Here is a 104,520-nt window from a genome sequence, read left to right as displayed (position 1 = left end):
TGTAGATGTTTTTTAAATGCTTTTTTGTATACTGTACCACAAAGTAGAACTGTATTGTAATAAAAAAAAATGGAAGAAAAATGAAGTGTGATATTCATTACACATTAGGAAGGTGATCTAAGAGAGTTAGATGGTAGAGGTTAATCAGACTGAATATACATGACCAGTTACTGACAGCCTTGAGCTAATTTTATACTGCAAGTCAATTCAGTTGGAGTATGTAGATTCAAAGCTCTGAACCTTGATAAGGAAATAAAAAAACTAAACAAGAAAATTAAATAACAAGAAAAAAAATCAATTATTTACATGAGTTCATTTGCAAAAACAGTTAACTCACTTTTGAAAAATTACTAGCTTTTGGCAAGATCAATCAACTGAGGTTGGGTGGCTTTGACTAAGTCAAAATGACTACTAATCACAGATATCTTGAAAATGTTACTTTATTAGGAATCTATATAAAAAAGAAATGTGTTTTTTTTGAAAATGTATAAAAACAGAGTTATCTGCTTTTGCAAATGAACTCTCAGCAGCTCTAAAGAAGAGTGAGAAAGTCAGCTGCTGTTAATCATCCATACTGGACTACATCTTCAACTCCTAATAGAGCTGTGATGTAGGCCAGGTGGAAAACCAAGGTGAACCACATGTAGGATATCCATATGAACACAGCAACCCTTCATTTTCCAGAACTCCTGACTATATGCCTGAAAACACCACGGTCTGACCTTTAGTGTGCTTGTTTGTTATTTTCTTTTCTTTTTATATTTTCAGTGGATTGGGAAATAATCCAGAATGTCCTTCTGTTTCTTTGAGTTGTTATTTAATATCAGAGACAACACTGAAACATTTGCACTTAAAAGCAGGTTATTTCTCCACATTCGTCTGGTAAAAATGTTTATTTTTCAAAATCAGTACATGTAAAAATGCATAAACAAGTCATACAAACTACCCCAGATAATGATCACACAATGATGAGGATGTTAGATTTACAGTGTTCCCCGCAGTCTATCCCTTTTCACCAGTAACAATTCACTTCTACATCTGCTTTGCACCACAGTAGACAGATACTCATACCTTGTAATGTACAGCTGGTGAAAAACTTTGTCACACAACACAGCTTACTAAACCTCAGCAGAATCTGCTCTCTGATGTTAACTCTCGATGCCCCAGATTAAAGGTCTGGACAAAAAGACATTGTAGCCTGAACAGAGAAAACTAATTGAGTTTTAACTTGGTATGTCTTTTCACCGGGTTGTCTAAGAATACTCTCAGCCACAGGGTGGCAATGTTACCTCATCACTTCCATCCTGTGGCCCTGAGTTTCACTGCTCTGACTAGATTTACCTACATCTATCTTACTTCCTGGAGATTTCTTTAAATTAAAGTTTTGTAAATATTGCAACATGTGCATAGAAGCAAATGACTATTTTTTCATGCTTTATCAACATAGCCAAAGAGAGAGTATTTCTAGGTAAACTTACAATACAATACTCTGTGGGAGGGTGTTTTAAAACCATTGAAAAGTAGACTATTGACAGAACCAGTCTGAGTGACAGGTGGTCTCTGCCCCCTGATATTCAGGTTATGGACATGTTATGTTTAGTTATTCTCCTCAAGGGCCCAGGAGGCTTCTCCATTGGCTGAACCCCTCAGGTCATGTGCAGTTATTACAATAATCTACTTTGGTTTGAACTTTAATCAAGCATCAAACACTACTGCTAGTATGGTTTTGACAAAGTTTGATAAACAGCAACCTCTTCTACAATGTCATGATTTAAACTTAAGGTATATGTTGTAAGCTAATGTTAATCACAAAACATTTACTGGTTCCTCTCATTATCTCACTCAACAGTTCAATTTGTCATCCATATATGTTCTATTTCTCGTCTCATCCTGGTCACTTGGATGTCTATAAAGCCGATTACTTTCCAATTTCAACCTTTTTTCTATTATTATAAAAAATAACTCGTTTGAATGTCAAACTTTTTAAAACAGTTCTTCGTTAAATTAAATTAAACATTTGTAAATTTACAAATTTTGTTCCTACCCAACCAGATCATGCAGATCAAACCTTCTGCATGAAGCATGAAGCTCACACTCTAGTAAGATTAGATACATGGTCAATTAAAAACTGAGTAGTAAAATGTAAATCAAATGATAGAATTAAATGATTTAACTCTTAAATGAATAAATAAATAAATAAATAGATAAATAGATAAATAAATAAATGAATAAATAAATAAATCACAGACCTTGCATTAAATCAAACATAACTATAGAATAATGTTAACATACCAATAGGGCACTTCATCATATTCTACCCATTGGAAAGGCACCTGAGAGGGCACTCTGAGGAGTATTTTACAATGTTTTATCTGCTATAAGGGCATCCAAGAGGAACTTCTGACACATTATTTTCGGACATGAGGGGGTCAGGGGGGCTATTACATCCACCTCCAGAGTATACTAATACTTATGGATTCTTTAGCTAGGTAAATAAGCTTCTACAGTCATTTTTGGAGTTACTGATAGGATAATATAAATATGTAAAATTACATTATATAGGCTAATGATGTGGCAGACCTCTAATTATCAATTGTGTCGTTTTCGAAACCATTGTAAATTAGAACGTTACCTAGCAACCAAGTTGTCAGGCTGAGGTAGCCTACTCATCCGGGGCTTTCCAGTTAACCAGTGGATGGTTAAGTTATCCAACATTTCCACTGTTTGAAAATAACATGTATCGTTCAGTTGTTATATATGAGTATATGTATTTGTTACAATAAAAGTGTGACATTTCCAGCTTGAAAACAGACTCAAAGGGTTGATAACAAAGTTGAACAGTTTTTCTTATCAATTTCCGGTTTGGTTATTTCAAAATAAAAGTATCCCCCCCCCAACATAAGCGGTATTGTTGTTTTTTTTAACTTTATTTTAGATGTACATAACAAACAATGGGTACATTCAGAGGGAGCATCATACATAAACAGTCATTAATGACACAGACAGAATACAGCTTGAGTTGTTGATTTAAGGCAAATGATACATAGAAAATAAACAATAAATAAGTTGAGTTTTACAGTTCAGTGGGGAATTCTTTTAGGGAATCGTACATTTTAAGTACTTTTGGTCCTTTCATTATTTTCAATGATTTTAGGCATATTTGGAATTCATTTAGAAAAACAACAGATCTGGGGGAGATTTCATAGTCCCGTTTTTTAATAATAAAGACTTTTGAAAGGCACGGGATTATGTTACAGCAGATTTCATCACTTTTGTTTTTTAATATCAAACCGAAAGTTATGTCATTTATTGAACTCAACTTCATTTTCACAAAGGGGGAAAAAATTGTCTTCAAATTTAAAGCGTGTAATTATTCAGAAGGATACATATTGTTCACACTTTTGAAGTGAGTATCTTTTGCATTGGGTGGTATGGAGAATGCGAGATACATCGCTCTTAATTTTTCCCTTGATTTTTTTGTCAAATTTGTGTAAAATATTATTCCTGTTCTGTCTACCTGGGAATAGTATTTCTAAGTCGCCTACTTCCGGTCGCTGATTAGTTTGACTGACTTGATGCAGCCCTGCTTCAAAAGGTTTTTCCCACTCTCACGTGTACGCGCGCGCACATTCATTCTCACTCTCAAACACACACACACATACACTCACACACATTCACTCACTTACTCCTTTCTCTTTTCAAAAGGCCCTTGTGAAACAGATTGACAGGCTAGGATGAAAATGAGGCGGACGCTCGGTCACGACTTCAGTGCGTACGCGTCCTTTTGAGAAGACCTCTAAACTTGGATCATATCACCATGGGAGCTATTTGGGCTGCAAGGGACTTTTGTTTGTTTTTGCTCTTGTTAAATAGTCGCCAAAGCGCAGGTCTTCCAGAGATTCGAGGTGGGACTGTAGTAAGTGTGTGTGTTCATGTGTGTCTGTGTGTTGTGTTTTCCAGAGAGGGCGATTTTACGCACGCTTTCAGGCGCTCATGTTGTTTCTCCACTTGTGACTTTTTGAAGTTTTGCAGTTTGTTAATTTACGGCTGTATTGAGTGTCGCTGTGTATATAAATTGCCTCTCTCCAACATATGTTTTTAAAACAAGTTTTTTTGTTTAAATCGCATCAACACGCAAGTTTCAGGTGAATTTAAATGCACTGACTTTTTGAAATAACAGGTTGCAGGCTATTTTCATTAGTGGATACATTTCTTTTTTAGTGTAAGTCTGTTTAAAAGGGTTTGTGTTCACCCTCTGGAGTGTTTTCTCACAAACTAAAACAAAATTATAAGTGCATCAACTGTTAATATAGGCCCAATAGTATGTCTTGTATAAGACTGTTCGAATAGGTTTTCATAAATATGACTTAAAAGGGTCCTGTGGATTTCAGCAGATCCATGTGCAGAGGGAAGTGATGGCTGTCACATTGATGCTATTTGTCAGACTACTCCAGGCTCTTACAAGTGCACGTGTAAAGCAGGCTTTAAAGGAGATGGAAAACACTGTGAAGGTAAGTGTCTCTTTTGTATTGTCCTGTTTAATGCGCATTCAAAGGTGGTTACATAAGCCTAACATTATTAAATCTGTTCCTCCCTAATCTCTGAATGATACTATTTGATCTTCCTGTGTAATGTAGGATTTACACCATAAATCTAGGCCCTCAAGTTGTTCTATGCTGAAATGTTTTGAATTATAAGTTCCCTCATCAGTAGTTGAATGTGTACTCATGTGATTTTCACTTCTCAGACACTGATGAATGTGACCTGGAATACAATGGTGGCTGCGTACATGAGTGCAACAATATCCCAGGCAATTATCGCTGCACTTGTTATGATGGATTCAACTTGGCGCATGATGGACATAACTGTCTCGGTAAGATCAGCTTTAAAGCATGAGTAAATAACCTTTGGTGAGTAATCATTTGTAAACTCAGTGTGTGTGCTGTATGTGAAGTTTCCCACACTCACTTACGCTTCTCTTCTTGAGGTACATTTGGTAAACAAAAGATTTAGTCGAACACAAACAGTTTTGATTTGGTTCACACAGTGGTTTAAGCTTTTTTTTTTTAAATGTTAATGTTTGAATTTTGTATTTGAAAAAGCTTTATTATTATCTGAAATGTTGGAAAAACGTCCCTGTTTGATTTCCATGAAGTTAAAGGTCAATGGAGAACATAACCCATATTTTTACACAGATTTGTAGACACATTTAATCATTAAATTAAACCCTCTGTACTGTAGATGTGGATGAATGCAAGTTCAACAATGGAGGGTGCCAACACACTTGTGTCAACACCATGGGCAGCTATGAATGCCGCTGCAAAGAGGGTTTCTTCCTCAGTGACAACCAGCACACATGCATCCATCGCTCTGTTGGTGAGTATCCACCATGCACACTTGTTGTTGCCATAAATGCAGCTTTAGCTTGAAGACACAGATTTACTACACCTGAACTCAACTTGATTTTTTTTGTACTCCTATTGTCTTTAGTTTCTAGTTTCTCAGTTTCTGGGTCATTCATAATGGAATTGTTTTGTTTGTGTGCGCTTGTGCGTGTGTTTGCAGAGGCTTGCATTAGCTAATTGTATAGAGCTTAGAAAAAATGGAGACTCATGTTGCAAATTCTCCCAATATTCATATACAAATCTAAGATTGATGGCATTATGAGGGGTGACAGGTTCAAGCTGGCTCCCGTCACTGAGCTTTTATCTGCTGCAGCCTCATGCTGTGGGAAAAGGATCACTGTGTCCCAGGGAACAAAATAAGTTAATAACTGCAACACTCAGATCTATGTGGTCTGTGTCACAGATTAGTCTGAAGTGCCTTTGTATTGTCCTCTTAACTGAAGTCAACTAAATGCAAGCACTTTCCACTCCATCGAGTCATGGCAACCCTTTTAAATCCCCTGGACCTGTTCACTCAACTGTGACCCATCTTTATAAATGCTGCTTTACTCATCTCGCTGCAGCCTACACAGAGTTTGTTTCAGAGCTTATTTTCAGGGGACATTCAAGAAACCTTTGCTGTGCTTACAGAGTTTCCCCCTCTCTCAAATAAAACAGAGGTTGATATTTTTTTGATTGAGTAATGTGTGAGAACAATCAGTGTCTTTGAGGATGCCAGACTAATCTCTCAGTGTGTGTGCCTTTGTGTGAAGCAGGTCACTCACTGTAGGAGAGTTTCATTGTGTACCTCTCTCCCCTCTCTCTATCCCAGAGGGCCTCAACTGTATGAATAAGGAGCACGGTTGCGCCCACATCTGCAAAGAGACACCCAAAGGGGGCGTGGCCTGCGAGTGCCGTCCGGGGTTCGAACTGGCCAGGAACCAGAGAGACTGCATCCGTATGTGCTCTGCAGCATGACGCTAACTTCACACAACACACCAACCGAAATGTTGAACTGATCAAATGTCTTACGGCTGCAATGTTTATCATCCTGCAGTAACCTGTAACCATGGCAATGGAGGCTGCCAGCACACCTGCGAGGACACAGAGAGCGGGCCTATATGCAGGTGTCACATCAGGTACACACTGCAGCCTGACAAGAGGTCGTGTGTAGGTAAGGAAATACTTTTGGGCTCAGGTGTTGCTTGACATGGGAATGTTAAACAATGTCATGATGCTGCAGTCACATTTCTGTATGCTGAGCATGAAAACACATGCTCATCATTTTCTGTCACCTTAAATCATTTTACATTCACTTTTAAGAACTCATCGTAATATGACTAATTATTCTCAGATTGGTGTGTTTAATCCAGTCTTTTATTTAAAAGCTCTGTTATTAGTTTGGTCAGTTCAAACATAACTACAAATTAATCTAAACATAAAGCTAACAAATATGATAGACTTGGTTTATGCGTAGAAATAAAGCACAAAAAACTGAATATTTCACTCATTCATTCACCTTGATAACGTTTTATCTCAGTGGATGGAGAGCTGAGGGTTTGAAAGCTCTTGGGAAAGTAGATCTTGTATCTAGTAAGTGCATCTTAAGTTAAGATTTTCTCATTTGAAGCAAGATGAGGTTTACAGCATTTTATAGGTTTTGTTAATTCAAACAGAAGTGTGGAATTTGATCATTTTAAAGACATTCAGCCACTACCGAAGGAAGAATAGGAAAATTTGACTTTTGTCTGGTTGTTAATTCTCAGAGAGATAAAAAACAACATAAACGGTAGATTAATAAAATAAATACTAATTAATGAAATACATAAAATTAAAATCAATAAAGTAAAATTAATAGAATAAGTCAAAAAACTGTTAAAGTTAAAAATATCAGATAAATACAATAAATAAATAAGATACATAAACATTGTTAAAACAGTTATAATAATAATAATAATAATAGTCAAGTCAAGTCAAGTCAAACTTTATTTATATAGCACATTTTGAAACAAGCGCAGTTGACCAAAGTGCTGTACAAGCTTTAAAACACAATATCAGTAAAAACATATATTAATTAAAAATAGTAGATATTAAAAAAATCAAAAGATACCACACAAAAAAGCCACAATAAATAAAAGCAAAATAAAATGTTGGGATGTCTCGCTCAGCAGGTATTAAAAGCCAACGCAAAGAGTAATGATGCAGTCCAGGGCTAAAATAATTAAGACAAATTAAAAGCCAGATTAAAAAGGTAAGTTAAGTAAGAAAGCTCATCATTTTGACATCCAGAGGCAGAGTTCCACAGTTCTGGGGCATAAAAACAGAAAGCTCTCTCTCTGTTAGTGTGGGACACACGAGGAACATTTAAAAGGGAAGCATTTGAGGACCCTCAGTGATCGTGGTGGAGCATAAAAAAGCAGGAGTTAAAGAAGTTATTATAGTGTATTTTTTTACATGAGCCAGAACTGTGTGTGTTTTGGTGTTGTTATTTTGTTCTAAATGTAACTAAAACTAGACAACCTCAGCAGAAGGAGCTTCAATTCCAACTGCACCTGACAGTGTGTTGAACTTTGTTTCTTCAGTATTGTGGAGGCTATCTTGATGAATAATTGAAGACACAGTGACTGTAAACATCTCTCTCTGTCAGGCAGTGTACATTTTTCCACACAATGGTTAAGTAGGATAAAGATCAGACATTGGGTAATATCTCTCCCTCCAGCAGCAGTGTGTGTGAGGTCCTGGAGTTTCACTGTGATGTTGTCTTTAGAACCACCTCATAATCTGGTGTCTTATCTGGCACACACCAAGCCGCTACAAGCTGGATATCTCAAGTGTAAACATGCATCTGGTTATTGAAAGATGATCTACACAAACACCCGGAGCTGATGTTAGCAGGAAAGTCACGCGTGTGCTTGTGTTGTTTTGTAAATGTTGTGAAATGGTGCACCCATCCTTATTCTGTGCGTGATTTATTTTGTGTGTCACAGAAAGAGACGAGGCCACGACCGAGTCTGCAGACCACAACGCTACACTCTTTACTGAGGTGGACAAAAGGGTTAAACGAAGACTCCTAATGGGTAACAATCCTGCTCATGGCTAGCAGTTTGTGTTTTATGTGGATGTTGCATTGCAGGGATGTTAAACAGGAGAGAGGGCTAATGTCTAGTAAACCTATGCATTCCTCAGACTTTTGAGCAAACTGTGAAATGACTACTCGCTTGCTGTCTCGCCCCCAGCTTCCTCCCCCTGAAAAATATGCATTTGTGACAGTGTGGTACATTTCACATTGTCCTTCCATTTGGCAAGGGCAGCATGTGAATTTTTCTTATATAGTCAGTATTTATCAGGTGTGTGATTCTGGGCCACTTGATTTGTGCAAAACATTGCATCTCTGGCACTCTACCAAGGCAGGACATGAGCCATCTGGAGTTACAAGTAACAAGGCTTTTCAGGCTTCTGCCTAACCTTGGTATTAGAGTATAACAATAATACATGTGCTGTAAAAAACACTGAATGTGTTTTCAATGCTCTCAAGTGTCCAAAGTAGATTTTTAAAAACCTGTAAAGAAACATGAAATTTAAAATCAATATCAACTTTGTAGTTCTGCTTGTTTTAGGGATCATGTTCAAAGCTCTGTTTACAAAGGATCTTGTATCTGACATTGAGGAATAATGTCCTTCTTAAATGGATTAATGATGTGTTTTAATTTCAGAAACGTGTGCAGTGAACAATGGGGGGTGTGACTGCACCTGTAAAGACACTTCCACAGGTGTGCGCTGCAGCTGCCCCATTGGCTTCACACTGCAGCCGGATGGAAAAACATGCAAAGGTCAGACATCAAATCTACAAAAAGAGACTACATAGAGAAAATGACTGATTTAACTTTGTGGAAATGATGAAAGGATGTCTTGGTTTCCACTTCTCACAGATATTGATGAGTGTGAGCTCCACAATGGTGGTTGTGAACACTTCTGCAGGAACACCATAGGAAGCTTCGAGTGCAACTGCAGGAAAGGCTTCAAGCTGCTGACTGATGAACGTTCTTGTCAAGGTAAAAAAATAAAAAGCCCTTTGATGTTTTTTTAAATTACTCCACGATATTTCAGCTGTGTTCATAAGATGGAGAGGGATGTCATAACATTCACACTGCCCATAACTTGTGTGCATCTGTTTTAAGAAAAGTGTCGCGTTAACCTGTAATTCATCAGATAAGGAACACCTGACGTAGCAAACTTTACCTGTCAAGTTTTACCTAGTGGGGAATTTCAGGATGAGACTCAAACGCTTGTCTGTGGGTGGGAAATCCCGCCTGATGAAGATCATGACTGACTGCCCTGCTATTATGTCATCTGCTCCTCATTCTGATTACAGATATAGATGAGTGTTTTTTTGAGCGCACATGTGATCACACATGTGTGAACTCCCCTGGTGGTTTTCAGTGTCTGTGCAACAAAGGCTACACCATGTATGGACTGGCCCACTGCGGAGGTGAGTCTATATTGGGAGGCGGGAGCTTCACAACAGTGTTAGAACAATTTTAGCATGACATGCAACTTTTCAATTATGAGTGAGTTGTGATAAAAAAAAAACTCTATTAAAATGCATTGAAAATAATGTTGTTTTCCTCTTCTGTCAGATGTAAATGAATGCAGTGTAAACAATGGCGGTTGTGAGCAGGGTTGTGAGAACAGCCTGGGTGGATTCGAGTGCTTCTGCCATCCTGGCTATAAGCTACACTGGAACAAAAAGGACTGCATTGGTAAGCCAGTGCCTCTTCATGTGTGAGAGGCACATCTCTTGATTGTTTGCTGACATCCCACATTTAGGACTAAAACTTGGGGGACAAAAACAGGAGATACTTTGAATTCTGTTCTCTTTTTTTCTCTTTAATTCTCTGTCACTTGGTTTTCTTGTGCTTCAGTTAAATATCCAAAAATCTATGATACTGTCTGCGCAGATGTTGGATTTTTGTGCCCTATTTTCATGTGCCCTCTTCCACCGTGTTGCAATGCAAAGTGTTTCTTTTTACCTTGGAGTTTTGTTGTGATTTCTATCTAGAGGCTGAGGGTTTACCACCTGCAAAACCCACCTCTAAACCTACACTGAACTGTAGCAAGCAGGAGGGAGGGGACCGCTGCTTCCTGACGTGCCAGTCACAAGTTCACATCAGCAGTGGTGAGTTTGGTTGAGCTTGAACTCTGTACAGGATGAATATCATGCCGTTATAACTGCACTTCCAACAAATCCTGCAGAGGAAATAGTTTCTCGTTTCCATTAGTGCAGGATGAGGTTTTAAGGTTTTCACACCTCCCAGTTCAGACATTTTTGAATCCCAGTACCTGCACATCTTTCCTCATTTTAAGTGTTTTTATTCACATGACTACTGTACATACCTTTGCATTAGCATAACATTGAAGTCATTTATTTTTCTTGTAGCTCCTCAACAATGTTTACGAGTTAGTCCAGCCTTTATTATTGCCCCTATATAAAGAAGTAAGCTGTGTTTGCTCTGAACTGTTCCCACTTGCAGCACTATTCTAAGAGCAACAACAACAGTTTCAATCTTGAGAGTAAAACTATACGTTCAGAAATAGCGTCCAAACTTGTTTTTAAGCCGACTTTGTCTGACCAGTTATCCCTTGATGGCTTCCTTAACAACTCCAATGTTACCCCAGCAGTTGCAACAACAGTCCTAATTGATCCTCCACAAATTGCCTTTAAGTTGCAGCTGTGCTGGGGCAGCCTAAGTCAATAATACTGGTTCAAGACTATGATATTGATTAGATTTGTTTGTTAAAAACTGAGACAGATTGTTACCTATATCTTATTTTAGTGATCATTGGTAGCTACATTAAAACTTTGCAAGAGGTCAGCAAAATAAAAAAGGCTCCTATAAATAAAGAAAGAATAATGCTCATAATTCTATGATGTATAATAAAACATCTTTAACACCTGTGATCCAATCAGTATCCCTGATATCACACACATCAGTCAAGTGCACCTTTATATTGTTTGGTATAATAAGTCCCCTGATGAAGTAAAGGTCAGGTATCATCTGATGCAGCAGGGCTCGATCATGTCAATGGAAACATAATCAGTCACTAAGTCTAGCTGTTTGAAATCTGGTTGTGTGTCAACATCAGTCTACACAGCAACTTTTCGTGTTCCTACACGCCGCCTGTTTGCTCTCTCTAACTTGGCTTTTGTGGCCTTAACTTTTGTCTGTGTTGGTCCGTGTGTCACGGCCTCTCGTGTTTGCAGGGACGGAGGATTCCTACACGGTGACCTGTGGAAGGCCCCTGCCTTGCCTGGCTGAAGCACAAAAGAACAACAGCAGCTTGCATTGCTTAGGCAAGTACAAAACATCATAGATTAACATCCATCTTTCCGCTCTGCCACACAAAACAGTAACTCAGGAACGGCTCAGGCTTGACATGTTTTCAGTTGATAAATACTGGGAGTAGATGAAAATGACAAGGTTTTTTGTCCCTCTTTCCCACAGGTCCAGAAATGGCGAATGTTCCACGCATTAAAACCACAGCCACTTTCAAGTCTGGCGCTGCAAAATGCAACTTAAAACGAAGTCAGGAGAAACTCAAGGAGAGCTTGAACTCAGCCCACTCAGGTACAGAGGTTGCCAAACAACAAGCAAAACAAAGCCTCCAAAACACAAGACTTAGATCACACGTAGACAAGGATTACGTTTACAGCTCCTTTATGTTGCTGGTTAAAAAACATTTTGGGTTTACCCAGAACTGCCAGCATTTAAAGCCACAGTCTTTAGAAGATAAAGCAGACCTCAGAGTCAAAGTAAACCGAAAACCAAAGGCGAATGTGAAAGAAATTTTGTGGGGAAAGTGATGTGGTTAGGAGTGTCTTGAATGTCTCAGGGCAGCACTTTGTCTGGCAGTGACAGGGGAGGATGTAATTAGCCATAGCACGCCTTTCAGTTGGGTCTGAGCTAGCCATCAATCACACAGGTTTCCGATTGTGGAATTATTTTGCTTCTCCAAAGGGTTTCGATGTGGTTTTTACATCTCTCACACTAACTGAGAAGGCATATTATTGTTTCAAATAACAGAAAGTGTCACTTTGACAGCTCATTCCTCTTTGGCTGTTCAATCTACAAAAACCCAAAACAGATTAAATGACGTAAATAGAAGATCCGTAGTACGAACCCACGTTTGTTTTTCTCTTTGTAAAAGTGTCAAAGATTTTCTCTGACGCTTGTGTGATTCTGTTTGTTAGATAGCAGGTTCCTCTTCACTGAAAATGTCCAGTTCAGCTACGTGAGCCTACGCTGCACCTCATCCGGACAGCGCACACGCAGCCGCCACGGAAGAAAAGCTGGAGAGGAAGACGGCTCGTCGATAACAGCTGAGTTTGAGCTGGATGTGAACCTAGAGGAGGTAACAGGTTGGTCTCTCTGCACTTCCTCTCTGCCTGCCCGGGACCTTTGCTTCTTGATCTCCATCTTTTTTTCTGTCTTCCGCTGCTGTCTGTTCATCACTAAACAACAACACTGTTAAAGTATCTCCTGTTTTGACTCAGCTGTGGTGGTGGGCTCTGGGATGGGACTCAGAATCTTTTTGTTTTTGTTCTTCATAAGTGGTGGCGTAGTTTGCTCTTACTCTGACTTGATGGTGTTTGTCTTTGTATGTGTAGGTAAGCATGTGAGCGTCCAGGCGTTAAAGCACGATTAGAAATAGGTGTGAGACATTTGTTGTGGAAACAGTTGTGGTATCAAGTGCCTCTCTCAGCAGAGAGCTGTGACCTGAACTGCGTGCGCCGGCGCTCAGAGAAGAGGCTCAGGAAGACCATCAGGACCTTGAGGAAGTCCATAAACCGGGAGCAGTTCCACCTCCACTTCGCCGGGTCTGACTATGAGCTCAGCAAGACTCTGGGCCAGCCGGCTGAGCCTCCAGGACACTGTGTGGGAGGACAGGTGCTGGTGGGCAGGAAATGTGGTAAGTTTTGTTTTTGTTTATGTGTTATTCAGTAAGTGTTAAAGGCTAGGAGACACAAAATTGAGCCAGGCATCCCTCCAGCTGAAAGTATTGAGGATTTTTAGCCCACTGATGTAGATTTATTTATTTATATGATTTATTTATAAAGGGACAATGTACAATATTTAACATAGCAGAAGTTCAATCAGGAGAGACACAATTTGAAGATTAAATGTTATTTATTACAACTGAATGAATAATGAAACTTGACAGAAATCTTTGACGTAAGGACTCTATGGGGATAATTTTGTGAGCGTAGGATGTGTGAATTTGTCAGCAGAAGAAATCCCCCCAGAGTCCAGACACTGGTGGTGGTGGTTGATGAATCCTAGGAATTGAAGACTTGCAGAGACCAGGTGGAGAAGGGGAGGTGGAGGGGTGCGCACCATCAATGCAAGAGGGAACTAGCTGGAGAGAGAGACACGTTTAAAAAGACAGCAGAAAGTTGATAGGCTGACGATAAGGGCGTGCCACTGAGCTATTGGATGACAGCCGCCACTGATCAACCAATGACAGCTCCGGAGCATGCAGCTGGAAGCGAGTGAGCTATTGAACGAGAGAGAGGAGAGTTAAACAACTGCTGTGATTGCTTTTATGGTCTTCCTGTTTGAACTTTCGCTAGAGCTACATTTGATAATCTGATGCAGTGGATTGGAAACCATTTGAAATCTTATACATGACAAATTTGAAAACAATCTAAGATTCTCGAAGCTCAAAAGATGGTGTTTCTCCAGTATCCTACAGTGGTGATATTGCATTGACTTTTTTGTCCAGTATTTTTAAGGTTTGTTTATACAGAGAATCCAGTGGTTTAATGGCAGTCTCCCCAGTCTGACCCCAGCATGTGATACAATATGATATATGGGAAAGGATCATAGCATGCATAAAAGTCTTGGCTGCATCCACTGAAAGACAGTTTCTTATGTGTCTAAAGTTTGTCAAATTGTATTTGATGGTTTTTATAATTTTCTGTTGTCAGTGTTATACGTCCTCTGCTTCCTCGCTGCCAGTTCCGACACACAGGTGGACTTTAAGAAGATTCTGATAAGCAGTCAGCAGATCCGTTAAAATTTCCAGAGTGAAGCAGCGGTATATTTTTGACTAAATGTTCAGACCCGGCGCTGATTAAGTTTGGTCCAGTAGCAGAGAGGCCAGATAGAGAATGCTGTCGGTCACTCACCTCTCCAGGAGACCCACTAAGATGGATTTCAGTGCTGGAGACATACGATGCTCCCAGACCAGGATTTAGATGAACAGATCCAACCTGTTTTGTTGAAGTAACATAAAGGTAGCAACGGCTCTTACAAGGCTCTATACAAACAGTAGACTCTTAGTCATTTCTTTAGGCAATTGAAATGGTCCATGCCAGTGAGATATATTTAGACAAGCTGCTTTAATGATTGGATTTGGAACAGGTGTTGGCCAGATGAATACCATATTTGGTTTTCAGACATGCTGTAATGAGCTAGTCGGAGTGGAGAGCGAGCTCACGTGGAAGAACAGAGACTCTGTTGTTGAGTTCTTCCAGCATCTCTGGATCAGAGTGTAACATGAGGGCTGATGGCAGCTCTCCTGGTAGCTGTTGCCTCTCGCTTCGGTTTTATATACAACCTGTGATGGAGAAAATGTTCATTAAATGCGACCGCACACTGTCAGTGTTGCAGAGCTGAAAGGCTGGCATGTGTTTTCTCTGGCTTTTGGGACCGTGCGCCCCTAATTTCGGGCCTCACAGTAAGTTCTCTGCCTGCTGCACGACGTCTTAATATCAGTTAGAGCTGAAAGGCTGCCTTTCCTCCATTGAGATGTCTAAATATTTGTTCAAATGTTACGTGTTTTGCTCAATATTTGAACCTCCCCAGCAAATGTTTTGATCAGACATAGATGCAGATCTTCAATTGCCTTTTAAAGATTTTGTTTACCTGGACAAAGCGTGTGGAAGTGTTCCAATTTTAGACCAGATATGGCCAGAAACTACAACTAATCTGCAGTTTCATGAGATAACGTAGCTTTTCTTGCATGTCTCTCCCTTTAACTCTACTTTTCTTGGCCTCTACTCGAGCATCAAAGTGAGTTTGGCTGCTGAGCCGTGCTGACATGATTTAAACCCCAGCTCCTACTCTTCATTACTCCTCTGTTTCGGTAACTCAGCTCCTTAAGTGTGTTGATTTCTTGACTCCCCCGCTATGCTTTCAGGTCAACATTAAGCAGTCTATTGGCCATGGCAGGGGTGTAGACATGTAATTTGGGAGAGGAGTGGAGGGGGGGAGCTGAAAGGCATTCTTCTTAACCTCCAGCTCTTTAAAGGAGCTATATTTTTCCCCTCCTCCTCCCCCAACTCCCGCTTTGGCTTAGTTCGGAGTGCAGTTTAGTCCTATTCAGTTTGCCCACTCCATTGAAAAGCCCATTCGGGGCTTGTTCTCGCTGCCTCAGATGGATGACAACACAGACTCTTGTGCATTTGGAGAAAATATGCTTTCTGTTCAGAGACTTTATGAAGCATTTCTTCTCTTACTCTGTTTCGGTTACTGCTTAACTCAGTTGAAAATCCAGGATCTTAAATGAAGCAGGTTGATCATTATTTACATTATTTTGCAAATATTCGTAGCTTCAAATGTATTTCATCCTGCTGGTTATCTCTTTACTTAACACTATCTTCATTTGAGTGCATCAAACACATTCATGTTCATGTTTAGAAAGCAGAGCCAGCACAAACATGTAAACACGAGTGATCCAAATTCATGTTTCTCATCTCGATGCGCGTCCACGTCTATTTGACCGACTTGTTTGCGTGTTTGTTTTAACGTTGAAGATGTTTAGGAAGTGCTGTTGATTCAAGCTGGCAGTTTGAGTGCTGTGTCCCCCCTGCCCCCCAGCTGGGGCCACTTTGCATGACCCCCAGCCACTAAACTGCTAAAGAGAATTGACTTCAGCCACACCATGGGAATCAATTAGCATCAGTTGTTTGGGCCTCGGCTTGATGGGCGCGAGCAGCGATTGGGCCGAGCAGAATGGGGGGATTCAGAAACCTGACCCCTTTTATTGGGTTCAGCTCCTTACCACTGTGATACCGTGGTGTTTTCCTATGTCATCAAGTAGGCACAGACTGAGGACTTGAATAGAGGTGAAAGGTCTTTTAAACCTCTTTGGGGCCATCAATTCGAGGACTCTATAGAAGCGTTCTTTGCATTTGAAAGGCTTCAAGGTTTTTTCTCTCTTTCACTCTCACTCTCTCTCTTCTCGCACTGCTTCCCTCTGTCAAATAAAAGCTGTTAGAGGACAATGCAATGATGGCTCCTCATGGTCTTTCAGAGTAAACAATGGGTTCCAAAAATGAACTGCTCTTGAGAGAATTACATTTTCTTTCTGTGGAGGAAAATCGAACAATTTGCTGAGCCACGTATAAAGGATCAACATTAGAGCTTTTGTGTGTGGAGCTTTCAGAGATTGTGGTTTCTCTACTTACAGACGGCTTAAAGGCTACAACGGAGGCACATTTTGTGCTAAAGGCCTAACATTTAATTGATTTATTCTTGTGCAAGATCAGCGTTCAGTTTTCAAGGAAAACTTCTAAAGACCATCAGACAGACGCAGTAATTCCCAAATTAATTACAGGCATCACTCTGCGTGGGAGGAATCAAAGCAAAACGGCGCTTTGCTCCCTTTAATCAAGCCTTTGCACTTTTGTAAGATAAGAGGGAAATACTCTCTTTGATTTGCTTCTGTGTTTGCTTTTAAGAGAGGTGAGGGTGCTTATAGTGGTTGAAATGTTCCTCCCCAATGCACAGCCGTGGTGAAGAAAGTATTAGGATGTGAAAGATGAAATGAGGGTTTGTGCTTTTTGTCTGAACGCTCAACTTTATGGTTTGAAGAAACTTTTAAACGCAAGGTTTGTGTGTATGTGGTTGACCTTGCTGCCTCTTTTGCACAAAGTGATATCCTAGTTGGATTTTATTGCATTACTATTGTGACAACTTAAAGCAATTACTAATTAAAAGTTACATCTATTACTTCTGAAGACATTTCTGGTGTTAAAATGACCTCAAATAGACTTTATTTCACTAAGTAGTAGATTCATACCACAACTTTTAACAGCTCCATTCCCCTTATACATATCTTGTCTAGGTAAAAGTTATAAAGGGTAAATGTTGTATCCCGTCTTGATTCCACATAGTTTGCTTTTGATGTGACATCTTTTTTAATCACACTCCATTTTATATGAGTTATGGGTTTCTTGAATGGCATACCTGTTCATTTTATCAAAACACACTGTGCACTGTTGAAAAATGGAAATTACTGTTGACTTAGGTGACACAACTTCTATGTTTTTTTTGGAACCTTGTAAAGTAAGTTTCGTTTTGGCAGTTCAATGTGTGATATCGAAAGAGGATTATTTAAATGTTGCTACTCTTTCAATCAGAGCATTTGAGATATGTTGGTTTGAACTAAATTAGCTGTAATCTTAAGCCACTAGGAAAGTTTATGTTTTTTTTTGCCCTTAGTTCATACAATAAACGTTTTCTTTATTGTGGTTTATGCTTACTTGAAAAAAATACAGACCAAAAGCCTTTAGAGCACAACGATCAACATGCCTCTTGGATATTTAGGACTAGTTATTTATTTAAGTTTCAGCACCAGATACTTCTGAACTCTAACTGGAGTTTATAATAAATAAATAAATAAATAGATAGATAGATAGATGGATGGATAGATAGATAGATAGATAGATAGATAGATAGATAGATAGATAGATAGATAGATAGATAGATAGATAGATAGATAGATAGATAGATAGATAGATAGATAGATAGATAAATGAAATAAAATAAAATGAAATGAAATGAAATAAATTTAAAAATTGTGTAAAGGTTGTTTCACTATGACCAGGCTACTTGTCATAAACAGAAGATACCTGGTTAAAGTAAAAGACAAAAGTGCAGTCAACTCTGATGTGATTCCTTCAGAAGCCACTTAGGCTTGACTTGAAACCCAAAATTTAAAGCCCCAATGAACCGTTACACTGAGCTGTAAACTCTGCTGAGATCAATGATACTTGAAAAAGTTCATTGCCAGGCCAGTAAACTGTTAAAGTCTGTCATCAGGTTGATAAATTGACCTGGCTAAGCTTCCTTTGATGTGTGAAGGATGCTCTTAACTGTGTTTATCCGTTTCAAGTGTGTACATGGTGCTGTTTGATTACACTCAAAGAGGCAGCTGATGAAGCCTGGCTCACTTTTCTGCAATTGTCCTGTCATGCAACTGAACCGCTGTACTTCTGTATAAATCAACGGTGTGGTTAGGACTGTTTGATTCTGTGTAGCCACAGGCCTTCCTGCTGTATTTCTTAATTATGTCTGCATTTAACATTGTCTGTCTAGTTTTTGTAGGCAAGCTTAACATGAATCACATCTAGCTGCTGAAAATAAGTTCAGACACACGCTTGTTTTGGGATGATTTCACTAAGTTGTTGTGTTCAGTTTGTGAGGGAAACGTTTGATTTCAACAGCTTGGTTCATTCAATTCTTCATCTTTCTAAACAAGTTATTTCAGAGAATGAAAGCATTTGTGTTCAAACTCATCACAACACCAAGACAAACCATCATGTCTCGTTAATGTGACAAAGCAACAAGCCACAAGCTTGGCAGCTCCTCAGTGAAACATTGCACGCCTCAGTCTGTGTCTGTTCAGTGTGTATTGTGTGTGTTTCTGTGACTCCTTCTACAAGTTGAGTTATTGAGCCTCCATCCGTCTCGTGTCTCTTTCCCTCCTGTCTGTCAGTGAGCTGCAGTGTCGGGACGCACTTTGATGCAGATCAGGGCAGGTGTGTGCTGTGCCCTGCTGGAACGTTTCAGGACGAGGAGGGACAGATGTCCTGTGAGGTTTGTCCCGGACCTGAGGGAAGAGATGTCTCCAAGGTGGTTGGGGCTCGAAACATGTCAGAGTGTGGAGGTAAGATGGTCAAGTCAAACTTCTGTTAGCATATTAAGAACTTTTGAACCATACTTTAATTTATTCATGTTTTTAAGCACGTTTTGAGGGAGCCTGAAGTTTAAGAATCCGCCACAAACTGTGTCAGTAAATGTCAATACATAATTGAAATAATGAACCCAAAAGCATCCCTAAAAAGACTCAAAAGCAGTGTACAGAAGAAACGGGGGAAATAATGAAAGGAGCTTCAGAAAGAGCAACTGAGGATGGATGTGTTTTTCAGGATGTGAATTAAAAGTAGACAGAATGAAAAACTGTGAAACAGGCAAAAATGACTCTCGAGTTTGGTCCAGGAATGTTGAACTATTCCTTTAAAAAAGGTAGATTTCATATTTCATGATTTGATATTTAGAAAAACAAACTTTAGATTTGGATTTACTTATTCTACTGTGTTGATAAAACTGCATTACTTTAAATTTAGCAACACCTTAAAAACCGTATTTACAATCAGACACATAAAAAAAAATGCACACAGCAAAGGGAAATTCTTTGTAACATTTGGAAGACAAAGAAAGGCAGAAAAGTAAATAAAGGCCTTGAAGGAATCAATATGTAGGAAACTATTCAGTGAGTTTAAGTCACACAGGAAGGGATGGTGACTCGATAGGGATCTCTCCCTGGCAGATGTTCTGCTTTGTGTAAAGCCAAAGAAGCTTGAGCTTAGATGTTGAAGATGTATTTGAATTCAAAAGGTGAACAAGCCTCTTTCAGTCGGACATGAAAGGCTGAAGGAGCCAGCATGTTTTGGTCTCCTCCTGAGCTGTTATCAGAGTCACTTTGTGGCTGAATCCCAGATCCCATCTCCTCCGTCAGACTAAACAACAGAGGCTATCTGAAAACTCCCACTCGCCCAGTTTGTATTAGTCATGTGTGAGAGAGAGTGGTTGTGCACTCAGAGATAGATTCCATTAACATCAACCTCATCTCTTAAAGAAAGAGTATTTTCTCCTGTGCTTCACTTGAAATGTAGCCACAGAAAACCTCCCTATAAACTAAATAAAGCTGTGCAGTGCTCAAAAGTTTGTACGACAGATCAAATGTTGCTAATAGACTAATGCTGGTGTGTGTGTGTGCTCAGGTCAGTGCTTCCCTGGTCAGTACTCCCATGATGGCTTCATCCCCTGCCTGCCCTGTCCTCTGGGAACCTACCAGTCAGAAGTGGGACGCACATCCTGCTTCGCCTGTGGAGGGAACCTGGTCACCAAGCGCAGCGGTGCATTCACATTTCAGGAGTGTGAGACCAAAGGTGAGAACGTCATGTGGTGCTTTGTTGTTGAAGTCCATTAAGATGTAGTTTTTGTCATTTTGAGGTTTGAATTTGGGGGTTTGATGGGTTTTTAAATAGTTAAGAAATTTACTTATTTATGGTAAACTTTTTCTCACTCTTTGTCACACTTGTAATCACAACAGTATTTTCATGGTTGCTGAGTCTATGGAGCTGTTTTGGGGGCTGACAGGCACTCTGCTGCCCTCTGCAGCTGAACCACTGTCTGTGCATCTAACTGCTCAACTTGATTTTAAACCATACACCTCCTTGATGTCAACCCACCAGGAACTGCCAGGAACTGCCAGGACCTGCCTCATGACAGTGCATTATGAGGATGATAAATAGATAAAAAATAATAAATAAATAAATATATATATAAATGTATAAATCAATAATAATATTGATATTATTATTATTATTATGACTATAATAAAAATGATGAAAACAAATATAACAATAATCAGAATACGAATAATCCAGCTGCTTAAGAAAGTGTTCTTTGAGCTTTTAAAACTCTTTTAAAAACGTATTTATCAATGTGCTTTTAAAGGAGATTTCACCTGAGCATGTTTTCATCAAGAGGTTTTTTTTGTTTGTTTTTTAAATTCTCTATTTTTGTTATTCGACAGCAGTTTGTTTTACAGAGCATTGACATATAAAGGAGAGAATAATATTCATTTCCTCTGCAGTCCTCCGTTTTTAAAGATTATTAGAACTAAATACAACCTGAGGGAGACAATATGTATGCATTAGAGTAAGCCAGAGGCATTTCAGGCAGAGATAAGTGACAGAAAATCACATAAAAAAAACAGAAAACAAAAAAACCCCATGTAATTAGAGAAGACAAGACAGTATCACCGGGTCCTTGAATGGTATCATCCACAAAATCTGTCTGTAGGGTTTTACATAGTTAGTCCACTTGGTCCAGAGTTTAATAAATACACCCTTCTGAAGTCATGAACAGAAAGTAATCCTTTCCATAACACAAATATCATTTACATATCAATCCACTCCTGTATTGTGGGAGTTTCAGGAAGCAACCAGCACCTCCTAATGGCTTTAAGAGGTTTTTGTTTTAATCTTTAATTTCTGTTGTTGTTTTTATTCTAAGTAAAGTTTATTCTTTTATTGAATTTTTGTTTCTTTCTTATTTTTAAAGTACTTTGTTACTCTATTTTGAAAAGTGCAAAATTCTTATTATTCTTTTCATTTTTATTTTTATTTTTATTTTTATTTTTATTATTATTATTATTATTGCTAACTTTTAATACCCACATTTTCTTTATATAGTTTAGGAGGGGGGTAGTAAGAGTGGAAAAGACTGTCATTTTTGGTTTTCACTAGTTGAAATTTGAGGAGGATACAGGATGGAAGAAAATGTTCTGGTAGCTTCAATCAGACAGGATGAATTCTGTTCTTTATATTTTGCATCTTTGTGTTTAACCTGAGATACTAGCAGATAAGAAGAAGGTGATACAGACTCTATAAAAAAAGTCTCATCAAGCTGCTTTCCTGAGAGAAAAGATAAGCTGCTGGCATTTCTCTTACACCATGTCATTACACTTTCAGTTCTTAGTTTGTTTTCTCATAAATGTCCCAAATACCTAAAGGAGTCCTCATTTTCTTTGATGCAAACATTCAGCTCAGGGAGAATATCTGCAGCATAACTTTAACATACAGTCCTCTATCTCTGTCCTTGGCTTCTGCAGTCCAGTGTTCTCCAGGACATTACTACAACACCAGCACACACCGCTGCATCCGCTGTCCCACGGGCACATACCAAGGAGAGTTTGGACAGAACTACTGCGTCGCATGCCCCGGAAACACCACCACCGACTTTGACGGCTCCACTAACATCATGCAATGCAAAAGTGAGTTTGTTTAAAACATACACAGCTGGAGAATGAGACACTGCAGTAGTTAATAATAATAATTCACAATGCAGTATTGAGAACAAAACATATTCCACCATCTGATCTGTGACACTTTACAGACCGACACTGTGGAGGAGAGCTGGGAGATTTTACCGGCTACATCGAGTCACCAAACTACCCGGGGAACTACCCATCCAACGTTGAGTGCACCTGGACCATCAACCCTCCGCCCAAACGCAGAATCCTTATTGTGGTCCCAGAGATCTACCTGCCTATTGAGGACGAGTGTGGAGACTACTTAGTGATGAGAAAGAGCTGTAAGGAGAGAGTGAATTAGTCAGCACACATTCTAATCTTTGTTTCAGGATTGTTATTAGTTTGATAGCTTGATTCAGCTAAGGTTGGCGCTATGCATGTTTGGCCTGTTTCCATTTTACCATAAAAAACAACATAATTATCTTCTGTGTCAAACTGGGGTTCATGTTGTATTGTGTGCCTACAGCTCTTTCCAACTCTGTGACAACCTACGAGACCTGTCAGACATACGAGCGTCCCATCGCCTTCACATCGCGCTCCAAGAGACTCTGGATACAGTTCAGGTCCAACGAGGGGAACAGTGGGAAAGGCTTCCAGGTCCCATATGTGACGTATGATGGTAGGATGACAAACTTTGTTGTTTTGTGCTTTTGTCTTTTACACCCTCTTCTACCACCCTCTGCTTTCTGTGCAGATTTGAAACTAACAAGATGTGTTTCTATTTTGTTTTTGTTTTTAGAGGATTACCAAGAATTGATAGAAGACATCGTCAGAGATGGAAGATTATATGCTTCAGAGAATCACCAGGAAATTCTCAAGGTTTGTCGTTACACAAGCTTCAAATTCTTAACATGCTTCACATGGAGGATTTCTTATTCCTCTGTTGTATGTTTAAACTTAAGACCTTTTTACTACTTGGTCTTCTTAACTTAAGTTATAAAACTTTCCTGCAGGGCCCAGCAGCAACTGGGTAGATACCAGATCACCATACACATTGACTCATAAAAAAACATCAAAATAAACTTAAACACGCTGTCAGACACATCTTTTGCAAACATATTCCTGCATCGCTCAGATCATTTAGAACATTTTGTGCAAAAAATTCACAAGTGCAACTTCAGTGTGTGACATCCAACTAAAAAACCAACAAGCCACTTTTACAAAGGGAGCATGCAACTTCCAAATTGTTTATGGAAACACCATTGGTGGAGGTAAAACCAGGTCATTGTCATAATTTCATGTCTTTGTTTTAGTTGCTGTTACGTTTGGTGTTGATTTAACGTCAACCTTTACCGGTAGTCCTAATACAAAATTGGCTATGCTATCCTTGAAGTGGAGAGCAGTAAGCATCGTTTTTATTAAGCCTTGCTGCACCCTGTCATAACTAGAGGTCAAGCTCTCTGGTTTGGAAATCACTGCAGCACAGCACATTGTTTTGTGATGCTGTGTCTGCCATCTAAATTACATCATAGTATCACTGATACAGGTTAAAGATTTCCTTGGCTTGCTGTTATCTACCGAAGCGTGTTGCAATCACATGAGAAAAATAAATCTGCTCTGTTTCTTCTGAATTAACAAAATACCGCTGCTGTAAAATCCAAACAGCACCTCAAGGCCACACAAGGAAGTAGCATGCCCCGGTTGTTCAGTTTAATCCAGTTTTATTTACTTTGTGTTTAAGACTTTGAGAGAGACTGGTGTCTTTAAATAACACAGATGGTGTTCTTATTAGGTTGTCAACTTTGTGCAAGGATTTTAGACTTTGCAGTTGTTTAAACGCAAGGCCCGTTCTGATCTGCTGGACTTTGCAGCATTTCTCCCAAATCAGCTGAGAAAATACGGCATACTTCATGGATATAAGATGATTAATATGAAATAGATTCAAGCTGGCTACGTGGTGACTCAAGAGACAATCAGACAATTGCTGAAAATACAGGATCCCCACCGAGTTCAACTAAAGCGCCGGGTATTTTGTTAATTCTGAAAAACAGGGCAGATTTTTTTTCTTAAATCCATGCAATACGCCTCTGTAGTTACCCTGTACGTTTTTTCTTTTTTGCAGTGTATCACCCTCTTGTGGAAAGTTATGGAAATACAAGCTGTTGCAATATATTTACGGCTTTCCATTAATGCAGTTCATTTTCTCATCAGGACAAGAAACTCATGAGGGCGTTGTTTGACGTGCTGGCTCACCCACAGAACTTCTTCAACTACACGGCACAAGAATCAAGAGAAATGTTCCCAAAATCCTTCATCCGCTTCCTGCGCTCAAAGGTCCTGAGGTTCCTCCGCCCTTAGGATGTCGCTCCCCATATTCATGAAAAAGCCAGATCAGATGCAGGCCAAAGTATCTGATTTATCCACTGATGCCTTTTAAAACTGTTCTGTAGTTATCTGTTTTTGCATGGAGTGATTCTAGAGAGGACCAAAACTGATCCTGAGGAGAACTAAGACAAGTCAAGCAAGTGGACTTAAAACTGGAGCTTTAAGAGGGAGAGAAGATTGGGGATAATTGGTACAGGTTGCGGACCTCAGATCTGGATCTCCTCACTTTGTTTTGAACATTGGAAACATGAAACAGAGGAACTTTATACCCTCTTTTTTAAATTTCAAGGTCATCATATGTTAGCTAAACAGATATATACAGAGTGCCAGAGAAACTGTATAAAGCGTGTGTATCTAACCTTAACATAGACTACTTTTACAGGTAGAGGTTAATCGACTGAAATACTTTTAAATGTCAGAAACAAACATAGCACAAATGTTTTCTCGGGAACATTAGCACTACTGAAGAAGTAGTGGCACCACAAAAGCAATTATTCAGAGTAATGTTTTGTATATGATGTAAAAAGTTTAGGGAAATGCTAATGTATTCTAGGATCTACATACATTTTTGACAGTGTAGCATTGCTGCTATCGCTGGGTAGCCCATGTATTTGATGTTAGGGTGTGTGAGTGACTGCTACTGCCCCTGGGGAATCTTTTCATTTTTCAAATAATGTACAGTGGCACCAGTATGCAACAATACACTGTGTATTGTGAACTAGCAACCAAAGACAACTGTGGGTACTGTGAACACTGCAGAGAATAGAAAGAGAGGTGACTTGAGAGATTGAATATGTCAGAAGACTGAACATGTCAAAAAAGTCCTGTAAAATAGAAGTGAGCTATACACCTGTCTTAGATGACATATGTATGTATATTTTTTTATGGTTTTGTACATCTTATATGCTGTAAATAAAGATAGGACACTTATTTTGTGTTTTTATTCCCTTCCTCAACTTTTATTGCTTTTCTCTACAGCAAATCAAAACTACTGAACTTTTTAAGCTGCCTTTCATTCACATAGGGGAGAACGGGGTTGGTTGGCACACTCATTATATCTCGCCACCAGAGGGCACTGTCTTTTAAATTGGGGTATGGACATTTCCAGAATTAGGATCAGAGCTTACCTACATAGTCTTCTCTGGAGTAAGACAGCTGAACTTGAGGTGAGAGGACTTTTTGTGTTTTTCATGTCAAATTGTAAATATTCAGCTCCTCAGTATTTTTCTTCTAGGCTTTTAAATGATGGGTTTATAACAAAACAAGTGTTACCCTTACAAAGTGTGAGGGGAAAGCTATAATTTAGATTTTTATTAGCTAGCTAACTACTTGATAGGTGGCTGTTAGCCTTGATGCTAGCAAAAAATTCCAGTTGGGGTTGGTCGTCACATTCTCTTTGGGGTTGGTTGTCACATGTAACAACCAACCCCTATGTTGGCAAATCATGCATGGTGATATTAGTTGGAGTGTGCAGACCCTACATTTGCCATCACTGTAACTCAGACAGTGACTGCATGTAGCCTAGTTAAGTCGGCCATTATTGTTCGGCCTATTTGTTTGGTTCTTTATGTTGTTATATAGGCCGGCCTAAAGATGTGTTTCCTGTTCATGTTCCTTGCTCATTTCATGTTAAAATGCATTAAGTTATGTAGGCTTATAACTTGTCAGTGCAATTCAACTTTCAAATTTAGTTCTGTCTTCTTTCCTTTTTAAAAATATTTTTCCCATTGAAATACCATTGTCAGGGTTCCCACACGTCCTGGAAAACCTGGAAAACCTGGAAAACAGTTGACCAGTTTTCCAGTACTGGAAAACACCTGGAAAATGGGAGAAAAAGTAAAATGTCCTGGAAAATCACATATAGTCCAACATGGCTGCGTGCGACCTGACCCTATTAACAAAACACATCCCCATTCATTGAAAGTTGAGTGCACGCTGTGCTGGAATCACAGTGACACTGCGCAACTTTTTTCACATCTTTTCCTCTCTTCATAATCAAGGATTCACAGGAAACAGGGGTATATTGTCTAGTTTTATGGTACATTAACCTTGTAGAGTGCTCTTTTGATTCAAAGAGTCTTATATTTAAGTTATAGTGTGACCAGCGGAGTCGGGCAGAGAGCTTGGGGGTCTGTGCCTCACAACTTTCTCTGCAGGCTGAGAGCTCAATTACTGTTCTCTAGCTCAGTTGTTCTCAAAGTGGGGTCCTGGGACCCCTGGGGGTCTGAGAACCATAGCGTGGGGTCCGTGAAATAATTTGAATAAATTTCTAATAAATTATAAAATTGTGCTGTGTCATTACAAAACAGCATATACACCATTGTTATGATACCATTTGGTGGCTCGAAGGGATATGTGAGTGTTGCTACTGTTAATTTTTTGAAAGCGTTTAAAATCAATTACTTGAAAAGTATAAATGCTGTCATGTTGAGTCCACAAGGAATGAAATGACCCTCTGTTTTAAAGTATACAAGTGATATTTACTTGATTCAAATTGAAGTGTTATCTGTTTATCACTATGGTACAGGGCTGAAGTATTTACACTGATACGTTTGACAATACAAATAGTTCCAAGGGCATCTAAGAGTGCAAATGGTAGAATGTAGTGCATGTGCTTTAGTGATGGGAAGTTCTTTTCAGAGAGCTCTTTTGACTCGGCTCCCAAAGAAGAGCCGGCTCATTTGACTCCTGAACGGCTCTTAATTTAGGATCTTTTGTAGCCGTATGTTTTACCTTAACTTTGCAAAAAATAATGGTTTGTATTGAAAACCCTTTACGTACAGTGTTTTTATGAGAAGCCTTATAATTGCCCAATTTTGTGCATTTATTCTGTTACAAAACCAATCTCACCCTAGAACTAGAACCATACCATTTTTTTATGAAAATTCATGTTAAAGCTTTTTTTATGTACATTTGCAAGACCTAAATATAAATACAATAGTTTTACATGACATAGATTTTTGTTTATGAAGTAATGTTGATGAATCAACAGGAGACACCTCTTCTGTCACATGCTGCCCAGAGTTTGATGCTGTATTTAGCTAGTTTGGAAGGTATATATTGCCTAAAGTGGAAGGAACCTCTGAACGCCTCTAGCCTTTCATCCACTGTGACATTAGGGCCTGGGTTATAGAGTAGTAGAAGTTGCTCTACTCACTTGTCCCTCACTGTTCTAATGGCTGACAGCTTGTCTCTATTCCATCTCAGCTCCTGCCGAAGTGTCCTTGGGCAAGACACTGAACCCCAAACTGCTCCCTCAGTTGTTCAGCGATGTGTGAATGTCTAGAATAAGATTAGCTAATACTGATGGTCCCTTACATAGCAGCCTCTACCATCATTGGGTGAGCGAGTAATGTAAAAGAGCTTTGAGTGGTCAGAAGATTGGAAAAGAGATATATGAACACAAGTCCATTTACCATTTACCATGACCTGCTCAAAAGCTGACTTGATGTCTGTTATACAAGTCACTGCTATCCTAGTGGCTCTGTCAATTTATTCTGTTACAAAACCATTCTTACTTTTGTTTAGTATTTTAATCAAACTTTATTATTCTACAAATTAACAAAACACTGCAAACATATCCACAGAACCAGAACCAAACTCAAGCAAACGGAACAAGAACCAAACTCAAACAAACATAACCAGAACCAACTTAAGCAAACAGAACTAGAACCAGACTCAAGCAAACAGAACCAGAACCAAGTCAAGCAAACAGAACCAAAACCAACTTAAGCAAACAGAACCAGAACTGAACTCAAGCAAACAGAACCAGAACCAAACTCAAGCAAACAGAACCAGAACCAAACTCAAGCAAACAGAACCAGAACCAAACTCAAGCAAACAGAACCAAACTCAAGCAAACAGAACCTGAACCAACTTAAGCCATCAGAACCAGAACCAACTCAAGCAAACAGAACCAGAACCAGAACCAAACTCAAGCAAACAGAACCAGAACCAACTTAAGCAAACTTAACCAGAACCAGAACCGGACCAAACTCAAGCAAACAGAACCAGAACCAGAACCAGAGCCGGACCAAACTCAAGCAAACAGAACCAGAACCAATCTCAAGCTAACATAACCAGAACCAGAACCGGACCAAACTCAAGCAAACAGAACATAACCAACTCAAGCAAACAGAACCAGAACCAACTCAAGAAAACAGAACCAGAACCAATCTCAAGCAACCAGAATCAGAACCAGAACCAGAACCAGAACTAAACTCAAGCAAACAGAACCAGAACCAAACTAGAGCAAACATTATTAATGTCCTTCCGTAGATCTCATTACTATGAGTGCCGTTGCTTGGCCCGATTTTTTTCCATGTCGATTTAAAAAAAGAGAAGTGTATGTCACCGCCCGCCGTGGATGTCTGGGGCATACGATCGAGCGCTCCCTGCTGCCCTGTGTGCGGAAGCTGACCGCCATCTCCGGAAACTACAAGTCAGCTGCTCGGAGGCTGATGCTGTTTATCCCTGAATAATCTTGAAGCCAAATGTCGCCTGTTGTTAGTTTTTTCTTTTTGTAGGGCTTTTCCTCGGAGAAAGAGAACTGACTTGTCTTATTCACGAACTGAAGATCTGTGTCGGACTGAAAAGATGAAGCGAGTGTTTCTCCTCGAGGCTTTCTCTGTGGTTTGTTTTGTTCTGTTGAGCCAGGTGACAGCGAAGGTAAGGCGAATGTAAGCTAGGTTAGCTGGTGTTACAGAGGAAATGGTTACCAACATAATGTCCTGTTATAAATCTCCCTGGAACAAACGAATGATCTAGTCTTGTGTGTTAGCTTAGCAGAAGCTTTGACACATCTTGATGTCCTCAGTCTGGGTCTTTCTCATGTCTACATAAAGGTTGTAGATGATTAGACCCTGTACAGGATCACATACTGTAGGTGCCTGTTTGACTGATGCACATGAAGACAGGTTCAACAATATCTGAACCCTGGAACAGGATTAACACGCTATGATAGCTGCAGCTAACTCAGTTACCTCATGAGCTGTCAGCTGACTGTGCTCTGTCTGATGTAAGGTACATTAGCTTTAGCTGCTCATCAATGTTAAAATCATGCAATGTTAAATGTTGTATTATTGACACATAAAGGGTGTATCACGACTGTGCACAAGAATATGTAAACAACACGATTTAAAAGCACACAGGTAGAGAAGGTTAACAAAACAACAGCAGGGACTTCAATTTCAACCAGTTTGTAATTTTTATTATTATTATTATTATTATTATTATTATTAATAATTTGATTTTTTTTTTATTTGATGTCTTTATTTCGAACATGTAAAAGTAAAAAAGAAGAAATTGTTTAAAAAAAAAATCCCTAAATCAATCAGTTCCATTAGCAAGCACTGAAACATTTTACTTTACATGTGTGAAAAGGAGTAGGAAGAAGTCAAAACTTATCTAATCCTACCCTTTAATTACTATTTTCTGGCACTATACTAGTGCATTCCCACAGAACAAATCCTCATATCCTATCTTCATACTTACACCTACAATCAAAAGCAAACCCCCTCATGATTCCCAATTCTTGTCTTCCTCCTTGTACCTCATGAACATTGCTTCTTTGTACCTCTTCTTGAACTTATGTTATGGCATTGCTGTAGCTCTATGTTGAGTCTGTTCCACAGTTTTACACCACAGATTGAAATACAAAAACTTTTCCTTGTGGTCCAAACACTCACCATCTTTAATCTTAATTTCCCTCTTAAGTTATAACACCCCTCTCTCTCAATGAAAAGTCTTTGAATATTTCCTTGCAGAAGATTTTTCCTTGCCCTATACACAATTTGTGCAGTTTTAAAATCCTATTATATCATTATTATTGTGAATAATAGAACACAATACACCTGCATCAGCAAGGAAGTTATAATATATACAACTGAACAATATAAAATCCATTCAGTTGTAGATTTTATATACTCAGCTCAACTCATTTTTATTTATATAGCACCTTCAATACATTAAAGCATGCAGCCCAAAGTGCTTCACAAAATAACAGAGACAGAAAACAACAGTAAAAGGTAAAAGTGGAAAGGAAAGGGATATCAAATACTTAGAAATAAAATATTGAGATCAAATCAATAAAAAAATCAGAATAATAAGATATAATAAAATAAAATCATTATAATAAAATCAATAAAATAAGATCAGAAAAATAAAATACAATAAAACAGTTATAATAAAATCAATAAAACAAAATCAGCTATATACCAGAAGAAATAAATAAAAAAGCTAGATAAAATATGATAAGATGAAATAAAATAAAATACATAAAATGATATTTAAGCAATGGGCATAATGGTATTAATGCAGTCCAGGGTTAAAAAGTTAATGTCATGTTAAAAGCCAGATTAAAATTGTGAGTCTTAAGGTTATTTTTAAAAACACGTCGTTTTAATATCCAGAGGAAGAGAGTTCACAGTTTTGGTGCATAAAAACAGAAAGCTCTCTGGACTGCGCTTGTGAGGAACATTTACACATAACCTTTTTATTTTTCATATATACCACATTACCATCTGAAATGCATTGATATATGAAAATAGAATGTATTAAAAATAACAAGCAGTATGATACATGTCATCCATCTGTTGCAGAATTCTGAGGACATTCGTTGCAAATGCATCTGTCCTCCGTACAGAGACATCGAGGGACAAATCTACAAGCAGAATGTTTCTCTGAAAGACTGGTATGTTTCTTCTTGAATGGTACGAGCCGTCCAGTGGTAATTCCCTACACGCTGTTATCTTCATTCATGTGATTTCTTGATTTTCAGTAACTGTCTCCATGTTGTGGAGCCCATGCCTGTTGATGGAAAAGATGTGGAGGCGTACTGTTTACGCTGCGAGTGTAAATATGAAGAGAGGAGCTCAGGGACCATTAAGGTGAGTTGATGAGGAAACTTGTACATCACAAAATAAGGGATTGTTGATCATTTGTTGTGTCACCTAAACCGCTGTAGAGCTAGTGGAGGAGTTCTTCTACTTATTTTGGATTATTGGTGAAAATGAGTGTCTCACTTTTTCTGATAGTCTAGTTTTTTGCTTGTCATCTAATCATTCTGTATATCTAGGTCACGATCATAATGTACCTCTCCATTCTGGGACTGCTGCTGCTCTACATGGTCTACCTGACTCTCCTGGAGCCCATATTGAAGAGGCGTCTGTTCGGACACTCACAGCTCATCCAAGAAGATGATGTTGGGGTATGTGTTACTAATACAGCTCACAGTAAGAAAGAATCTCACATTGAGGTAATTATGGTGATGTACTGCTTTATAAACTAAAAACAGGTTAGTGTAAATTCTCTCTCCTTGTGATAATTGTATGTTGCTGTTACACGAAACATCACACCGGATTCATTCTCTGTAAGTAGAGTGTAATTTAAGAAGATCTTAGGTTTCTGATTTCCAAGCACCTGTGGCTGTTTTAAAAGGGTGAATTTTAAAATCAACTGCAAATGCCTTGAATTTCCAAATTCAACATAAATTACAGGGGATAAACAGGGAAATATCAAATCTGACAGCAGTTGATTTACATGGCAGTGTTTCTGCAGCTCCTTTCCAAACTCCAATGCATTGTTTCTGAAAGTGCTGTCTCACTCTGAATCAGATCCATTATTAACCTCAATCAGAGGCAAAGAGCTGCAGAAGGGAGAGCCAGTGTTTGATGCAGACAGCCTTCAACACTTTGATATAACATCCTAACGTCTCGCTCTCTATCTGCATGCTATACATGTTACTAAAGTAAAAGACTGAGTTTCCAGTAGGGGTTGTGCAAAAAATGTAGTAAATCCTGCTGGATTTTTATTAGCTTAACCGCTTATGTATTATGTAAATATGGGCATGACAGAGCAAGCATGGCTGTCAGAATGGAGCAGCAGAATGAGATCACCGGCTGTTATCTGGGGTGAGGTAAAGAAAGTGTGTGATTGAACTTTTAAACAGGCTAACCTCAGTGCCAGATAAAAAGAAGTCTAGAAGTTTGTTAGTCAGGATATTTAAGCTTAAAAATGTTATCTAAATAGATCAATACTTTTGAGATTTTTTAGAAAACTTTGATGTCTTCAAAGTTTCAACTTATGGTACAGTACAGCATACAAACATTAAAAGTATATCAGACACACATGACTAATATCCAAATAATCCATAGGAGCTGTTATCAGTACTGCAATAAAATAACATCAGCAGACATGATAAATCTTCACATTGTCAGTGCACTCTCAGTCTGATGCATGTCAACAATAATATACCAACAACTGTAATATAAATAAATAAAATAATACTAGGTGTACTGTACATCAATCAATCACTCAATCTTTATTTATTGAGCACCATTTATTCAAATCAAATGTAATTCAAAGAAAAACAAATGATATCTTAATTAGTCATGTTTTATCTTTTATTTACTTGTTTCTTAATTATTTCCCTTTGTTGTTTATTCATTTTATTGCAATTTTTGTGCATTAGTCTCTTCTTAGTCTCTACTTCTAAATCCAATTTCTGCTTTATGTTTAGTCATGATGTAAGATAAAAGGTAAAGATAAAAGTCTAAGATAAATAAAAGCACAAAAGAATAGTAATACGATAATTAAAATTGGAGAGTTATGAATAGATTAAAGAATAGAATATTAAATAAGATATAAAATGACATTAAAATAAGTTACATAAAAGCCAGACTAAACAGATGGGTCTTTTTGTTTAAGTTATATTTTTGGGGTACTTTCGCCTTTAATAGACAGGACAAGCTGAGGAGACTGAGGACATGCAGGAAATTGTTGAGGCTGGAATCGAACCTGCGACCTCTGCAACAAGGGCTATGGCCTCTGTACATGGGGTGCACTTAGACCACTAGGCCAACGGCACCCAAACAGATGTGTCTTTAATTGACTTTTAAAAGTCTCAATATCTCCAGATCCCACGGCAGGCTGTTCCATCATATCAGAGCGTCGTGGCTGAAAGCAGCATCACCAAAAGTTTTTGTTGTACTCTAAGGAACAGCTAAAAGAGAGGAGCCAGAGGATCTGAGAGGCCTTCCTGGTTCATACACTAGAAGCATCTCTGCAATTTAGTCTGGTGGAACATATCTTCCTACCTATAGTAGACAACCTCAGTCCATGTATTCTCCTGACTTCTTGTAGCTAATGCATCTTATTTAATTGAGTTATTGAATCATTTTTTTGCACGGTTGGTTCTGATCTTGGGGTATCTATATTTCTGACCAGAAGGAAGTAGCTGAAACTCCACCGAGAGTGGGTGTGATGGATCCATGTAACCTGATTACTGACAAACAGGAGTCATATCCAGACTACAGAGCAATCAGAAACAGGGATGTTTGCCAATCTCTTACAGTAAACCAGCCGCTGATAAAGTCCTTTCTCAGGAACCGGAAGTACAATTAAGATACTAAAGGCGTATGCAGAGAACAGCGAATCAACCTGGTCCCCTCCAGTAGGAAAAGAGGTTTGGTATTAATGAAAGAAAACATGGACTGCCTTCGCCTGAAGGGAGCTTCAGCCAACACGCTGAGCACTCGTGTGTTTTCACTGGCAGAGTCCACGCAGGAGGAATTGTTATATGAGAGGTTTTTCCCCAAAAAAATGTTGCAGTTGAAATTTCCCTGAGCAGCAGCCACAGCAGAAGTCTTCACCAGATGTTTCATCTGGGTAGTGTGAAAACATCGAACTCTTATTGAAGAGGAAAGAAGGATGACAACGTTATCATCACCCAGATTACCATGAAAAATAATGTTCATGTGAGAAACTTAAATGTTCTGGAGATTGTGCTTTTACATGTGACTGTGCAGAGTTACGGGATACGCATTCTGTTAGAAATAACACGTCTTTGAAAAGGAAGATGAAAGATTTTATTCACATTCATCTGTGTGACTCAGAGTTGGACTGGTTGCCTTTCATGATGGCAAATTTAAAAAGAGAGGGATTAAACAGGGAGTACTTGTACTACATTAACTGTAGAGGAAATGGAGGGCTTGTAATGTGCATAGTCTTTAATAATGAGACGGTCCATCCATCCATCCATCTGTTTTCTTGCGCTTATCCCGGGACGAGTCGCGGAGGTTGCAGTCCAAGCAAACTGACTCAGACATCCCTCTCCCCAGCAACACTTTCCAGCTCCTCCTGGGGAATCCTGAAGCGATCCCAGAGCAGGTGGGATATATAATCCCTCCACCGAGTTCTTGGTCTTCCCCTGGGCCTTCCCCCAGTTGGACGTGCCTGGAACGCCTCTAAAGGGAGGCGTCCGGGAGGCATCCTTATCAGATGCCCGAACCACCTCAGCTGACTCCTTTGGACGCGAAGGAGCAGCGGCTCTACTCCGAGGTCCCTCCGGATGTCTGAGCTCCTGACCCTCTCTCTAAGGCTGAGCCCAGACACCCTTTGGAGGAAACTCATTTCAGCCGCTTGCATCTTATTCTTTCGGTCAAGACCCACAGATCATGACCATAGGTGAGGGTTGGAACGTAGACCGACTGGTAAATTGAAAGCTTTGTCTTCCGGCTCAGCTCCTGCTTTACCACAATGGTCCGGCACCAAACCGCCTATCGATCTCGCGCTACATTTTACCCCCACTCGCGAACAAGACCCCGAGATACTTAAACTCCCCCACTTGGGGCAAAGACTTGCTCCCCATGGAGAGAGAGCACAGTCCTTGAATGATAACTTTGGCTCTTTCTCTTCAGTTAGTTTATCTCAAAGTTCAGCAGCATCAGTGATCCTCCTTACTTTAGTGACGTTTTCTTTTGATAATAACCATTGCAGCTTTATTTCATATATTTTATTTAAACAGGATACACTGTCCTAGAATAATAAAAAACAACTATGATGACAGTTCAAAACTTTAGAGGAAGTTTGAGGTTTTAAGGGTGAATACAAGGAAGGACACACAAGGCTGCATGAAGCTTCTTCTTTGGAAACAATGGAGTTACAGATCAGATAAGAAGCTGTAGAACTTGTTGGGTTTGCTAGAATTAAATACTTAACTATAACATTGTCTCTGTCAGGCAGAAACCTTGTATCTTAAAAACCACTACTTTCCAGGAAGTAAAAGAATTCCTGTTTTTCACATAGCTAAACAAAGCATGAGATTCAACCACAAGTTTTTTTGTTTTTTTATAGATAATTTCCATCTGTTATATTTTAGTTTAGTTTATTTGAATTCATCGTGTCATGCACTGGAAAGGTGCCAGTATGGACTGACAAGACACTGCAAAAACAAAACAAGAAGAAAAAGAAAAGAACAAACATTACTGCACATGTCCAGCAATGACCAAACTGCAACCTCCGGCCGCGAGAATTGAAGCCAATGCTGAAGTGTTAAAAACTGCAGTTCATCAAGTGTCCACATCAAGTGTACTCTGAAAGTACCGGAAACCACATACACACAAATTTAAAAAAGCTGATCTTCACAGCAGAAATAAAAATGTTCACAGCCTTGTACAAAAAGACGAGTGTAGTCTGTATTGCTCATTTCTTGATTGGCACACACTGTACGGGGAGTGAATTTTTTCATAACCCCAGTCATTTTGAAGATATTTAGATTAAGAGTTTTCCATTATGAGAGCTGACTTGATTGACAGGCTGGAACACTGTAGCTGTTGGCTAGGAGGCTCAAAGCCCGCCTCTTTACATCCCACTCGCTCGACAGCAGTTAGGTTGAGTTCAACATTTCCAATATGGCTGCCGCCGCCGATTGGCCTCAAAACAGCGCTTCAGAAACAGACGGGTGACGTCAAAAATACTACATCCATTATTTATAGTCTATGGCACTGACCAAAAGTAAGTAAAAAGCACAGTGGTGCACTTCAGACATGGGCAGTCACTGCAACTAAATCAGACATAAAGTGTCCTCCTATGCTGCTGACAGCATTTAACACAAACTGAGCAAACTGAAACACTATGTGTGTAAACAGGAACTGAAGTATATCTTCATCAGACTTGGAAAACTTGTTGAAGTTAAAGGTGTTATATTTTAGAACATAAAGGAAGATCAATAGCATTAAATGGAAAAATACAAGTGATGAAATATGGATCAACAAGGATTTTGGCCGGAAGACCATGATATGTGTATTTATAAATCAGTAGAGGAACACATTTTCTGTACCAGGTTTCGGTGATGCCTCAAAGCTGGATGCAATTCAGCAGCTGAACTTGGTTGAAGTTGACTTCTTGGATCAAGCTTTGAATCACCATAACCTGGGAGACTGAGAACTTTCACAGATGTTTCAGTGATGATTCAACTTGGATGACTTTTGCCCGCTTTTCTAATCCCATATTTCTCTTAGCCTAACACTTCAATAGTTTTACAACAAACTGCAACTTTCCTTTCTTTTGAACTGAAGAAACGTGTAATTCATGGCACATTTGAAACACAATCTACATCCATTTACTCCATGACTACTTCTCTCTGAAATAAAGCTATTTGTCCACTGAAAGGAGCAGCACATTGTTAAACCTCGTAGGGAGTGTTACAACACCGACCCATTCCCTATGTTTAAAGTTAATCAGGGTTTTCTATGTCATGTATTTCAGGATCAACAGCCTTTTGCCAATGCTCACAACGTTCTGTCCCGCTCTCACTCTCGACCCAACATGCTGAACAAAGTGGAGCACGCTCAGCAGCGCTGGAGGAGGCAGGTCCAGGAACAGAGGAAGTCCGTATTCGACCGCCATGTTGTTCTCAGTTAAACTACTATCATCCCTGTGATCAAGAGTTACTAATGGTGGAGCAAAATACTCAAACAAACAAAAAAAAAAACACTGTGACGAAGCCCTTGATTTATGAATTGCTTGCTTTCTCTTATTTTTACTCTGTATCTCATAAGTGTGATGCTTCTGAGGTGATCAACATGAAGAGTTTGGTCCCATGCAGGTTTAAATTCTCAGCAGGGGACTCTTATTTAGTCTGCAGGCAGCACAAGGGTTAACAGTGAGTCGTTTTTGCACAATATTGAATGATATAGCATTAAATAGCTCTCTTACATAGCATTCCCAAACACTGAATTTACTGTCTGGTTTGCAGAAGTGCCATGTCACTGGAGAAGATACAAATTTACAGAGAGAAGTTTGTATTATAAATAAGAGATTACAATGAAAATCTCATGTTGCTATCTTATAACATTTTCTGACTCAGTTTCAAATGAAGAAAAGTAGTTCAAAGCTGACCAGAGAGAAGTGTCCAGACACTCATCAGATTACTGTTCTCTGTTAACATGTAGCTGACAGATATTTTCCACCCTAACACTAAAACAACATGAAACGACTGCTCTGACCACAGGAGAGAGGACAAAGTGAAAAATGTATATCTTTCAGCCTTCTTTGAAAAATGCATGTTTTATAAAAAAGACTTTTATAAGTACGTCTTCAATCCTCCATCCCTCCCTCCCATGATGTTTACTGTCTGGTGTTAACAATCACTTAATGCATTAAATTTGATTTGTGAACATAGTTCCTCTGAACCTTGTCTATGAAATTGATGCAATTTCTTAGTGATGTCATAGTGAACCTAGCTGTGATATTGATCCTCTCCCTTTTCTAAAATCAGTTCCCTCTTCCACCATTTAAGCACATCTAATGAATAGTCATTGATTTTCTAACATCGGTTCCATTATGAAGCTCCATCTTGTCCACCAGGCTTCATTAGAAGACAGTGTGGTGTTGTTCTGAGTTACTTTTGAGTGTGTGAGCAGAGTGGATGAAGAAGAGTCACTGTCGGCAGACCAATGGAAGTGTTCTTAACTATTGTGTATGTGATACCTTTAACTTTGAAATAAACTTGTGTAATATTTGTGATTCTTGTGTTTGCATTTGTTCGTGCTTACCCTTAATCGTCTCCAAACTGTAGAGAACTCAGCTGCCAGGGTTTTAACCAGAACCAAATATGACCATATCTCTCCGGTTTTAGCTTCCTTGCTTTGGCTCCCTTTAGAGCTCTACGTGGACTTACTCCGAGCTATATAGCAAACCTTTTAATACCCTACAAGCCAACGCGTGCATTGAGATCCTCAGGCAGAGGTTTATTTTGCATTCCAAATACAAAAATAATGAAAGGGGACAGGGCGTTCGCGGTGAGGGGTCCGACACTCTGGAACCACCTGCTCGAGGAGATCAGGTCTGCTGAGTCAGTGAGCTCTTTAAAATCCATTCTTAAAACATACTTTTATCGCAGAGCCTTCCTGGATTTATCTAAATATTATTTTATTTTATTTAACCGTCTTAAGAAATACATTTTAAAATAATTGTATTCCTTTAGAGTTATTTTAGGGGAATTTGATGTCTTTTAAATTATGTTGTATTTCTTTATCTTGACGTTTTTATGAACTGCCTGCTTTATTTTGCTGCCCATGTAAAGCACTTTGTAACTCAGTTTTGAAAAGTGCTCTACAAATAAAATAATAATAATAATAATTATTATTATTATTATTATCAGCTGTAGGCCCAACCAGGAATACTTTCCCTGAATGAGAAGAACAAAATCAAAACACTTGTGAAGCTGGTTTCTTTAAAATGAACAAGGGTTTTAAATATGGATGATCTATTGACACTCTACACTTTAATTGAACCCAGACACACACTCTCTTTCCTCAGTCTGCACAGAGTTAAAGAACTTGATTGATATAATGCTGCCCTATGCCAGGTTTTTTTTTAGGTTTTCAATAACTTAAAAAGATTGTTTTAGAATATGCAGTCACAGTCGGCAGACCAATGGAAGTGTTCTTAACTATTGTGTATGTGATACCTTTAACTTTGAAATAAACTTGGGTAATATTTGTGATTCTTGTGTTTGCATCAGCTGTAGGCTCAACTAGGAACACTATCCCTGAATGAGAAGAACAAAATGTGAACACTTTGTAAAGCTGGTTGAACAGGGGTCATAAATATAGATGATCTATTGACACACACTCCATTTCCACGGTCTGCACAGAGTTTAAGAACTTGATTGATATAATACTGCCCTATGCCAGGTTTGTTCACGTTTTCAATCACTTAAAAAGATTGTTTTAGAATATGCACCAGCTAAAATATTAATTATGCCAGGGGTTCCCAAAGTGGGGTTCAGGACCCCCTGGGGGGGTCACGAAACACAAATGGAGGGGTCATGAGATGTCTTCCAGAATGTTTTATTTTCAAGTTATCTAAAATTAGCACATTTTACCTACTACAGTAAAAAATGTCGACAAAAATAGTAGCTAACCTTGAAATAAAACCTTGGAAATAGAAGATGTAATCAGTTTTTTGGCTTTCTTTTTGCCAGATGACTCCTAAGTTTAGGGTTAGTGTTAATTATTATACAGTTAATTATCAAAAGCATCAGTAGCTTACTTCATAAAGGCACAGGAAACACAGCCACATGCTCATATAGGTAGGGTCATTTTCAGCAGACCAGCTAAATGAAGCCACATCAAATCACTTTGAGGGACAGTGGGGGTCGCAAGTCTTTGGCACCTATATTTTGGGGGTTGCAGGCTGAAAAGTTTGGGAACCCCTGAAGTATGCTCTTGAGTCTGGTGACTGCTCGCAAGTCAGGGCCTTCACATCTGGCTTTCAGGGGTGTCTAACCGAGCTGGGACCACAGTGCAAACAATGGCTTAGTCCTGTTGTGTTGGAAATCTGGTCCTAGATGAACCCATTGCTTTATGAATGATGTACTGACTTGTAATGCTTTCTTTTCATGTGCATGTCTAAGGCTGACTTGATGTCATGCAATGTCATTTAAAAGAACAACTTTGCAGACATGTTAACAGTGCAGCCGAAGCCACTTCTGACACATTCTTCATGACTTTTATCAACTCACAAACATTTGGATGAAAGCCAGTTAACTTTTCGTTAAGACCCACTTTCACCGCATTACTTTGCTGTCTAAATGCTTGAAACCATCACTAGGCTATCTGATTTTTGATATCAAGTTAAATAATTTCCATACAGCTGCGTCATCATTTCCTGCAAACTTTTCCTTTTTTCCCTCCTCTCATTGCATGCAGTTACACGGAGGAGACAGTTTTTCCGCAGAAAAAAAAAAAACAGGCAGTTTCAGTCTGCAGAGACAGACAGCGACACAGACTCAGTCAGCTACAGAATGGATCACTGAACTAAAGTCTGCAACAGCACAGAAACACAGGTAGGCTGTTTGTTTCAACTCATTACGTGTGAAAAATGAAGAACTATGACCTTTTTGAGAAACTTGTAGCATCTTTAGAGAGCTGTGCTTATATGGAAAAGCAAAAAAATCTTCGTATTTGTTTGTTTGTTGTGACTTTGATGTGAACAGCATGTCTGAGGTTTATTAACTTCATACACGCTGATGTTGTTCGATGTTTGCAAACCGTCTTAATCCTCTGTTTGATGTTGAAAAGAAAAAGTGCTCCTTCTTTTATTTAGTGCTGCATTTCTACGAGTTGGCCTACAGGGGGCGCCTCAGCCTTTAAATTTGCACCCATCCATATACTCAGTATCTATGCACTCTTGACATTGCTGATGCTCTCACCTGTGTTTACCTTCTACTTTCATGTCCTCACAAGTTTCACTTCAATTATTCTTTATGTCTCTATGACACATCTGCCAAACCCACCCTACACACATGCACACACACTGTACTAGCTTCAGTGTGACACATCACCTCATTACACTACATTTGCCTTCAAGGTTTCTCAGTCAGTGACGTTATAGCTGCTGTGTGGGGAGAAATGCCTGAGATAAAGGAATGTCCTTGTGCTTAACTTTTCTCGTTGCTGTTGGCACGACATGCTGGCTGCTCTTATTCAAAGCTTGTTTAAGAAGCTGTAACATGGTACTTATGAAACGTCTAGAGTTTAGACAACACAATTTAACACACGTTTCCTGCTGTTTGAGAACGGATTATTGTTTCTACTTTATCTGTCTCTACTGAGTGTTTTTGTAAGTGATTTTATGCACACTTAGATACTCAGTAGCTCACTTAAATTGAAACATCAACTGTGCTGCTCGCTTTTATCAGCATCATTCATCTTCTGAGATCAGCACTCAACTTTTAATGGATTGAGAAAAAAACATTTCATATTTTTCATCTATTCCTTAACACCAGCCTGTTAAGGAATATACAATCCTTCGATGTATTAAAGATAAACATTTTGATTAAAGATAAATTACATTTAGGGGTTAAAGCTCCTACTTTTAACCAGTACAAACCAGGCTTTACTAAAGCCTGGTTTTACTTCTTCATTGAGATAGATAGATCTTTATTTGTCCTTAATAGGGAAATTTGTCGTCACTGTCTGTACAAGAATATGTATATAAAACATACACAATGAACACCCACCCAGCCTCACAACAATGGTGCACATCAATACACATATATACACACCGGACACATATATACACACCAGACACCGGACACATATAACACACAGGACACATTACTGGGGTATTTTGTTAAGGAGATGACTCTAAGCTGTAGCTATTCCATTGTGGCTGCTGTTGTGAGCACTACATACTTGTGTTAGAGTGTCAGCGTCACTCTGCATTTCTGCACCTGAATGCTAGCTTGCTGTGTGATTTCCTTGCAAGTCATATTGCCAGTTTCCAGTCCCAATATTACTCACTGTTACTTGTTTGTTTGTGTGTTTGTTTGTTTGTGCATAGGAAACTATGGTGACACTCGAGCGTATAATGTCAGGGTTGGAACTGATAATTGGTTGAGCAGCAGTTGATCATACTGCAATTATTGCAGAGTAGAAAAGAGAGGAGACTTCAGAGGCGATGGAATGAAGTGTTCAAGTACAATGCTAGCCAGTGGACCAATCAAAGGGCTTGCTGTATGCATCAATTCAATGAATAGTCACATTTTTGAGGAGGTGCATGTCAGGCCATGTGTGTAGGCGTCTTTGTAGGAACAGGGCTCCTCGGACCTATGGTACTGTATATTCTACTACGGCTTACATTCAATGCAGAAGTACAAACCAGATTTGGCGCCCCCCTCTGGACAAAGCAGTATCTTTTCTCTCTGCTGATTTTGTCCTTTACATATGAAAGTAGCTGTTTTCAAGCAAGAAATATCATCCTGCTTTATTAGGACAGTCAGATGTATCACTCATTGAGAATCTTAGCCTGGGAAGAAATAAATAAAGACTGTTATGGCAGCAAACAGTTAATCACTTTGTCTGTCACCTACCCCGGGGCAGCTGTTTTAGACATGAAAATTAACTTAATACAAAGAGTCGATCTTCATGCTGATGGTCTTTATGATGGTCATGTAGAGGATCAGTATCAATTTTAGTTTTTTTCATAATCAATAAAAACTTCTCACTGGAGCTTTAATGATTTGACTTTAGCTAACTAGACACTAAAGCTGATACTTTTCTGTCAATTAACCTAAAACTTTTTATCTTGATTAATCAAGATAGTTTTCTCTGTTAGATGTCATAAAGTTGTGAGAAATGGTGATACGTGTCTCCCGATTTCCTCAAAAGTTTTGTTTTTCCACGACTGGGAGATGCTTTGGAGGAATGAAGAAACCAGAAAATATTCTCAGTCAAGAATTTCGAGTTTTTATGGTCTCCATGGGTCACAGGCTGTAAACTAGTGTCAGAGAGGAAGAAATTCAAGCACACAGTCAGAGAGAGGTTTGAAATGTGCCTCAGGCTGCAAACTCATCAACATCTAAATAAGCTAAAAGCTTTCCCTCCTGGTTTTTCTCTCCAGTAAATAACCATATTCGAAAATTCAAGATTGCTTTGCATACATACAGGATATTACTAAAAAAGCACTATTTGCAGTACAACATTTCTGTCCCTCTGCTGAAAACACTTCTTATTTTTCTGCATATTTTGAGAGGGGGAGGATGTCCTTACTTGTCTTTATGTCTGTCAAAGCTGTCAGGATGTAACTCAGGCCGAGCTAGACTTGTCAACTTAATCCTGGAGTAGCCTCAGGTCTGGTCCCGAAACCTGATATGGTGTTCATTGCAGATAATATATTTTTATTGTGGCAGGTAAATGGGAAAGTTAGTTACACTTTAAAGGGTTAAATACATCCATACTCCACTAAAACTCCTGGGAACATCCAGGAGCTAGAAAGGAGGAATCTGAGGTGAATTTTTGGCGCGTAGGTGGAAAAATCCCCACAGAGCTGCAGAATAATCCCCGTGACTGTTTTGGGATTTGAGTTTCATTGAGGATCCTTAACAAACACTTGCAAAGTTAAGGGATTATTTGATAAAATAATCACTTACACAGTCTGGCTTCAGCAGGTGTAGATGAGAGAAAAGGTGTTAAATCTAAAGCTAACGGGAGTTTAAAGAAAGTTTTTTAGCTTGGTGTAATGGATGTTCGGATTTCATCAAATAAAAAGTGATTGTACACGTGGAGCAGCCACATGCCATGTTTTGATTTCAGCTCTCTTTGGTGCTTCCATGTTGCACAAGAAGAGGATGTGGCTTTTAATGAGAAATCCAGACGGCACTGCGATCAATAAAAAACTTGAGAGAGAGCATAAGCTTAGGTTACGTTCTGGAACAAAACATCCCTGAAACCAGGGGCTCTTTTGTTGCTCAGTCAGTGTGGACCTGCAGAGGTTTCAGGAAGGACACTCTCTTTACGAGGCCTTGCAGTGGCTCTCTGAGAAAAGCTGCACAGTGGCGCGGCTCTATAGGCCTCCTGCTGACTCCATGTTACACACTGTGATGACGGATGTCTGGCTTTTTGTGACTTCCTCTGTTCCCATGTCTGTGGGATGATAAGACACCACAAGAGGCTGTGTGCAGTGCTGCTTTTATAGATGGGTAGTGCTTCAACATATGTGGTGAAAATGTTAAACTTAAGGATCAATATTAAGCGTTTGTGATAGTTTGGTCGATATATTTTGACGAGAAGTGGTAAGAAAGTTCATAAAAATATTTTGTTGCTAAAATTCGTTGTTAAATCTTAACTTTGGCAGCAGCTCACGGAACAATCTCAAATTTATAACCAAAACATCATCCAGCTTTTATGGTGTTGGTCCTTTTCATATGAAATAGTTTGTCACTCTTCCTCTTCCTCCTCCCTGTGATATCTTGTAAAAACAGTCTAAAGACCGAACTCTTTCCTTTCAACATTTAATTGCCATCATGAAGACATGCTAGACCAAATTCTGTCTTTAACAGTTTGTATTTTATTTGTTGTTTGTACAATGGTGATAGCTTTCTGGCCAAATCAAGCTTGGTTTTATTTGGGATTTAATTTGATCATTACTTGAATTCCACCATCAGTCAAAGTTTTTATTGTTGCCTCTTCTCTGTGTGTGCTCTTTTTCTACCATTACATCTTGAGAACACAATCAGGAAGTTGTGAAAGATACAATTTTGAATCTTTCAGTCCACTGAGACTCAAAGATTGCTGGATAGAATCTGATTGGCAGAGGTCAACGGTTGAAGTCACTGTGATCTTAGAAAAACATAATGACTTGATACAATGCTCACTTAGACTTAAGGATGAACCAAGTGGAAACCTCTGGTCTCAAACTATGAAGCCCATGCGGAAGTGTCATAAACTGCAATTCATCGAGAATCCTCTTGAGGCTGGCTGAAGAAAGACCGGAAACCACATAGACAAAGAGGATCTTTACAGCAGAAATAAAAATGTTTACAGCCTGGTTCAAAAAATGTTTTGGCTCTATGTAGCTAATTTCTCTATCGGCACACACTGTACAAAGGGGGATTTTTTTCTAACGCAACGGTTCAGAAGATATTGATTTTACGAGTTTTTGCCCAAATAAGGACATGACTGACTTGACTCCCGGACGGGAACACATAGCTGTTGGCTGAGAGGTTTAAACTCCGCCCCTTTACGTCACACTCTGCCTGGTTCAGTTCCGCATTCCAATATGGCTGCCGCCGTCGATTTGCTTCAAAACAGCGCTCAGGAACAGATGGGTGATGTCACGGATACTACGTCCATATTTTATACAGTCTATGGGATGAACTCATTTCATTTTGTATGTGAAAGGAAAAGGTGACTATCATCTTGTATTCTTCCTTTTCTTGTGAATGAGTTATCGCAGCAATCCCTGGAGCACATTTTCACACATCTGCTCCTTTTCTTATTTCCCTTTTTATTTAAACAATCTAGTTATTAAGCTTTATCACATAGCCCTAAACCTCAGGCACCTTTTTGATCTTTTACTGCAAGAAGGGTCGACTGACAAACACATGCTCTTCTGAAACACAGAGATACATATATTCTTTTGTAAATCCTTGTGGTGTTACCTCTCCTGATTAATGTTGTGCTGCTGTTTTATATTTATGAAATGTTGCAAAATACAACCCCACCCTCTGTCCAGGTCTCGGTTTGTCAACAATGATAGATGTTAAAGAAATGTCTGGGTGGTGGTGTGGGGCACAATCATGACGCAGTGATTCTATTCTTCGAAATGCTCCGTGTATAAATTGACTTGTTTCGACATCATGATAAATCAGATTCAAAAGCAGTGGAGAGTTTCTAATTAAATCTTGTATCCTAGCAGTAACAGTCTTCTTACATAAGATGATCCGCTTAGTTAAGATGATCCGTCATGTTCATGCCTTGAGTGCAGATACGTTTGATTTGATTTGTGCTGTTTTAGAGGATCCGTAAAAAAGCGTTAATGTACTTCACTCTCATCCTTTGTCTCTTCATCTTTCCTCTGCTGTGTGATCAAGAGAGGTGCTTCATAAAACAAACTGTTTACTTTGCTGGTATTTTAAACAGATGAACAGATGAGTACATTTATACGGCTGCTGCCCACTCCACCACTGAGAAACATACCGCACGAGTTTGGAATTCATGTGGCTTTCTCATCCTGTTGTTGTCTGGTATTTGTAGAAATGTGACCAAAGAACATGCTCAGTCTGAAATGTTTTACGAGCTCACATTACAAAGACGCTCTGTATTATTCTGTGAATCGCACTGAACCACTGCATGGCGAGAGCTAAGTGTTTTCAATTGCTTGGAGTTAACTCAAGCTTTTGGGGGGATTTTTTATATTTTGGGTGAATATTTTCATTTTTGCGGTCAGCCTAAGTTTGGACATGTGGTTCGGCCATGTATGACTTATTGAGAGGTATAAAACTTTGGAATGTAATTATATATATTGAATTTGTCACTGCTTTGAGGATAACTTCAGACAAGTTGGAAAAGATCTCTTACCTCTTACAACAACCAACATCAATAATGCTTGATTGACACCGATTGTTGCACCTGTAGCCACGCCCACAAGTGATGTCACAGTGTACCTGAATATATAGCTTCATCACTGCACTAAAGTGAAACTTTAAACCACAAGAGGTCAACAGCAACAAGACTTTCTGGAGCTTTTTCACTACTCTTTAAGTTTTTGTTTAAAATTTTATTTGATAAATAACTTTGTGAAGCTCTACATGCCCACTTAGCTCTATAGTGAAAACTCGACCTGACAAAACATTTCCATTTCTATTTTTTAACAAACTTTTTTTTTACACAATCTTGAAGATTTAACTAACCTCTCAGCTAGGTTCAACATTTGCACAAATACAGATAATTTTGTTGCATAATGCTAACTTTTATTTTGAATACTCAAAGCTTTTTTTTTTTTTTTTTTTCATTTTTCACATAGAACAGAATGACAAGACAAGACAAGGCATGATAACTTAGGGTGGTTACACCTCAGTGTCTGACATTCTCATTCAAGCCAGGTGGGATAATTATGTATTTGCATACGATTTTAAATGCATGACTAGCAGCAGTATGCAACCAAGCGCATTTATCAAATAGGGAAGCATCATTATAAGGTAAAGTTAGAATACTAACTTCCATGTTCTGTTTTTATACAGTTATCAAACTTATAGTTATAACCAAATTTTAGAGGGAAGCATAAACTTACACCAGCACGCACAGATCGATTGTGGTTGGCGGCCCCTGGTGGGCACATAAACACACACACACACCACTTTACGATCTTGCCATCACTCACTTATATTTATAACAACTTCAGTTTCTAGAAAGTTGTCAGTTTTTTTTATATTTTGGTGAGGGTATTTTTTTTTGGCCTTTTATTGGATAGGAAAGCTGGAGATGTGTGGAGCAGAGAGTGGGGGAAAACATGCAGCAAGTGGTCAAAACTGGGAGTCGAACCTGTGACTGCTGCCACAAAGACTTTAGCCTCTGTACCATAGACTGTATAAAATATAGACGTAGTATCCGTGACGTCACCCATCTGTTTCTGAAGAGCTGTTTTAAGGCCAATCGTCGACCATATTGCTGCTGTCGAGCGATTGTGACGTAAAGAGGCGGGCTTTGAGTCTCCTAGCCAACAGCTACAGTGTTCCCGCCTGTCAATCAAGTCAGCTGTGCCTCTCATTAGAAGACTCGTAATCTCAATATCTTTGAAATTGCCGCGTTAGAAAAAAATTCACCCCCTCACAGTGTGTGCCGATTGAGAAATGAACGATCCAGACTACACTTGTCTTTTGTACCAGGCTGTAAACATGTTTATTTCTGCTGTAAAGATCAGCTTTTTTGAATTAGTGTGTATGTGGTTTCCGGTACTTCCGGAGCCAGCCTCAAGCGGATCCTCGATGAGCTGCAGTTTTTAGCACTTCTGCATTGGACTCATGTTTTTATGACATGCTTATAACACTAGGGCCAATAATAAGTTACATTTCAACTTACTGCAACAGTTTAATCCTGTTTTATGTAATTTAGTTTTACACCTAATTGGTAGGCCAGGTTAAAGGCGTTACAATAGATTATATGAAATGTATTAGTGTTGTCATTGTTTGCTTTTGTTTCTCATATAGTTGCATCAGTGATAACTTCAAATTGTATTATTAGCTAAAAAAAAGTCCTCAGATGAACATTTAATTATGTTGCAGAACTGAATTCTACTAACTTAAAGTAGTTATTTTTACAATATGAAATAAACACCAAATGTTTCTTCCACCACTGGCCTTGAATTGAAACTAGTGTCTCTGAAATGTATGAGTGCATGTGGATAACGCAGATTCCACATGCACTGCTGTATAGGAAGCTGGGAAACACATGTGAAAGACATCTTTGTGCGGGGCTCAAATGTATTCTCATTGAGTGGAGGTTTTCAGCTGCGTGACAATGCGTGTGTGCAATGCTGGCAACATACTCTCATCTCATCAGCAGCCTTCATCTCGTGAATATTCATCCAAACTCCTCATCCTCACGCTGACAATAAACAAGGGACAGAGAGCATGAATGCCTGGCTGAGGAGGAGGAGGAGGAGGAGGAAGAGGAGGAGGAGGGCAAGAGGGGCAAATCCTGAGGAAAGTGGGGGGCAAACAACCCGGTTCCATGGCAACAAGTCCTGCCCTCCACTCTGTCTGCAGCAGGCTGAGAGAGGGGAGGCAGGAGGACTTTTTTTTTTCCTTTTTTTTTTGTCGGTTTTTGTTGGAAAGACATTAGACGGAGTTTACTGTGCAGGGCAGGTAACCAGCCAAAGTTTTCCAACGCGGAGACGAACTGGATTTACGCGCCGCAAAAAGGGATTATAACCTGGGAATGTCAGCAGCAGACATGGACGTGGGGAGAAACTCGGAGGTAAAAGCCGTCTGATTTTAATACCATTATTGACTGGCTACAAAAAGGAAGGTCAAACTTACAGCTAGTAATGAAAGGGAAACATGAAAACTGAAAAAAGCTGTGTTAAAAAAGTTGCATTACGCGTTTAAATGTAGTCCTTATCTCCACGTGACCATATTTGGTCATCGGCATGTTAAACGATGAAGCTCCGGCTAAAACACCGGACTATTTTCTCTTCTTCTGACCCTTTGAATGAAGAAAAATGTCCCAGCGGATACAAGCAGTGACTGTGTGGGTTGTAATTAGACCAAGTTATCGCGCAGACGTCCAACAAATCACAGCAGCAGCAGCAGATAAAAAGAAACAGGACTCAGGATCAGATACTTTTCCTAAGGGGGTGGTCTTTTTATATAAAACTCACAATGTTTGAGCTTTGAATGTTTGCTCTTTTTATTCCATGCAGCTTTCTATGACAGTACTCACAGATTGTAGACATTGCAAGCAGCTTTCATTGTGTTTTCCTTTGCACTGTAAATAGTATACAGGCTATTTCTACAGATATGGTCCAGATACAGTTGTGCTCATAAGTTTCCATACCCTGGCAGAATTTATGGTTCCTTGGGTAGTTTCTGTTGTCTTTATGATATAAAAAGAGTAAACACAGTTGCTTAATAAAACATTTGCTTCACCCAACCACCAACCATGAGTGAAAACAATGAGTTTTTCTCTTATCTTTCATATTCCCTGAAAAATGGCCCAAAAAATTCACAAATTCTGCCAAACTTATGAGCACAACTATATGTAGGACAACCATCTACTGTATGTGACCTATACTGTTCACAGATGTGCAAAAAGTACAGGTTTAATGTTGTAATATTAAATGGCAATTATTTTGCAAATGAGGTACCTCTTTTGCATTCACCTCAGGATTGTAGTTTTAGAATATTCTGTCAGATTTTGTAGCTTTGCTTGTTAGTTAGTTTATAAATTAGGGGTGGAGTCTGTATTTCTAACCTAACATAAGTGTTTTTAGTTTAAAACTTTTTGACATTAGGTTTAAATTTCAGACATTTCACACAGTTTCTTCCTGATCATATTTGAAACAGAAAGATTGTTATTTTTGAACATGCTATTTTCATCTTGTACTCACTTGATGACACTGTCTGGTTCATGTAGCACATGATTGTGTGAATTTGGTCCTGATCTAGATCTGGATAATCCAATTATTTTTAGAACCACACTGTTTATTTAGTAAATGCTGTCACTGAGTGCTCTGTAGACTAAATATGATAAGATTTGGGTCCATCATGAATGTTTGTAAAAAGTTTTCTCAACAGATTACAAGCGGTATCCTTATGATCTTATCATACGCTCTGTAGTTCAAACCGCAGAGATGTGACTGGTTTTCTTTTGCTCTCCTTTTCCCCTGAAACTCTTTCTATTGTGTAATCAAACAATGACCTTCCCCTCTCTCACTGGACAGGACTGTCAACACAAAGCTATTGAGGAAATTCTTCCCTGGTCTCTATTCTGTTTAACAGCAGTGAGCCTGGCCTATAATCAGACGCTTTTAAAGGGACCATCGCTCACTCAACACCACTTTTAAAGACTTCTTTCCTTCTACGTATATCATGACGTATACCATTCATCCAGAGACAAGGACAGGGTTTAATGGGAATCTTTAAAACTTAACAATACTTGTTTACACAATGAGTCACTAAACTGAGAACAATCCACATCTTTGTTAAAATGAAAGAGTTCTTGAGGAAATAGTCCACAGCAACAAGGTGTGTGGGCTTTTACCTTATCAGTTGAGACATGACAGCTGGGTGTGTTTCAATTACATTCAAAATGTGCATGTCAAAGTGCTTTAGATAATAATTAACATTGAGAATTGATATCTGAATCAAGTCAGATATCTTAATGAATCATTAAACTTTGAGTCAGGAGTTTGCAAATATTTCATCCAGCTTAAACGTCATGGACAATTGATTCAAATGATGAGGTTACAGCTTCCCTTATTGTGGTTTTTAAAGATGTTATTCCCTCATGAGATTCAACATCATAATCTTCGATTGTTGATAGAAGAGAGCATCATAAATTAGAGGTGCTGTCTTTTCTTGTTTGGTCTTTTTTAAGTTGAACTTGTGCTTCACATGTTTTCATGGAATGATCTATAAAGTTTGAGGTGCTGTTATAGGAAGTTCAAGATTCAAGAAAAGTCTAATGTTTGGTGCAGAAGTCACATTTTAGGCCTGGAGCTTGTTTTTGGAGGATCTTTGCTGTCTAACACTGCTGAACAACAGCTCTGACGAAACATTTCAGTTCATGGTTTTGCTGAAGGGCTTTGCTGTAGCTGTTCAGAGTGGAGGGAGTATTTTTATCTTTAATTTCTTCATAGCAGATTTCTCAATCAGATATCTTCCCCAGTGTTGTTCAGGTCACAAGACTGCCTCCCTTGGCTGCCTTTAACCCATCGTCAGCTGAAGATACCAACCCTTGAAAAAAAGTGCTTCTTCAGAAAAGAAAACTCACGTCCTATTTTAGTTACCCCATGACGCTTCTGTTCCTTTATGTCAGTAAGCTAGAAATTCTTTGTTGTAGCGTTTTATTGTAGCACAGTTGGGACCCATTTAAAGCTATATTTTGAATGTCAGGGGCTGTCCTGTTGTCTGCCAGTGCTAAATCAAACTCTTGTGTGGAGACACAGATTTATAATCCTAGCCCTACAGCCTCTGACTTTGCTCTGTAACTTGTTGCTATAGATCATGCACTGAGATAGATTTACTGTACAGAAATAAAACAAAACAACATCCACATTTTTATTTGTGTGTTTAATATTGAAAGCAGTTTCTCATTATGCAAATTAAATTTGGTGACGTTTGATGTTTTAATGGGAAGCATATGCTACCATACCATGACATCACCATGTCAGCATTGACATGCTGGGAAATGTTCTGCCTTTTTGTATTCAGAATGTTAATTCAAAACACTGAGGCACTTTGCTGTCAGCTTTGAAGTCTGAACACAAACACTGTCGGCAGTGTTTGTGAACCTTTCAGCTCTTAAACACTTGTCTGAACCTGTTCATATTCAGAATTCAGAATAAATAGTGTGTTTTCCTTAAAATGTGTGATTTGCATATCCTCGTCATAAAGCAGAAGATGATCATCTATGATAAATTGCTGGTGTGTTTTTCTTGGAGCGTAACTCTCTTAGTGCCATAAATCTGCACACCTTGACTTGCCAACAAATTACACATCATTTAGGCCAAATAACTGAAACTACTTCTTTAACTTTATTATAGTACACATGATGACTGCTCTTATGAAATCACCTTCAGTTATCTCAATTCTCTCCAATATTCCTCATGTCAAGAGCTGCAAAGCTACTGGAACCAGAGAACAATCTGAAGTCACTTTTCAGTCATTTTTTTGTCTCTGTTTTTCCACTTTTTGCTCAAGAAAGTCTGAATTATCAAACTGTTTGATAAAGATTGTTTAAAGAGTGCTTTCAAAGTGCATCATTTTAATTAAACTTATTCTTTCAAAGCAGAAAGTCCACTCTTGGCTGAACATGTTTAACTGCTTAAAGTGGATCAACATTGAGAGATACTCCCCTACACAGAACGAGCATCAACATAGGTGATGTATAGGTTGAGAATGTTCTTGTTTGCTAGACTCATCTCTGACTCTAAGACTGAGCCAAACAAGCATCCATCTGATCGTATTCATGTCCTTGGGGAAGTCAAACTGTGTGTGTCAGAGGTCATCTCTGTGACATACACTCTGCCCCCCCTGCTGCAGCTCAGATGGTTAAGCCCGTTTTCCACATGCCTGCCTCTGCAGCTGTGCATGCTCATATCTAGGTTACACAGACGTTATTTTTTTCCTCTGTTTCCTCAAAGAGAAAACATGCCATGATCAGTCTGAAAAAAGAGCTGAAACGGCTAAAAAAAGGAGATAAAAAAAGATTGTGAGAATTGGTTCCACCTGGTCTGCAGAGCTATACAGTGGCAGCATGTGGTGAAGGGCTGGGTAATTATATAGGTATGGCTGTGTGCAACTGCCAGTAGCATCAACCTTGGTGGTTTTCTTTTATATGGAGACACATTAAGGCTGTCAGTCTTTAACTGCTTTCCAGAGACAGTAGGTGAATTAAAGATTTAGCATAATGCAGCAGTTTCTGGAAGACAAATGAATTCTTTGTTACCTGCAGCACAAGCTTTTATGTATGCACAGTGCACATGTCTTTTTTATGTGGCTGGTGTAGACCTGAGTTCACTCTCTACCTTCAGCTGAACTCTTGCAAAGTTCAGTGTAACATGTTCTGCCTCATCTCAAGCCTCTTTTTGTCTGTAACGGACAAAACTGTTCTCTCTCCAGGTATTCAAACAATGGCGTGGATCAGTGTGTGGGCTCATGCCTGCCAGTGCGTTATGACGTGCAAAAAGAGTTGAGAATTTGCAGACTTTTCACTCTTCCTTTCCACCATGGCTTCTTGGCTGCATGTGATGCTCTGCAGTCTTAAAGAAAAGACCTTGAAGTCAGGCTGCTGATCAGCAGAAAACGAGGAACAGGTTGGCCAAAAAAACACAGACGAGCATTCAGCAGAAGAAGAGTGTTTTAGCTTCTGTTTTGGAGGCTGCTTCACAAAGATCTTAGTTTGTCCATTGTAACATCATTAAATTCCTAAATTAAATTGTGCCGGCTCTCCTAGCTTTTACATCAAGTGCCAGGTGCATGAAAGGAGCATATTTGAGGTCTTTATTGAATGAAAAAGAAACCCTTGGCGTGAGATGCAGGTGTTTCTGCCTGATTCCTGTGCTTTCTTTCACCTTCTGAAAACATTCTGAATATTTTGAATGCAGCCGCAGACTGATGGATAAGGCAAATATTAGTACATTCCTCCATGTAGCAGAGTGAACTGTGAATCAGATCGTCTGTCAAAAGTGACAGGGCCAAGGACGTGTGGATTTTGAAAGATATTTACCCAATAGGCCTCCTCTCTTTAACACACACACGCCTGCACACACAGGCAGACAGCTGATAAAAGACTTACTTTTTAACCACATCTCCCTCTCAAGGACGCAGGGAACACAAAGGGCTCTTTATGCAAGCCCAAATAGTCTAATGGAGACACTGTTGAAGCCCCATTTCATGAATCTGCTCTTGTTGCAGGAGGAAAATATGTGTCATTGATATGCGTTTCTTGTAATCAATTACTCTGTGAGTGACAAAACCAGGAAAAACTCTGAAAAGGCCAAACTAGGCCACGAAGATGAGGGTGTCGAGTATCTCTTTGGGATTTCATTTTTTAAATCTGGTCCAAAAAGACAACCTCTCTGTTATTGGTTTGAAAAAAATGGCAGTACAAGCTTTCATGTATGAAATGGAGAAAGATAACTTTTACCTCTCCACGGCTTTCTGTCTGTGTCTTATTCGACAAGGCTGTATGTAACAACAGAAAAAAACAGATCAAGAGACAGTTAAGCAGATGGCATGTGGTGTAAATGTAATGTTCTGGGAGTAATGATGTTTAAAACAGAGCAAATATGCTTACTGTATACAAAGATTTATTATGTCTCTACTTCATCCAGTTGTGCAAAAGTGATGCCGTAAAACTGCAATGACAGGTGGTTACAAATAGCTTTGGTGATGTAATTCGGCCCCGCCTACTTACTTGCTGACAATATGGCGAAGAATGATAGATGGGATAAAGATAGAGACCCCAGCATTACAGGTTCTTGTGCCAGGTTATAGAGGGCTCAATGCCTTATGTGTGTTGTCTTGTTGTGTCAGTGTCAGTGTTACTTATGTTCTTCCTCTACTCTGCTAATCTGGAGCTTACAACACTGCAGAAGCTGTAGTCAATCGTGAAGCCACAGAGCAGTCATTCTGGGTGTTATACCCCCTTTTATAGCAGAACATTGAGAAAAAGTCTTCACATTTTTGAGGAATGTACACATGGAAATAAATCAGCATGATAGGAACTCATTATGATGAGACAAAAACATGTTTGAGAAACTGTGTTCCACACGTATTTTGATGTTAAAGTTTGATTCATGTTCCATCTGTTTATATGGAGGAGGTAGGCTTTGTGACATCTGTTTTTCTCACCCTGCTTCATCCAACACTTAACTCACCCTTCAACTTCAAGTGCGTCATCAATACTTTCATTCATTGGCGTGAAGCAAGTGATAAATAATCTCAAGAGCAGCTCGACTTGAATCTGTCTGAATGCTCATTAAAGGTACTTCAGTGGCGTTTGTTTTCAGCAGTGTTTGTTTACAGTCGGGTTATTTCGTGAAGAGAGATGCTATCAGACCTCAGGAAGTCAGTTGGCTAACGCCTTAGTGTTTACACAGCTACGGCAATCTTGGGCCTGTGACCCATTTCTTTAATGATACTTTCCCTGAAATAGAAGAGGATAAGTTTATACAAATAAAGACTGCTCTCAACTTTATGTAACTAAAGCGTGTAGAGCTGACATCATTAGAAACGAAAGCGGGCGCATTTATTTGCTCAGTTTTTTCAATATCTTTGATTAAAGGTGAATCAAATTGAAATGACAAAAGCTTCATGTTTCGAATTAGAGAATCAGAGTTTGACTTTTACCTCCACAGTATTGTTTCTGCAGGTATTCATCTAAAACGATGTTTCACACAGCTGTGAGTCGTCTGAGTTTGATGTGAGCGTGAAGTGATGTTTTCTTTTGGTTTGATTTAGATTAATATGAAAGATTGTATTTCTCAGACTCTGCTTATTTTGGTCTCAGTTTCCTTCTTATTTTAGCTCCTCAGAATGATTTGTTTTATGTAATCATCCAATTATAGAGAAGTTATTTAGCTAATTTTTTGTCCTGGGGTTATCCAAAAAGTGTGTTTTTACAGAGTGACTCACACTGCAGCCTCGTCCAGAAATTAGCAGAGGTTATGAGATTTACAGAAACCAATTTTGATGTGTGGTAATGTATGAAGAAATGTTGCATTGTTTGATCGGTGGATAACTTACAAACTCTGGACACTGGTTAATGGAAGTCTTGACACTCCTTGCATCTATTCAGATATTCTGGATCACAGCGTCATCTCTAAGTGATGAAAATAATGATGCTAATCGGTCCTTTTAGTCACAGGAAATAGCTGACAGCAGGAATGCTCCCTCTCGCTCCTCATCTGTCTCTATAGGACTCAACTCCACTACTGGTTGGCAGGCTTCTTCATACAACAACTTCCTGTAAACAAGCCAAGCAGCCAGCACCCTCCCATCCTCCACCTCTGATGTCCTGAGATCTGCATTTGACCTCCTTATGCACCAGAACAATCACTTAGAGCCCTCTTTAAAGGGTCCTTGCTGCAATTTACAAAGAGATTTAAGAGGCCAATGACCCTCAGTTTAAAGTGAAAGGAGAGTTTAACTAACGGCTGGCGTGATCAGAGATTAAGCTCAGGAAATGTTCATCATAAAGATGTCTTAACCGTTTTCCTGCTGTCGGAGCTTTTCCATTGTCAAGTATTTCTGGCCTTACTATAAGTAATAACACTCACATGAAAGATTTAAAGTCTGGTTTGTTAAAGTATTGACAGACCATTTTTTAAATATCACACAAATATCACCTTAAATAGAAGAATTGTTGCTGAGTAAGTCCTCCATGTTTCTACAGAAGCCTGTAAAGGACCAAACACTGGCCCTAAAGATGAAATTTTGAGGAATTTTGGAAAATGTTTCCACCACTGTTGGCTGGTTTTGGAAAGGGTAGTGATTGTAAACTGCAGTCTACTTGTAAATACCGGGATATATCCGTGTAGCGAGAACAATCAATGAATCAATCTTTATTTATGTAGCGCCAAATCACAACAAATGTTATCTGAAGACTCTTTACAAATAGAGCAGGTCTAGACCGTACTCTATGTTCTATTATTAACAAAGACCCAACATCAAGACAGGATAAGATCCAGTCCCATCTTACAGACAGGACTCGGTCTGATCTCATCTTAATCCACCATGAGCAGAGCACTTTGCAGCATTTAGCAAGCTACAGTGGCAAGGACAAACTTCCTTTAACAGGCAGAAACCTCCAGCAGGACCAGACTCATGTTAGACACACATCTGCTGAGACTGAGTTGGGGTTGGAAAGAGAAATAGAGGGAGATGGAAAGAGAGAGATGATAGAGGTGAGACGGATAGTAGTAGTTGTAGCAGCTGGAGTATGACAGCAGCTGGAGTCTGGCATGTCCACAGCAGCAGGCCGTCTACGCAATGACTCAGAGGAACCTCCAAGACAAGGGAGCTCAGGGACCCCAGAAAGGTCTATGGTTAGTTACTTTAATGGGACAGGGAGACTTAAAGTAAATGATAGGCAGACAGATGAGAGGGAGGGGAAGACAGGATCCCAGTGTGTCAGTTACCCCGGCGGTCTAAGCCTATAGCACCATTACTAAGAGCTGATCCAAACTTGAGCCATCTCTATAAGCTTTATCAAAAAGGCTTAGGCAGAAACCTCGAGCAGAACCAGACTCGTGTTAGACAGCCATCTGCCTTGACCAAGTTGGGGTGGGAAAGATGAATAGAGGGAGATGAAGAGAGAGGGAGAGGTGATAGTGGTGAGCTGGATAGTAGCTCCAAAAAAGTGAAAGGATTTAATTTAACAGAAATAACAAAAGTGCATTGGATGTGATTTAATAACAATGTCTTCATCACATTTTTTGTCCACCAGGGAGCACCGATATGTTTATTTTGAAAATATCAATTACCACCGTCTGAATGTGGTCACAATAAATGATGTAGGGATCCTTATTGAATATGTTGTTTATATTATTGTTGTCTGTCAGTCTAATTTATCACCAGGAAATACTTTTCAAAGAGACATTACCGGTTTCTTTTATTCAGCGTTGCCTTTACACTTTATAAAAGTCCTCCCTGGCAGTTAATCATCCGTTAAAGTATCTATGCCAACTGAAAAAAAGCCTCTCAAAAGATCTTGTTGGGCTAAAGTATGCCAGAAACACAATGATCATTTTGTGACCTCAATTACATCAATGAAAACAAACAGACGGTAACTGAACAATACCTGCAAAACCTGAAACTCTGACACATCAAAGTAACCAGTTATAAAGCCTTCACTTTCCCAGTTTGTGCAACATCAAACCATCAACAGGCTCAGGTTGGCTTTATTTTCAAATGTACTCAGTGGCTATGATCCAGATCAACATCATGACCTTGTTTATATTCTGTGAGCTGAGCTGGTTTTTGGCAGTGATGATGTTCGGCTGTTTGATGTGAAAGTAGACATTTTCAAAATGAGGGAATATCTGTGCCAATGTCTCTGGCATAACATTGTCTACATGCTGTGTTAGATACACTTACACTTGCTCTGAGTTGGTTAATTCTTCTGCAGTGTGTATGCTGAAAATTCAACACGGAACCTGCTGTGAAGTGGGGTAATTAAAACAATGTTTTATGAGCTTGTTTTATAAAAGTTAGTAAGTTAAAGAAGAGTCATTCTATTCTTCTCTTGTAACCATGAGTGTAGAGTCAAATTAAGGTTGAGATTAGTAAACCATGTCAAGTCAGACTTATATCTACTTCAGAGTTGTTGATTTGGTGAAAAATGAAGCTAAGACGTGAGTGCAAAAGACTGCAGTTCCTCCGGTGTCCACTTGAGGCCAACTCCAAATCCAAGCACGCCTTGATAGAGCTTAAAATGACCACTTGTACAAGGCAAGGCAAGGCAGCTTTATTTGTAAAGCGCATTTCATACACGAGGGCAACTCGGCAGAAGTAAACTTGTACAAAAAAACAATTTGTTCTCAATAGCTCATATTTGGTGCAAACATTTCTTATTTTTCGAACTCCTCCCCTCCAGCAGGCGCTACAGATCACTGTGCGCCAAAACCACCCGCCATAAGAACAGTTTCTTCCCCCAGGCTGTCACTCTGATGAACACTAAACCATAACAATGTCATACCTGTCGCTGTGAAATAAACATGGATCAATACTCTCTAAACAAACATGTAAATTTACAATGTATATTTTTTATTATTTAACTCACTTACATATACTTTTTTAAATGTAAAACTACATCTGCACTACTCACCACTGCACTATTATCATACTTCATGCCTGTTTGTTGTTCTTGTTGTTCTTTTGTGTTTGTAGTTGATGTTGTTATTATTATATATTTATATTTTTATGTATGCCTTATTCTTATGGCATAGCACAGTCTATCAAGACAAATTCCTTGTGTGTTCAAGCATACCTGCCCAATAAAGCTGATTCTGATTCTGATTCTAACTCACCCGGTTTGATTATATTCTGGCTAAGAGTTGTGCACATATTTCCATAATTAGGGGTGTGGCTGATGTGATTGACAGGTGGGTATGTCGTAACGGTTTTCTACAAGGCTTAAAGCCCATGGGTAATGTAACCACAGTATGTGACTTCACTGAGACTACGTCCATGTTTTCTACAGTCCACTTTATACTTATTGCTCATAACCCTTTCATTACATTCTTGTTGTTATTGTTGGAACCTGTGTTTTGATGCAACAGTTAAGTAGTGTCAGACCAACATAAAGGCGGTGAGCTGAACTGCAAAGCCAAGTCTAAGAACATGAGTTTAACTGATCACACTTACCTTTGTCTGTGGTCCTCCTGACTGTCAGGTTTTTAACGTGAAGCTGGATCAGAGTACATCTTCTTGACAAGTTAGGATTCAATCTAAGTCTAATTTAATTTCATGTTGTGGAAAGCATGGAGTCAGAAAGTAAGGTTCACTTACTGACAGACCTTGTTTATTTTATACTGACGTATTTTTGCTCATTGTAAAGTGTGGTCTGCAGTTCTTGTTAATGTTTTATATCTTTGTGTTTGTCCGTCAGGTGAGTGAGCGGTTCGCAGACCAACATGACAGCCAACAAGAGTGCGAAGGCTGTGCCTCGTGCAGGAGGGGGTAAAGCTCCACGGGACGTCCCCGACAGGTCAGTGACTTCTGGGACAGGAAGAGTGAGCTGGTTAATGTGCACTTTCAGTCACACAGCATAGTTTCAGAGCATCTATTGACTAAATGCTTTGTTGTTTTAGACTTAAAAAAGAGACAACTGATCAGTTCGATCATTTTAAGCAGCATCCCTCTATCAATGGACAGCCTGTAGTTTTTCTTTTTTTCTCCACTCATGGAAAGAACCATCATTGATTGTCAGTCATGAAAAGACATCCAAAGATTTTGCAAACAGGATCCGGTATTCAAGATAAGGGCCCCATCCAGCTCTGAGCTGTGAGTAGTGAGCTGAAGCTTGTGGAAGCATGTTGAGAGCTGACAGTGTCCCGCTGAGAGAGGATAACAAACTTTGGGAATGATAGGTGATATCCAGAGTGTTCGTTTTTACGGCTCATAGTCTTGACCACTTTTAATAAGCACTTTCTTCAACCACAGACTCTTCCCAGGGACAGGACGACTGGTGAGAAAAGATTTTGTCTTATCTTTCATGTAGAGGTTACACATGATCGTTGTACGTCAGAGCTGTGAAGTGTAGTCTGTGTTCACACCTTGTGACGCTCTTGAGGCTGATTTTTGACCAAGATGACTGTAAATAAATCTGCTGTTGTTGAAATGCTAATTCCATTTGATTTCGTAACGCTGCTGCATCAGTGACATTATTTCTTTTCTATCCCAATCTTGTTTCTGTGCTGAGGAGGAAGTGGTGCTAAAAACACACAGGACACTTTCCTTTCACCACAAAACTTACAGCAACATTTGGCAGCTGCTCTCTGTAATTACTTGTGGTGTATATTAGACGTACTGGAAGTGGCAAACCACCCAAATGTCAATCCTAATCATTAAATTATGATGTACATAACTTAATTTTCTGGTAAATTCCTGTCCTCATGTGCTCACATTGCCCATGATGATTTGAGATCACTGTAAAGCTTGTGAGGCTGACATGCTTTGCAGATCTAGATTTTCACAGCTGAATAATGCTGCACAGTGCACTCCTGAAGCCATGAAGTGAATCAATGAACTGTGCAGCCTTCAGAGGCACAGACACGGCAGGGTAGAGCAACATAGCAGAGGAACAATACTGAGAATGTTTTGTGATCTTCTGTGAGAGAATAAATGAAAATGCAGCACTTACAGGACTCTCCCAGTTAACTGTTGTACTCAAAGAAAGCATGCTGCGCCTTTAAAGATTAAAAGCAACCACAAAGCAATCCAGAGAGGTGTTGTGGCAAACATCACAAACACAAACATGCTGACGAGGCATTAAAAGAGATGGTTTATAATCCAGAAAAGCACATTCATGAATTTATCCTATTTACTGATAGGTAAGCAAATAAATAAACCATGTATGAGATTAGAGTTTTTGTATGAATATATGAATGTATACATGAAAATGCTGACTGGTAATTAAGTTCAAGCATGTAGAACTATGATAGCAGAAGTGCTGTTTGTGTTAGCAGTGAGCTCCCGCCCTCATGGTCAGAAACAGGAAGTGGCTTGTGGTGAGCGTGCCCTGAACGCCTGAGTGAGAGCCAGAGTCCGGGTTGTGAGTGGCATGCAGCTCCTTGTACAGTACTGTATGTGTGGCCACACCAGTTGAAGCTGTCTAACTGGAGTGTGTTTTTATGAGAATCGCTGAGAGCCCTAGAACCCCCTAAAACTGCTAAATGGACAGAAATCCTGTACATTTTTCTCTTTCTATGTCATCCAAAGGTCCTCATAAGACAGGTAGCATATTATTTGTATAGTATAAGAGACATTCATAGATAACTGAGGACATTATATTCAGCATGGGGGCTGATATTTTAGTTTTTTTTAGTTGATTTAATCTGCTAATTTGTAAACAGATCAAATTTAAGTACAATAGCTGTACCTAATTCAGGGGTAGGCTCCTTCAAAGTAGCCTGCCTACAGAGGATCCATCCTTCCTGGTCTGCATGAACTGCTCTGACTGAACTTAAATGAGACAGTCTGGTCTACAGAGGATTTCCTGTTCCCACCCTTGCACTTGCATCACATAGTGATGACCCATATTGCCTAGCTATAGGTAGCTAACTCTCTAACATAGCTGGCATCATGTAACTTAACCAACATCAAAATAATTTTAGGGATCTTTCGTGCTTATATTGACTTGAAACCAAATAGTAATATTAAACTATTACTCTATTACTCAGCTGCTTGAGAGTCCACCATCTTGTTTGAATTGAAGCTGAAATAATTGCTGGATGCATCCTTTGCGGTCCTGGAAAAGAAGGACGCATTTGTCGGCTGCAATGGAAGGAGCCATCAAAATGTGACAGTCTTCGTTGCGCCGCTGTGACGCAGTTAGACTTCAAGTGCACCTTTCCAAGGATGTAGGCCCTGAATTTTGAACACAGCTAATGTGTTAATATGATATATGGACCAAACACAGCAGATTAGAGAAGCGCAAACAAAGATATGAAGTACCCAAAGGTTTTTTCCTTCTATGTAGTTCCAGACTTTCATATGAAGAAATCCAAATACAATCATCAGTCTACATGTTTCTGTTTGGTGTCACAGCAGTCAAATGAGCAACTCAGTCTAAAAAAACCACAGTATGTACAACTCATACAATATGTGATGAAACTATAGATACCTGTAGATAGCCTGAATAAATAATCAAAGCACATCATGAAGCCAATATGTCTCTCTTCTTTAGTATCATCTTCTTAACTTTTATTTAATTAATACATAGTTGGAATATCATCAAGCGTACAGAAAGCCCTGCATCCCTTCCATGTTCTAATTGTTAAATTAAACTAAATATGATCCCTTAAAGGACCACCAAACCAAAAGACAAAAATGGAAACTGTTGTGATTAATTCAATAAACTACAGTGAAGTTGGCTTCGCAATCGCTCTACTGTGTGTTTTGGTCTTGTTGCTACAAAAACATTCTTACTGATATTAGCCCTCAGAGACGCTGCTCCCTCTCTGGCTTCCTGCATTAACCAGGCTTGTTGGCAGAAGTATAGGTAGGATTCAGGATCCAGAAACATTTTACTCTGCCAGAGGAGGTCTAATTGTTCCCCGCTGGACCGCTGCAACATGTCATGTGGTCGGCTGCAGATGAATATCAGAGTGTGCTGTGCTCACAAAGTATTTTCTTCATTTTACCTATTTGACTAATTATAAACACATTACCTGAGATTGGAGGTAAGCTGCGAAGTTTAAGTTAGTGTAAATGAGCATTAGTGATCTGAGTGAGGTTTCAGGTCTATTTCCTCATAGCTTAAGGAAGATGTAACAGTATGGTAACAGAAGCTGCATGTTAGGTAGCCACTGTAAATCAAAAGAGGTTTAATGAAGACCCAAAACCCTTTAGTTTTTATCAGACTTTGTTAAACATGGACGCAGTGTCAGTGACATCACTCACAAGTATCTGAAGTGGGACAATGCTGACTCAATCTGACTTTAGAGTCAATGTTACATGAGGCAACAATATGTCTGCCTTTCAGTTAACACAGTCAGCCACACCTCTAACTATGCAAAACTATTAATCTTAATATCGTCAAACGAATGAGTTCTAAAATGATTCACCCCTGCACAGTGTGTTGAATACAGACATGGGCTGTTCATGTTTGTTTCTGCTGTCTAAATGGGGATTTTAATATGGGGCCTTACAGGGAGTGCTTGGCTTTTGGAGTCAGCCTCAAGTGGTCACACTAGGAACTGCAGTTTTTTAGAATTTCCACATTGGCTTCATATTTTAACATCAAGGGTTGCTGCTTACTTGTTAGGCGATTCAGATGAAATTGAAGTAATGCTTAGTACATGATATCTATAACAAGCAGTATGTTATTATAATATAAATCAGCTTAATAAACTTAAAGCTGCTGTTGGTAGGCACAGAGTAAACATCTGTTCAGAGAGAGGGACTTTGAATGTCAACACTATCCCTCCCAACCAGATTTCCTCGGCTTGTGCAGTCATAATAGTGCCGGACTCATAACCAATCGGAGGACGTAGTAGGGGCTGCCCCTTAACCAATCAGGACAGAGGATTGGAGATTAGCTATGATTGGTCCGTCATAACGGGAACGAAGGGAATAATAATATTGCTTGATACAAAGGCATTGGAAAACGCAGATACTTAACAATAGTCTCAAATGACTTCACTTACTGGTGAGTACAGATGGGCATTATGACCTTTTCTCCAAACCCAGCAAAAAAAAGTAATGTTTTTTACACCATTCCTACCAACAGCAGCTTGAATAGTAGTTGTGAGCTGATATAATTTATGCATTCATCAACAGCTATAACTATTTCTGTGTGCACCAGTAAGTGAAGGCTTGTATGTGAACATTTAATGAATGACAGAACAGTAAAACACACTTAGATACTGCAAACAAATACTGCATTATTCATTTTAAAAATTGCATACACCTACATTATAGTGATAAAATGTCTTTTTGTTGACGGGCTCTTCTAAAAAGAGGATTATAAAAGCTTAAAATGTTTATATATGTTATCATTTGTTCATTATTTTAGTTTGATTGTAATGTCCACAGATTGTTCCATAACTCAACAATACGTAACTAACTGTATCACTAATGACTCATTTTCACTTTTATTTCGACACAAAACGATGAAAGTAAATGCATGCAGGCCCACCCACAGTTAACATGATAAGTTCTGAGACACTGCTTCAAAAGAATCTTATCATTATTCTCAGTGATTTGTTCAATGAGCTGGGTGAGATCATGCTAAGAGCTACAAAAGTCAGATAAATCAGTCTCAAAAGCCTTGTGCGCCTCCAATCTCTTCAGTATCCCTCAGAAATATGTCCAACCAGCAGCAAAAAATCTCTAGACATGAGCTGTCTGTTAAATTCTCATATCTCTTCAGTGGTAGTAAGATAAGAAGCATCCATCATCCAGTGCAGCTTGCAGGTTCCTAGCTGTTATAAAAGTCACCCCACCCTGGAGCAGAAGGAGTGAAACCAGGGAAGGGCAGAGAGGTGTGAGAGGAGATGTGTCCTAACCTGCACTGTTGGATCATAGTCCACAGCCCTCAGCTTCCTCCTCCCATAACGCTTGTTATTCTATCCATGACTGTGACATCAGATCTCCCAATGCCTCACTTTCGCAATACTTCGCCAGCCTCCAAGTCATGACATAGTTCCCCGTGGACGATGAGTAGTAAGGTGTCAGGGAAAAGTCTGGAAGTCTTAAAGGACGTGAGCACCGTGAGATAGTTTTGGTGTGATGGTACAGTCAGCAGTGAGCGTGGGACTACTGTAGAACATATATTATTTATCTTCAGGGTTCAGAGAAGACTTGAGGACCAGAGAGGAGCAGTGTCAGGCTTTTACAGGTAAGACCGCTGTAATAAATCTTCTCTGGCATTTTTCTTTCTGTGTGAGGTCCTCAGTGAGTCTCCTTGAGTTATTATGATCGTGTGGAAATATCCACAGTGGCATTTTAATGTAGTCTTTATTTCCTTTGGCTTTCATTTTAATCTCAGGCTGCCAAAGATGGAATATTTTCCTGTGGTTATTCTGAATAGGTGGATCAGGTTTTCATTCTGTCTTTGATCTCGGAAATGAATTCAGAATCTTCAGCTGATTCTTTACAGTTTTCTCACATCTGTTCCACATCAGCTCAGTGTTCATGCAGCAGGGATGACTGGATTTATTGGCACTTTATAGCTTTGCCTCTTTTGGTTGAAGAATATCTGTTAAACAATATAATTGGGATAAATGTTGTGGTATGATGCACAATAGAAACACTGTCTACCATTCAGAATCCATCCACATCAATGACATTACTTTTAGACTTTTAAACAGAAACTTCACTTCACTACTAATGAGGTCTGCTTACTGATTTCCCATTTCATGATTGCCAGGATGCAATCAAATTGCTGTTTGGTTCTTCTATCAGGTGTAGCTCTTTTAAACATACAGTCATCAGTTTCTATTGCTGAGCCGCCAACGAGATTAGAGCATTATCTTGTGAAAGCTTCAGCAGTTTTACTTCTTGATGTTAATGTGGAAAGTAAACTACTTAAAAGAAAGTGAACACACCATGATGTCAACCATTTGTGAGCAGACTGACTTTTTGAAGCCTGAAGTTTGACAGCATGACTCAAACTCTCTTGTACCCCGGAGCCAGAGGTGACCATTTTTGGATTAGAAGATTACTCTGTGAGTACCGGAATTCTTATGCAAAAGCTGCGTAATCACAGCTGTAAAGTCTATGCCTAAGGCTTACTCATAAGCTGACTCATCTGACAGGTAACCATAACCACAGCGTTTCCCACGGACAGATATTTGATTGGTAGTAGTACCTGAATTAAGTTGTTTGGATGCTAAGGGCCCATGTAAAGAAACAAACCTGCTGTTTACTCGCTCACGTCAGGTTGCAGAGCAAGCAGCAGCAGCAGCACCAAATGACCGGTTAACTCAGACCAATCAGTGTCCTCACGTCTACAGCCTGTCGTCTTTCCCTATGCAGGGAAAATTCAACTACAATGCTGACTACTATGCACAGACCATAACAACAACAAAAAAGATTTGTCATTACAAAAAAAGTGTAGAGACATTGAACAAGCTTAAGCTCATGCTAGGTAGGGTAAGCATGGATGAAGATACACACAAATAAGTGTTAGCATGTCAAAAAATGTTATGTTTCAAAACTTTCAGAAAAATTCTCCAATAACACAAAAAAATATACTTCTGAGAGATTAAGTTCAGTGACTGGATTAACTTGGGTGGCACCTAGAGGAATGCTAGCATACTGCTACTCATAGTGCCCATGCCTCTAATCATGCATAACTATTATCATTGATGTGATTTGAATCATTAGGTCAAACATCCCACTCAGTTGCAGCTATGCAGAGTTTTTTTGCACCAGGTTGTAATCATGTTTAATTTGCTATTGGGTGTTTGAATATGGGGTTTATATGAGTTTGTCTTGCTTTTGGAGCCATCCTTAAGTGGTAATTAGGGGAACTGCAGCTTTCGGCATGTCTCTATTAGCTTCATTGTTAGAACCCAAAGGTTGCCACTCTGTACTGGCAATTCCCTAGACTTAAATATGTCTTTCTTTAATGATGTATTTAAATATTTTTTTCTCAACTTTCTTGTTTCAGGTCCCAGGCTACATCCCCGGGTCCGATCCTCTCTGCCAGTCAGGGGCAGAGCCAGCAGGCTCCCCTAAGCGACAGTGAGAACTCTGGGAAGCAGAGTAGGTACCTCAGGACTGACGGGCGGTTCCTGGCACGTACTGGCTGGAGCAGCAAAACCTCTAGCCTGTGCAGCGGTGCATCCCTCACAGGTGACACCGACTTCCAAGGCCGTCTCACCAAGTCAAAGAGCATCAGCTGCCTGGACAACAGGCTCTCCATCTATAAGCCCCCAGCTCAAACCAAGTCCTGTCAGGATAGTCAGAAGGAACGGCAAGGAGATCTCTCCCCAGGAGATGGACTGAATGGTCGGCCCCTGAGTTGGAGCACTCTCTCACTGGGACCTTCCTCCAACCAAAGCCACAAACGCACCCTCTCTCTCACCCGCTCGGTAGCAGGTGTTCCCCCCACCACAATCCGCAAGAAGATCTCAGAATGGGAGTGCAGGAGGGTGGCTCTGCCTAGGATGAGCTTGTGTTTGGATAAAAGAGGAGGAGAGCGTGTTGGGGGCAGCGAGGGCTGCCCCAGCCTGCTCTCTTCCCCCTGTAGCGAGAAAACGTTTGACTTTAAGGGGGTTCGCAGGATGAGCACGGCTTTCTCTGAGTGTTCCTACACTGAGACAGAAGAGGAGGAAGGAGTTTCGGACAAAGGTCGCTTCCAGAAAAGAATAGGCAAGACAGACTCCTCTGGGACATTTGTTCGGTCCCTGTCTACTCGGAAGGAGACTTCAGCAGTCCTCAACAGGATACAAAAGATAGAGCAAGCCTTGAAGGAGAACCCCAGCCCTTCACCTCCTCGTTATCTGAGCAACTGCTATGCTCCAGACAGATCGAGACAAAAGTCTTTTGTGATAGGTGATGATTTGGATAGCACTTGTGCCAGTAAGCGCAGCAGCATTTGCTCGATTGCCACTGAACCAGATACTCTATCGGTGCCTGATAAGCTTTCTAAACTTCGGCAAAGGTTTAGCATGAGCTCAGCCAGGTCTGAGAGCCCAGAACCCCCAAGCCAGCAGACCACTGTTGGCACACCAGTCAACCCTTTACCGAAACCCAAACGCACTTTTGAGTACGACGCCAAACGGGACCAGAAAGCCAATGGACTACCTCCAAACAGAGCCTCTGAGTCTCCCCCACCTCTGCCCTCCACCCCTGCACCCAGCACGACACTAACAAAGAGTGAGGGGAGCGCACCAGTGAGGATCCAGGAGAGGTGAGTCACAATGTACCTCTTCGAGCTTGGGATTTTTGGTTGCACCATTCCTTTACACCAACTCCATATTGGCTCTGGCCTTATTAAGCAGATCAGGTATTTTCTGGTGATCTTTATTTAATACAGCTCTGTTTCTAAATTAATTTCATGGTAGATGAACCCAGGAAACCAGAACTTCATTGCACAACAATGATTCGAAAGAGTATCACCCAGTTAGGTAGATGGATTTTGAATTTCTGAGTTCATTGTTAATGGCTTGGTGAAAGGTATCAGCACATATGGCTGTAAAAGTTGAAAATATCAGGTGAGAAATATATTGCTGCATCCTTTTGAGTGCTAAATGCCTCTGAAATGTATGATGTAAGTTTGTGAGAAGTTTTTTCATATCAGATGGTCTGTTCTTTTTTTATTGTTTGCTTTAGTGATGTACTGGTTTAATAAGTTACTGATTCATGTGTCTGGTTGTTTCGCTGGAAAGGTAAATAACTGTGATTCCTAACTTGTTTTTTGTCTGCACTTGCAGTGAAAATTATAATGAAGTTCATACAAAAAAATCTGATTTGGTCAAAGGACTGTTTGAAAATTAGGATTAGGGAATATTTGGATATTTAGATTCACACCATGACAATATAAAAAGCAACAAAAGAAAAGAGTGAAATCAAACACTCGATCATGGTGCGTCCCTGTTGGATAAATATCATAGACAGTATTAATAATGGACGTAGTATCCGTGACATCTGTTTCTGAAGCGCTGTTTTGAGGCCAATCGTCGACGGCAGCCATATTGCTGCTGATGGGCGATTGTGACGTAAAAAGGCGGACTTTGAGCCTCCTCGCCAACAGCTACAGTGTTCCTGCCTGTCAACCAAGTCAGCTGTGCCTCTCATTGGAAGACTCGTAATCTCAATATCTTTGAAATTACTGCGTTATAAAAAAATTCACACCCCTACTGTGTGTGCAGATTGAGAAATGATCTATCCAGACTACACTCGTCTTTTGTACCAGGCTGTAAACATGTTTATTTCTGCTGTAAAGATCGTCTTTTTTGAATGGGTGTGTATGTGGTTTCCGGTACTTCCGGAGCCAACCTCAAGCGGATCCTCGGTGAACTGCAGTTTTTAGCACTTACGCACTGGACTCATATTTTTAGACCAGAGGTTGCCGCTTGGTAAATATGAGCTGAGTCTTGTTTTCATTTTCAACGTATATCTCCCAGCCTCTCAGCCCCTCGGTTTGTTTCTGTGAGGGTGGGGCCTCCCCAGTTTGTCCGTATGTGTAACAGTAATGAAATCCTAAAAACGTTCATCCCTTGAACTCTGTGTTTAACATTCCTGTGGCCCGAGGCAATTTCAGACCGAGTTTAAAGCCACAAGCTGTCGATGGTGCGACATGATCATACTGTAGATTTTCTGCACCAGCGTAGAAAAGTTCCTCTGCAGCGCTTTCACATGTGACGTGCAGAGAATACTGAGAAATAGTAAGGTATCTGCATGTTTACTTGTGACTTTGCTTGTGACTGGAGCACATGCTGATCCTGGTGTCTGGTGCTCCTGATCTACGATTTTCTGCAATAAGTTGATGCTTTGACTCGTGTTTTTAGCCACCTGTTTGTCTGTTATAGTTGGCACATAGAGAAGAAGTAAAACCAGCCATCTGGAGTATTCTTTTTAACACCATCTGGACTTTGTCTGTTCACTCTTATCTGTTTACTTCTTTTAAGGTAGACTCTAACTCTTCTTGACTCTTTTTCCTTGTAGTTTTATGTTTGCCAAGAAGCAGTGCCTTTCCCCATCTTGTTCTGTGTTTTACTTTCTTTGTTTCTTTCCAGAGAGTCGTGTGAGTCGGAGGATGCTACCAGCCTGCCATCTTCATATCCGTCCTCCCCGACAGAAAATGGCACTCTAACCACAGACACACGGAGTCGACCCAATTCAAAAAGCACTTTAGAAGAGAATGCCTATGAGGACATAGTAGGTAAGCACAGCGATTCATTTTGACAGAAAGACATTAATAACACTGTTCTCTGTGTGGTGTTGCTCTCCATTGGGTACAGTGTGGAGCTGAAGAGTTGATTAACCAATTACATGAACAGCTGGCTAATTATCAGCACTCTTTTTTAAAGTAAATGTCCCACTTTTTAGTAAAACATTAATTTTATTTGTTCAGTAATAAATATTTGGCAGTTTTCTAATTTTTTAAAGAGAGTTTACTAAACCTATTTGTGTTTTAATCATACAAAACTAGACATAGGGATACAATGACCTGGACTTCTGGAAAACATGGCTGATCATTTTTGGCTTTTTTATGATATTTTATGGATTTATCAAGAAAATAATTAACCGATTGATCATTAATAACAACTAAACAGTTCATTCAACTCATTGAAGAAGCTTGAACAGTGTCAGATGCTTTGCAGTATAAGTGATTGAGTGGTCTTTATGGATTAAACACCTTCGTCAGAGATTATTATGTTATAAATAATGTCTTTAGGTAGATGTTATGACTTTCTGACCTTAAAAATGACTGAATCACAGTCTAAAAAATGATACCTCCACTGTATTAGATGTTCTAAATTAAAAAAATAGTTTAATTGTTATATAATATGATAATAATAATAACTTTTATTTATTTAGAAGCTTTAAAAACAAATGTTTACCAAGTGCTTTGACAAATGAAGCATGTCAGAATTCAGGAGGATGACAGTATAAACCTTGAACAGATGGGGAGAAGTTTAGAAATCTAACATTGCAAAGAACAAAATACAAAGTAAAGTGTTAACAAGAATGAAGATGGAACAGTAGACCAATAGATCATTGTTATAGAGGTTATAGAATAGTAATAATAATATTAAAAAGCATTAAAGGAGCATAAAAAGGTCTTAAGAAGAAGACAACGTCACACTTGTGTTCACATCCTTCCATTAGAAGTGATTACACACATTTTATGGTTATTGGGAGTGCAACAGAGGCTTAGGAAGACAGTGAGACGGTTTTAGTGGAAGTGATAGCATGCCGTGCAAAATGGTCTGTAAGAGTGAAAAGCCTCAGAGTGTGAGAATGTATTAAAAAATCCGCCTGAGTATAAGACAATTAGAAAACGTGGCCATATGGTAGAACCCCAGGACTAATTTTGCTTCAAGAAACTGCACTCATTCACGTTACAAACCCTTTTAGCGACACATTGTGTATCTCACTGTAAACTGTTGAGGTTGAACATGTTGAAGAGCCAAATTCCTTTCCACTAACAAATGACCCCAGGCCCTCTGCCCGGTCCAGTTGCCGGTTCCCCCAGTGCATAGTTAACGCAGTGGAAATGTGTGTCAGCATGAGTAAAGTCTCATGATGAAGCTTGAATTTCAGGTGCAGTGAAAACTTTCTGAATTATTTCTCATGATACTGTTTCCGAAAGACCAAAAAAGGGCTGCGAGTATAACATTACTTCATGATATTTCTACAAGTAGCCATTTTGTTCTCAAATCAGTGATCAGTGTTTTTTCATAAGCTGTGGATGTGCAAAAGCCTCAGTGAGAGCGTCAGGGCATGCCTGATTTTCATGTGAATCCTGACAAAGCTCCCATTGTTCATCCTGCACTGTGAGTGTTCAGTTTGCAGTTTGGAGCTGCACTTTTGCCAACCTTTGTTTGTTCCTGACAAAATAATGTCTCTGACTATGTTTGGGAGTGCTCCAGCTATTTCAAACAAATCTACCTAATGGAGGGGAGCAGTGTTTTACAGGTCAGATGATCCATGTGAGGGCAGCCAAAGCAGTGAGCAAGCCATGTTTTGGTTCCTCTGAACCCCTATTTTAACAAGCAGTTCATGCAGAGAACCAGGAGTCTGCGCATGTTTCCTAAACTTCATGAGAACATCTTGGCTTCCTGAGACGACTCTTTCTTTTTTGTTTTTTTTAGGACAGCTGAAGAGAGACAGGCACTATTAGCGAAGAGAATGAAGTAGACACTCACAAAAAAGTTGCAAAAGAGTCAAACATGTGGCCAAAGTTGACATCTTTCCTTGCTCCTCTATTAAATGAGCTAAACCGGCTCTCCTTGGTTGATCATTCTCTCAGATTGTTAGTGTTTTTGGCCCCTTTGCGTCATGCCAGATGTTTACCTTAAGAGTGCAAGCCATTTGTCACCTGTGATACCGTGTTAATACAATAGCATGACGGATTGTTATATAAAGCGACTGTTTTGAGTGCCAGTGAGTGATCTGTTTACTGGCGGATGAATCACACCCTGTGACACCATGATTCAGCTGTCTGCACCTTAGAGGCCTGGTCTTGTTCAAACTCAATCACTGACCTAGTTTGCTTAACTGTTGACTCCTGAAAGGAACTCTTGTGAATAAACATGGAAGACTGTTTGATTACACTTAATGATTAATTAACATTTCAATACTTTTAATCTGAGACAGTTACATGCATGATTGTTTGATTCATGGGTGCAACATCTGCCAAAAAATACTCCTCCATGATCCTTCCAAACCATAAACTGTATAAAATATGGACGTAGGATCCGTGACGTCAACCATCTGTTTCCGAGGAGCTGTTTGAGGCCAATCGTCGGCGGCAACCATCTTGCTGCTGTCCAGTGATTGTGACGTAAAGAGGTGGAGTTTGAGCCTCCTCGCCAACAGCTGCAGTGTTCAAGCAGTGAGCTGTGCCTCTCATTGGAAGACTCGTAATCTCAATATCTTAGAACAAAATTCACCCCCCTCACAGTGTGTGCCGATCCAGAAATGAGCCATCCAGACTACACTCGTCTTTTGTACCAGGCTGTAAACATGTTTATTTCTGCTGTAAAGATCGGCCATTTCCCATTCATGTGTATGTGACTTCCGGTACTTCCGAAGCCTCAAGTGGATCCTCGATGAACTGCAGTTTTTAGCACTTCCGCATTGGACTCATATTTTTAGACCGGAGGTTGCCGCTTGTTCCAAACGCAAACTGTTCCTGTATTGATACCAGTATCAGGATTGGCCTCCAATACTGCCAAAAATGTGACATGCAGCATCTGCAAATACGCCAGTCAACTCACTGTTATCCCCAAATTTTTATCCTCCAAAAGTTGTTTCAGGTAAGTTAAAATGTGATAATAACAAAAATAAAACTTTGTAGGATGCTTGACTTTAAGAAAAGCTAGTAAAATATCAGAAATCACTGTTATCCACCAATATGTAGTTTGCAATCACATTAAGGTGTACACAATATCCTCTTATCCTCAAGTGTAGGCATCAGGAGAGAAAAAGTGTGTCTCTAAATCAGACCGTCTGTGTGTTCTCCGGTACCGCCAAATGATCTTGCAAAACTTAAAGCTATTTTTCATCCCAAGTACATTTCCTTTTACGACTGACTGGGCGAGCAGGACCACTTTAATGTAGCTCATCCACTCTGCAGGGTAAGCTGAATCTGCTATTGTAGGTCTAGTTTGCTCTGTGCCTCGCCCTGCCCACAGAGTCCATTGTGTTCACAGAAATGTACAATCCCAGTGTACAGCCGAGGTGTGTCCACTCCCTGCATAATACTGTGTGTCTGGGGGCGTGTTAGCAACAGATCTGGATGTTTGTAATCAGAGGAGTAGATTAGTACCCTCCAGTCCATGAGCGACTTTACAGACATATCATTTTCCCAGCAGGCTCTCATTACAGTATTGCCTCAGTTTAATGGAGTTGCAGCACAACGTGGGGTCAGAGTAAGCCCTCTTATTCGGCTCCTCAGCTTTAATGATGCACAGAAAATCCACTTCAGTAGACTAATTTACTGTGAGACACAACCCAGTGCTGTAAAGATCCCAGACAGTGTTCACGATGTGTGCATGGGTGTGTGTATTTACCTCCAAGTGGTTCAAAATTAACCTAAAAATAGATAAGTGAATAAAGCTGTACAAACACTGGTTACATTTTGATGTTTTTAAAACACTTACTCATTGTCTAAGAGGCTGAGTTCATCACTTTTTTTTCCCAGTTATAAACTCAGAAAGAAGAAACACAGCTACCAAGTGGACCTCTGGTTCTCTCCCATTTCTTCCGACAGATAACACTGCTTTTCTTTCCTTTCAGAGTTCCCCTCATGCATTTTAGACGCCATCTGGCTCTGTTTTTATTCTTCGCTGTGGTTTCTTCACTTTCTCACAACCTTTTTCAGACCCTGCCAGAAAGCTATTCTCAGAGCACATGTCTGAATAGACATGGACTGTGGTGTTACACAAGTTTTCTCTTTATTGAAGTTGGCCTTCTGCCAGGTGACATCAGTGAGAGCTGTGCACGGCTCTGAAATGTTCCTTTTCTTTCCTTTTTTTGCTATCATGCATTGACTAAAGTCGTCTATTGTGGAGAAGCACTTACTGAGGCAGACAGTTTTGAGGTGGACTGTATCCTGAGTGTAAAATGTGGCTTTACATGAAAATTGTCATGATAGCGATTCTGATATCTATACTCAAGTATTGACATGAAAAAACATAGATCATCACACTGATGGCTGCCTACACCTCATTTACAGATCCCAAAAATGTTGAAAGCTCCTGTGAGGAACTTTGTTAGTGCCAAGCGGCAACCTCTGGTCTCAAACTATGAAGCCCATCCAGAAGTGTTATAAACTGCAATTAATCAAGCATCCGCTTGAGGCTGGCTGCAGAAACACCGGATGCCCATTCAAAAAAGACGATCTTTGCAGCATTAATAAACATGTTTATAGCCTGGTTCAAAAAACGGCTTGGGTCTACGTAGCTAATTTCTCTATCGGCACACATTGTACGGGGTTGAATTTTTTTCTAATATGACAGTTCAGAAGATATTAAGATTACCAGTTTTTGCCCAAATAAGGACATGACTGACTTGACTCCCGGACGGGAACACATAGCTGTTGGCTAGGAGGCTCAAACTCCGCCTCTTTACGTCACACTCTGCCTGGTTGAGTTCAGCATTTCCAATATGGCTGCCGCCGTCGATTGGCTTCAAAACAGCTCACAGGAACAAATGGATGACATCACAGATACTACTTCCATATTTTATACAGTCTAAGGTCAGTGCTCATTTTGGCGCCCCCTGTGGACAAAGCTGTGCCTCCCATCTCTTTGCTGACTATGTCCTGTACAATCTGTTCAAAGTGTTATCTGACAACAAAATCTCATCCTGCTTTCCTTAAACAATTTTTTTTCTCACTTTGAATATTTTCTGTGGAAGAATAAGAAAAAGCCCCTTAGCTTGCTGTCCATTGTCTGGTCTGACATCTAATCTCTTACAGCAGTTACAGGCATTCAAAGTTACAGTCAAGGAATTGCCAGTCTTATTGTGCATGGTCTTGTTAGTTTTTTTATAGAAGCATCACTGTTAATGTCGGTCTGTTCCATTTCCAGTCAAAACTTCTCACAGAAGCTTTAAGCACATGGCCAGGGGTTGAAATGCTTTTATATTCCATATCCTGGATTTAAAAAAATATTTATATTCTTTAGTAGTTGTTAAATAATAAAGAAACATACATTTCTAAGGTTTTTATGAATTACCTGTTGAGATATCATCATCATTGGATCATTGGAAGAAGTTATTTGTCAGAAAGATGGGTCTCCTCCTCGGCTCTCACAGCAGACATGGGCATGCCTGGACAGTGACTCATCTTTGCTGTTGTGTCCAGAAGTTTCAGCTGGGCCCAGTGGGGCCTGTGGGGCCCAGAGCCAACAGTAACTGTTTATAAAAGAGGGAGTTCACTTGAGCCAGCTGGTGGTGACCTTTGACCTACCTTTCATGGCTCATCTCTATTGAGTCTTACCACAGGGAGGCCCTCTACTGCCCCCTGACACCCTTTCCTGCCCTCTGTTTAACCTTTTGACTCCACGGTCTCATATGTCTCCTGTCAAAAACACACTCTGTACAGTTTCTGGCTTCACTGCTGACGTTATTTTAGAGCTTCTTTTTAAAACTCCCCTCATCTCCACAGAGAAAGAGAACCCATATGAGGATGTTGACCTGAAGCGGAGGAGTTTGGGTCGGAAATCTTGTCTGTCCGAGAGCAGCAGATCTTGGACCACCACTGACAGGAAGCTGAACTCTCCACCTCAGGTAAGCCATAAGCCTGCTGGGATCAACAGCACTGATGTGTTTTCCTGTTGTAAACAGTGACTGTGTCAGAGCTCAATCTGGACAAGATCTCTTTAAAGATTCCACACCTCACTTTTTGGCACCAGAGGAAACAGTTTGATATGTTTAGATCTGGTGATTCTCCACAGATAAACTCTTCAGCAGATTTGGATTCAACACAGACACTTGTCTCACTCCAGAAGGAGGAAAGACCAATAATTACTGGTGGTAGCAACAAGTCCTTCCTAATACCTACCACACTCCTTTACCAGATACACAGGAGCAGCTGTTTTATCTGTTTGCAATGCAACCAAACACATTCATGTGAGGAAAGATAACATCAGTATTTGCAACAAATCAACTGTCAAAAAAATGAACACCATTACAGATGCAATTTTGATGAGCTATTGCTGTCACTGTGCATACATTATACATATTTTCCTACAAATATGAATACATTATTTCCTCTGACATATTTGAAAAGGTCACCTCGTTCCTCTTGGGTTAGTGCTTGTAAAAGTTTAAATGTTCTACCTGTGTTGAAAAATGACTTTAATAGCTGTGATACGGTGAAAAGCCAGTGAAACTTAACAATTAAAGGTGCATTTCGACCAAGAGTTCTGGGGTCTTTTAGCACCCAGAACTACTTTCCCCGGAACTAAAAGATCCTGTATCCCCATTGTTGTCTGCGTTTCGACCGCTGGCTGAAGTCCCGGGTAGGTTGTGCAAATCAGGCCAGTGACATTTGGAGAAAAACATTTTTATTAAACAATATTTCACTAGCAAGGACCACACCAACAACATAATGAGATTTGAAAGATAGTCTATTGATTATGGATTATTGTATTGATCGATATTGAACTTGTTGTCGCTTTCGGAAAGCTTTGTAGGCAATCCGCCGTAGCACCCGGGCACGACGAACCCCCCTCGGGGCCCTATGAATAAGGAGGAGAGGAGCAGAAGGAGAAAGGGAAGGGAGGGAGGGATTCGGAAACGAGAGTGAGAAAGGAGGAAATGGTCAGGTTTGAATTTATGGGAAAACGGAAGAGGCGCGGTTGAGGTGTGGCCCTGCTCCTGAAATTTTGATATCATCACCACTTTGAAATCTTAATGAAAAAACTAAACTAGTATGCATTCCCAGGAACTCCCTCTATGTCTCAACAACTGTGTGAACTCCACAAACACTGTTATGTTCAACCAAAAGTCCAAGGACCTTTGAAAAGTATACCCCCCAAGCAGGGGCTTTTCCGTGGGGAGATTATCTACCCCTGAACTAAATTTAGACCCTGGTTCCTCCGGTCGAAACGTACGTAGTTCAGGGGTAAAGTCCCTAGTTCCGGGGTAAAGTTCCTGCAGTCGAAAAACGCCTAAGGCTGATATCCGTTTGATAAAATTGGAGAAAGAATTGCCTTATAACATGCAACATGCCTCATTTTTGTAATGCATCAAGTTTATAATTTCAACCATTGGAACTTAAAAGAAAATATATTACAATAATGCGCTAAGCTAACTATTGTTAAAACCTTAATGGTTAAAATCTCATAGATTTAGATAAATATTACTAAAGTGACTATTTTTGCCAAACAAGTTGACACAGTGATTGAACCAGTGGACCCTGATGAAAGCCCTTGCAGTTACAGAATTAGAGTTGTTATTCCGGGAAAAAAAATCAATAGATATGTCCTTGGTTGATCCACAACTGAATAAATACAACTATTAGAGAATATGCTTTTTCAATCTCTGCTAGGCTCAAAAACACACCTGCATCTGCCTCTGATCAGACATAGGTACAGCCAAAGTTAATGAAACCGAAAGCGTTCGACAAAACCACACATACTTTTCTCTCTCCGTCTAGTTGCCGTCCAAACCAAGCAGCCAGTCCCTTCGCCTCACTGGTTCGAGCGACAGGAAGAGCCACCGGATGTCACAGTTGTCCAAACGCTACAGCCATGATGAGATGCTGCTTCTCTCCCAGCTGGGTGGATCATCTTCACCTGGGGGCCTTCTGGATGATACCCTCCGCAGCACCAGCGATACCCTGGCCTCGAACAGGCACTGGAGGATCCCCAAGGTACACACTAGCGGATCCTACACAAACACCTGGACTAAGCCTTTGCAGAGCTCAGACTGTGTTCTCCTTCCTGTCAGATAAGCTCAGTTTTCTGTAGGGAACAAGTCAGACTGAGAGCCAAACTTGTCTTGAACATTTTTAGTTGTGTACTTGAGTAACCACTAAGTACTGTACAGTGTTTCTCTTGGCCAGGTACACCCTCTTCCTTTTTCTATACTTAGGATCAAAAGAAACAAACCTAAGATTCCCCGACAGAGAACTTCCTCTTTCCTTTGTTTACAGCTGGTTCAGAGGATCAACTCCATTTACTGCACTAAACGTGGGAAGAAGAGGCTGAAGAAGCTGTCCATGACCAATGTTGAGACTGCTTCTCTGAGGGGTAAGAGCTCTCTTTTACTCCCTTTATCCACAGGCAAGATAAGAAGGTAAATATTTGTGTCTCAACCACCCACATAGAGTTCTTTCTGTGTCCCTCTCATGACATAAACACATGTTTGTGATACAGAGCTCCAACCTATATTAAAAAAAAATACTTTTTCTCTGTCTCATGTCTGCTGACAGATGACAACAGTGAGAGCGAGAGTGACTCTGATGACAGGTTCAAAGGTCAGTAACCTCTGCATTCTTTTGCAAGAGTTAGGTGCTTCACTTGTCAGTTATGACCTTTTTCTTGAAACAGATTTTCTGAGTGTTTATGCTATTGTTTACCTGTTTTTGTTTAGGCTTCATTGGTCTCACACAGCAGCAATTTCCTTCTGACAGCATGCTTAATGGAGATAGCTAATACATATTTTTATTGTTAAACTGCTTTGTTTTGAAGTTGAAAGTAATTTAACTTTAGTATGTGGGACAAACCATAATCACATGTCTGTCACATTCATCAGAAAATACAAAAATGGCCATGTTTCATGTCCAAACAACCTAGCTAGTTATCGCCTTTATTTTCCCAATCAGTCGGTGAACTACACAGATGTGTAATGAGAACGATTTGTCAGATTTTTAGAACTGCAACAGCACCACACAGCAGAACAACATCATTTTAGCTAGCCACTGTAGCAGGACATCAGAAGAAAATAGCTGCTGTTGACATGGGAGTTGCATATCTAGATTAAATAACAGGAAGTGTCAATGACATATAAAGATTTTTTTTGGAAGTGTTGTTTCTGTGAATTTTGTGTTAACAGGTATTAGTATGTACTTTGTTTGCTTCTCTCCTCAGCTCACACTCAGAGGTTGTTGAAGCTGCAGTCGATCCTCCGTCGGGCTCCCAGCTATCGCACGCTGGAGCTCCAGCTCATCGAGTGGCAGGAGAGGGAACTCTTTGAGTATTTTGTGGTTGTTGCTCTAAAAAAGAAACCCAGCAAAAACTCTTACTCCCCAGAGGTCACCTACCAGTTCCCCAAGGTAAACTGAATACCACACTGATACGTCACTGCTGACTGTTGTCCAAAGCTGATGATGAGTCCAAGCCATATTACTAATGTTAGGTGCTGTTTATAGAAGGGATTTATTTTAAAGTCACACACTGAGGTGAGGTAGACTTTAGAGACATCTGAAGAGGTAGGAAAAAATAGAACATCAGCCCTAATAATAGTTTAATTGTAATAAAATGTTACTTTACAAAAAGAGCAAATAATCAAATGTATAACTGTATGCATATGTGTAACAGCAGAGCTAAGAAACCAGTAAAGTTATATGGTGCAGGATGTGAAAGGTTTATTGGCATGGTTTTAAATTGTAAGCCTCTAAAGTCTTGGGTGCTTTTTTGCAGTCAGAAAATAACCAGATCCGTTTCTGCGGTAGGGACGTTTTTTTCTTTTTAGGCATCCAAAAATATATTTTAAGGTTATTTAAGTTTGTTTTAGTGTGAGTGTCCCTCAGGAGCATCTCTGTAAGCTAGGGAAGACACTCATTGTTGAGTTAATGAGGACTAGAGGGGGAGAATGTTTTACCCTGGTATGGAGGAAATGTCAGTCTGGTCATTTATTGGTCGCATTTTTTGCGATCCATTTGGATCTCAAAAAAAGAGAATATATGTGGGGGGGAATGAACTGATGGTGACTCTAATTCCTCTCCTTTCCTCTCACAGCTAGAGAGGCCCACCAAGCAGATGAGGGAGGCAGAGCAGAGACTCAAAGCCATTCCTCAATTCTGTTTCCCCGATGCAAAAGACTGGAGTCCTGTGTCTGAGTATGCCAGGTATGACCCAACATCTTCCTACTTTGGTGTAGTTAATGATTACTCACTTGTCTGTTAAAGTGGTCATTTCATGTGGCATGGCACTTCCAGTTAATTGGAGGGATTAATATTTAAACCTGCATCACAATGTTTTCTTTATTTCAGCAAACTAAACTGAAGTTACTTACAAGTGTCAATGATATAGTTAATGACTGATACCAGCTTAATGAATTTTTAACTTGAAAACAGGGCCTTGCTAGGAAAAACACCTCAGTAGTGTCTTAAATACACACCCTCTGCCTGATAAACAGCGACATTGTTTGAACTTAACACCCCGATTCATAGTGCAGGTAATCTGTCATGCTGAAATAATGACAATTCAGATCTTAAGTCTGACTTTGGGGAGCTTCTCTAAAGCTACAGAGGACACTTTTCACAACTCTTTTATTAGATCTAAGTGATGCACTTCCTGTAATTGGTTCCCCAGTATCAACTATTGCTAAATGTGTAAAATAAATGTTTTATTGTAATATGTTTATTTTAAAAAATCTATTGTTCTCACTGCAAACAGTGTTGTCATTAAATATTTTCTAAAGGATGCATTATTGTTATCTCTAACTGTTGCTGTTGCTGGCATGCAGGACATCATCTCAATGCTTTTTCATCTTCTATTACTGTGGTGTAAATGTAAATATAGTCCCCTGTATTATTCTCTAATTGTAACATGTTTGTCCGTGTGCGACATGTGTCTTTGTGTTCAGTCTCATTGTGCATACATTTGTTTTTCACCACAGTGAGACCTTCTCCTTCATGCTGACCGGAGAGGACGGCAGCAGGAGGTTTGGGTACTGCAGACGCCTGCTGGTAAGTTATGGCTGCTCATTCCCTCGTCCTCTGCTCCACGTTCACACCCTGCTGAGCCCTGTTTTGTTGTGACAGACTGATTTTATGTGAACATGTGACAGGTTTTTTCCCGTGGGGGCACTGATGCATTGCATTACCATCGACTGTTGAAGCAGGAAAGAGATCATGTGCAGCAAAAAAAGACGATTACAAATGAGTTTGTGACTCAAAGACAGAATAAGCATACGACTTAGATTCAGCAGCTCCTTTTTACAACTACAGATCAGTGTGAGAGTCCCGGAATAGAGCTTCCCTGGCTTTTGCTCATGTTTACCCAACAAATAGCTATGGTTAGCAGTTGTCAAAGAATCATCTGGATTAACATTCAAACCACATCAGTGTTAAATAACAATAATTTTCATGTGATATATGAATATCTTATGATGATATTTAAGTGGTTTAAATCAGAGACGTAATGTGCATAAAAATACGATGACAATACTATAATTACAGATGAAAACCTCCTTTAGGATTGACACGTTTGAATTTACTAGAGTTTCTCAGGAGAAGCAGGACAAAGAGAAAACCAAGAAAAGCCTAACTTTGTCATTGTGGAGCATTTTTCTTCATAATGAGTCTGCAGGGAGCTTTGATGTTCTCTGTGGAGCTTCACATTTAGTTTGTGGGTAAAGATCACAGCTGTGTGGGATTCTGTGAATGTGGTGGTACTTTTTGTTTGCTGTATGGTTTTTTTGAGCATGTTTACAGTACTAAAGTGTGTATGTTCTCAGAGGTTTACAGGGAGTGTCCTAACTTTAATGCGTATGTGTGTTTGAGCCTAAAAACAGCAGGAAATTTGGGGAATTCTCCGACCAGACGAAAATGTTTTTAAAGTCCTCTGATGTGCTCTGTTGATCTGAGATTCATCTTGACAGAATCAGATTTTAATGAAGGTAGAGGAGGAGGTGAGCTGCTCCCCTCCAGTGACTTTGTTTCCTCGCCTTTCCTCTTCTTTCCTCCTTCCTGCTGTCCAACCAGCCGTTGGCAGTAACCAAGCATTCCTGAGGCCTTGAATCAAGCTCCACATAGTTGATTTAATCATCCATTTGAAAAAGCGGAGGAGAAACAAGAGTAGAAAATTGTATGCCTAATATGGACAAGTGGATTGGTGTTTCTTGAGCGCTTGTGTTCGTTTGTGTCTCTGTATTTGAGTGTCTGTGTCTCAAGCACATAATGGTCTGTGAGTGTACAGAGGAAGAGAGATACCATCAGCAGGAGCAGATAAACCACCTGTGTTTAGGAAGCTGGTATCTACATGAAAGACTTGCACTTTGAATCACAACCCAGATTACAAGACAGTGTCAAAACAACTTCTCTAAAAGCTGTAGTATTGTTATCATTTGGTCGAACACTTGATAATAAATGATCTGCTCTGATAGTCTGCAAGCTTTGGAGGACCACTCCAATGGAAATGAAGTCTAGCCAATCTTATAGGTCCAGACATCTCAGAAACAAAAGCAGTCATCAGTCATGGCTGAGCATGTCTGCTTTGAATCTTTAGTTTTTAAATGGAGGCTGGAAAAAAACAACATTTTAGGAATAAATCCCTTCAATTTATTATGCCAGGACCATTAATGACCCTTTATCAGCTGTTTTATAGAGTAGGCAAAGTCAAAGCTCATGAATTTTCCCCTTAATTTCAAATGTTAATGTCCTGAAATATACTTTATCATCATCATGGCATCTTGGCTTGACTCAAGCTGCTGGCAAGAGCCAAATAGGGTGGTTACTCTGCAGCAACTCAAATCTTACCTACAAGTCCTGACAGACATCTAATTTTAAGATATTACTATCCAAGAATAAAGACTTTATTGATTGTAAAGAGCAAATATGGCTGCCAATGCAGCAAGCAAAGTTTTCTCAAACAAGATGAATACGCAAGTCAGGAAAGTTATCAGGAAAAGCTCATTGCTAAATTGGCAGCTATGTCTTGAAGTTATTTTTCAGGGTATTTTGACCTTTATATGATAGGAGAGCAGAAGAGAGACAGGAAAAGTAGGGAGTAGAGAGTCGGGGAAGATGAGCAGCAAAGGGTCAAGGCTTATATTCAAACCAGTGACCAGTGCGATGAGGACTGTAGCCTATGAATGGGATACGCGCCTAAGCCACTAAGCTAAGCCAGCGCCCCAATTGGCAGCCATGTTTACTTATTACAATCAATGAAGTCCATTTTTTTGGATTTAATATTTTCTGGACTTGAGATATTTTGACTCTTAACGAGACAAAAACTCTTGCGAGATCTGGAGGCGGGAACTATGTGATATATATAAGATGTAGAGTCAAATTGAGGCCATGGTGGGACTTTTTAATGGAAAAAAAAACTTCTAACTTTATCATTTTAACATCAAAGGGTCACAGATCTGCTGTCTTTAAACTTCTAGCTTGGTGGATTTATCACAGGGTTGATATTAAGCCTCTTTTCAAAGCTGAAAGTGTCTTTATGGTGTAGTGAGTTTTCTCAACTTTAGCTTGAAGGAAGGCCTCACATTTTTGGAAGAATGCCTGTATAATAAGTCGAGGGTGGTGTTTGAAAAGATGAACAGTGGATGGAGGCTCTGCCAAATGTTACATTATGGTGAATGAAGTCAATTTGTTTCATAGCTCACCCTACAGTATACTTGAGACTAAAAAGTTTGATATCTCTGATGTGTCAGAGCGTCTGTGAGTGTTCCTCAACATGAGGTCTAATAATATTCGTGTCCGATGATTCCCTCATGCTTTCTTCTTACAGCCGACTGGGAAAGGACCTCGTCTTCCGGAGGTGTACTGTGTCATCAGCAGACTGGGCTGTTTTGACTTGTTCTCCACGGTGAGTGCAGCTTTCCCCATGCATGTGTACGCTAACACACACACACACAAACACACACACACACTCACACACATGCACTGGAATCAGCCAGCTTCAGCTTGATAGCTATCTGTGGTGTTGTAGCTGCGGTTAACCCATCTAGCAGCTGAAGTAAATGACTCTCAGCAGACCCTCTGCTGAACGCCTGCTCATTGGTGAACCTTATTTCAGTCTTCTTTTTTCCCCTTTTTGATTTCCCAGAGTGTTTCCTTCTCTTTTGACTCAGGGATGTTAACATAGAGCAGAGCAATCACACTGCCTGACTTTTTCAGCCTTGTCTTTTTTATCTATTAATTCATCATGAGGAAGTCCAGACTGCTAAAGCGTAGTGGCTGCTTTCTGGCATGACAATGTTTCATTTCAAATCTTTGTAAAAGTATGCACTGGATTAGCCTTGGGAAACACATGACAACCCAGCTGTGGTTATTGGTCATGAAATTTATGTAGCCTGAAATGAAAGATTTGAAATTCATATTTAGAAGTTTGGTTAAAGTTGAACAAGCTGGTGTGGAGGTGTCGTTTGCAATGAATTTTTCAAAGGTCTTTAATGACACAAGTGCCTCTAGTTTGCATCTTGTTGTTGAATCGATCTAACAGATGCAAGGGTGCAAAATAATGCATCAAATGTATGTAAGAGAAAGACAGACTGAAAGACAGACAGACAGGCAGGCAGGCAGGCAGGCCGACAGACAGACAGACAGACAGACAGACAGACAGACAGACAGATGGACAGACAGACAGGCAGGAAGACAGACAGACAGACAGACAGGCAGGAAGACAGACAGACAGACAGACAGACAGACAGACAGACAGACAGGCAGGCCGTCAGGCAGACAGGCAGGCAGACAGACAGAGAGACAGACAGACAGGCAGGCAGGCAGACAGGCAGGCAGACAGGCAGGCAGACAGGCAGACAGACAGACAGACAGACAGACAGACAGGCAGACAGACAGACAGACAGTGAGACAGATAGGTAGGCAGACAGACAGAAAGACAGATGGAGAGACAGACAGTGAGACAGACAGACAGACAGACAGACAGACAGACAGACAGACAGGCAGGCAGATAGACAGGCAGACAGACAGGCAGACAGACAGACAGACAGACAGACAGACAGACAGGCAGGCAGACAGACAGGCAGGCAGGCAGACAGACAGACAGACAGACAGGCAGACAGTGAGACAGACAGACAGTGAGACAGATAGGTAGGCAGACAGACAGACAGACAGATGGAGAGACAGACAGTGAGACAGACAGACAGACAGACAGACAGACAGACAGACAGACAGACAGGCAGACAGACAGGCAGACAGACAGACAGACAGACAGACAGACAGGCAGATAGACAGGCAGACAGACAGGCAGACAGACAGACAGAGTTGATATCATATGGCCTTCAAAACAAGCCCTTCTCCAATCAGTTTTCCAGAACAGAGGCAGCTTGGACCAAAACAGACACAAAAGCACACAGGGTGGAATTTTCCAATCATGCACGCATGGAAAGAAATTCAATTGCTATTTTTCGAAACAGAAAATGAATACTGAGCTCCAGAGAATTGCTAGTAGTCAAACACGGAACAATGTGTTTCCATAAATCGTCGCCACGATGACAGTGCACTTCTTTTATGTCTCATGCATGCGGCTATTCTTTCAACAGAATTAAATCCTATAATCCCGGGTTCTTTCATATGGACAGATTTGCAGATGTGGGTGTTGTTGATGTCAAAACAGGTTAAGATACGTTAGTCTAACCCGGCGTGTTCCTTTATCCTGCCGTGTTTAGATCTTGGATGAGGTGGAGCGGCGGCGAGGCGTCTCGGCAGCCCTGGTTTATCCCTTCATGAGGAGTCTGATGGAGTCGCCCTTCCCTGCACCAGGGAAGATAATCAAAGTGAAGTCCTTCCTGCCTGGAGCAGGAAATGAGGTCAGAGGTCCTCAAAAAGCAGAAAAACAAACACTTATTACTTAGTGAATCAAACATACTGTGATGTGATTTTCACACATATGTTGTTTTCTCTCAGGTCATCGAGCTGAGGCGGCCCACAGACTCCAGACTGGAGCACGTGGACTTTGACAGTCTGTTCAGTTGCCTCAGCGTACGGCAGGTGATACGAGTCTTCGCCTCGCTACTGTTGGAGCGCAGAGTCATCTTTGTGGCTGATAAACTCAGGTGAGGCTGGAAGATTTGTTTTTAGTCCCTCCCTATGAAAGCTTTCTTTTCATAACAAAGAAAGAGTTTTCCTTTGCTTCTTGCAATGTGAGCCTCCTTTGTACATATTCTTTATTGGCAGGATACAAAAAAAAGTGCTCCTTTTTGTGCGTTGTATTCCTAACATAAATAGCCTGGATGTTTCTGACTCATGTAATCTCTGAACCAAGGGATCTTCTGGACACAAAGTTCACTTTCATTGACAATAACCCTCATGGAGTCTTGTGATACAAACTGGCCATAATGGTATGCATCAGTGCTCATCAGCCAACTGTGACCCTGAATTTACTAAAGAAAGTGATAGAGTAAATGGATTAATGTACAGATTGACAAATTTTATACATCGTGTTGACTTGTTAATAATACATTTTATTTATATAGCACTTTTAAAAACACTCATAGACACTTAACAAATCATAAGAGCACACATTAAAAGTCTAAAAAGAGAAAAATGTGAGATAGTTGGTTGGCATTTTTTGTGACCACAAATATTTCTATCATACACATAACTAAAGAACATTTTAAGTTATATTTTTGGGAGCATTTTCACCTTTATTTGATGGGACTTCCAAAGAAAGACAGGAAATCTGGAAAGCAGAGAGGGGGGGTAGACATGCATCAAACGGTCGAGGCCAGGAGCCGAACATGTGACCGCTGTGACAAGGGCTATATCCTCTGTTTATGGGGCACGCAATTAAATCACTATGCCGACGGCGCCCCATGATCAAAGGACTTTTTGACAACCTTTTTTTGGACCTTTGTTATACAATGTTTTGTTTTCCAAGCCTTGTGGTTACATACAATCAACTGCTACAGTCAAATATGTCCATAAATTTCAGCATGTAGCTAAATCCTGACAGATGATAGCAGAGTCCAAACTTTTCTACACACAGACATATAACATCGTATCATTGAGGCCTTATCTGACTGAACTGTTATGATCATTATGTGTTGATTAGCATCAGAAATCAGGCATCATGTCTGTCAGTAAGCTAGCCATTTAGGCAGTTTGATACTAGAATAAAAAGTGGGTCACAGAGTGAGGGTCACAGCCAGAGGAAGGTTGGGTAGGGCTGATAAGAGCCGAAGAGTCTCCAGAGACTCGGTGTCCCAGTCTGCTTGGTTCCTACAAAAAAGGAGAGGGGTACTTTTAGAGCTTTGGAGGCGATTGTCGAGCTGGAGGAGATTTGAGCAGAGCAGTAATCTCTCTATGTATCAAAGCCAAGTTTAAACAAACATCAGTGGGGGCAGTGACTGTGAGGAGAAGGAATGTATTTCCTGTGTGCGCGACCCTGCCCTCTGTGATCTGTGGCTGGACTGTCACCGTTTGACTTATGATGCCACGTTCACTCCCTAAGTATGATCCATGGCACTCTCTGTGTCCCTGGAGAAAATGGGTCTAAGCTGGTCATTATAAGAGGTGATAGCATCAAGGAGTCACAGGGTGGGAATCATGAGGCAACTCAAAATACTATATTACAAAGATATTTTGATGGTTGATTCTGAGCGATGTGTAATCTGTGATCCTAAAGAGATATCAAACTTTTAGGGGAGTGAAAAAGCATGAGAAAACTTTTTCTGCTATCACATGTGTGATTTTATGGAACTTTTTTAACAACTATGAGCAGTTTTGTTATTAAACTTGCAGTGGAGGTTCAAATTCCCCTCAGGACTAAGAATAAGAATTTCTATTTTGTTTTTCTAGCAAGATCAGGAAGGCACAAATTTTAACCAATGACCAAATACCTGCAGAGACAATGATATTCGACCCCAGCCTTACTTTCTAACATCTGTGAATTTGTAAATGTGAGCATGCTAAACATTACCTGATGATCACCAGCATGTATGCAATTGTCGATGTTAGCTACAGCTCAAATTGTCCAAAGGTTTTAATCACTTTAACAGTGTAAGTACAGGGAGGAAACATTCATTCAAATTTCAAACTAGAAATAGAGTTGCAAACCACAGACAAATCTTCAAAAAGAATATGACAACTATGAGTTATGTCTTGTCTTATTATAGACATTAAATCATCCATATTGTTTGATCTGCATAAACTGTGTGTGTGGATGTATTCAGTTGTTCAACATGTAAGCGTACACGCCAAGCCTCTGTGTTTTGGTTTCTTCTGAAGCAGTGACAGGGCCTCACTGCAGCATTAATGACTGCACTGATAAAAGGGCTGCTCCCTCTGGGGCTGTGGTACATAATCCATTCCCAAAATACCTCCCCAGCAGAACATGATGTATATTTTTTCCTTCTAATGTATATCTTAACACAAGCAGGAAGTGGGAGGAAAACCCATGTTAGGCACTAGTTCTCTGTGGGGTCTTTTGTGGTTTGTTTCTTTGGCATGTTACATTTTCTTAACTCTTGTTATATTACACGAAAAACTTTTGTTGTTTTTCCAGAGAGATCTTTTGCCACTGCATTAAAGTCTGCAGACAGTTTCCTCCTCAGTGGTGTTCCCCTTACTAAGCCTGTAATAACAAGTTGGATGCCTGATCAGATAAATTCATCATGAACTGTGTCACTCTGTAATTGCTTAACTCGATTGACCTGCAGATGCTCACTGAGTTTTGTCAGATCTGCAGACTTGTGTAAACAGTCTCTGTCAGTCCTCAGGCTAGAGATGAGGACAGTTACCAAATTGTGTTTGCGAGTCTGGATTGATCTTCCGGCGTGGCAGTGAAGTACTCCTACAGTCATAGTGTTACTGCATATTGGATCTAAATGACTTTCCCTGATATGACTCTATTAAGATAATCGAATCCTCCAATGTGCCCCGCTTTATTTTAAACAAAACTGCCACTCTCAAATTGGAAATATGAAATAATATTTTACTGCAGAGGTGACCTGATTCCTTACATGTCAGTCGAATTAGCTTTAAGAAAAATGATCGCAGGGATGGGACGTGTATGTTGTAGAAAAAAGCAGAGGGAATATTTTGATGGCTTCTTAACCCTCCTGTTATGTTCGTTTCTAAGGGACAGCAATAATGTTCCTTGGTCAACTTGACCCGGGGCATATTTAATGATTCAAAAGTGTCAGAACCCAAAAAATCCCAATTTACATTGTTTTAAGCGTCATTATTAACTCCATTACTAACCATTTAATCAATACTTAGTGCATTGGTGTTCTTTTACTTTCACAGATCATAGTTCAAAGAGGATAATTCAGTCCTTTTTTTTATAAAGATTAATGTTAAAACTTTTTTTATGTACATTGGAAAGTGATTGGGGTGAAATATGTAACACAGTTGCAAAGAAACATTTAGTATTTGACACTTCTGACCCCTTTGAGCCTCCACTTTTACTGTAGGGTCAAATTGACCCACGAACAGTATGTGATATAAACATGCAGGGGGGGTTGCATATGTGTTAAATGAACCATTTTCATTTTATATGTTGTTCATGCTAATTAAGCCAACCAGAAGAAGTTTCATAGCAAAAAAATACTTCAAAAATGTTTTTTTAAATGGGTCAATTTGACCCACACCATAACAGGAGGGTTAAAGCTGTTCACTTCCACGGTGAATTAATCCAGCTCATGTTGTAGGTGCTTTGGTTGCTGCATAAAGAATCAAGTGTTTCCCATCAGTGCTGTAAAGCTTTTTCCACACATGTTTGAATTCTGAAACTGGAACATAAACATAAAAAGTAAAATGTAAGGTGTCCTATGCATGTTAAGTTTGGGGTGTTATGTTTCATCTTTGGAATAATCCAGCTGTCTGAAAGTGAGTTTCAGGTTTTTAGATTACTGAGACATTTTGCAGCTGCAGTAATATGATCAACGGTGGCTGTGAACCTCAGACAGGTAGAGTTATTGCCATAGCCGATGGCATTTTTCTAATCAGTATGGAAGCATACTCCTTTCATTAAGCTCTCTGTTATTCTCTTACACTTTCTGTCACACTGCCAACACTCCTTTCAACAAGTTACCAGTTTCCCATGTGGTGTTTAACTCAAAAGATTGAAATCCAGACACTGTAAACATGTGAAGTGTTTCTGTTTTTGTCAAAGAGACAAGAAAGAGTGGGTCATTAACTGAGCCTGACCAGCTGATTTTTACATCAGTGCTGTGTGAGTGTTCAGGCCCACGTGTAGACGCTCACACTGCACACACACGTCTGCTCTCCAGACACCTCTGATCAAACTCAGGCGTTATTACGGTTTAAAAAGGAACCCTAAAGAAGCTACTTCTCGGTGTAAAATGGCTCCTGCTGTAGTCTTCAGTGAAGCTGGAGAGCTGAGAGATCCTTAAAGACAGGAAGTGAGGGAAAACCATTTGGGGAATTAGGGAGCACAGAACGTTCTGCAAGAGGATAAAAATAAACCATGTGCAGCTTTTCGTAAGGAATCCTATAGGTCCACATGTACTCTGATGCCTCTTTATGTAATTGTAGGTGTTATTCTGAGCCTGAGAAAAGCTTTAATATTGCTTTTGCAGAGCTTTGCAGCACAGCTGGCATCTGACAGCTGTGTTCAGTTTCTCTCAGACTTCTCCTCTTTGTCTGTCTGTGGAATGAGTCTTTGCCATGCCAGCACTGGTGGACACAGTGCAGCGCTTTAGTAAAGCTGTGAGGCATGTGGCGATGCAGGCTTTTGTCTCTCTCTCCCTCCCTTCCTGTCCTTCTATCTCGGACACTAAAATTTCCCTCCTCCCCCGGGCTTCTCGGACTAAGCCTCTGGATTCCCATGTTTCCTGGAGTATCTGCCAGTTCAGCCTCACACACACTAAACCAGTCCTGGCAGAGCGACGAGAGCTAATATGTCAGGATTAGCTTCCAAACCTCAACACGTAACAGCTCTGCATGGACATCAGTGGCTCATCTCTCTTTTCCTTAGGGTAGAATCCTAAACTAATATGACTTTTCACTTTGTAATCATGGTCAACACTATTTAGCTGGGAAACGTTGAGGTTAAACATGAAGAAGGATTGGTCTCTTGCATCTTCCTGGTATGATAAAGTCATATCTTCCAGTTGAAACACGTTATTGCTTTTAAAGAATCAGTCTCAATCTGAGCTGTTCTTTTAGAAGTTACTGCAGCCTAAACCATTTGTAAAAATGCCATATAAGCCAGACAAAAGTTTAACAATGGTCTCTTCTCATACCAATATGAGGGCAACAAAACTATTAGAGTCTAGAGTCATGCTCTCAGTGCTATGAGGCTTTGCTTTGCAGAGTAATTAACCCACCTGTCATGTTGCAGGTCAAATTGACCCTTTTTAAAGTCTATTTTAGGCAATATATGCCTTCCAAACCAGCTAAATGAAGCATAAAAATCTGGGCAGCATGTGACAGAAGAGGTGTCGTGTTAATTTATCAACATCACTTCATAAAAAATAAAAAACATTTAAAATAAAATAAACAAAAATCTATGTCATGTAAAACTATTATGTTTATATTTAGGGCTTTCCAATGTACATACAAAAAGTTTTAACATTAATTTTAATGAAAAACAAGTGATTGAACCACTTTCTGTGAGAATTAAAGAACACCAATGGACTAATTCTTGATTTAAATGGTTAGTAATGGAGTTAAAAATTAGATTAAAACAAATGTGTATTGGGATTTTTAGGGGGTTCTGACACTTTTGGATAATTGAATATGCCCCGGGTCAAATTGACCCAGGAACATTATTGCTGTTCCAGAGAAATGAACATAACAGGAGGGTTAAATGATCTAAATGCTAAAATCAGCATGCTAACATGCTCACTTCTGCAGTGTGAACATGCTAATGTTTATCATTTTTGCCATCTTAGATTAATACATTGCATGCTAACATTTATAAATTAGCACCAAATGCAACAAAGCACTAAGAATTCAGTTGTTTGGTGGGCAGTTCAAAGCAAGAGTTGACGGAGTATTCCTCTTGCACACTTCAGAGCTCCTACAACATAATCCAATCATCATATTATGACATCACATTTTAAAGTTTGTTTAGTTTGTCCCTTAGCAGATCCTGTCTAATTAAAGCATGTCCTTCAGTTTAACTTTGCTCAACTTTTTTTTGCTTAACTTTTTCACCTGTCAGTGGGAATGGTCACCAGAGAGCTTTGTCCTCTTGACCCATTCTGGTCTGCAGGTCTTGAGTTTTGGTCTGAATCTTAACAGGAATGTCCCTCTCCGTTTCCAGAGTTGAGTGGCAACCTCTGGTAGAGCAGAGTGTTTTCACTGCAAGTTCATCTTCTCCCAGGAGTGTGTGGTTGGGGAACGAGTGAAATTGATCCTTTTGGTATCAGTTGCTTGTAGGCCTGCATGTAGCCTGTGGCGAAGGTTTTTTTGAGATCTGTGCCCCATCGCTCCCTGTTGGAACTCGTCAAACCCCGGAGACGGGATCTGTAAGGAATTATCAAGGCCTCCTCAGGCAAATGGAAATCAGACTGGCCAAAGCAAAGCTGCAAGTGCTTCATGTTAAGAGAGAACTGGAAAAGACCTCATAAGACTGTGGTTATTGCAGCCTTTGGGCTTTCACTTTTGTTGTTCCACTTTTCCCTGTCAATGAAACACACTTTAAACTGATCTGACTCATGGGAAGTTAGGATGGAAAGATTAAAAGCCTGGAAAAGGAAAAGTCATCTCAGCATATTGATGAGGATAATAATGTCTGTTTTTTGTTTGTTACGAAAATAGTTGAGTATCTCACACTGAAGCTGAAACTTAGTGTGAATGGGGAGTCAAAGAAAAAGGAGTGACTCCTATTTACTGTGATGTTCTTTTGACAGCATGAAAAACATTCCTCATTAAGAGTGTATATATCTCAAGTGGGGTGCGTTTGCATACCATATTTGATCCCTGGTCTTGCTCCTGATCCATACTGATTTAGAGCTCCACTGTGTGTCTGTGTGTGTGTGCAGCCATGGTTTATTTTCACTCTCTTTGTGTACATGGACTGGACAGTATGTAGAGGACAGAAGGGAGGGGGGTCAGCCACTGTCAACAAGCGACGGATCGTGAGAAAGCAAGCTGCTATTTGTGATCTCTGTTTTATACCACAGCTGTTGAATTGGTGCTTTTTTGGTAGTGCGTCAACAAGCCTCCAGCTTAACTATATCAACATGTCAGAGTCACGCCACCCATAAAGACGAGATTAATGTCACAATAATGCTCCTTATTAGGCTCACACATCCTCTCTGTGGTCTGTTGTACATGTGTAAAACCTGTAAGAAGCAGGAGTGGAAGTGCAACAAAAAAAAAAAAGAAGTGTACTTAACTGTACTGTTATGAAATATGCGCTGAAGGAGAAGAGGATCAAGTGGTCACTTATCCTAGGGGAAGAGCTTAATGATGAATATACTCCTGGTACCCAATGATTCCCCATATTCACACTGCGTTAACAGCTAGGGTTTCCAACTTTCTCACTACTAAATAAGAGACAGGTGCACGGTGCACGGTGCCATGGTGGTGTGAGCATGATGTGTGAATTCAGTTGATATTCATATTCTGATTCAACTGGAAATGCAGAAAGTGTGTATATTCCCTTCAATCCTTACTGTGTAATAATGTAACCTCATATGAATAAACCTCAAAGAAACCACAATTTGGCTCTTTACATCAAAAAACAGGCAAAAGAAAAGTTGAATGCAAAAGAGGAGTATGACTCATCAAATCGACTTGTTCCATGGATCCTTTTTGCTGCTCTGGACTGACTCAAGCACCCTTTTGTCCTTTAGCACAGCCAGAGAGAAGTCCTTACATGACAAGTCACAGTTTACAGATATTTGAAGTTCATTTTTGATCAGCTCTGTGCTGCATCTGTTTCTTGAGTCTGACCATTTAATGCCCATCAGAGAGAAAATCCTCCCCACACTTTTTTGCAGGACTTGGCGCATTTTCCCTGTATACAACTGATGCTTGTGAGGGGGGCTGTGATTGGATGACAGGCGGTGTGATTGGCACATGATCTGCCACTGCCGTTTTATCTGATCTAGGATCTGTAGAGTGCAGTCTGCCGTATTTACAAGAGTTAATAGTCAATATACGGGACAATTGAGGTCCCGTATGAAACAAACCAATTCAGCCCAATATACAGGATGTCCCGGCTAATATGGGACAGTTGGCAACCCTAGTTACCTTCAAGAAATCATGTTATCATGTAGCTACTTTCTAGCTAACTGTAGTATAAAGAAGCTAAAATGGGCTTAATGCTAGCATTAGCTGTTTCTGTACAACTCACAACCTGGAACAGTGTAAACTTATCAGCACGTTAGCATGTGAAGTCTTAAGAAGATGCCTGCCAGGTTTGGTCATTGTAGCCAGTGTATATAAGGGTTTTAATTGTAGGGGCATCAGTTTAACTCAGTTGGTACAGGTTCAAGGTTACTTTGTTTGTACCTGTAAGTAGATCTGGTTTGCAGTGAGTCAGCCTCCTTTTAACAACAACCAACAAACAGCACAAGACAAGACATGACAAACAAAGTGGCAAAGTGCTCAGTACTAAAAAGCTAACCCTCAATAAAAACAAGAAAAGAGCAATCAATAAGAACAAGGTCCCCTTTGTAAGCTGCAGTCCTCATTTCACTGATGTAGGATTGTTATCTCCCACTCATTTATATTTCCTTTCTCTTACCAGTCAGGGAGCCAGCCAAAGAAAGGCATCCCCCGACTCAAAAAACCCTACAAATAAAGGGATGACTAGTTATTTAGAAATCCCGTTGCCATCTAAAACCAACGCCCCTGCGAGAAACTTTGTTATCTAGTAAAAACATAATAAAAACATTTGCCTTGTTTTGACTGTGTTCGTGTTTTTCTGGTGTGGGCTCTGCAGGGCGTTGTTGTTTCAGTGAAACAGGGATTGATGGTGTTTTTTTTGTCTCTTATCATCAGCACCTTGTCCAGCTGCATGCACGCAGTGGTGGCACTGCTCTACCCCTTCTCCTGGCAACACACCTTCATCCCTGTGCTGCCAGCGTCTATGTTGGATATTGTTTGCTGCCCTACTCCCTTCCTGGTGGGACTGCTGTCCAGCTCTCTGCCAAAGCTAAAGGAGTTACCTGTGGAGGAGGTGAGGACACTGTCTCTGTCTCCCAGATTCTTTCACTGTCTACCTTTGAATGCACTCTTCTTTGATATTAGTCGTGATTTGTTTTAAATGTAGCGACTTAACTCTGAATCGATGCATAATGATTAAATTAGCTGGAAGATAAAATCTGTGAATGACTGTAATTTCTCTTTCCGCCCTACGACTAAAGTTATTCATGAAACAACCACTGTATTCCTCTTTCATCTTCTGCAAACCTACAAAGATCTGAATTGATAGTCAGGGCATGATATATTTTCCAAGTTCATGAAATGTAGCTGGCAGGCAACCCCCTCTCCTTATCATATCAAACATGCACAGCAGGTGACCTCAAGTAGTTCTAGTTTGAGCTGCAGCCAAAGATCTCTTATTAAAGTTTTGGCTCATTATAAATATTCTTGCAGAAGAAATATGCTGAAGCATTACCTTTAATTGGTTTAGCAGGTATCAGGTTTGTATCTGGTTTCCCGTTAAGGAGTGATAAAAGTTGTTTCGACTAAGCATTCTAAGTATAGCTCTTGAGATTTGTTTGAAAAGACACACGTCAGAGTTAACATGGACCTTTAAACATCTGCTGCCATCACTCCTTCTGAATCATGATTTTTTACCCCTACTTGCTAAAAAAGGTTTTTGTATTGTACTTTTGTTCTGTATGTTTTTTATTTTTTTACCAACATTTTTGATTTGGAAAGAAAAAATGCTTACATGCATGTTGAATACAAAAATATTCCATTATTTGTGAGAGAAGTGAAGGAGTTCTGAGGAAGGATTCATCTGTTTTCCTCTTTTCAGGCTTTGATGGTCGACCTGGGAACCGACAGATTCATCCGACAGGTAAGTGCATTAAACATAGAAAAAATTATGAGAACATTTGCTGAACAGTGGCCTCTGCCAGGGACAGATCAGGATTACAACTCAGGCCTGGATTTTTACTTTATCCCAGACCACCCTGTCGTCATGGACCCCCTGATTGTGCAGACTTTGTCCCTAGTTCTGCAGCAGCCCATGTTTGCACTTTCATCAGCTTTTGCTCTCGCTCTTTGAAACACACTGCCTTCAATGTTACATGATCACTCAGTTGCACTCATTATTGCTTTGATTTAATTTCTCCAGAGACATGCTCACTGTGTATTAGTGGTGCCACAGTGTTATTAGCATGGTAACTCAGCTAGCTGGGTATGTGTAGACTAACCTGGTCCCCTACTGTCCAGGATGTCACTGATTTTGTTGCATTTCACTGCGTTTGCGGCAACAGAATCCTCTTTCTAATTCCCTCCCTCTCTGCTCCACCTTTTCTTTTCTTTTCTTTTCTTTTCTTCTCTTCATTTCCATTTCATCTGGTGATAATGAATAATGTGTGTTGTGTCAATTTAGAAGCAGCAATTAGATTAGATGGTTTCTATGTACATACATAGCGAGGGATGCTATGATGCTATATTTTGTTGACTGCAGCCGGGACACTATGGCAACTGTCTGAGCGCAATAAACGAACTGCAAGACTTGCACTTGCATATTATAATGCATGGATTCAGAGATATTTTGTTCACACTGACTGCTCTCAGCACGACAAACAGACTCTCAGGCTTCCAGGAAATGTCCCGTTGCTCATGATGTACAATCTGCGCCTGGCCCCTAAGGCCGCAACAAGTATTTGTAAGATAATGGTAATTTCCCTCAATTTTCCAAGATGATTTTGAGTCACTTGAAATCTATCTTCCAAGCCAAGCCTACGGTGGCCCTGAAGGACAAAACAAATTTACAAAAGATGAAACACTTTTACAAAGTTGGAAACAAATTTACATTTTGGAAAACATTTTCACATTTTATAAAACAAGATTACATCAGCAAAGCACTTTTACCAAGGTGAAAACAAATCTACATTCAAGGAAACAAATTTACAAAAGATAAAACACTTTTACTGTTAATTCTGACTCCTTTTAGCCTGACTCCGTTTAGCCTGAGGCTATGTGGTCTGAGGCCGTTTCATCTGAATTCTGACACATGATGAAGGTTTTGCGGAGATATGACGGAGCTTTTCCGGAGACATGATGCTTTTCCATCTGAGGTCTGACACCTCACTCTGAGACCTGAGGATGTCCTAATATGTAAACCATGTCCATCTCTGTTTGGTTTCTCTCCATCAAAACAAACTAAATGACCCCTCACTCTATCACTTCCGGATCGCTTCAGGTATTTGGTACATTCCCTTTCCATAAAAATGAAATGTTAATTTGTTCCAGAAATGGTAAAGCGTTCCATCCTTTGTAAAATTGTATCCAACTTTGTAAAAGTTTTTCATCTTTTGTAATTTTTTTTTCCTTAAATGTAAATTTGTTTTGGCCTTGGTAAAAGTGTTTTGCTGATGTAATTTTGTTTTACAAAATGTAAAAATGTTTCATCTTTTGTAAATTTGTCTCCAAGTTTTTAAAAGTGTTTCATCTTTTGTAAATTTGTTTTGTCCTTCAGGGCCATCGTACAAGCCAGAGAGCTTTAACATATTACATTTTGTATTCGTAAAACAATTGAAATGTTCAAACACATATAACAGCATCAAAGCCATGAAGTTAGCAAATGTCCCAGAATTATTTTTTGCTTTACTGAGAAAACAGGCATTATGAAAGTTGAGTGAGTGTGTATAATTGTTGCTTATGAATATTATTTTTCCTTTGTAGGGTTGTAAAACATATCTCAGTTTTGAGCCTTTGAACTTTGTGTCCTAATACTTCCGTTGATTGCGTGTGACTGCAGTGTTTTCTGTTGTTTTCAGATGGACGACGAGGCCTCACTGTTGCCGCGGAAGCTTCAGGCAGCTCTTGAGCAAGCACTGGAGCAGAGGAATGACATCATCAACCAGGACTCTGACAGCGAATCAGACGAAGGTGAATAAGCGACAAATGGTCCCCCCCCCCCCCCTACAGAGACAGATGTTTTCTTTAATAACTAGAGCAACAGTTCTTGTTGCAGGACATGTTCAGTCTGAGTCTCTGTGAAATTCGTTAAAGATGACGTCGTCTCATGAGAGTGAGTCACAAAGATCAACCGAGGTCAGGAAAGATAATAAGCTGCTACAAATAATGGAAGGTACATGTTGAATTTAGTGGGGGCAAATTACAATAAGCTTTTTCTTCAACTATAATTTTTTATGTCTACTAATCTGTTTGTTAAAAAACATGTTGAGTCCCAAAGTTCTTAGATTATAAATGGAAAAGGAGCAGTCAAACATCCTTAAAGTTTTTTTCTCTGATGTCACATAAGGATGGATATGATTACTTCACAAGTTGTTTGTTGGGCTGCAATCTCCTCTGTGCTATGTGTCCCATTATTCCCCATATGGTGTAGCAGCTAGGATCCTGGTTTTCATCCAGGTGGCCTGGGTTCAACTTCTGGTGTGAGAAGTAGTGTTTTAGGAAGGCTTATCCCTGATAAGACCTGTGTTTGTAAGGCTCAACACTAAGGTTACTGACACTCAAAGGATGAACATGTGTTCCTCTGAGTGTCAAGAAATGTGCACCAGTTCTCACATTGAAGGATAGGAAGTGAGTATACTGTAGGAACTTTCTGTCTCAGCTTTCCACATTCTTCTGCAAAATAAAACAGTGAATAGTTTGTGGTTTTCTTACATCTGCTGCATGTCAATCACAAGCTGTTTGTGCTCATAGGCGAACCAAAGCACTCAGGACGGGCAGCTTAAACGCATGTCTTAAGATAACTTTGACCACTAAGGCCAGACCCATGACACCTAAGATTAGCTGTAAAAAACAAGTAATATAAGAGAAAGAGTGAACGCTAATTAAGTAGAACAGTTTAGAAAAATAAAGCAGAGAAGCGTAGGACAACAAGCGATTACACAAAAATAGAATATGATATTGTATCCCACATGGTCTAGCGGTTAGGATTCCTGGTTTTCACCCAGGCGGCCCGGGTTCAACTCCCGGTGTGGGAAGTAGGGTTTTGTAATGCTTCGTCCCCTTTGAAACAATTAATTTGAAAAGCACATCTCAACACTCTGGTTCCCATGGCACTAATGTGAAGTCTGATAATTATCACGTCTGAGAATAATTGACTTTCTGAGTAACAAGGGAACAATCCTGAAGGACACAAGACAGGTGCTCTTGCCAAATGTGAATGTCTGGACTTTTTTGTTCTTGCAGCACTTTGACTGAGATTGTGTAAGTGCTGAGGGCAGTCGAAACATCAAATTCAGCCAGTCTGCATGGAGCCTCAAATGGGTTTCTGGAGACTTCTGTAGAGCCTGATTGGGCTGCTTTCCTGATTGTAATACCTGTAGATAACTTCCAATATGTTTTGAGGTTTTAGTTTCTAAACTAAATGTGAAAAAACAAAGATGTGACTTGATCTAAAATAATATCTGACCACATTATGACACAGAGTTATTGGCATTTTATCCAGTTTATTATTGCAGAGTTTGGAGCTTTCATACTTTAAGTTACACCTGCAAACATGTCCTGGTTGATAATTAAAAAAAATACATTTCCATCCAGGGAAATTTCTGTTGACGCCCCCAACAACTCTTAAAGCCTGTTAAAGTTTAGGTTGACATCATATTTAAAAAACAATAGACAAAAGAAAATGCAGTGCTGATCTTAGGAACCCTTTTATTGCTCCATTCATTGCAGCATTCATGTTGTTAACAGCAAAGTTAAGTTCAAACTGATGCCAAAAGAAAGACTTCCTGACTCGGAAATGGGAGCATAAGTGATTGCAGCATCTGTTTTCCACATATTTCAGAGAAATAAAACCTGCATGCTGACACTGTCTGCGGTTGAATTACATCTGCTGCATGTCAGTCATATTGCGGTCTTGCTAATGTGCAAAACAAATCCAGACCCTTGTGCATTACTCCCTGCTTAATTGGTGGATGTTTAAGCTTTATGTACATACTCCTACACACAACACTCTTCTTTTTTTAAAGTACTGAGTCATTTTGCCCGGCCTGTGAAACCTTATATTTACTGTTCTGCCGTGCTAAACAAATTGAAGGAGGGTTGTTGTACACAAATGATGTAGTTTCAGGGCAATCAGAAGAAATGCAGAACTGAATCTGTTGTTCTCCCAAAGCTGATTTAGTTTTAGTATTCAGTCCAACATGAATTCTTCTTATTCACTGAGTCCCTTCATCTTCGATTTTTTTACAGAGTTGTAAAATTGAGGCCGCTCTTCATCCATGAAGTCCTGTGCTTCTTGTCAAGCACACTTTTTAAAAACTTTGACAACCTCAGTTTAAGAGAAAGAAGCAATAAAGAGGAAACCACATTATTATAATGAGCATTTCTCATTTTATGGTTAATTAGATTCTGGACAATTTAACAAGGCATAGCTGTGAGTGTATTTTATGTCTTGTACCGTACGGCTGTCAGGGTCAAGCCAAACCATATATTTTTTCTCTAATCTCTGCTCTATTTGTTTTGTTACTGTTTTTATTATCCTAAATACTGATGTAATTTATGTTGTGTATCTACAGAGTATAACTCCTTGAACAGTCTGGTGTCAGAGGCCTTCATCCGCTTCTTCCTGGAGACCATCGGTCATTACTCCCTGTTTATCACTCAGAATGAGCGAGGGGAGCGCGTCTTCCAAAGAGAGGCCTTCCGCAAGTCTGTGGCGTCTAAAAGCATTCGACGATTCCTGGGCGTCTTCATGGAGTCTCAGATGTTTGCAGGGTTCATTCAGGACCGAGAGCTTAGAAAGACCAGGGCAAAAGGTAGACACTCCTTTTCTTGTGTCTTATTTGTGGGGTTTTTTTCCTCCTAAAAGTTTCTATGGAAAGTCTGCATGCTCTTCTGAAGTGAAGGTACTGCAGTAATACTGATCTCTAGTGGCTAAAAGTTACAGCATGTTTTCAGGCCACATATATATCTCAGACCAAAGTAATCAGAACTTTGCATGATGCTAAAATGACTCTGTGTTTGATCAATTTGCTCTCTCGTATGTCTCTGTGGCCACAGGTTTGTTTGAGCAGAGGGTGGATCAGTATCTGGAGGAGCTGCCAGACACGGAGCAGAGTGGAGTCAACAAGTTTCTGAAAGGCCTTGGTGAGTCCTTCAGCAGACACTCAAGACTAGACTCAGATTCCAGGAGTTTAAAACAAGTTTAGTTTAGTTTGATCCTGAAGTATCCAGGAAGTATTTTTCATTTGTAGTTTCCGGCTAAGGTGTTGAAAAAAGCTTCCTAGAATACATGAAAGATTATAAAACAGAAACAGAGAATACAAAACAGAAGCAGGTTAAATTCTGTTTAACACTCAAAAAAGAAAAACTTGAGCGTTATTGAAACTCCGCACTACAAGATAAGATCTAAAACTTGACTCTGTTGTTACTGGAGCCACTTGCCAGAGGGAGCTAGACACCAACATTTACTACTGTCAGTTGCTGCTGCTTGTTTACTGTGTCCAGACTTTAACTCTTATTAAACTAACACAATAGAAATCATCAACATACTCCTGATATGACTGTCTATGTCTTTGTAACAAGGTCAAATGGGCTTTACTTAATGTACACTTTGTTTCAATGTTTGAGCTCCACTGAGTAGAATAGTGGAAAAGCAGAGTTTTGCACAAGAAGTCTATCTTCACATTCATCTGCTGAATGGCGGAAATTCAATTATGAGTCAACATGAGCAAAAATATGACCTGACCTTGTCGTTATCTCAGCCTGGTTTAATCCTGATATTCTGTAAACTCATATAATCTTTATTCCAGTATAATCTCTGAGATGTTGTTCGGTTTACATTCTTTCTTTCCTTGATTTGTTTTCAGGAAGTAAAATGAAGTTCCTCCACAAAAAGAGCTGAGCTGAACTCTTGCAATCCTACACCAAGTTGAAGACCTGATGTCTCCTCTTTTCATTTTGATGATTCTCACTTTTCTAAATCATTTCTTTTATGTAAACATGTACATATTACTCCACTGTAAGCTGGCTGTGATACTCTTCAGTGTATGTTTATAGTGCCTTATGAGATAGTGATAGCAGGACGGTACACAGCGAGCGAGCCTCAGAGTAACCACTGATGTCCAGGTGTGACTGTGAAGAGAGTTATGCGGGTGTGTGTGTGAAATGACCTGGGGTTTAGATGTACAGTTCATATGTTATTTTGTTTGTTTGTTTGTTTTCTTTTTCATTGTCTCACCACAATGTCGTCCTCTGTTTAAGGAGTGTATTCAAAAAACTGTACATGCATCGAGACAACGAGGAGGATAAATGTAACTCTTCATGGAGTCTTTTGCAATCTTTTATTAAAAAATGGTAGTTAAAGTGCTACAAATGCCTGAGTGTGAAGTATTGACTGTACTTCTTTTTACATGTTGAATATTTTTTGTCATTAAATATGGGTTAAAGGGTAATCCATGATTTAGATTCAGCTGCCATCTTTTCTTTTTATACAGATGTCTTTTACAAAAACAAATCTGTATTTAGAACATCTTCAGGTGAAATAATAACCACTACTTTTATTTTTACATTATGACACATTCATGACAGCTTCCCCCAAAGCTATGTATTAGGAGAAGCTGGCAGGATCCCAGAAGGCACAGTTAGTCTAGCACCAGCTACCACATGCTGCTAGTAACCTTATTACGTCTGTACACATCACTCTGGTGGCTGTCACTGCCACGCTGTTATTAGCTCTCCTAACTGAGAGGCTCACTGTGGAGTCCAGCCGCCATATTATTTTCACTCTGCTTGGGTCCTTTATAGCAATTAAGGGTGACATTTGATGTGAAGTAACAGAGTTCTCTGTTCTGGATTAAGATGAACACCTTCTTGCTTTTTGTCTTGCAGGGTAGCAATACATAACTTTCATTTTTCATGGGCATATTATATACCTTATAACCTCGTCATGACTCCTGGTGGATGTGGCTTTACCTCAAGTATAAACACCACCACAAAAACATACAGAAGATACAGGCAGTTGCACACACAAGTTCAGTCGATTCAAGTAACACTGAAGCATATTCTTCTTTTAAGGACTTATAGGGGGGTAAACATCAATAATTTCACATTATTAGGAGTACTCAGAGTGAGTAGCCTACTGTCATTTGATTTTAGTGAACTGCTTCACTAATCTAGCTACAAATGTTGGGATCCCATTCTTATAAGTTTATATCAAGGTGGTGTTTGGTGCTATTTTTAAACTGTTTTGACATCATGTGATGTCATGTCCTTATACTATTCAAATACTTGTCATAATCTGTTTATTGGCAATATCAAGGTATAAAATGTACCAATTTCTCTGAATCATGTAAATATTAAGCTGTAGTTAAAAAAAGCTAAAAAAAAAAAATAAGGTTAGCTAATACAACTAGATGGTGCTTAAATGTTAATACATAAGTCCAAGAAAATGCAAATTTAAAAATGTAACACTGTATGGGAACACTACAGCATGGACTTCTTACCTTTAACATAATATTGAAATTTTTTATTTATTTTGTCATAATAAATAA

General features: G+C 39.7%; 3 protein-coding genes and 1 non-coding gene across 8 annotated transcripts; all 4 read left to right on the top strand.

Annotated features, from left to right (window-relative positions):
- The first annotated feature begins 3,400 nt into the window (after positions 1 to 3,400).
- On the top strand, positions 3,401 to 25,808 carry scube2 (signal peptide, CUB domain, EGF-like 2). Of its 3 annotated transcripts, XM_034679481.1 has the most exons (24): positions 3,401 to 3,595; positions 3,706 to 3,905; positions 4,392 to 4,511; positions 4,748 to 4,873; positions 5,242 to 5,376; positions 6,217 to 6,342; positions 6,442 to 6,558; positions 8,372 to 8,461; positions 9,098 to 9,214; positions 9,314 to 9,436; positions 9,757 to 9,873; positions 10,022 to 10,144; positions 10,444 to 10,560; positions 11,647 to 11,736; positions 11,888 to 12,010; positions 12,634 to 12,801; positions 13,146 to 13,352; positions 19,167 to 19,337; positions 20,455 to 20,622; positions 22,353 to 22,514; positions 22,637 to 22,834; positions 23,020 to 23,172; positions 23,293 to 23,372; positions 24,705 to 25,808. In XM_034679481.1, exons 2-24 carry the CDS (start codon positions 3,818 to 3,820, stop codon positions 24,849 to 24,851), a joined length of 3,066 nt encoding a protein of 1,021 aa, XP_034535372.1. In that variant the 5' UTR covers positions 3,401 to 3,595; positions 3,706 to 3,817; the 3' UTR covers positions 24,852 to 25,808. The 3 variants fall into 3 exon arrangements, with proteins under 3 accessions (XP_034535372.1, XP_034535371.1, XP_034535373.1); XM_034679480.1 differs by lacking the exon at positions 3,401 to 3,595 and having other exon boundaries at positions 3,615 to 3,905; XM_034679482.1 differs by lacking the exon at positions 3,401 to 3,595 and having other exon boundaries at positions 3,627 to 3,905; positions 4,395 to 4,511.
- Positions 25,809 to 25,997: 189 nt separating this feature from the next.
- Positions 25,998 to 38,684, top strand: tmem9b (TMEM9 domain family, member B). 2 transcript variants are annotated; one of them, XM_034680695.1, is made up of 5 exons: positions 25,998 to 26,044; positions 31,478 to 31,569; positions 31,657 to 31,765; positions 31,954 to 32,085; positions 37,425 to 38,684. In XM_034680695.1, exons 3-5 carry the CDS (start codon positions 31,682 to 31,684, stop codon positions 37,578 to 37,580), a joined length of 372 nt encoding a protein of 123 aa, XP_034536586.1. In that variant the 5' UTR covers positions 25,998 to 26,044; positions 31,478 to 31,569; positions 31,657 to 31,681; the 3' UTR covers positions 37,581 to 38,684. The 2 variants fall into 2 exon arrangements, with proteins under 2 accessions (XP_034536586.1, XP_034536585.1); XM_034680694.1 differs by lacking the exon at positions 25,998 to 26,044 and adding an exon at positions 29,269 to 29,546.
- A 2,207-nt stretch (positions 38,685 to 40,891) lies between these two features.
- dennd2b (DENN domain containing 2B) lies at positions 40,892 to 103,435 on the top strand. 2 transcript variants are annotated; one of them, XM_034680247.1, is made up of 20 exons: positions 40,892 to 41,010; positions 60,284 to 60,382; positions 67,514 to 68,758; positions 70,587 to 70,732; positions 76,691 to 76,812; positions 78,686 to 78,901; positions 79,184 to 79,280; positions 79,463 to 79,507; positions 80,121 to 80,305; positions 80,991 to 81,100; positions 81,874 to 81,943; positions 84,714 to 84,791; positions 86,614 to 86,754; positions 86,852 to 87,000; positions 95,870 to 96,047; positions 96,855 to 96,896; positions 98,830 to 98,941; positions 101,545 to 101,784; positions 102,029 to 102,115; positions 102,838 to 103,435. In XM_034680247.1, exons 2-20 carry the CDS (start codon positions 60,309 to 60,311, stop codon positions 102,870 to 102,872), a joined length of 3,372 nt encoding a protein of 1,123 aa, XP_034536138.1. In that variant the 5' UTR covers positions 40,892 to 41,010; positions 60,284 to 60,308; the 3' UTR covers positions 102,873 to 103,435. The 2 variants fall into 2 exon arrangements, with proteins under 2 accessions (XP_034536138.1, XP_034536137.1); XM_034680246.1 differs by lacking the exon at positions 40,892 to 41,010 and adding an exon at positions 49,101 to 49,423.
- trnae-uuc lies at positions 99,934 to 100,005 on the top strand. Its single transcript has one exon. It is a non-coding gene; the product is annotated as a tRNA-Glu (tRNA).
- Positions 103,436 to 104,520: the final 1,085 nt, after the last annotated feature.

Source organism: Notolabrus celidotus, chromosome 3, assembly GCF_009762535.1.
Source record: "Notolabrus celidotus isolate fNotCel1 chromosome 3, fNotCel1.pri, whole genome shotgun sequence".
Lineage (NCBI taxonomy): Eukaryota > Metazoa > Chordata > Actinopteri > Labriformes > Labridae > Notolabrus > Notolabrus celidotus.
This window is presented reverse-complemented; position numbering and strand designations above follow the sequence as displayed.

Bases quoted from the DNA above. Each gene is read 5' to 3' on its own strand.
- scube2 (XM_034679481.1), top strand. From the start codon at position 3,818: ATGGGAGCTATTTGGGCTGCAAGGGACTTTTGTTTGTTTTTGCTCTTG. The intron at 10,561-11,646 runs GTGAGTTTGGTT...TCGTGTTTGCAG, and splicing joins ACAAGTTCACATCAGCAGTG to GGACGGAGGATTCCTACACG. The intron at 22,515-22,636 runs GTGAGTTTGTTT...GACACTTTACAG, and splicing joins TAACATCATGCAATGCAAAA to ACCGACACTGTGGAGGAGAG.
- dennd2b (XM_034680247.1), top strand. From the start codon at position 60,309: ATGACAGCCAACAAGAGTGCGAAGGCTGTGCCTCGTGCAGGAGGGGGT. The intron at 79,281-79,462 runs GTAAGAGCTCTC...GTCTGCTGACAG, and splicing joins TGAGACTGCTTCTCTGAGGG to ATGACAACAGTGAGAGCGAG. The intron at 80,306-80,990 runs GTAAACTGAATA...TTCCTCTCACAG, and splicing joins TCACCTACCAGTTCCCCAAG to CTAGAGAGGCCCACCAAGCA.
- tmem9b (XM_034680694.1), top strand. From the start codon at position 29,475: ATGAAGCGAGTGTTTCTCCTCGAGGCTTTCTCTGTGGTTTGTTTTGTT. The intron at 29,547-31,477 runs GTAAGGCGAATG...CATCTGTTGCAG, and splicing joins TGAGCCAGGTGACAGCGAAG to AATTCTGAGGACATTCGTTG. The intron at 31,570-31,656 runs GTATGTTTCTTC...CTTGATTTTCAG, and splicing joins AATGTTTCTCTGAAAGACTG to TAACTGTCTCCATGTTGTGG.